This window comes from Netta rufina (genome assembly GCF_964035555.1).
Source record: "Netta rufina genome assembly, chromosome: 1".
In the NCBI taxonomy this organism is placed as follows: domain Eukaryota; kingdom Metazoa; phylum Chordata; class Aves; order Anseriformes; family Anatidae; genus Netta; species Netta rufina.
The window spans coordinates 34,875,646-35,019,824 of NC_140123.1; the positions used below are offsets into that span (position 1 = coordinate 34,875,646).

The 144,179-nt window shown below is 34.8% G+C and overlaps 1 protein-coding gene across 2 annotated transcripts; it reads left to right on the plus strand.

Annotated features, from left to right (window-relative positions):
• Positions 1–19,310: 19,310 nt before the first annotated feature.
• On the plus strand, positions 19,311–107,053 carry PCDH17 (protocadherin 17). Of its 2 annotated transcripts, XR_014618308.1 has the most exons (6): positions 19,311–22,034; positions 45,547–45,605; positions 45,752–45,924; positions 95,898–95,972; positions 102,840–103,693; positions 107,008–107,053. XR_014618308.1 is itself a non-coding variant. In XM_084284453.1 (5 exons), exons 1-5 carry the CDS (start codon positions 19,419–19,421, stop codon positions 103,520–103,522), a joined length of 3,606 nt encoding a protein of 1,201 aa, XP_084140579.1. In that variant the 5' UTR covers positions 19,311–19,418; the 3' UTR covers positions 103,523–104,687. The 2 variants fall into 2 exon arrangements, 1 of the variants encoding a protein (XP_084140579.1); XM_084284453.1 differs by lacking the exon at positions 107,008–107,053 and having other exon boundaries at positions 102,840–104,687.
• Positions 107,054–144,179: the final 37,126 nt, after the last annotated feature.

Genomic DNA, 144,179 nt, shown 5'->3' on the forward strand with positions numbered 1-144,179 from the left:
TTCTGTATTACACTGTGATGATTTCTTTGTGAATTTATCCTTTCTAGGAGTTTTGTGTTAAGAAATTTATTCCATTGTCTTTCCAAAACATGCTTTCCTTTAGTAAATACAAAACATGATTTACTGGTCTGTACTTTTAGCGTGCAGTTAATATGTAAAACACTATTCATTTCATTTTTTTCCCTAAATATTGACTAATCTGCACAGCAGCCATTGCAAATAGGTTTCTATACCCCAAGCTTGCAAGAAGAAATACAGGAGGAATAAGCCACAAAGATGAGCTCGACAGGAATTCTGGCTAATTCAGAATTTCATCTGGGGAAAAACTGGCAACTATAACATTCTTCAGCATTATGGTGAAGGAGCTTATTTGTCTTCCTTTTCCTTTTGAGATCTTCAGGACCAGCAGTACAAACCAGACTGCTGGCCAGGCAAATAAAACTTGGTGTCACTGAAGTCAGTTGGAAAATAGCTGTTAATTTCAGTGGATACAAAATTTTAAGGCAATGGTACCTTACTGAAAGGAGACACTTGTGGTGTTCTTGCTTCCTAGGCCTATGGCTAACCAACTCGAGATTTTTTTTTTCTTTTGTCTCAGGCATGATCATTTGATATTTACAGTTTTTCTGAACTAGAGCTGTGGTACTACAAATATATTGCCATCTCCAGCTAAAATTCCCAGCAGGTATTTTGTATTCTTTATGTCTTGCTTTACCAATATTTTAAAAAGCCCTTTGGCATGTTGAATGAAGTACTTCTGGGAAGAATACCACCACTGTCTTTTGAAGAATCTTTGAAAGACACACATAATCCCACAAGCCAACTTGTAGGTGAAGTGTCTCTGAAAATATGTTTTGGTTATGATGTTTTCAGGTGTAGTTGAGCATCTCCTCCAGTCAAAATTACCTGCGTGGGTGCAATCATTTCTACCTTTCTAGAAACACCAACAAAATCCAGACTCACCCTAGTACCTTCAAATGGTATGCCCATTACATCACGGTGGTTGTTGTGAAGGGGTCCATGTGGGATGTCCTGGGTGCATCTTCTAACTGAACTCTAAAGACAATTCAAAGTCCACTGAACAGTATCTGTCCTTTTTCACCTGTAATACAAAGAAAGAAAGAAAATAACTGCCTTCTCTGTCTTACAGACAGAAAATTGTAACACAGCAAACCCATTCAAGATCACAGGGCCAATCAGTGTTTAGAGACAGCAAAATAAACTTGTGTCACTTGCTTTCCATATTGTTGCTCTACTGTTAAAATATAAAAATAGCTATTAATATATGTGAATGTGTACAGACAGATAAAGGTAAAGATGATCTAGATAGCTTTTGTGACTTTTACTACAGCAAGTCAGATCCAGCATGCTGATAGAATAGTAAATAAACACAGCAGAAATCTTCAAAATCTTGCAATTCAATGAAATCTTGAATTTCATAGAAATTCATCAACTTTCAAATGTCCAAATTTGGATTCAGTTGGCCAAATCATATATTTTTTTTCCCCATTTACAGTATCTTCAGCTATTCAACTCTTTTTTCTTCCCTGTTTCATGCTTTCATTATCACTCATCTGCTGTGACCTCTTGGCAACCGTATCATTCTTGCCTCGAATCTCCCTCTTCCAGTCCACTCTAAACACTGTGGCCAAGGTTATCTTTCTTGTTCACCACTCTGATTGTGTCATCTCATGTCTCAGGTGGTTTTCTGTCTTATTACACTACAAGGCAAAATTTCTCCTCTGCAATTTCAAGGTCCTGCAAGAGTCTGCCTTAGCCTACAAATGAATTTCTCACTCTTTCCTGACTCAGTCCTGCCTACTGTATGCATCCTTAGCTCATGCAAGACTTCCTTTTTTTTATTTCCCAAAACTGTTTTCAGTGCCTAAAATATCCTCTCTGCTTTATCATGCCAGCCAACCTCACTTTCTTCATTCAGGTCCCATCAAAAGATTCATTACTAAACACCTGCCCATTCACACATCACACCGTGTAGTTTTGTTCTTTAGTGTTTTGAGTTGGGTAAGTTACAGAGAAACAAACCTGAAGATCCTAGTTGCATGCCAAACACACTGCTCAGCGATCATTTTTGCCGCGTTGCAATTTCTTTCCTTTCTATCCAGTTTGTTTTATATACCGAGCAAATTTGGCATAAGTACTCTGGGACAAAGTCTTGTTTTGAAAATTCCAGGCATTTGTGTAGTAGCACATATACCAATGACTTTGAAGAAAATTATAATTACAGAACCTTATTTGTTATCTCGCACTACACTGTAAATAAACATACAAAGTAAAATATATATAACCTCATTAAGTATCATACAAATATATTTGGGTTAAGTAAATAACAGAAATGTCTCCAAATGTTTCTTCCAGACTTATACTCATGCAAAGGGAAAGGAATAGTCTTATTACGTGTGAGTCAGGTATAATTGATGAATTTGATTCCCTGACCAGATTGCCTTTCCTCCCTTTCAAAGATTGACCACAGCCAGATGATACATATTTAAATCACAGCTTGGACTTTACCATGGACTAAAGCATACTTTTTTTTTTTTTTTTTTTCTCCATTAAGATAAGGCCTCTGACAGTCTGCTATAAGCTCCATGACTCTTGAAAAAGTCTTGTTCTATGTTTTGAAATAAATATTGCCTTTCTTTTCTTAAGGAAGAAATAACAGATGAAGTTTATATAAATTACAAATGTTGGGAAAAAGTTGGCACCATTTTGATCTCTCTTCTCTCAAAATAAAAATAATTTTAAAAAGGAAATAAAATCCCACAGACAGAACCCTTTATTTGTAGAGTTCCCTTAGGCAAGGAGCATTTCAGCTTCTTTATCATATAAATCTTTCCCATAACTCAGTTATAAAGCAACTGGATGCTGTATCTATTTTCAGTTAAATTAACGTCTGTGAATCTTTACCACTGATGACATTATAATATCAGAAGCATTTAAGGGCAACTGCTTTCAGTTTTATTGACAGAAGTAGTAAGAAACAAAAGACACTTGCAGCAACAAATAAGCTTTTCCTCTTTCTTAAGAAAATGAGGTGCACGTGATTTATTTGTTTTAGCTTAGATATGAAAAGAACTAAACAGGGGAAAAAATGCAAAAACAAACAAACAAAACCAATGCCTGGCCACATAAGGTTTGCCTCTTGATGTGCAATTAACTTGATTAATTAACAGTATGCTTCTTAAACTGTAACATGTAGATGAGTTAAGTGAGAAAAAAAAAAAATCCCTTAAAAAAATCTGTATTGGATGCTATTATGGGAAAACAGCAACCCCCTCCCCAATTTATCAAGGTAATTGAAACAGCAAAAGAAATAAAGATGTGTCATCACAAAGTGATATAGAAATTAATCTCTTTGAGAGCTCAGCATGTTACATTGATCACTGGCTGTCTAAATTCAAGCATGCATTCATGTTAGTTGTGACATTCACACCAAACATCAGGAGATGTAGACTATGTAACATATAGCAACTCATCATCTATCTATTCTAAAAACATTGATAAAAGTTTGCTTATTCTTTCTTGGAAATACAGCAACAATGCTATAAAAATTGACATCTACAATTAAAAACTTTTTACCTTTAAAATTGATGACACCTGTTAATGTCAGCTGTGATTGTGTTGATCCTACTAAAAATGTATCAGAGACTCTACACTCTGTGGTGCTAGTGAGTCAGGGTTGATAATGAGTAAGTCTAAAGATTTTGTCTGAAAATATTTCAAAGAAAAGTCATAATCCACTCAACAAACTGTTTCTTTTGTAGCATATCTCTGAACCAAATTAGAGTAATATTTCAGTTTTGCAGCCTCATATATTTACATACATAATTTTAAATAATTTCCACTAGCTTTTAATGGGATATTCTACTCCATCTGACATGGAAGAGACCTTTTGATGCATTCATTGCAAACTAAACTTCTGCTTGCCTATATTAAGCTAAAATAAGTATTTTCAGTATCACAAGGTTTACTCTTACTTCCATGATAATCGATGGCAATGTTCTATCTGATTTCAGAAGGATGAAGATAATTCCCCATATTTAAGTCCTTGGTTATCTGCCTCCTAGACTTTCATTTCTACTGAATTAAACACATTTATTCAATGCATATTACTCAAAGTTGTTTACTTGACTGCAAATAAACATAATATAATTGGAAATGAATTATTTTATGATTTTGTGAAGAGTTGCATGGGCAGAAGCAATCATGTAAAGCAATTCTGTCTTTTTTTTTTTTTTTTTTCTTATTTATGTATGTTTTTAAGGTATTTGTCCTTGTGTCTTAAAGATTAGGATCTGCCAATAGTCATAACTGGTTTTAGCTCATGGGTCTCAGTTTCCATGTTGTGGAACACAGCACTTTTCCATTTAACATTCCATTTTTGTCTCTGTGTAATTTTCAGTGCAGTGGTATTTAGAAAGGCTGACAAAACCTCAATATTTCTTTATTCTGCAGGTCAATATTTCAAATAATTGTCCTGAAATACTAAAAAAGTTAGTTTCATTATTGGTAGCCTTGTCACCAGGTATTTACCCCACAAAAAGGAAGAATATTTTTTTATAATTTTTATCTATTAAAGTGTCTAGATATGCTTAATATCAGAAAGGACACGCTAAACCCAGTGTTCAGTAGAATAAGAGTTAGGCCTAAGTTATACTATAGATGATTATGAAGTGATTTAATTAATTTTGAATTTATGCCAGTCATACATACTAGCAAGTCCCCCAAAGTATTAGTATTTGACTGACTGTTCATTAATCATCTTTTTTTTTTTTTTTTTTTTTTTTCCTATAATGTGATCGGGTGTGAGCATTAACTATTGTTGTTTTTATTTTTGGTCCATTGACTGGAAAGTGGATGTATATACTGGAGACCATCCACATCTTGTACACTAAATAATAATACTTAAAAAGAATACTTCCACCAAACAGAATAAAGAGATGAAATATTAATCTGCAAATAAACTTTCTTAGTAGAGGTTTTGTATTGTTTAGACCTGCCAGCTGTAAATTGGCATTGTTTCTTATTTTAAACTCTTTGAGCTAGACAGTGTAAGTAATTCAGTCTCTCTGTGGTCTTTCAGAATCCTCCTGTGAATCTACTCTATATATTTTTATTATTATTATTATATAACTTTTATTTTATGTATTTACTGCAGAATAAGTGGCTTTTCAGACATTTGGGCATAATCCCCAGAGTACTATAGCCAGTTGTTGTTTGAGACTTTTGCTGTTTACTATGGGACAAAAGATAGTAAAGCCCCCTCTTTGTGAACTTTTTCCATAAAATCTGTAAATGAAAGAGAAATAAATATATGAATAATTTAAGAATTTAAGAATAGTCACATGATAAAATTTAGAATTCTATTCACCTATTAATTGAGAGAGAGAGGGAGAGGGAGGGGAAGAGAGAGAGGGAGATAAGAAGGGAGAGAGAGAAGGAGAAGAAAAGGGAAACGGAAATGGAAATGGAAACAGAGGGAGTGGAAGTTCTTCTAAGGAAGAACCTGTGATTCAAAGTTCATTAATTAACTAAACTTGTCTCCATATCATTTCAGTTGTTTAAGAACTTTTATTTTTGCATCATGTGGGACTAATGATCACAAGATGATCAGGTACATGAAGGTTTAAATCTGGATGTATTTTGATGATCCTTAGTAGGAAAGCACAAGTGCTTGTAAAATTGTTTGTGAAAAATTACCAAAACTTCTGTTAAAACTTCTGTTCTTCTGGTAAAATTCTGCATGAGAGCAGAATCAGGATCTCACCTGTAATGCCAGAGTGACAATTTATGTCTGCAAAAGAAGTGAACACTGTGCTAACATGATTACAGACTTTAATAATAAAGACAATGATCAGGAATGCATCTTTCTCTTAGGGTAGAAAACAGCAAAGCAATTTAAAATGTACTTCTTCAGCACTTTTGTATATGATTATGTATTGTAATAAGAGCTCAGTAATATCTGAACTCAGAAATTTTGGTGACCTAATATATTTCATACAGCTTAGGTCCCTGACACCACCTATTAGAAGTGATTTTATCTTTCTTCTGGTCTTATGTGGCCTTCTCTTCTCTGTTATGCAGGTTTTTGATGGACATTCACCACTGTAGCATTAGAGTATCTAATATTAGTGTAGCAAGAAGTACAAATTAATCTAGTCTAAATTTGTTCTTTCATCATTGCCTCAAAGAAAAAATGTGTTGGAATTAGGTTACTGTTTTGTCTGAATAAATTAAAGTTACCCACGAATACATTTTGCTGTGTATTTGCATTAAAACAAGCATAGTAAAGAGGAGAGCCTTCCATCTAAAGCAGAAACCTGCTGAGGTGTAAAATGGCCATTGTTTCTTGTGGGATTTCATTCCAGTGTATCGGGTTGTGCGGGTGGAAAAATGATATGCACTTCCCTTGGAAGAGAGAAGCAGCAGTACTAATAACAAAGCTTATGCAACTTAACAAGGATTTGATGATGGCATAGTACACCTGATTATATTTGGGAGATACACTTATTTACACACTATGTAAAAGATGCTGTATACTACTCAAAGACACTACATGAAATACATTATGTGCTATATAGAGACTACATAGGGGATTGGGTTAGGTGATATTATATCAAGGAAACCCTCCCGTTGAGTCACAAGGTTCAGAGCAGACCCCCTTGCTTTCTGAACTTGCTTTCTGGTTGAGGTAAGGAGCCTAGGTGTGGCTGAATCTGCTCCTAGTCACAGACATGTCAATGGTCTATTTCTAAAGGATTATATGTATTATGCGAATCCTTTATACAGCTAAGATTATAAAGTGTGATCACAAAGCACCATTCTAGCACATTAGCATTCCATTATGTTCCCAATCCACTTACCAACTATCTGCAGTGATAAGGGTCCTCTCAGTCTGCAGAAGTAACCCTGGGAAGAATCCCTGCCCAAGGGGAGATCCTGGCTTGTAGCCCACTCTCATGTCCAGAGAGCTCAGAAGGCTCTTGGGCCGCTCATTACTTATGGGGTAAGATGATTGACTTATGGCCACATTTGCACACAGATTTTAGTTTCTTCCAAATTTGGCTTGATATGGACTTTCTTCCAAATTTGAACAGCAGTGTGGTTCGTCTGCGTGGGATATGCATTGCTCAGATTAGCCCTTGGCTATTTGTCTTATGTCTCCCCCAAATCCAGGATGCAACCATAGTGTCCAGACACAACCATCATGATTGCTGTTGACGGTTATCTTCTTAAACCTGAGTCTCTACTTAAGCTGGTGGTGTGTGTGTGCTGCAGAGTACACTGTCACATGGGTCTCTCCACTTCAGGTGTCAGCTCCTTTTCCAGATAAACCATATCTATAGAAAACTGTTTCACTGGGATGAAAAAAAAAAAAAAAAAAAAAAGTGAAAAAGTGTCAACCACAGTCTTCATAAAGGACTTGGGCTTTTCAATACCTTGAATCATTAAGCACCTTCAGAAAAGGGTGAGATAGGAATCTTGACTGATACACCCCAAGACAGCCTTCATACTCTCACCCATCAGCCAGGAGCCCGCATTAGGGAAGAGATGCACTGCAGCACAGTGTCAGATGAGCTTCCCCTGCAATGAGGGTGCACAGCCTCATCACTGCAGACATGAGGATATAGCCAATGCCAGGTCACCCTTCACCATAACAAAATGGCATATTCTAGCACCACAGAGGTCCTTTAATGCCCTTGATTTGATATGCAAATTAAGCAGTGAATTGAGAATTAAATTTTACTTATTTGGTAAAATTCTAAACAACAATCCTCCAAAAAGCAATTAATCTAGGCTTAATAGGAGTTACTGCATGTTAAACAGGAACTAGTTACTAAGACATAAGGAAGTAAAAAAAAAAAGAAAAAAATCAGATAAAAAATATATAAAAATGTATAAAATAATAAAAAGATATAAAATATATAAAAAAGATAAAAAATATAAAAATACATCTGAATGAATATATCTAAAATAACTATACTGTTTTATTAATGTAACTGACTCATTAGATGCAAATTAAACATCTGTAGTGTAAACCAAATCTTAATATAAAATATTACTCATCTTAATACAGTACCCTCCCCTTTACACTACAGTGGACACAGCTAGGGGAACAGGCAAATGCCAGAAGTTAGCCATTTAAATGCATAATGATTGTGCACATTAAATTAAAACTGTCTGCAACATACATTTTGTAGTATTTTATTTGCAATTCAGATGTTATCTCTAGATGTATGTAAAGCTGTTAAACCTGCTAACAATTTAAGATATTATAATAAAACAGAAAATTGTAGCAATCCGTTTATGTTAATTTATTGACACTATAAATTCCTCAGGGCAGCAGCCATGAATACACTTTCCTATATAAAACTAAAAACTACAGATAGAACCATGCAATAGAAATACTAACTAGTATTTGTATTTGCATGGATTTCTTTTTCTGCCTTCCTTCCTTTCATCCTTCCTTCCTTCTCTTTCTTTCTGCCAGCCTTTCTCTATTTTTTATTTCATCATTCCAACAGTATGTGCTATTACTTTAAAATTTCTATAGTGACAAGTGATTTTAGGTACTCATTGATAAGATGCCTTAAAGGTCCTGATTTCCAGGACATAGGCACTTTGTTATTTTGAAAAGCCAAACCTCTTTAATATCCTTCATAAAGATGGATAAATTCACTTTATTTATTTTTTTATTCAGTCTCAAGGATACAATATTTCATGTTTTAATTTTAGGATCTGTTTTTGTTTTTACAGTATGTTAAAAGATTTTTTAAAGGTTAATTTTGCACCTTGGTTATTACATTTAGTTCTGGTGTTTTTTTAGTACTGGATTCTGACTAATCACTTATGACAAGATTGCAAGACAACCGTTTGCCTGCAGAAAGGGGGATGCATAGCGGCACCATACCAGGAGCAATCAGAGATGGGAATTTTAACTTTTAGAAATGTAATTTCCATTCTTGCTTGCCCCTGCCTCTAAGGGGGCACAAACTCCTACTACTCTGTGCCACCAGCCAACTGTCAGGTCAGCTCATCTCAGACGGCCGATGTGTTGAGGGGATGAAGCCAAAGCCCTGCATGTCCTCAAGCGCTGGCTGCCAATGCCCCATCAGGATGGGGACGGGTGGCCCTGCACAGGCTGCTGTTATCACTCTCCAGCTTTTGCCATGACCTGCAGTTCCACTAGCCCATGCCAGGAAGCAAACCCTCCAGTCTTCCTTATTTTCATGCACATTTGGGAAAAGAGTGTTTGACAATCTTATTTGGTTACTATGCCACCGAAAACAGTATTGAGGTCTCAATTTGGTAGTCAAAAAATACAAAGAAATCATATGCTACTCCGTTATCTAGTTGTAGCTGTCCTGGACACATCAGGCAAAGAACCTGATCTTGTAATGCCTGTGAGGACTTGCACGTTTATTGGAGGTTTGGCCCTCATTGGATCCTTCTCTCCTTCAGAAAATGAAAGAGAGCTTCATACAAATAAATGGATTGCGCTGCATTTACAGACACGTCAAGCTTTGAAAACCTCATGCTCTAGACAGCCTTGCATTGCTGCTAATTGGTATGTTTTTCTTTAAAATGTGAAGATTCTAACCTTTTACTTGACAGATATGTGGGTAAAATGCCACACAACGTTTTGAAAGCTCATCTATAGTCTGCTGTTTACGAGCCTTGTTTATGTTGGAGCTCACACAGGAGTACACAAATGAAAAGGGTTAGCAGGAACACAACTGAATGGTTAACTTCAAATAGATGTGTAAACTAGGAAAGAAAGGTTTTCACCTACAGAAAGTCTAAAGATGTTACTCTCTTTTAAAGGTAACCATACAAACATGACATTTGACTCAGTAGACTTCTTATATCATTACTTATTCCTAGATGTATCCCTGGACTTTTGGGGTGGTGAGTAGAAGAAGCAGTTTCATTACTTTTTTTTTTCTTTCTTTTTTTTTTTTTTTTCTTTTTTCCCCTAATCTTATGAAATTGCTACAAGGAGAGAGTAAATGGGATTCAGTCTCTCTGTGAGATTTAACAACAGAACTGTTTACAGTGTTGCAATCAGTCATGTTTAAAGTAGAGCTACTAACTGCATAACTGAATAAGGGAATACTTTGGAAACAAAAGGGTTGCATAACAGGCAAATTTAGCTTGTAGAATCTTTAGTATGAACTGTGTAAGAAATTTCATAAACCCTAGGGAGAGTTTGTAATTTTGTTGGTGGGTGAAAAATGCTAACTTAGAAAAACTAAAACAACAAAAATATGGAAATAACTGACAATCAAAAAGCTGGGTTAATTTTTTTCTTCTTTTTCCAGTAGGAACTTCAAATTTATATACACAGATTGCTTTGTACTTACAGTTCATGCCTATTCTTTTCAGGAAACTAACCACTGTACTAGAAAACCAGAAGTTTTGATGAAGTTTCAATCCAGCTAGGCAGTAAGGGTAAGAATACCAGCAGAGGTGAATCACTACGTAGCATTTTAAATTGGAATTATTTTAGAGTCTTCCCCAGTTCTCTGCTTCCTGACACAACTTGGAGGTGGCAGCACTGTCTCTGAATTTCTATAAAGACATTGGTCTTTGTCTTTACAAACCAACTGCTGACCTGTCTGACTGATGCAACAGCATACAAATCCTAAGCAGTGCTTTGAGAAGAAAAATTTTACCATAACTCTTTAGTTACTGCCAGTAACTATTGGCTCTGAAGCAACTGTAATACTGAAACACTAAAAAAAAGAGTGAAAAATAAAAACTTACCATTCCATAAGGAGCAATACCCGAATGATTAAAATTGGGGAAATTGTTTTGAAGAAGTGACCCAAATCTCCTGAAGCTTGAAGGTGTGAAATGTGGGAAGCCTGTGATGTTTCAGTTAAGAAACTTATTGGTTCTGCAGAGCTAGCCAGAGATTCAGCTTGACTCAGCAACAATATCAGCCTGCTCTCAATAATATCATAACATAGAAGGTGCAGTTATTTTATTCCTAAAAGGAGGTGCAGTGACACACTATGCTGAGATTTCAGTGAATTCCAAATTATTACCCATATTATTAATGTCTCTAGGGACATTCCTGTGTAGGAATCATGAAAAACACCCAGCGGCTTCCTCACACTCCATTTTGTCAGTAATCTTGTTTTGTCATTGTTGTTTTTATAATGAAGGGAGGTAGAAACAGATTCTTTCCATACTTAAGCTCACTGTACATAACTTATGTACATCACTGTACATAACTTTGAAGTATATGGGGTAGTATGTATGCTCCACACCTGAGTTTCAGTGGGGTCCCAAAGGACCGTTGTCATACGGTGTCAATGCCTAATTCTATATGATAATAGAGGTTTCAATATCATGTCTGTTCATCCTGTTCCTGCTTATTCTCTGTGCATTCTTTCTTTGCATTCAAGTAACACTTAGGTATGTCTTTGAATTTTGGTATGCAGAGAAACAATATTCCAAGCAAAATGTCATGTGTTTTCCTTCCTTCAAGTATTAGTATAGTTAGGTAACTCCAGTTAACTGCTAGTTATTCACTTTGGCTGTGACAACTGATTTGTTTCATCTGCGCAATGTATGTCAGTTAGCCAGATCTTAGAGCTGGATATGCTTCTACCTTTTCCATAAAGTGAGCACTACCAGCACTCCTACAAGGGTTTTAAGCTTCCAAGATCAGATTTCACTTCAAAATAAAGCTAAATAAATTGTTGTTTCTGTATTCTGTGCTAAATTAGACAACATGCGTGAAGAGAAACATGAGAATCCAAGTCCTAAGCCACTTATCCATGGCCTAACAAGTCACCCTTTCTCTAAGCTTTATGAACTTCTCTCTCCTTTTTTTTTTTTTTTTAATTCTTTTTCTCTCTCTATTTTTTTTTTTTCCTCCTAGAATAACAGAGGTATAACTGTAAATGCAATATGCCCCAGCAAGATGGAAGAAGCAGGTCTTAAATGTTTCAGTGACAATCTCAGGCTTATCCCCTTCTTCCTGCTTCCCTTTCCCTGAAGTGTTCTAATAGCCCAATGCTCCACTTCAGCATCCTTTTTGAATTTCTGTCACTTCTTGGCTCCTGCCCTCCATTAGTCCACTAATACCATCTGCTCAAACACTTCTCTTGCCGTTACCTACTGCACTGTCAGTTCTTATTCCCCTTCTCAGTAACTGTTCTCTCTTCCACATGTCTTGCTGTTTAAATTGACATAAAACTACTTCCATGCAGAGCCGCAGAAGTCATCTAATCTATTGTTCTGTTGGTACTTTGAAACAATACTAATAAACGGAAGAAATGCCCTTTTAATCTGTGTAAGTTCTGCTACTTTGTCATGATGGGATGCATCAAATCAGTGGAAAGGTTTCTATCGATTTCATTGAGTTTCTGGACAGTAGTTCTCTTACATTTCTCTAGATGCTATATGATTTCTATTTTTTATTGTCATTTCAACTAATTTTCCTAGTACTAAAAGTAAAGCTTGCCACACTGTAACTCCTTGATCACCCTTTTAGTCTTTTTTGAAGATAAACAGATTTTGTAACTTTTAATCCTCACACATAGTAACTGATTTTAATGACAGCATATTTTTAACAGTTGATTTACTTCATTTTTAGATTCTGTAAGAACTCTTGATGACTACCATTTAGTTAGATACTTTCTGCTCTTTGAGAATCTCTGTCTTGACACCTCAATATACACCCACATCTCATCTTTGTTACTAAAAAGAAAGATGATGAGGAAATATCTTCATTTGCTATGAGTACTACAGTACAGAAATTTAGTTTCTCTGCAATGCTATCTCTTTCATAGCTGACCAACTAACAGGTCCACAAATTTTGTCTTATGGCTTCCCCATTTTGATAAGGCATATGTTTGTTTTTTTAGCAGTCACTTTGATTCTCTGATAGATGGATTCTTTGTTCCTCAAATTCCTTCCTCCGCTTTTCTAATTTTACCTCTTTCTATTGTTTTCAAGATGATTGGATTTGGGCTTTCCCAATGATACATTTTAGGCTCAAATAACTTAAATATTGAACCTTGACATTTAACTATATTGATCTTTTCCTTGCCTTCCCATTTTCTTTTATTTGTTTAGGGATGTTTGTTCTGAGACTTTTTTGCTAAGTACCCTTCATGCTGAGACTAAAGATTTTCATTTGAAAACTTTTGATTGAGGATAATTCCTGTTTATATATATATATATATATATTTTTTTTTTTTTTGGGGGGGGGGAGTTAGGGGATGGGAGATGGGACTGGGGATAAAGGTTTACCTGTTCTTGCTGAGAACAGAATAAACTACTAGATTTTATAACAAACATTCCCCACAAAAAATAATAATAATGAAAAAAAGGATAACATTGCATTATGTTCATGTTTTATTGTTTGTTTGTTTGTTTGTTTTAAAAATTGGTTTTGAGATAAGTCTTGTTACTACCTGTTATTTAGGTTGATGTGAGATTACAGCTTTCAATAAACAAACATTTAAAGTGTTAAAAATAGATTTCCAAATCATTATTTGATTCCTCCATACAAAGATCACTGTTAGGGCTGTTATATTGGACTTTGATCCTTTGCTGAGTTTCTCCAGCACAGTGCATTTAATATATTTTCCTTGATCAGCCTGATAGTGTAATAGGAATACACGTATAGAAGGATTATTTAAGATTTCCATTTTGTCCGTGTATTAGCCCCTCTACACTACAGTTTTATCACAAAACTGCTAATAAGTATTTTAAGATTCAGTTCATATTTTGTTTCTTTTTTTTTCAATCCATATTTAATACACAATGTCATGGCACAGCACATAGGGATCATTGGCCCTCATTGGCATTACCTTCACACATCTTATTTCCATCTTTTCTACGTGAAAAATACAGCATAGAATTTCCATAGTATAGAAAAATAGTATAGAAAATTATGATGATACTCTAAGCTATCAAATAGGTAGTTTGTACTACAAATTTGACAGAAAAAAAAAAAAAAAACACCGCATTTTAGATATACTGTAAAATCATTGAACAAATAAAATATTCATTACTTGCACAGGTGGATTAAAATCAATAAATGCCATTTTGTTGCTATAAACTGTCTGATGTAACAAACATCAGTCTGGCAGAGGCACATATTCATATGCAGGAATAGTTTTTTTACCTGACTTTTTCCAGTTAGGCACCTAAGTCTCTATTGGGATTAAGTGCCACAATTTTTAAAGATGTCAAGCTGATGTGATTTCCAAGAAATCAGTTGAACTCGCTAATAATCATGACTGAAAATGAGTATTAAAAAATAAGTCTGCTAAAGTTAGGACTAAAACACAGTGAATTGTAGGGTGAAGGGATACGACCTTCACTTACGATCATCACCATAGTCAGTCATTTGTTGTGATTCAGAATTTATTTTCCCTCTAAGTATTCTATGCATGTTGTTGGCACCAATGGGATGTTGTAAGCTGCAAGGTGTTTGATGGAAGAAAAAGGCAGAATTTACAAGCAAAGACTCCCGTTACTTGGATAAAGGATTATATAGTTTTCCCTTTTAATTCAGAGTCCCGAGTACTTGTTTTACAAACTGCAGAGTGCCCTCAAATGTATTGACTTCATTGTGGAGTCTGAGTATTTACTGTGTAATGCTGAGTCACATAAAAGAGAAAGGCAGTCTCTAGGCTATTGAAAAAAGTGATGGAGACACTGGCCTCCTCACCCAAAAAGTCAAATACATCTTTTTTTTTTTTTCTTCTTCTTTTGAATTATCTTTTTAACATAAACAGACCAAGAGATACACTGCCAGAAACCTATTACACAGTATATGTCATTGTAATACTGAAATTGTTTTATCCTGCTGGTGCTCCACCTGCTCCCTCCTAAAACCAGTTATCGTACACGTAGGCACACGCGTGCACGGTACATGCCCCAAATGCAGCAGACTTCCTAGCACGCTAGAGGGAGCCATGACATAATTGCAATGACCACTTTCCCCAGTTAGCAGAACTTGCGTAGAAGATACCTGGACATCCTGAGACACCCTGCGGGCTTGGCATAGGCTACAGAATAAGGAAAGGAAAGCACAGGACTCAAGCTGCGGTGATACGAGGTCTCCTGGTAGCTCAGGGGCTAACTCTGGTGTTTGTCACATTTTAAAAATAGTGCTGCTTTTTATAGGTGACTTTTCCAAATAAGTGACTTGGACGAATACGCCGATTTTCCTCAGCCAATCTGAAGCCTGCATTCAGAAAGCGAAGCCTATTTTGTAAACATATCCTTTATTTCGTCTGTCTGTCGCTCTCACGTAGAAAGTTGGCACGTCTGAGAGTAGTGATTTTACGCTGCCACTAATGTATGTATAGTTTATTTATACACCGCATTTTAACACAGCATTAGCTTTACAATGGTTACTAGCAGACTCGTTCTGCATGGCAAACTATCCGTTTCAAAGCTGCAAAGAAGTCTTCAGGACAGGGGTTGGGTCTAGAAAAAGCACTTACTTGGATTTATACATTAGTAAGACTTTCTCCAATGCGAATGATGTTTATGGCCATAACTCAGAAAGGGCTGGAGGTTATTCTGTTGAGCAAGGCAGAAAAGCAGCTTCCTTAGCCCAACCTTTTAAAAGCCGCTACTAAAATAGTTGTGAGGAGCGTCTTACAATTGCTCCAGAATTGGTCTCCCCCTCCCCTTTTTTTTTCTCTTTTTTTTTTTTTTTTTTTTTTTTTCTTAAACCTTAAATGATTCATGCTACTTACACGCTCGTCACTCACAGCTCGCAAATGGCAGCTTCCTTTCGGCACTCCGGCAATCCAAGCTCTCACCTTTCCAGCCTCCGGCCTCCCCCCGCGCCCCAGAGCCCCCCCCCAGCGCCGTGCCGGGGGTGGAGGCGGGCGCCGCGACCGCGAACCCCGCACCGGAGGCTGCCGCCGTGACCGACCCCCCTTTCCCCGGGGGGGTCCCCCGTGCTCCTGCCGAGGATGGGAAGGATGAGACCCACTCGGGGCGGCTCCTGCAAGAACCGCGGCGGGGGCATGCGGTGGGGGCTCCCCACCCAGCCACCCGCCCTCCCCTCCCGCAGCCCGGGGCTGTGCGGGTCCCCGAGGAGGGAAAAGGGTGGGGAGGGGGTCCAGTGTTCCCCGCTCACCTCCCTCGGAGCGATTTGAAGGAGGAGCGCGGCTGGGGTGTCACACCCGATACACACACACATAAACACACACACCCCAAAAACCTCGCGTCTCCTCCTTTTTTTTTTTTTTAACCCGTCATCACGGAGGAGTTGTCAATACGTCTTAAAAACAAATAAATAAATAGATAAATAAATAATAAAAATAAAATAAAAAAATAAAGAAAAAAATAAAAATTCAAAAATAAAAATAAGAAAAAAATAGAAAAAAAAAATAGAAAAAGGAAAAATAACAAAAATTTAAAAATTTAAAAAAATAGAAAGGGAGGAAAACCGCGGGCGGGGGTGAAGGGGAGAGTGAAGGGAGGGACGGAGGGGGGAATGAAGGGTGGTTGTGGATGGGGTATGTATAGGGGGTGCCCCCGCATCCCGCCCGACCCCCGCACACGCTGCGCGCCCGGCAGCGCCGCGATCTCATCAATGGCACCCGGCGCCCGCCGCCACCGCCCCGCCCCCGGCCCCCCCCCGCATTGCGCAGCCCCCCCATTGGCCGAGCGGCGCCGGGGCGGTCCGTCGGCTCGGCCGGCGATTGGCTGCGCGTGAATCAGTATCAATGTTTAAGCCGCGGCGTGCGGCGCATAGAGGCAGTCGGCGAGCGGCGCTGGGCGAGCGCGGCGCGGCGTGGCGGCACCGCCAGTGCTGCAGTGAGGCAGGCGAGGCGGAGGAGGAAAAAAAAAAAAAAAAAAAAGAGAGAGCGAGCGGCTCCAACTGTTGAATTTTCGCTGAATCTCCACTTACTCCGCGGGCGGCTGGTGAAATGGATCTGGCTTACCAGGGATCGGCGTGGCTTTTGCGTGCTGTCTGGCTGGGGCTGGAGACCGTCTGTTTGAGAGGGGCCACCCGTCAATGAGGCGGAGAAGAGATCGGGTGTTTTCTTGGGGTTTTGAGAGCCTCTTCACCACAGGTTGCAGAATTAACTGTGTACTTTGGGGTCCGGACTCAAATAAAGGAGGAAAAAAAGCAGTGCAGGACTGAGACTTGGAACTAGATCTGTGAGCTATGCATTGGGAACTTATGGGTTGTTTTTTATTTTTTTGCTATCTTAATCTGAAAGATCTCTGATTATTTCACACATAACACTGAGGAAAGGTGGTTAAAAACACTCAGCAAAGCAGGAGACAGACGCGCCTCTGTGCCAGTGAGTGGATAACAGCCTTGTTTTCCTGATCCTCAGTCTCCAGGAGAAAGAGGTATAGTAAAAGTGTAGCTGGATCCGACACCCCCTTCTTTCATTCCTTTTTTTTCCCTCCAAAACATAAATCTGATTATTTTTTTTTTTCTGTCTATAGAGTGAGTCAGAAGCGTTAGGAAGAAGCTGCAACTAATGTCTGTGAAGGGAGGAACATGAGGCGATAGTGAATGTGATTTGTTCCGCTGGATCTGACTCATCCAGCAAATTCAAACACCTGTATTTCTGGATCTGCCATTCATTTATTTCTGGTTGTAAAAAGAACCTGAAATAAAATTTACCATTCCCCAATATTTACTTATACATCATTTTACTGGGAAAGGTAAATCAGGGTGAATGTATCCAGCGTTGCTGCTGTTCTCCCCACTACACCAAGATGCCCAGAGAGGCTACTAAAGCTTGAAAGGGCTGCAAAAAATGCATCACACCAGCCACGGAACTGCATAGGCTTTAATATAAGCGAATTAGTCGATTAAAAGATCTGCCACTTTATTCATCACCCAAATTGTTTTTTCTCTTCCTCTCCCCTCCCCTAAATGAAGAGGACTAGGCGGCAGTGTCATTGGAAGGAGATACTGAATAGAAAGAAAAGAGAGGCACTTGACAGCGCAGCCTTGTGAATACAGAGACTGTTTCCCTTTTAGCGAGAGACTAAGAGAGTGTGTGTGTGGTGGCTTTTCTTTCTCTCTCTCTTCCCCCCACCCCCTTAGTCCTTTCCTTTCTCTCTCGCTCGCTTTCTTTTTTTTTAATCTATCCGTGCAGCCATGGGTTGCCTGTTGATTTCCTCTTGACTGGAGAGAAAAGCAAACTGGAATTAAACTGCATCTAGAAAAGTGCAGCTCCTCAGACACGCATACGCACACACGCATAGATACACAGAGAAAGGATGTGGTGGTGGCGGCGGCTACTGGCCTGTCTTAAAGAAACCCAAGTGTGCATCTGATTGAACACAGCCTGTGATTTCTCTTAAAAGATATATGTTTACTGCTAAGGATGATGATCAGCTGGTGGGTTTCTTAATATTTTTCCACCCCAAAACGGTTGAGTGGGAGGCTGGTAGTGAAGGGAGAGAAAGGAAACTACAAATCCGGACACTAGTTTGTTATGTGTTTTGTTTTGTTTTCCCTTCTACTCTCCAATTCTAATTCCCTTGCCTTGTGATTCGGGAAGGAAAGAGTGAGGGTGTACGAGACAGAGAGGGGGAAATACCGGTGGCAGCGAGATGCAGCTCTCTGCCGCAAGCAATGCAAGATTAGATCTCTAAATGCAGCAAAACACTCCCTGAAAACCAACAACCCCGCGGTGCAATCAGACATTTCACTGCCTCTCACTGCACACGAAGAAGGCTTCAACAACAAGCTGAGACTTCTTTCCCCTTCTGTCTCTCTCTCATCCCTTCACTCTATCTATCGCATCGCAAGGGATGAGTAGCAAATAAGCTTTTCTCCCCTTGCTTACAGACCTGTGGCCACCACCCCTTTCCCCATGTATATATAAACACACGTATTAAAAAAAAATCTTTTTGATCGTTTTTAGAAAAACAACCACCGCCGCCGATTTTTTATGATTGTTATTTTTACTATCCTTTGTACATCTGCGGAGATTCAAGGATCTGGAACACTTCGCCTGCCCAAAGGAGAAGACCTTTTTGCCAATTTTCTGATTTTTGAAATTCTCCCACTGCCGAAGTTGGACAGCCGAAGTAACTGCGAGGGGACTGCAAGCACGGCAAGCGCTTGCCGAAAGGCTGCCGAGGCTGCTCCCCCTCCCCCGCGGCCCCCCCGCTCGCTCGCTCCCTCCCTCTGAGCTACATGGTCCATTTGCTGCCTCTCATCCTGTGTCTCTGCAGATGTTTTAGAGCAACAGGTTCAGGAACTTAAAATATAGGGGTGGGGAGAGAGGAGGGGAAAAAAGAAAAAAAAAAAAAAAAAAAAAAAAAAGGAACGGTGTTGGAGGAGGAAGAGCAATCCCCGCACAGGAGGCAGAGAAGACGGGGACAACCCTGGTCGCCGCTGCAGCTGCTGCCACCCCCACCCCTGCTCGGGGATGTACCTTTCCATTTGTTGCTTCTTCCTCTTCTGGGCTCCCGCCCTGTCGCTGAAGAACCTGAATTACTCGGTGCCGGAGGAGCAGGGAGCGGGCACGGTAATCGGGAACATCGGCCGCGATGCGCGTCTGGCGGCGGGCACGGCGGGCGGTGGGATGCTGCCCGCTGAGCGCGGCGGCCCCGGCGGTGGTCGCAGCGCCAAGTCCACCTTCAGGGTGCTGGAGAACTCAGCCCCGCACCTCCTCGACGTGGACGGGGAGAGCGGGCTGCTCTACACCAAGCAGCGCATTGACCGCGAGGCGCTGTGCCGGCGCAGTGCCAAGTGCCAGCTGTCCCTCGAGGTGTTCGCCAACGACCAGGAGATCTGCATGATCAAGGTGGAGATCCAGGACCTGAACGACAACGCACCGGCGTTCCCTTCTGACCAGGTGGACATGGACATTTCAGAGAATGCCGCGCCGGGCACCCGCTTCCCCCTCACCAGCGCCCACGACCCAGATGCTGGGGACAACGGGCTGCGCACCTACCTGCTCACCCGTGATGACTATGGCCTCTTCTCCCTTGATGTGAAGTCTCGTGGTGACGGCACAAAGTTTCCGGAGCTGGTCATCCAGAAGCCATTAGACCGTGAGGAGCAGAGCCACCACACCCTGGTGCTGACAGCACTGGATGGCGGCGACCCACCGCGCTCAGGCACGGTGCAGATCAATGTGCGCCTCATTGACTCCAACGACAACAGCCCTGTCTTTGAGGCAGCCTCCTATGTGGTGGAACTGCCAGAGAATGCACCACTGGGCACAGCTGTCATTGACCTCAATGCCACTGATGCCGACGAGGGCACCAACGGGGAGGTGCTCTATTCCTTCAGTGGCTATGCACCTGAGCGTGTCCGCGACCTCTTCAGCATCGACCCACAGAGTGGCCTCATCCGCGTCAAAGGCAACCTGGACTACGAGGAGAGTGGCCTTATAGAGATCGATGTCCAGGCTCGGGACCTGGGACCCAACCCTATCCCTGCTCACTGTAAAGTCACCGTCCGTCTCATTGACCGCAACGACAATGCGCCCACCATTGGCTTTGTGTCTGTTCGCCAGGGAGCACTGAGTGAGGCTGCCCCACCAGGCACTGTCATTGCCCTGGTGCGGGTCACCGACCGTGACTCTGGCAAGAATGGGCAGCTCCAGTGCCGGGTGCTGGGTGGTGGTGGTGGGCCTGGAGCCGTCCCTTTCACCCTGGAGGAGAACTACGACAACTTCTACACTGTGGTCACCGACCGTCCCCTAGACCGTGAGGCACAGGATGAATACAATGTGACCATCGTGGCACGGGATGGGGGCAGCCCACCACTCAACTCCACCAAGTCGTTCTCTGTCCGGATCCTCGATGAGAATGACAACCCACCCCGCTTCAGCAAGAACCTCTATGTGTTGCAGGTGCCTGAGAACAATATCCCTGGAGAATACCTGGGCTCTGTATTGGCCCAGGACCCGGATCTAGGGCAAAATGGGACAGTTTCTTACTCCATTCTGCCTGGGCACGTAGGCGACGTCTCCATCTACACCTATGTCTCTGTCAACCCAACCAATGGTGCTATCTATGCCCTGAGGAGCTTCAACTATGAGCAGACAAAGCACTTTGAGTTTCGCGTGCTGGCCAAGGACTCGGGTTCACCCCACCGCGAGAGCAATGCCACAGTACGTGTCACTGTGCTTGATGTCAATGATAATGCACCCCTCATTGTCCTGCCTGCCCTCATCAATGACACTGCCGAGCTGCAGGTGCCACGCAACGCCGGGGTGGGCTACCCGGTGGGCACTGTCCGTGCCCTGGACAGTGACTTTGGGGAGAGTGGGCGCCTCACATATGAGATTGTGGAAGGCAACGAGGAGCACCTCTTTGAGATGGACCCCACTAGTGGTGAGATACGTACCTTGCACCCCTACTGGGAGGAGCTCAGCCCTGTGGCTGAACTTGTGGTAAAAGTCAGTGACCATGGCAAGCCCAGCCTCTCTGCAGTGGCCAAGCTCATTGTGAGGGCCTTGGCGGGGCCCCTGCCTGAGGCTGGTGAGCCACAAGTGAATGGTGAGCAGCATCGGCGACCACACTGGGACTTGTCTCTGCCCCTGATCGTGACCCTGAGCACTGTCTCCATCATCTTGCTGGCTGCCATGATCACTATTGCTGTGAAATGCAAGCGAGAGAACAAGGAGATCCGAACCTATAATTGTCGCATTGCTGAGTATAGCCACCCTCAGCTGGGAGGAGGGGGAGGCAGTGGCGGGGGAGGAGGAGGCAGTGGCAGTGGAGGGGGCAAGGGCAAGAAGAAGAAGATCAGCAAGAATGACATTATGCTGGTGCCCAGTGAGGGCGAGGACAGCCGGGGCCCCCTCAATGTCATGAACGTGGTGAGCAGCCCATCCCTGGCCACCTCACCCATGTACTTTGACTACCAGACCCGCCTGCCCCTCAGCTCTCCCAGGTCTGAGGTGATGTACCTGAAGCCCGCCTCCAACAACCTGACTGTACCCCAGGGACATGTGGGCTGCCATACCAGCTTCACAGGGCAAGGGACTAACGCCAGCGAGGCTCCCCCGAGCCGGATGTCCATAATTCAGGTAGGAGACTTTTAGAATACCCTGGACCTCACTTTAGATGCTGGTTTAACTTTACATTTTGTCTGCAGTGAAATCTGCTGTAAGGCATCACTGAGGAGATCAACCCAAGTCATTAAGGAGAGGTGGACTTAATAAAAGTGGAAACAGATCACATTTGATGTGTCTGGTTCTGCTGTCACACTGGCATTTCCTGTGTGGCTCAAAAGTAAGTGCTCACTGAAAGAAATGGAGCAGTGTAAAAGAGGTGCATGTAAGAGTGCAGGTAGGCACTTAATTTTGGGTCACTTGGGGCACTTTGGATTATTTTCCCAGAAGATCATCAGACAGAGGTGGGCACTTCCACAGGTTTCACATTGCTTTGGTTTGGGGCGTAGAAGGGGGAGGATGTTTCTGAAGCAGTCATATCATCTGTAGTAACGTGACATGGGAGAAACTCTACACACTGAGGACATCTATTGCAACAGTATATTATAGCCCTCCAATCCTGTATGTAAATATGAGCTATCTTTTCCAGATGTATGTTTTTAATTTTTTTAAATTTCCTTCTTTAGAATATATATACATAAATATTTATTTTTGACATAGAACAGTATCATTGGGGCCCCATTGCCTCCTCCTCTCCCCATAAACAATCTCCAATTTTTGCTTAGTCAAGTAGAAAAATTGTACGTGGCAGCTCCTTTCTACCCCAAATGTTAACAAAACTCATATCCTGTCATAAAACAGCAAAACAACTAGTCAGATTTCCAGTAGCCTGAGTCAATATTGATTATTGCTTTATAGTGAAAGACTTATGTGCTCTGTCTTTTACCAAAGCTCATTTAGAAATTACAGCTGGGCTGCATTCTGCTGTCAGTTATATCCACACTGTCCTCTACTGACTTTTGTGACTCTGAGAAATGGCAGAATTTGGACCATTGGATAAAGGATGCTGATCAAATGAATTAATTTCTATCAGATAGTTTAAAATCCAAACTCAGAAGATATATTCCAGAACAGTGAACTCACAGAGTGAAGATGAGGGCAGAATTTGGCTCCAGTTGATTTAATTTAAAATATTACTTCATGATTAATGCAGCTTAATGTTCAAATACTACAGGTATGTTCCAAAGTGATTTTTAACTTTTGGATTGAAAGCAGGCTCTGGATAATGACTATTAAATATATTTGAAATGTCATATCTGTTTTGTCCTGTGGTTCTCCTAATATGCTGTTCTGAGTCATAGGGGAATGAGCTGAGTGTATCAGAAGTGACACAGACTCATTTTGTGTATGCAGCTAGTGGGAAAGAAGTTGCACTGTAGACACTTGATGTATTGAAAGAAAATTCATTATACCTTTGAGTTATCCTACCCTGCAGTCTGTGGACATCGAATGTTCTAGTTGCCAACTGCATCTAACATTTTAAACTAAATAGAAGTGGCCATCAGTAATTGTCAAGTAACCAAAATTCTGGTAACTGTGAATTGAATACTTTTAACAGAAAAAAAAAAAAATAGAAAAAAGAAAAAAGAAGAAGAAAGAAAGAAAAAAAAAAAAAACAAGAAAAATCTGTCTGTACAAGGTCACTGTGAAATAATCCTCAACCTGTTACTGAGCTGTATCACAGAAACCATTTTATGCCTATCATGAAGTTGTGTTGCTATCAATTAGGTGAGCAGAACAATACTTAAAATCTGGAATTGATTTTAACAAAAAGTGACACTTCAGGAAAAAGTTTAGGTTAGGACACAACCAGACATAATTTGATTTATAATTCATGCTTTACAAGACAAATAACTTTCAATGACATATTTAAGTAATGTAAATTTTTATTTTTTATTTTTATTTTTTAATGTAAAATGGAGTGGTCATAATGAAAAAAAAAAAAAAGAATAATATATTTTTTAACCTACTGACAAGTGTAATAGTTACTGAAAGACAGAAAATTTTACCTTTCTACAACCATGTAATGTCTATATAAAGCAATTAATTCATGTATTGATGCTACTGAGTAGTAAAGATTCAGTTGTAGTGTAAACTCCCTATGGAAAATATGACTCCTTTTTTACAGTGTTCACTGTATATCAGTCATGACTTTTTTTTTTTTTTTTTTTTTTTTTCCCTGAGACATATATAAAGCTCTAAGAGGAATTTCCTCCCATAAAAAGGAGTGTTGTGGTTTCTATAAGAGTTTTCAACACAGGAACTGTGGGAAATGTTTACCATAACTTCACACAGAACATACATATGTAATGTTTTGCTCTTGCTTTCCTTGAATGTTTACACAGAGTGCTTGGGATGTTTAGATGGTGCAGATAGCAGATTAGGAAACATTTTTTCTGTAGTGAACACTCATTCAAACATAGTTTTTAATGCTGTACTTTGTAGTTATATTAACAAAACAAAACAGCATATGAAACCAAGCAGTTTTCTATTCAGGAAAGTCCCAGACTCAAAGTAGGTAGATGGGAATATCTGATCCTATTTGCTATGATTTTGTATTACTAAAATACATTTTGTATTCTCCATCTCTAGAGTAAATATTATATAAGATTTGCATTTAGACAGTAGAATGTACATTTAGAATGTAGACAAGTACTTTCTGTCTGGTCCTTTATTTCTGTGTCATGTAAAATTCAAACTGCAAACTTACAGAGAAACAGTAAAGGATAAGCCCTCTATCTGCATCTAATACATCCTTAATCAATCCAGAAAATCTCTGTCTGGAAGCGCAAATTGCACAGTTAAAATCAAAGTTATAGCCAGTGGGGGGAGAGGGAAGGGTGAAGGTGCAGAATCCAAACAGCTCAAAAAAGCAAAAAGGTGTTGTTACCTCAATAAAGGAAAGCTAAATGTTTTGTAGTGAATATTCACTTTAGTTTTTCCAGATATATTACTGAGTCGTGATAATCTTACACTATATAATTTATACAATGGACCTGCTTTCCTTCACTCTCATTTTCTCGGCAAGTGTTTAATGGCAGATTTCTGTAACAGGAAGCCATTATTAAAACTTTATGTTTATATACATATAAATATATTTACTTATACACTATGGATTTATATATATACACATACTAAGTGTTCTATTATTACTTAGTACATTCAACTGAGTTTATAAATATTTAAAATCAAATAAATAATTTCTTTCTTAGTAAGATCCAGGTTTTCTCACTCTTATTAGGAGTGCCTATTTTTTTTTTTTCTTTGCAGTAATGGCTATTAACATCAGTAAGTATCATGATTCCCTGATTTCTGGTGAATAGAATTTTGTTCTACATACAGCTCAGGTTGTATCAATGTACACCTGTGGGTTAAACTCATTGGCTATGGGTTTCAGACTGACACCAAAGGACCATCACTTGAGTAAAAAGCTGCTTGATACGTGTTAGAGCTGTGTAATCTTGTAAGCATCTTCTGATCATTAGTCACAAGGTTTAAAAACTTGTTGTTTATTCACTACTTTGTAGTATTTGGCTATATGCAGTTATCCCATGTTATTAATGAACAATGAAATTATTCAGTGCCATATTAATTAGTTTAAACATGCACACATATAGGTACATATAACATTTTGGATTAATAGACAAGGATGCTGAATACCTACAGCATAAGAGAGGCATTGACATAGTAGAGCTGCAAATGCTTAGGGTCTGTGAAAATAGACCGTTTGTGATTCAAGCGCTCATGAGGTTGATGTGCATGAAGAACAGTGTTTAACTGGGAAGTTAGAACAGCCACAAGGAAAACAAGGAAACAGCATGTTTGCTTCAGCAATCATATTCTAAACATTCTTTAGAAACAGTGCTTTCAAAGGGTGAGTCAATAAAAAATATTTAAATATTTGCAGGAGAAAATGGAGTCTCTTAATGGCTGAAATATAATATGTATTCACTCTAGAATTTAAAGACTACTGGGAAAATTCTGTTCATCTTGTTCTAGAGAGTAAATCAAGTTGATCTACTCACCTGGTTAAGAGAAACAGTATTTTGTTTTATTTTGAAGAGCAGTCATTAAATATTTGTATATTTAAAGCATATATATGTATAGATACAATTATGAAAAATGTATAAACTTACACACATATGTTCATATCTCTCCTACCAAAAAGTTCTGTGTTAATCAGTTTGTATTAACGTGGGAAAATCTTTCCCTGGTTGAACAAGGCACAATTTTTTTTCCTGCAGGTTTCCAACAGATAAAAGAATGGATGGATACAGGGAAATGAATAGGTTGTTTAAATAAATAGGTTCTGGAAAAAGATTCCTCAAAGTGATATGATAGAGTTATAGAAACCTGTATCCATATACAAAGATTGTTGATGATCCTAGAAATTATTTTTTATTTCACTTGTGGTGCAACTTGGAGAGGTTTGTATATGTATGAGGAATGAGAAGGGACTGAATAAAGGAGGTGGTGGTCACAGCTTTTTCTAAACAAACAACAAAAAAGAATGATTGTGTTGCAAGAAACTCTCAAGCTGGGAATCACTGCAGTTGCTGTATCAGCCAGTCCTGCAGCATTTTAAGATAAAGTACAGATCATTCCTAATACTTCAGGCACCTGATGTTTATGATGCACCAAAAGATTACTGTCAAGCCCCAGTGCAGCTTCATTGCCAGGTGTGTGGTAGTACATAAGAAGTAGCAGTCTTCAAGAGAAATAAAAATATAATTTGTATTAATGCTCCCTTGTCTTTACATGTAGTGTTGTTCCATGCTTTATTTTGATTGCAAAAAGAAGCACAAAACTTTACTTACAAAAGTTGCATTCATTCTCAGTGTTTTACATTCTTGTCATAAATCAGTCAATAAGTCTGATTTTTGTATCTTCTGCTGCAAATAAGGAGTATTATTCTCTTGCATTTTAGCTGATAGAAGTTTACATTTTGCACCAGGGAGATTTGGGGGCAATTTTACATGTTTGCAGGTAGACAGGTCTGTACTCTATATGTTTGGATTTTGCAGCTTCATATTCTAGGGCCATATCTAAGGATTGTTATCAAATGTAATATCAGAATTGCCTTACTATAATGCATTATGGTAGTTATTACAATCTGTCAAGGTTAGATTTCTTGCAAAATTACTCAAAATAACTACGAATGCTTGCATTGTGTAGATAGAGTCTGCAATTAGTATGATTTTGTGTTTTGCAGTTCTGTAGCATTATGTTTACTTATTCATCGAAGTAATATTGGGGTTGACTGGAAAAGAATTGCAGGACAGAATCTTTTTTTATGTTTTGGTGAAGCATTATCTCATTCTTCCTCAAGATACCCTGATAGCACAATGTACTTTGGGACCAGAACTGGCAACCTAGAGCTCACCCTTGCATCCACCCCGGCTGCCGAATTAGGCAGAGGAAGCAGGACTGGATTCCTGTTTTATGTTACTGCTGCTCTGGTTTTGGTCTTAATCTCCTTGCCAGTATTGTTTATAGTAATATTATTTTCAAAAGGATCATTCCTGATATATAAATCCATGTGAGATCTAAAGAATTTTGAAATGCTATAATATTAAGCAATAAAAATAATATAGATAAAGGCAACTTAGGAGGCTGAAGTAGAACACTGATGTAAGAAAGAAGTTGTTGCTGCCAGAATAGAAATTCTCAATTACCAATAAATTAAGAATAATAACCTCTCCATAGAATTTGCTGTTTTATAAATTATAAGAGTATAAAAAAGTTAGTGAAGTTAAAAAAAAAAAAAGATGAGGCAAGTCACGCAACATTTACTAGATCACACAATGGGTCTCAAAGTTGCTTGAGCTTTCCTCATCTTGGTTCTCACGCTTACTGCCTAACCTTAACAGGGAAAATTCACATACATTTGTGATTACCAGTTTTTTGTACGAATGATTCTTTGACCAGTTATCTTTTAACAGTAGATTTGGTCAGCTTTCTGTTAACCTTACACACGCTGGTGAAAAAGGCTGGTTTTACTCAGATATCAGTCAATAGCATAATTTTGACTTCATCAATTATTTCAGTGGTTCAAGAGTAAATTGTGACTAAGATTCTCACAGAGAGCAGCTAAGAATAGTATGATTAGGCCTGTTATTTTTAGACTTTAGCTTTTTGTATTTTCTTACAGCTTCTTTACAAACATTAATTGAGGAGGCTGGAATTTAGAGGATTTCATAACTATGATGTAAACTGTAACATAATCAGGTGTGCAGCGGAAAGGAGAAATCAGACTCCATTGAACATATTGCTGAGCATATATTTTCATATGTTTTCACAAACTTTTAAAAGTGTGCAGAATACAGATTATTCTTAACATTTAGCAAATATTGTTATGTAGTAAATTATCATTAGGTACCTGTGAAATATTGCCAGATAACACGGGCTATTAAGAAGGCATAGGTACAAACTTACTTTTCTAAGAAGGTAAAAATATCATCAAATAAGAATACATCCAAAGTCACAATACATGACCATGTATCCCAGTTGGGATTTTGTTTTCAAATGAAAAATATTTTTTTCAACATTTTTTTCTTAATTTTTTATCTTCCTTCTCAGGAAACAATAACATACATGCTAATATTTGCATTTATATTTTTAAAGATTTTGCTTTATCTCTCTTTCCTTCATTGTTCCTATAAAAATTAACATGTCTTGCCAAATTTGTTTTAGGTAGAAGACACTCATTATACATATAAAAAGTGTATGTATTTGGCTTGTTGTTTTCTTACTGAAGAAAACATGTAGGATGCGTGGCAGAGGTCTTGAGATACCTCTTCAAGATTTACGATTCTCAGCACGTATAAAGGAAAGACATTTTGCTACTAGTACTAGTATTTTACAACAGGTGAGAATTTTCTGTGAAAAGAACTTAAACAATGATTTGTTGACCGGAGCAGAAACACAGCTCTGTTTTTATCTTGAAAAGTGTCAAAGCAATCCTTTGATGTCAAAAGGTCAGAGTAGAGCAGTTGGGACAAATTTTTGCAGCAGATAGTCTTACAGCTTTATGCTTTCAGTTGTATCTCTACTTCAACTGTAAGAAGAGAAGTGGAGAAATTAATGCTAAAGGGTTTGAGAATCTAGGAAAAAAGTGAAAAGTATCACGGCAGTGCAGGTTGTTACTTAAATAGGGAAAAATAAAAAATAAAAAGAAAGAAAAATAAGAAAGGTACGCAGAAGACAGTGGCAAAATCATTTTGTGGGAAAAGTTCACTGAGTGTAAGAGTTTCATTTGTTAGGTTTTTAAGGAAGCAGCAAGGAGATCAACTATTTGTTGCAGCCTTTCTTGATATGATTAGATGAAATGGAGTAGTATACTGCCTGCCATAAGTCATAGCCAGGGTGTGTTCTAAGCCCTTGTAATGTATTTGTCATGGTCTTTTTAGAGCATCCTTTAGTTTTCTTTTGTTTTGTTTTGTTTTATTTTGTTTTGTTTTGCTTTTTGTTTTCTTCCCTGCAGAAGATTCTGGATTAATTACTGTAAATCCCACAAGAAAAAAATAGATAAATTATTAAGCATTTTAGATAAAATTCTCAGTATTAAGTACTACATTCAAGAACAAGCAAATTCATATGAATGTCTCTGTTAATTAGGATATTAGGCAGTGCTTTAAATAACCTCCTTGATCAGTCATATATTTTCTAGCTGAGTCCCAAAGGCTTCTGATACAGTTCCTGCTTATTAAGGTCATAGGAGAAGTATATCTTTCTTTACTGAATTGCTTCAACTAGTTAGTGGTGTTACCTGTACAGGATAGCATCAAATCAGTTCATCTCTTACTTGCTTGAAATGATAATTATTATTATTTTTTTCCTGTCTGGTGATGTGTCCTCAAAAAAGCAGTCCATCTACATACGAAGATAAAGCTGAATTGCTTCAGCCAATTATTAATGTTGCTTGTAAAGAAGCACAGCATAAAGATCAGTTTGTATCTTATTTTCATGTGGTGAGGAGCCAATTCCTCTTTCAATCCCCAAGACAATCAATCCCATGCTGATCTATTTTCAGTTCTGTATTCTATAGGCAATCTAGACAAATAAATACTTCAAGTGAACAGTATTTCATATTAGCTGTGGACATTTCTACTGGCTGTCATATATGCATCAGACCAGAGTTCCTCTGGTTCAGAAAATACTTTTGCTCATAACAGAAGAGTTTCTAATCACATTCTGTTTGCTGCTGGGTGACTGCATGCTGCAGTCTCCATGGCATGCCAAAGGAGGACTCTAAAAGGGAAAAACAAAACTCTTGTTACAAGATACAAATGCATACTTTCAGTTGTGTGGGTGGTACCTCTGATCGATGCATTGTAAGTTTTTGCCGTGATAGACATGTGAAATTAGTTTCAGGCAGTGTTTCAGACTGTCTATTGATATATGTGTGACACGCTTGTATTTGCCTTTACTAGTTCTAGTGACACTATGATTACTGGTATTTGCAGTCCTTGCCCTGGAACACTTCCAAGCAGTTTTATTGTATTGAAATGGCTCTTACAGTTCATTGAGCATCTAGCATAACACTGCTGAATATGATTGGCGCGTTTGCATATATTTATTCAAAAAAAATCAGGCAGTTAAACTGCATAATTATGGGAAAACGAATCATAACAATAAAAGACCATTTAAGTTAACAAGCTTTGTGATCAAAGGATAAATACAGGTTGGATAAATGAGACTCTAGATGTAACTAATCTACATAAATAGGCTTTGGTCTGATTACAGGAAAGGAATGTATTAAAATTATCTAAAGGTATTAAAAATATTTTTTCTTCAGTACCTTAAAAACATTTACTCTTATTTTATTTTTAATATTTCTGCATAATAAAAATAACTATGTTCAGAAATAGACCATGTTTATGTTTTTAGTTCTTGATTAGCAATGTTTACAGTGCAGAGAAAGCCTAAACTAACACAAGTAAACAAGAACAAAAAAGTTTTCATTCTAGCTTAAATGCATCGTGTCAAAAAAATATAAAAAAAAAATTAGTCTTATTTATTTATTTTTTTTACTGTTGCAATGTTTTTTGTTTTTGTTTTTGTTTTTGTTTTTCTTGATTGACTTTTAATTAAAGAAAAACATTAAAGGGAACATTTAAAGGACAATTTCTTGTTTACTGTCTTTATCAGCAGAGAGCAGCCTTTGTAGTCTTTGAAAGCCAGTGCATTAAAAATCAATTCAAAGTCTTCAAAGCTGTAAACTCTTGCTTGCTTTGTAGATATATACTGTGTTTAAAATCATTGGAAGCACACTTGACAATTGAATTAAAAACAAAAGGTAAATAATGGCTTTATCAAACTTTTGAAGGATTTTAATGTATTTTTAATAATAGCTAAAGGATTTTCTTGCAGAGAACAGACATGTGAATAACAATTTGTAGCTTTTAAATGCATAATTTTTCCTAATGACAGTTATATGTATTCTTTTATTAATAGAGTTTTGTTTTAAATTTCTGTTGGTGTTATTCTGTTCTTCTTAATGAATACCATGATTCAAACACAGAACATGTCAGTCAGTATCTTTACTTACTATATTTCTCTTTCATTCATTGCTGATTGCTAAGCAACCACTTATGGTTAAGCTTGTTTAGCTACAATTCAGCGTTTTTTCCTTTTTTTTTTATTTTTTTTATATATTTTTTTTTATTTTAAAGTTAAACCAATAACCAATATGAGCTAAACAAATTTTATGCATACTTAATGAAAATATTTGGATTTTATAAAATTTTAAAGGTGACAGAAACCCAAAAGCATTGTTTCAACAAAGCACCTTAGACTCAGCACTTGGTCTTTGTTCTGACATTTTTGCCTGATATTGAGGTAAAGTCTGTTCTTTCCACAAATCTAGAAAGAGCAGAACAATGTCCTTAATCAGCAGATGATTAATTTTAAGGCCTATGGACACCAACTTAAAAAAAAAAAAAAATCGCAGTAGTATTATGTCTTCCAAGGCATGATCCTTAGAAAATATTCGGTGAATATTTTAATTTAGGTCAACAGAGGCACAGAGTTAAATAGATGGCTTACAGGATTGGAGTTACTGATATGTGTAAGCATATGCGGAACTCAATTTAGAATCTGTTACTTGAACTGCTCCCTGTTGCTTCTCTGCCTTGCTTTAAAAAACATTGCAAAGCTGCAAAAGCTGTTCGTATCACTTAGCCTCAAACTGCATTCTCTAGTACTCTACTGAGATAGTCCTCATGTCTGAATATTTGATGTTTTTGCTCTTTCACATAGACTTGTGTAATTTGATATGCAGATTTAAAGATCATAAAAACAATCCTGCTTTGATGATCATGAGCAAGATTATCCAGCCACAGCTGTAAAGTACCCAGTGTGTTCTTTTCTGATCTCTTCATCATTTCAGTGGATCAAATGACAATAAGAATATAGTGGAATTTAGAGTGCCTTTAATGAATTTAAATGTCTTTTAAAAATGGGAGCCAGGAAGCCTTGGAAACTATTTGAATTTCTACAGTGTATGACAGATAATATACGTGCATGTGTGAATGCCTACATGTAGGTACATAGATGTTAGAACAGCATAGATTGAAAACAACTATCTAGCTGGATAAAAAGTATTGTTAACAACCTATGCACATCTAAATTATTTTATTTATTTATTTATTTACATTGTATATGATCTGTGCAGACTTCTGTCAGTCTGTATCTTTTACTGCACCCTAGAAAGCATCACGTTCAGAGACAAATTCTGTTGTCATTTTTTCCTGAGGCAAGGATATAAGTAAGGAAGGACCTAATTTTCCACTTCATGGTAGAAGTTATACATCTTGCTTAAAACTGTGTATCCCACTATCAGACTTCAGGATTGAGAGATATGATGAAAAGTAGGGATGAAAAGTAGGTACAAGTCATGTAAAATGTGAGCATAACCCTCAATCATTTTGCTAAGGTATTAAAAAACAAACAATAATTTGTATCTTACAGTTTTGAGGCAAGAAACTTATCAGTCAACTTTGTAGCCATGGGGTGAAAAAGAGAGGAAAACAAAATGTTTTGTGTTATTTCCCTTAGTGCATAGTCTTTATATTGTCTAAGCTTGCATTCTGTCTGTTTAAACCACCCGTAACTTCTTATCAGGCCTAACAAAATACAATGTTGCAAGAGACAGAATAATTTGATTAATTTGTTTTATTAGTGTATTAATCAGCCACCATGTATTTGATCTTCCCAAATAGTTTGCATCCCATCATCACAAAAATGTGATCACACTGAAATAATAATTCTTTCAGTTGTGAAGTAGTTCATTTTAAGTATTCATGTGTTCATTGTTTCAAACAGACTACTAGATTTTTGAAGAAAGCTTTAATTAAACTTTATTTAAAAATATATACACAGAACACACATTGAGCCTCTTTTCTTCATCCCCTTCTACGCTTATATTGGCAAAGGAACCTTAGGAGTGAGTAGCCAGATTTCCAGGTTTTGACCCACTTCTTAGTCTATTTTACTTGGATGAAGATAAAGAAAAATAAAACTGTTTCTATTAAACAAGCCTTAGGTATTTTGGCTAATATTGGCAAAGATCTTTAGATAAAGATAAATTGATTGCAGTTATACTGGTCTTGCTGATAGCAGTCAATGAAGAAATAAGTTCATGTGTTGAAGAGCTGGAGGAGGAGAAGAGATTGTTTTAAAAGGTTTTGTTCTGATTTAAATTTTGAGCCATACATTTTCTATAGTATTTTATAATAAAGACAATTACATTGTAGTTTGGGTTAGAATACATGCCGAGTTCTCAATCTCAAAACCCAGTTTGTTACTACCTGTGGCTATTTTATTAAAAAACAAACAAACAAACAAACAAACAAATAATTGGTATGAGTCTCAGCAGTCTAAAAGTAAATTTTTATTGTTTATTTTTTCCAATTACAACACCTCCTTTAGGCAGATGTGTGAAAATGGCAGTTTAATTCTTGCCAGTATTTGTCTATTCCTTGTACATTCTAAAAATTGACGGTAGCTTGGCTCATCATTATGTTGTTGATGTTCATTATGCTATAGTTAAGTTAAAGCAGCAATCCTATTATTAATCTTTAGAAATAAGGCTTTACACCATTACCTTGGAAACTCTCTGCTGAATTTTGATACAAAAGTTCCTAGGAATAAGATCCTAACTCAATTTTCATGGAAGAGGATTGATTTTGCTCTTGATCTTAGTGCACTTTTGCAGGACAGATTGTATTTTATTACTTTATGCCTGAGAAGATTTAAACGACAACTACCAACAAACCCAGTTTACTCATTCTTGGGAACTCGTGTTGAAGTTAATGAAATTGCATGTGAACTGAAGACTGTATTTTTGGCCTTGCTTTTTGTTTTATTCACAATGGCACAGTAGCCATAGTAGCTTATTTAGAAATAAGCATCAATAAGTTACAATGTCATTTAATTCTGTAAATGAATAACTTTCCATGGAAATAATTTAATCCATCTCCTAATGAAATTCTCTCCCTGAAAGAAAACAAAACAAAGCAAACCAACAACAACAACAAAACTTTTGAGGATATATGTGCAGATTTGCATTTACAGGTATTCTCTCTCCAAGAGACAATTCTGTGTAGACAAGAACTTTGTGTTGAGTTCCAGTGAAGTTGGAAGTTGATATGACTTCATGTGGGCTCTTGATCCACCTGCAGAGAGCAGCATTAGTCTGTACTACACATATTTGGTTTGTCTGTTCACTGGGAACAACCTTAAGTTAGTATTTTTCCCCTTTGCATGAGTTCTTGTTTGGAATTTCATGCTCTATACCTGTAATATTTTCAATTTCTTTTCCCATTTTGAAAGAGGATTCCTCCCCACACACACTTGTGCATGCTGGTTTGGGACGTATGTAATGTGGACATTGTTTATATAAGGTTGCATAAAGTCTTTGAAAATTTAAATGTAAGAAAAAAAAAAAAAGAAAAAAAAAAGATATACATCATTCAGCTTCCATTGCATGCATTCTGTTCCTGAAAAAAAAAAAAAAAAAAAAGTGTTCAAGTGCGGTCTGAACATCCTGCTGATTAAATATAGAGGCAAACCCATAATTTAATCACTGTATTCCAACTATACCCTCAGTCAGATATTAGTATTCCTGTACAGTCTCTATTCCTGGTGAAACTTGCAGCAGTGTCCTAGACATTGACAAACTAACACAGAAAGAGGACTTTTTCTAATCCTGCAATCTTTGCAGAGAAGTCTTTGTTGTAAGGCTTATTTTAACATCAAAATATGATTTCATAGTCTCAGTATGACAAGTTTTAATGAGAAGCATAATCCAAAAATTATTTTTCCCTAGGTTGTTAAGAATTTACATGTCAAAGTCACCCCCTAAAATACATATGAGTTTACAGATTACCAAGATAAGTGGGTGCAGTGTTCTAGGTAAGATGATCATACCTCAAGAAAGGTAACTATCTTCACTTGTTCTGTCATGTCAATTAACTTAATATGTTATTAAATTATAACCTGTATGAAGTCATTGCAGTATGCTAACATTAAAGTGACAGTGATATGGGTGATTATATGAAGCTCTGTATCCAAAAAAACTTATTTTTTCTGTCCAAGTCTACTTGTCCATTGCTATTGTATTAATGGTGTATTCAATCAAATTTTCATTTTATGAGGTATCTCATCATAGGCAAATGACTGTTATGGCTTTAAAATATATTTAGGGACAGAACCTCTAGCTAAATTTGTGCAAGCCTAAATTATTTATTTTATGTCACAAATAATAAATCAACTCATCATCATTTCACACTTGAAAATCTCCTTACACAGGCATGTGAATCTGTAAAGTTAATCTACTATTTTGCCATAAATTCAGCCATTATTTTGGCAGTATATTTAGTGGTGTGTCTTTTTCTAATGCTAAGAGGAAATAATTATGCTAAGATATTTGTGTGAGAGCAGGCCTTTACATACTATCAGAAAGTCTCTTATAGAATACCTTGTTGGTGATTAACAAAATATTGTAAGAAATTTACGTGACATAAATGTGATATTATGGTCACGTAAATGTAACCATATTGTAACCTTTAGCACCTATGTTTTACTTCTTATTTCCTAAGGAATTTAAGGGAATCATTGCTTTTCTGGGGAAGGCTTTTAGGAAAAGAACGGGGATAAGGTTGCAGCTTGAAAGGAAAAGAGGTGATCTAGATTTACTCCGTTCTTCTGTCCATCACCTTAGAAGAAATCTTCAGTGTCCCCCTCTAAATACATTTTCTGTACAGGCAGTATGGTTTCAGAATCAGGTTCTGCTTTATCTTTATTGTTTTTTGTTTGTTTGTTTTTCCACACTGTAGTGAAGAAGCACAGAACTGGACTCTTCTGCCGCATGCAGTGTCTGTTGCCTAGTGAATCACCCTTCCCTGTCATTGACATTACTATTCTGTTTAAATGTTGTCCACGGAGCAGACCATATGCTGGGATAAAGGAACATTACATTTAAGAATATCTTCTCATCACTACCATAATCTTTCTCCTGCTCCTTTTCAGCTTTCTACAGCATGCAACATATGAATCTGTGGGAATGTAGCACACTACTTATCCCATAATTGAAGAAGACTGATCCAAGGACTACTGAAACCAATTTGACAATATCCATTGATTTCAGTGGACCTCAGGTTATGGCTAGTGGGAGTTTTATTGTTGACTTTAGTAAGAGTATAGGTTGGACAGAAGAAGGTAAATGTAGTGGTAGATGTTAACAAAAACTTAACAGATTTAAAATATCTGGTGTCTCTGTTACCCCTTACTAAATATTATGAGTACAAAACAGTTTGTCAGTGTTAAAAGGCCATAATTTGATCTCCTCTTCACCTTATATTATTGCAGCTTTTATAAAGCTTTTATATGTTCAGAAAGCATTTCTGATATGCTGCTCTCAGAAACAGGAAAACAGCAGTTTAAAAAGAGGACAAATTCTACAACTCCTACTGGCTTCACTGAGTATTCCTGTTTGGTAAGATCTTTCAGATATATGTCAAAATTAAAAATAAAATCCCAAGAGCTTACAATTGCATAGTGGAATTTGTGTTTATGAAAGAAAGGCAGAAAAGACAAAGTTGTTTTTACACAGGAAAAAAAAAAAAAGGTTACAAACGTGAGAAAAAATATTTTTGAAATGCTAAGAAGTACTTTGATCATCTCCTTAAATTTCAAGACAGTAGTGTTTTTTTTTTTTTTTTTTTTTTTTAAGTCTCCATCTAATTTTAATTTCTTAACTTATAGATTTCATAGTTAATGTGGTTTGGAATGAAAAAAAAAAAAAAAAAGCAACACACAAAAATAATGATATCAAAGATATTCCCCCAAATGTTATTTTGATTTCATGCTATGATATTTTTAGAGTAAACTGATGAGTGCAGATTTCATTCTAGTTAGCTAACTGTAGTTGAGTTTGTTATGCAGTAAACATAATATCTGTTAGGAATACTAAGGTAGACTCAATATGGTGGGAGCCATAGATAAAAGGTGCATTAAAGCATTTCAAATTCAATCATTAGGTTTCATTGCACCCATCTGCTACCAGAAAATATAATTGGCAACTTGATTCATTGACCTTTAACTGTCATTTTGGACCACTTTTTTTGTTTGTTTGTTTGTTTGTTTGTTTGTTTTAATCCATATTTTCAAGTTAGACCTACAGAGTTAATTTCATAAGAGAATACCTAATACATTTTGATGAAATTACTTTTTTTTTTTTTAAGAAACATTTTAAAAAAAATATAATTAGGTTTAATGGTCTGTTGTATATTCTACTAATCCAGTCAAAGTAGTTATTTAATATTGAATAGGTTAAAAGCAACTAATGTTCAACTTCATTAAGGCTTCTATTAAATAGAAGACTTGCTGAACTTCTACTTACATATATATAGTATATATATAAATACTATATAATATATATTAAAATAATTAATATGAGGTAGCAGTTCATGTACATATATATATATATAAAAGTATATATATATTCTACTTATATATATATAAGTAGATATATTATAGATATAGGTATATATATACACTACTATGCATGTAGTATATATATAGTATATATATATTCTACTTATATATATTATATATATTATATAATATATATAATATAAGTAGAATATATATGTACTTATATATATGCGTGAACTACTACCTCGTATTAATTATTTACAGGGTTTTCTGTTATGCTAAAATTATATTTAGAAGCTTCATTATATCGAGATTATACATCACAATACAAGAGCTAAATAAACATTGAAATTGTGGAGCTTTTTATATTTTATTCCTAAAATGTGTCTTATCTTTTTATTTTTCTGGCACAGATACTATCTCATGTGCAATCTCCTGGCATTTCTATGTGTGTGGAACAAAAGCATACTATTTTATGATATAACAGTGTTACTTTCAGCAAGCAGGAAAAATAATGTGATAAATGAGGATTATTTAATATTTCCTCAGTGATGGTAAACTATTAAAGGGTTACACATGTTTTTCTTCACACAGTTGCACAAAACTCCTCAAATATTTATATACTATAGAGACAGATGTATGTAACCTAACCTTATAATCCCATTTCACAGCTTTCCCTGATACTGGGGAGCTCAATAAATAGGAAGCCGATTATATTGGCAGTATAACTCCATTAATAGGATTTGGATTTGCCTTATTGACAAGCCAGTACTGTTAATATGATCCAGTATATTAAATTGACAGGAAAACTGGAGCAATAGAATGTATCTGCAGTCTAATTGACAAGGAAGCTCTTTCAAAAGGTTCTTAATGTGTTTTTTATTGACAGCGCAGCTTCAGTAAGTACATATCATTGGTGAACAGTGTAAATATATTGGATGCAACTGTACTAGTAGATTCAGGGGGAAGTAGTTACTGTTCTGTTTTCCCATACTTCCATTTTTACTTTGATATAAGTTGTATCAAGCTCTCATAAGATCTTCACAAATATTTCTTAAAGCACTAGTCTAACTGCACTGCTCACAGGCGTTTGACAAGTTGTGAATTATTTTAAATGTGTTCATCATTTTTAAATGAATAGAGGCAATACAGAGCAATGCAATAATGTGTCATGAATTTCATTATGTTTATTTATTGATGCTGTGGTAGCAGAAGCAAAGCTATTGTACTTTCAGCTAGAGCTCTTTATGTGGTGTGATATTTTGCACCTCTTCCTACGTTCTGATCTTGCACCTTCTCCAAAAAAATAGTTCATTGTAAGAGTTCATATTACAATTAGATTTTCCTAGTCCCATTTGACAGCTCTGCACATTCTCTTCCCAGATTGTGTTAAATTCATTAGAGGTATACATTTCTTGTTTCTGTTCTGCAAAATAAAAAGAGACTCAGAGACCTAAAAACATTATGAAACCAACAGCAAATAAGTTCAGCCTGGAAAGTCTTCTTGATTCTCTTTTCAGTAGAGGAAATTTTGGGGTTCAATTTCCACGCTTTTTTTCCTAGCTACACCTTTCTTTGAGAAGAAAGTCACACCTTTCTTAGAGGTCTCCCCATAAATACATATGCTATAACCTGGTACAGGAGCTTAAGGCTTTTGTTAAGCTTACTTTCCCTCTAACGAATAGGCAAACTTTTTCCTGAAAGGTTAAAACCTTTATATACACTTATAAGAAACTTATATACACATATAAGAAAAGCTGATCCTGGTTTGTTCTTGATCGTCTTTCAGGTCTCTTTTTTTTACCAGGGCCCAAAACAAATATGTCTCTCTGCAGTGACCTCTTTAGCTTCTTCAGACTTCAGGTTGGTGCAACCATCGATGAAGTGAGAGAAAGTTTGACTGGCCCCTGTTTCAGTATGGTATTCCATCTTCTTCTGTGCCTTGTTCATCGCAGTGTAAACTTGTAAAAAATTTAAAATAATTTCTTTTAGTGAGACAGTACTACAAATATAACTAAAATGTCTATATCAATATAGAATATAAAATGTCTATATCAATAGGAAATCTTAAATAATAAATCAATTATATATATATGCAACAAATTTGGTATAATTGGATAGATTGGTAAATTATTCCTCTACTTACAGGAAAGAATGGTAGTTTCTGTCCCCTGAGTCTAATTTTTCAGAAGCCATACCATGCATCAACTGAATAGCTCAGGAACTCTCCCTCACAGTTTTGCTTTTCTCACTCAAGAGAAAAAGAAAACACAAGTCACCAGCATCTTTCAGTAAAACGTATAGCATCCTAGTGAATGATGTGGCCTTATGCATCTGTTTTTCTTGTCCTGTGTTTTTAAAGAACACTACATATGTCAGAAATTCACTTAAACACATTGTAGTTCTTGTAGCACCAAAATATACATTTTTGCATCAAGTGTGAAACTTTTCAAATATGTATGTCATATAAGTTATACCTCAAAAATATTTTCAGAAGATTGAGAGTGGAGAGTAGATACTAGGACAAGATTTCTTAAGACAGTATACTTAATTTTGCCCTTTAGATAAGTAAAATAATTTATTAAAAATTTACGTTTATTTACTTTTCTACATTTTATATCATTTTAAATATATTTTAATTGTATTTTAATTTATATTTTGTTCGACTAATATCTCTTCTTAATGAAAAAAGTCCAATGAAATCAAAAGCTACTTCTAGCTAAGCAAATACGCTCAGTGGAAGACTGAGGTGCCTTTTGCAAGAATTGTATTATATTGAACACAAACAGCTCCTAACAAAATCAAGACAATTGTCAGATCTTTCAAAACTTGATTTGGCAGAATACAATTCTTTTGGCTTGAAAAGTGATTGCCATTATATAGGAACATTTTTTTTTCTTAGGGGGAAGGGTGAGTGCTTCTTCTTAAGAAAAGACACAAAGTCCATGACTTAGATATTAAATGATAGTCTGATAAAGAGGATGATATTTCATTTCATTTTTGTATTTAATGTTTAATTAAAAAGAGTTAGATTCAGCAAAGACATTTTGCTTTATTATAGTTTCAGGTATGAACACCTACATAAAATAGAATTGTGTTGAATCATTTCTGAGAATGTGATACTTGTTCTTGTAATTCTGAGAAAAAATTATAAATATTCTAGTACCCTAATATTCATAAATCTGATTAATGTTTTAGTCCTTCTTTTTTACATTTTCAAATACATCTTTCCCTAATATGACAATTATTTCCAGGCATAATTTGTCAAGAATACTTAAATATTGCATTTCTCTCTCTCTCTCTCTCTCTCTCACTTTTCCTCACTTTTTTTTTTTTTCTTTTTATTTTATTGTTCTTTAACTTTATTTAAACAGTGTGAATTAGACCAATGCTTGCTCTAAAATTTTCAGAATGATGGTATGAAAAAAGGTTTTGATTAAAAAGAGAAAAGGAAGAGAGCTAGAAACATCCAATTTTTAATAGAGAGCTTTCTTTTTATAGGAGTTTTTGAAAGCAGATGTCCTGCAAAGTGCTCCACGATTCTTTCATTGAGCAATAGTCAATTCCCTGAAATTTGATTGGATAGTATGAGCCTGTAATTTTAATCCTAATATTCTTTTTGAAATATATATATATAATATACATAAACACATGGAGAACCACCATAGCTTCAGCTACAAAAGTATCAAAACATTTCATTAATTTTGTGAACATTAATTTCTAAAAGAAAACAAAGAAAGAGAAATTAATGTAGCCCATTGTTAAAAATATTCCCAATAATTCCTATTTCACTGTGTCCAGGCTGGTTCAAACTGCTTTCACTTATGAAGCTTTTTTCTTTTCTTTTATTTTTCTTCCTCCCTCCCTCCCTCCCTTCTTTCCTTCCTTCCTTCCTTCCTTCCTTCCTTCCTTCCTTCCTTCCTTCCTTCCTTCCTTCCTTCCTTCCTTCCTTCCTTCCTTCCTTCCTTCCTTCCTTCCTTCCTTCCTTTCCTTCTTTCTCTTCCTTCCTTCCTTCCTTCCTCCCTTCCTTCCTTCCTTCCTCCCTTCCTTCCTTCCTTCCTTCCTTCCTTCCTTCCTTCCTTCCTTCCTTCCTTCCTTCCTTCCTTCCTTCCTTCCTTCCTTCCTTCCTTCCTTCCTTCCTTCCTTCCTTCCTTCCTTCCTTCCTTCCTTCCTTCCTTCCTTTTTCTTTCTCTCTTTCTCTCTTTCTCTCTCTTTCTCTCTATCCTTCTCTCTCTCTCTTTTTTATTTTTATTTATTTTTTTTTTTATTTCTTTCTCTCCCATGTGAGATTATTTAAGGTTTATAGATCTTATCAGGATTTTTTTCTGATAAATGTTAAAGTGTAACAATTTTGTGTATATGACCTCTCCCTTCTACTGGGAATAAAGTAAATAAAAGTTTAAGGGAGTTAGACATTCACATCTCTCCATGAATCATTTTGAATCAGATTCTTCTAAATCGCCTAGCCTTAAAATTAAATGTTTGCTTATTATCCCATTTGTTTTATATTGATATTGTCATATGTGAAACAATGCTCTTTCTGCTGCCTAGATTTTGGACTGCCCTTTTACAAGTCATCACAAGTATGATATTTCCATAGTTCATACAAGAAGGCCTAATGCTTTTAGAATAGAAGGAAAAGAATACAACTCAGAGCTGTGCAGCTGTATACGTATAGTTGTCAACTATTTATAGCTGTCCTTTTGCAACAATGAACTTACTGTAAAATGGCAACCAGCTGTTTAGATGCAATATGAGGGAAATTGGTCAAATGACAATTTAATTAAAGGTCATTAACAATTACCATAAATACAAAATTTCTCAGAAGCAACTTCCACTGTTAAGAATGTAGGTAAGATTTTGTGGTAATTTCTATTTTAAAATTTATATTTTGCCTAGTTCAGGGTGTGTGATATGCTTTTATTGCTATGACAAAGTAGAAGCAAAAGAAGCAAAAAGTATGCTCAGTTCTGACTATGGTCCAGATTATAGAGAAGTCCTTAGCACCATGTTTAAGGACCTGCTATAATTAATTGCAGGGCAAAAGTCTGTTTTGTGTTTCCTAAACAGATAGTAGAGATTTGATGAAAAGGCATTTTATAACATATATTTTGCCTGATGATGGCATGAATAATGGGTGTTGATTCTAGTTGCAACTGTGTTTAAGAGGAAGCAGATTTATCAGTAAAAGTATGAGGTCAGTTTTCCTGGACATCTATAGTTGAAATATTAGACCTAGAAAATAAATATGAATTCTGCAATTGTATACGTTTATTTAGGTCAAGATGTATGTGTATGTTGTAACCTTATATATATATATATCATACATATATATATGATGTGGGTTTGCTGCTCACAAGAGATACTAGCTTTCAACTTGAAATGGGAAAAGAATAAAAGTCAGAATTAAGGCTGCTTCTGAAATCTGTTGTATTACATTTAAAAGATTAAGTATAAGAATGCTGTGCCTCTATTTTTTATTTTTTCCTTTTTTTTTTTTTTTTCTTCTTTCAATATTCATGTTTATATCTTTAAGCATGTTAAAAGTTAAGGCAGACTGTTGTTCTAACTACATGTTTTAAAACCAGGATTTTTTATTTTCCTAAGTTCTTTTCAAAGCTCCCTAACTGAAGTGGTTAAATTTCCAAAAGTTTGAATAGCTGTAGCTGAAAATATGAATACTTCTGAAAAGCTGACTTGGAAAACAGTGGCATTACACTGGATTTGGTGTCCCATATTTTCAGAATTCTCCTTCTGTAATGAAGAGTATTGTTTACTCTTGGACAGTATTTAAGAAGTTTTATAAGCTCACCCCTTAAAGCTGCTAAAGAACACGTATCTAGTTGGATACACAGACTTTTAAACAGCGTGCAATTTCGATATGATAAAGTCATTTAGAATTATAAATATCAGTGTTTTATGCTATATTTTTAAAACAGAAGAGTAACAATCTGATTCTTTCATACAGTTTATATCGAAGAAAATTTGCTGCTAAAACTAGTTATTTTTAGTTTTGCTAAAACTAGTTATTTTTATAACAACATACAAAACATATACAATGTACTCTGCAGCTTTAATTAGAAATTTCTTCAAAATGTGAACACGATCTGTGTTATAATCCTAATTTTTGAAGCAAAAGACTTAACTAGCAATAAGAACTGCTAGTTACACTTATGAAGTGTAGATACACTTAATAAATCCAAAATAGAAGACTTTTATCTTCTGTCTCTTTCCTAATTCACACAAGTTATCCATGATACACAAACACATCCATTTCATATATGCCTTGATCCTTGATCCATCTGCCTGGCAGATGGCTACCTATTTATTGTTGCTACCATGATTGTTATGTTTCAGATGTGACTTCATACATCTTTTCTGAACTCCTGTATTCCAACCATACAAACAGTAGCAAATATTTCTAATTATTACATGCCTACAAAACAAATCAAAAAACAAGTCATGAAACAAAACAAAACAAAAAAATAAACAAACAAACAAACAAAACACAAAGTGAAGCTAAAAAAATTAAATGGGAAGTGGTAGGGAACAAAAAATATCAGGGAGACCAGTCACTTGTGCAACTTTAAACTTTACCTTGGACCTTCTGCTCCATTAATTGAGCACTGTCTGTGTAACTGATGCTGATACATGAGATGCTGTTGCAAAACTCATAGCCACTGCGAAGCATAGTGGTGTGATATGAAGTGATGCAGAAAACAGTAGAAGCTCTGTCACTAGGTCAGCTGCAAGATAAAGTGACGTGTGTGAATCTACAGTATATGGGGTTTTGTGAAAGATTCAGTCTCTCTTTCTCCCAAAGAACTTCAGCTGATGATACAAGGAGAATTCAGTTCCCCTTGGCAGGACTCCATGTCGGTCTGGATGCTGTAAATACTTCTGCTTCTACAGTTACTTAGCTCATGCTGCTAAAAATATACTTATGACAGAGTTAATGAAAGTATCTTCTTTTTTAAAACCACTTGTCTACAACAATCATTTAATGTTCTTGTTTGCATGTGTGGTTCTCATTATTCAGATGTAGCTATTAATACTGATGACAGTTAAAGAGAGAAAATCCAAATATTTTCATACTTGCACTTTTCCAGTAGAATTAAAAACAACAAAAAACAGCCAAATATCCACAAACAGTCTTTATTTATTTATTTATTTATTTATACGTAATTCACAAATTATATTGCAATATATTAAATGGCATTACAGTAGTAAGGGCTTCAGAATCCCCATAGATGATGTAATTATGCTTAAAAAATTAGTATTACCGAATAATTCACTTTTGTAATATGCAAAAGTAATTTTTTTTTCTCTCATTTTCAATAACCATCAGTCTTAATATCTAACTAATAAAAAAACCATAAACAGTGTCATCTGTCAGGTTGCTAACAGAGAATGCCACTTTTTGGAGCTTCATTGTTTACTTTAGCAGGTAATTTGTGGACCGGAATCATTTAATTGTTTTGAGCACATAATTACATGCCAGCATTTTCCAATTTAATTAAAATGTACAAATCTGAAGATTAAGGGAATTTTTGAATTATTAATCATTTCTCCTCTAGGAAATCTTGTTGCTCTGCAGGAGATTTGTCCAGTGTACAACTATACGTATTTTTTTCCTTCTCTTTCGCAGACAGACAATTTTCCCGCAGAGCCCAATTACATGGGCAGCAGGCAGCAGTTTGTTCAAAGGTAAGGCCTATTAAATAACTTTCTTGGCTTCTCCATTTGCATTCTTGTCAAAATTGCTTTGCCAGAGAGTACAATTCAACTTAGAACAAGTAAATACAACTCTCTCTCTCTCTCTTTTTCTCTCTCTTTTTAAATATGTATTTCAGTAGCTCCACGTTCAAGGATCCAGAAAGAGCCAGCTTGAGGGACAGCGGGCATGGGGACAGTGATCAGGCTGACAGTGACCAAGACACTAACAAAGGCTCCTGCTGTGACATGTCTGTTAGGGAGGCACTCAAGATGAAAACTACTTCAACTAAAAGCCAGCCACTTGAACAAGGTGAGTGAAGTCTCCAATGCTTACAGAGCGTAAAGTTTAAGCCATCATTATAAACCTATTAGCATTGCAATTGCAGTGTATCAGGGTGGAATAGCCCTCTGATAATACTATCAGAGAAAACAGTAAATCTTGTAGCTAGCCCAGAGCAAAGACATTCAGTATCTTTCAGAATGAACATGAAATGAAACCACAAGTATCCTTTCTTTTTTTTTTTTTTTTTTTAATCCAAAGCAGATTAAAAAAAAAAAAAAGAAAGAACTTTTCTAAAATGATTAGAATATACTTTATCTCCATTGGCATTGCCTGTGATATATTATACACTGTTCTTCAGCCAAAGCGTGATTTGAAAACTGAAACTAGACATGACTGCAACAGATAAAAGAATGAGTCATTTACATTCCACATGTAGTTTGGAGAAGAGGAAAAGGAAAGAGACTTGGGATATCAAACAACAGTAAAAATGGATCAGAAGGTGTTTCATTTCATGGATGTAATTTTCCTATTTGTAATGTTGATTTCACAATTAATAGTAGCATGAGAAGTGTCAAATACTAATTGGATTTTTAGTATAATTTCATTCATTTTCTAGGAAGATATCAAAGATGAGTATCTGTGAAACAGCTCAAATAACATATTTCAGGACAATGACAATAATCTCTGCAAGCCTTCGTTCTGACAAATAAGCATATTTATTTCTTCAGATAGTGCTCAAACGAAGTTTCCTTAGAGATATGTTTTATCTAACTATAAGGTCTTCTATTTCAAAAGAAAAAATAGATATATATATATATTTATTTATTTATTTATTTATTTAGCATCAGACAACCTGGCCACTCCAGCAGTGTGTTTGTGCAATTTACTTCATAACCTATAATCAATAAGGAAGTGTACTACTGAATTATTTTGAAATGTTTTATATCTTTGCTTTAGTTTAGCTTGTGTGGAAGATGATTCAGTGTTAAAGACAGTTAACAGATAATTAAATAAGTCAGCCTTAATAAGAAGCTACATTTTTAATTAAGCAGATATACATTATAAGCTTTTTATTAATTGTTGATTAATTGCAACTAGATTTTTTGTCACTAGCCTAGTCTGATCTGTTGTACAATCATGAGGAATACATGTTCATTTTTTTTTGTTATGTTGAGATTGCAATATATTTTTTGCTGTGTATTTAGAATACTGCAGTATAATTTATTCTCTATGTACTTGAGGGTTGACCTCACATATGACCTTATTTTCCAAGTAATAAATGCCAGAAAGATTATTTTTTCCCAACCTTTTGCCACAGCAACTCTCTGCTTATAATTGGACATTGATCTGTATAAAGATGCAATACTAGACTTTTTTTTTTTTTTTTTTTTTTTTTTAAGAAGCTGTTTGAATGTTTATCTAAATTTGTCAGTTTTGTATCTCCCTGAATATCTATCCAGAAAACAATAAATTACAGCAATGAAAGCATGAAGTTCTAAAATCCAAAAAGTTTAATTAGGAAAATAATTTACAACACATTATATATTTTTTTAATTATTATTATTATTTTTAGAAAAATACTGTATAGCTAGAGTTCAATTTATACTGAAGTTTGTCCAACAGCATAAAGCCTAATACTGCTCAAAATATAAGAGCACTAGTCAGCATATTAAGCCAACCACTCCTATTATTTATTTCCGTTATAACACAGAGTTATATGTGCTATATGAGTTTATGGAGGTTTACACTTATCATTATATCTATATAAGCAGTCCCATTCATCAAGAAACATCTCATCGGTGGCTTATATTAATTTCTCACATTCTCATTAAACATATACTGAACTATGTACTAAGTACTGTCAGCCACTGAGTTGCAGCAGCAGGTGTTTATGTGATTCTTTTTATTGAGAAAAAGTATGAACATCGAGAGATAAACTAACTTTTTCTTTCTTTCTTTCTTTCTTTCTTTCTTTCTTTCTTTCTTTCTTTCTTTCTTTCTTTCTTTCTTTCTTTCTTTCTTTCTTTCTTTCTTTCTTTCTTTCTTTCTTTCTTTCTTTCTTTCTTTCTTTCTTTCTTTCTTTCTTTCTTTCTTTCTTTCTTTCTTTCTTTCTTTCTTTCTTTCTTTCTTTCTTTCTTTCTTTCTTTCTTTCTTTCTTTCTTTTTTCTTCTTTTTTCCCAAATATAATTACAAATGCTAATGACATCCATTTATTTACTTGTATGAACTCTTCCATCTCAAATGTAAGGTAATAAAGTCATTGGCATATTATGAAAACTGAACATGCAGTAAGAACTTTATGGGGGTTACAGATCATTATTGTAACAAATGTGGCACAATGTGTTTTTTTCAATGAAATCAATGATTACTTGTCATTGAGCATAGTATGATTAGGGCTTTTAGTCCAATGTAACTTCTCTCTTTTGAAAGATAATGAACAAAATTGCTTTTTCTAGTCATTAGCCTAGCCTAGCCTAGTCTAGCCATTTGCCATGTTGACAGAGGGTGAGAAATATGTTTGTGGGTAGAAAAAAGATGGCATTTTCTTCAGAGAAAAATTGTTCTCTAGGAAAAGGAGATGGGCAGCTTGCTAGAAACAATTTTATAGAGTAGCACCTGAAGCAGTATCAGAAGTGGTGATTCTGTCATCTTTCTGGGTTGTGCTGAGGGATGGGAATTCACTGTTTTGTAGCAAAGTTTCTGGCTTGATTATTGTAATTTAAAGATATCTAAAATGGTTTAACTTCTACAGTTAGAACAGTGACATTTGTGAAAAATAAACAGTCGTAACAGTCAAGTCAGGATCTAGATTTCATATTCCTAATTTAACAAGTGAGTTAAGTTTGAGTTTGAGAAGTTACATCTTCTGTATGTAGTTGTTGCTATTGTCATTATTCCAGTTTCACCCAGGGCAATAATAAGAATCTTAGCAGTACTAGTATTTTAACTACAAGTTTGAGCAAATCTTGCTTAGGCAGCTTGAAAATCAGTAATGGAGAAATAAGACAGTATGTGAAAAATAATTTGTATAAATGAGATATGATTTTGGTATGCAATGGGAGGCAAAGTCATTTTATGAGTTTCATTAAAATAGTGAAAGCAATGTAAAGCCTCAAAAACTTTGCTATTAAAATATTTGATTTCAAGGAAAATATTTCTAAATAGCAAGTTTTGTCTAATGGTGATCTAATGGTGACATTAACACAAATGAAAAAGATCACCAATCAGCTATCATTATGAAATGCTTCTGGAAGCTCTTCACTTGGCCTTAATGGAAAGAAAGGGGTGGAGGGTGAGGAGGTGTGTGTGGGGGGGGTGGGTGGGTGGGAGGACAACCTTTTAAATGTTACATTTAAATATTACAAGACAGTTAGTCTTGTGTTGAAATAAGTATGCCTCCTTTAAGTTATTTCAGTTATGTATCTCTCTCCCCCCCCGTAAATTCCAAGCAATTTTCTGCATAAAAATATCTGTTCCTGATCAGCTTACTTATGCTGATTCAGTTGTCTTACTAAGCAGCTTGTTGTGTCTGTTACTTTTTCAGTAGAATAGTTTTAGACAAGTTTGTCCTGTTTACCTTTTTTTTTTTTTTCCTGTTTTCTTTCTGAGACTTTAAAACCCACCACTAATTCAGACAGTTTGAGATCACCCTACTTATAAATCTTACAAGAATTATTAGTTTTGAATATCTGTTATATAAAAATTGCTGTTACACCTGATGTATTATCTATTATTCACATTTGGTGATTAACTAACAGAATAATATTTTTCTTTACTGTTGTTTGTGCATAGCAGCAATAATCTGTATTCCTTGAAAAGATATCCAAAGCTAAAAATTACAATATGATATCTACAGGGATGCAGTACAGAAAAAAAAAAAAAAAAAAAAAAAAAGCATTTATTTTATACTTTTCTTAGTAAATCCTGAATATGTTTATCTGATAATGATAATTTTACTGATGCAAAACTATAGAGATGTGGTTTCTTGCAGTTGCTTATATATTGTCTTAGATTTTCATCAATATTTCTTCCTTACTTTTTTTTTTTCTTTTACCTTTTTTTACCTCTCTCTTTCTTCTTCCCCTTCTGTTTTCCTTCTTTAACATATATATGAATTCAGCAGCTTTTTTTTTTTTTTTTTTTTTTTTTTTTGCTTTATCACTGTGCATCACATCCTGCTTTCAGAACATTTGCTTGCCGTTCACACCTGCATCCCGTAGAGGGGGTATTTCTGCATGTGCTGTTACCTATTTAACAGTAGCACAATCACGAGAGTAAAGGAAAACCAGAGATACCTCCATGGAGAAAGACTGAAAGAAAGCTTCAGCATTGGAGTCAGAGACTCCTCTAGAACCTGTATTCCTTATCAGGTTTCTCTGTAGGACTGTATGCTTTTAATCTAAGACATAAGTGACTAGGATAAAAGGGCTGGAGTGAATCTTCAGGAAAAAAAAAAAGTGAGATATTAAATATCACTCAAAAATATAATTTTATTTTTCTGTTGTCACAACAAAACAACAACATGCATTACAATTGATGTTTCCGTGCATGCAGCAGTCTAATCAGTGTTTTAACATATTTGTGAGTACTGTCAACTCGAGTTTGTCCACTGAACTTGTTAATGGAAGAAACCTCGAGTAACTTGTGCATTTATATTCTCAATTTCTAAAAAAAGAAAGGTCTCTGAAATCTGGTATCCTGCATTATCCATCTGCAGTGGAATAGAAATTACCAGATTTTTTAGCTATATATATACATGTATATATTTTTTCTGAAATATTAATTGATTTTCTTGTTATAATTCTTTAGTGTTAGGATAACTAATATTCATTCTGTTTAACTAAATGAGAATTGGTCTAGACTGATAAGTGAGGAAAGTTCAACAATCAAATTTCTGCTGTCATCAATTCTTTCTCTGCCGTTGGGGATGATGAGTTCTTTTATGAGTACATCAATTTAAAGAGGTAACGGAAAAGAAGACTAGAGAAATATTTGTTTACCAAGTTCTCAGAGCTAGTGAAAGACTATACTGAGAAACTGACCGAGGCTGGGAGTGCCCCCCAGAGCTGACACAACCTGTGAGATATTCAGCATTACTTCCTCACAGTAGTGTTTTTTCTTCTGGACAGAATGTCTCTTATCACATTCTCTCTGTACTTAGAATGTGAATAGCTATCAGACTGCACCACTAGGAGTCTTTATGTCGCCTAGGAGTCTTTATGTCCAGGACTATTAATCCTTCCAACTCAGTTACCCCTAATAATCTCAGGTAAAACACTACCTCGCTGTTTTATGTCAGGGCTTGAACACAATATCCATTCTTCAATTTCATCTGAGTAAGTGTTTTCTAGGCAAACTACAATAGCAACTTATTTGCATTGAGAGTCTCACCTTTCATTTAATATGACTTAATAATACCTGGTTCTAGAGCTGTAAGTCTGGAAACAGTTAGGTGTAGCCCACACAAAATGAGATTTTTTTTCCCCATTCATTTTTCCTTTTCTATGTAGTTCTCACTTATTTGTTCAGTTTTCCTGCTTTATGTAAGCACATGTGTGCTCTTGGGTGAAGATTAAGACAGGCCAAAGACTAATTTATCTATTCTGTAGCTTATTATGGAGGAAGACTGCTTCTTGACCAAGTTTGTCATCAACACACTGTGGATATTTGATTTATGCCTCATTCTAACAGTGGAACTTTTAATTTAAGACTGAAAAATCTGTAGAATTATAGACTTCTATGAAGAATAAGGCAATATTTACATTAGCTAGATGACCCCCTCAGTGCATTAAAAAAAATAAAAAAAAATCATCATTATGACGTTTAAACTGTCAGCACTTTCCTACTTTTCTGTTGTGAGAACATTTGTCAAGGAAACAGTACTTCTGAATTTAAGAAAATTAACAACATTATTATGGTCTCATCCTTCTTGTGAAGTCTTTGCATTGGCATCTAAATTTTAAATATTTTTATAATAATAAATAATAATTTTAATATTTTTTCACTCTTTTAGTTAGTGGAATACACAGGAAAGTTTCAGATATTTTTAGTGCCTTAATCTCTAATAGTAATTTAAAGCCGACTAGGTCTTTGCAAGACTTGCTTAGATAGGCTGAGCAAGGCTATGCAAATGTTCTGTAATGTCATTTTTTGAGTGACCAGAATACTATTTCCCTTTTGAATCTAAGTAACTGAACTCAGCTGAGGAATATGGGTCAGTTGCATTTGCTATACAGATGCCTGTCATTACCTTAGTACCTAGTACCTATGACATATCCATTGCTGCATTAACTCTTGAGCAAATTATATGATGGATTTGGGAAAAATAAAGACAAATTCCTTTATCTACAAGTTTATTTACTCATAGTATTAAAGTATTATTATTATTATTATTATTATTTTCCCCTCTGTTACTCTTATGTTGAATATCTTCTTAAGTTTTATTTTTAGAACTAGTACTCTACCAGAGAACTTACTTCCACCTGTCAGTTATTTTGATATTGAGTCTAGGATCATGAGTGGCACTTTGTGACATTAGTTTGGGTGATAGCCAGCTGTGTTTAGAAGCTGAGCCCAGTTTGTTTGATGCTTCCTCATTAGAAAGGAGAGTGTTCCCATGCATAGCTTCTCTCCATGGTGGGATCTCGTCATATGAGCAGCTCTGGAGTTCAAGCAAGGCTATCCAGGTGAGGAGAGAAAAATCTGATGGAGCAGGTTCTTGTCCTAGCAGAAATCAGAAAAGGATGTGAAGTGGCAACATAATGGAGAAGGGATGGATTAGCTTAATACCTTGACTACTTACTTAGCTGCCTTCATTGTTACAAAACAGAAAAGCAGTGCAAACATTCTGGCAGCTGAAGTGACAGTGAATACACTTTGCATCAGGGTATCTTAGCCTATTATTTCCGCCTGTTATTGCCTATTATCCTGCTTTTCAACTGGAGTTGAGTTCTGCCAAACTAGGTTTTTAATCAGATGTGTGTTTCATCATCTTGCAGATTATTATCATGTTGTAGCAGTGACGTTTTGTGAAGAGCATACACAACATTTAATTAATGTACTTAGCCATAGATTAGGGGGGAAATTTCTATAACTGACTTTCAATACATACAGAAAGAACTTTCTGCATCTGTACACACACAAAACATATCACTGAGACATACGCAAAAAAAAAGGACTATAATAGTTCAGCACATTGTGATCTTTGCACCATTTGATGTGTCATGCTACATTTTCCAAGTAATTTTATTGTCCCCCTATTGTTTCTATTTATTTTTTTAATTACAGATTAGTTCAGCGGTCTGTATTTTTGCCCTGTATCTTGATTTCACTGGAAACTTCACAAACAAATCAATTTAGATATATTATTACTGACATGTTAAAAGGCTGGAACTGTACCAACAGGAATGTTAATACATTTCAGAAGTGATTTCTTTGATGAGCTTATTTGCAAATTAATGAATATCATGCACTTCAAGATCAAAAGTCTGTTACCATGAGTCTCGCATCTGAGATGTAGGTGTAAATTTTAACATTGGGATGCTATAACTGATGGTGCTCATTTCTTCATGCTTTGCTTTTAAGGCAACAAAACAGAATATTCCTCCCCTGTCACTAGTCTAAATCTCATCACTTCCTTTCTGTACTCTATTTTGACACTGCCTTTCCTGGGGCTGAGCTCAGTTATTGTACTGCAGTTTGTTCTTGGAAGTCTTAGAATCCATAAATTAACTTTTTGCTTTATTCCCACTAGAAGAGCAAGTGAAGGATTTTCTATTCCCAGTAAAATGAAGCCCTTCTATGTCAAAATCATTATCTTGAGCTAACATTTTTTATTTTCAGATTCTTTTTATAAATTGATAGGAAAGTAGGGGCATAGAAAGATCAACAGCTTTTGAAACATGGAAATCAGAAAAGTGATAGTTTTCATTGTTTCAGGTTTTATACATTTCCCTGGAACATAATTGGATATGCTAACTTTTGTTAATGAAAATTTTAGGGCATATATTCATGTATTGAATAGACAATATCACACAAACTGTTTTAACTGGACTAGGGAGTCCATTTCTTTCTTAGACTGTTTTCTTTTAATTAAGCTAATTAATTAATTCTAGTTTAAATATATATGTGTGAATGTTTATTCAGTTATATAAAAAGTAAATTCTATATGTAATTTACTATATATTATATATATCCTCTCTCTCTATATCCTCTTTCTATATATCCTCTCTTTCTAATTTTATATCATCATTGTATGACTGTTAAAGAGTCAACAAAAATATGGATATGATAAAAAAATGATATTACTCAGGTTTTCACACAATCCCATTGCACATTCCAGCAACATTCTTGTTACCAAATTGAAGGAATGTTCTTTAGATGGAGTTACTCCAAAGCTAATGCCTATTAGTTGGAAACCTGAATTTAGATTTTGGTTATCAACAGTTTTATGTCCAGCTGAGAAAAACATATCAACAGAAGCATCTTAAGTAAGAGACAGGAATTAATTATTCCATTTAGTGATACTTCAGTTAGAATAACATTAACTGAATTTTATTTTCCTGGAACAAAGAATATCTTATAATTTCTATATACATCAATCCAGTCTGTCCTTTTGCTGGCCTTTTTTGTTGTGTACAACTTTTCTGCTATGTCCAGGTTTCCAGAGGGAGAGAAACGGTATAATTTAATTCAGTCTAGAGTTCCAACACATGCTATTTAGTGACACAGCCTTTGTAGTCTGTTTGTGAGGGCATTTTTAAGGAAGATCTGAACAAATTCAAAGTAAATAGAGGGGTTAGAATAAAAGCATAAAACAGTAGTTTACAAAGCATGACCCATGGGTGAAGTCTGGAAGAACTGTTTTTTGTTTAGAGTTTGTATTTGTTTAAATGAACAAAGACTGAATGGAAACATAATAAAACTAAAATAAACAAAATAAAAAAGTGTATAAAAAGTTGTCATAAATAGACTATTAATTTTATTTATTTAATTAATTAACTAATTTGTAGTTTGCTGGGAAAACTGTTTAGGTTAAATACGAGGGAGAACTTTGCTATAAAGATATTTATGCACTGAAGCTGGCTATCCATATATGTTAAAGAATCCCTCTGCATTTCTAAATGTGGTTTCTAAAACATGTTAAATTTGTTAGTGATAACCCAGATTTATTTCAACCTACTGAGGGCCAGAGGATCCACTTTAGCACTGCTTTATATGATGACATAATTAAATGCAAGGGCGAGATGCACTGTCTAGTCCTGAGTAATGTACTGAAAAGGAATATTTACACTGACTTGTTCTATACCCTTTTGTCTGTAAACATCTTTTATGGGAAGAGCTCACCACATGGGAGAATTGCAGGGAATGTGGACTGTGCAGTGCTTCACAACAAGAATCCCTGATATACTGTAATAGCACTTAGCATTTAACGAGGACTTTGCTCAGACACAGAGCTGCAACATGATTAGCTTATTACTGCTCAGTGAAACTTTGTCTACTCTCTGTACATCAGTGATATACGCATGCATTGTGTCAGCCTGTGTGCCTACTGCCCATCCTTATATCCAGAATGGCATAACAGCTGGTTTCCATTCCCCGCTGCTGCTTTTTTCTATTCCAGCTGCCTCACTCAAATAACCTCCCTTCCCCAAGTGGGCTTCATATGGTTTGAAAGGGACTTAATGTACCTTAGTGCATAGGGAACTTTTGATGCATATTTCATCATGTTTCAGTTCTTTCTACAGGGAACAGTGCATGTATAACAGATGTTCCCTGAATACTACCCCTTCCTGAAGGTGACATGCCCTTTTTTGTGTTTCATCTCTAATGTATATGTAGCTGGTATTGCCTGTGTGGTACTAAAAAGTACTGTTCCATGGCTGCCCCTGTACTGCATGCCAAGCTGTATTTAATTCCATCTGCTCCCCTTCCAGCATGAAATGGAGAGGAGCATATGCCCAGTATAACCAAGTCATAATGTGGCACAGAAAAAAAATAATTACTTAAGACATGTACTTTTTTTTTTTTTTAATTTACGACCATATTTTTTTTCTAGTTTTATATCCACAAATTGTCTCATATAAATCAATATTGATGGAAATATGAGTAAATGTCAAAAAATCCTTCATCTTTTAATAATTCCTCTGGTGTATATGTAATGTGTATTTTTAATATATGTACACATGTGCACAAAAAAAGATATTAACTGATGATCCTGATTTTTTTTTTTTTTAAACTAAACCTGTATCTTAAACATATTGAAAATTAAAAGCCTTAAAAGTTTGGGCTTTTTAAAGATTGCAAATATGAGTTCATTTCAGAAATTAATTTTATTAATTTGCAAATTAATTTAATTAATTTCATCAGAAATCTTGTTCTGAGAAAGTACATTTTTGAAGCAAAAGTTAACAATCCAAAATATACTATAGGTATTTCAAAAACCAAACTTTTTAAATATATAGTTGCTAATGTATAGTACTGCACATATAATGCACATATGCATGTGTACACAGATATATTTAATATATTTATTTAAACATATATATTACAATGTAATTGTAATTTAATCTCCTTAAATATTATTGGGATGTGCACTTTGGATTTTTATAGGAAATAATCCAATGTGCACTTTGGATTATTATCAACTTTTTTTTTCAGTTTTGGCTTAAACTTTACCATCTGTACATACAGAATTTTATTATGTGAACCAATCTTTGCTTGAACAAATAAATGTAGTTCTTAAAAGTGTAATGTCAGTTGCCCATTGGACATATCTCTAGTTAGTTACAGTCAAACCCTTAAAATCCCCAAGTAAAGACCAAGAATACCAGAAAGACAAGTGGAATTGTGTCTGTTTCAATATTGAGGAAAGATTTCTGCAATTGGTCTGTAATCTGCAAGGCCATGGGAAGTGTCTATTTGATCTGTGTGCACGGATGAATATGAATAATCCAAAACTTTATGCGCTGTTATTGGTTTTAACATGTAATTTCTTTTCTACTATCTGAACAGGTAGTAGAGGTACAAGGTTATGTACTTTGATATGAGGAATCTATCACTTGTCTATGAGATAGTTTGTTGTTGCAAGCAAAGTTCACACAAAGATGATGTAGGTGTACACATTATCTAAATTTGCTTTTTCTTATTTGAAGAAGTAATAGTTTTTATTATTATTATTATTTTATTCCCCCTGAGGTTTATAGAATTAATACTTTACCTTCATAATAATTTCAGAAAGTACCAGCTTCACAATCCTTTTTTATTCACATTCCTCTTTTATAGGAATATTTTACTTACAGTAGATTTTTTTTACATTTAGTGTAGCCAATTGCATCCTATAAACATGTCATTTTTGGGTGGATGCTCTTAATAAGGACTAATATTTTCTCCACAACAAAAACTGCAAAATAATTTATCCAATCAATTCCTGTCAAAATTTCAGCCTGATATATTTTGTATGCTTGATATTTGCTCAAAACCAAATAATGCTTAAAACCAGTGATGTAGTCACTGCACCAAGCCTGTCTGAATTTAAAAAGCGTTTGGACTGTGCACTTAGTCACATGGTGTAAACTTTTGGGCAGACCTGTGCGGTGCCAGGAGTTGGACTTGATGATCCTTATGGGTCCCTTCCAACTTGGGATATTCTATGATTCTATGATTCTAATAATAACAATAATTATAAACCACCATCAACAAAACACATTAAAAGAATTTGTTTAAAATATTTGTTAATTTTGTTTCCAAGTCCTAAAATACAGCAGTGTTGAACATGACCCTGAGTTAGGTCAGGTAATACTTTCTTTTCTCAAGTCAAAGTGTTATGACCAAGTAATACCAGGTTGTTACCCAGGTTGCATAGGAATGGGGAAGCTGGTGGATCAAAGAGGGGTGGAGAAAGAACTATACTGTAAACTCCAGCCACTCCAGACCACACTGATTTCAGGACAACTCTAAACCCACTTTAGCTTGTCAGTATACTGTGACTGCTTTTTGCTTCTCCAGAGTACCATAAAGCACACTAATGAATATGACCATAAAATTTAAAATAATAAAGATCATGTAAAGTTGATGCTGCATATCCATTAATCACTGGGATTATCATATAATTGGATTCCCCCCCCCCCCCCCCCCCTTTGGCATTCAGGCTTATAGTAAACAAATAAGGATATTCTCAAAACTTTTATATGGATGGAATTACTCTGCAAAATACACATCATCATGTGTGGTAAAATCTATTACAGCTTCCAACTGTCTCTAAAGCAAGCAGTATTATATTAATTCAGGGCACTTAAATTTAACATTTATTACACCTTCCAAACACTAAAATAATAATAATGTATTTGACTGGAAGAAACTAGGAAGAATCCAGTAAAACTATTTCAGCTATCATTGTATGGTTATTTCAGAGTAAGAATAGCATTTAAGTAGTGGGAAATTCTGAAATAAATATCTTGAAATTGAATGTCTTCATGCTTTTATTGTGGAAATAAAAATCCATGAGATATTTAAGACATGTTATTGATATATACTTATAAAAATGGTGAACTTCACCCATAGATACATTTTATTTGTATGGAATTATTGATAATATCCATATTTGTGTTGCATTCAAATATTTATGTATCCATTCTTTATTATTAACATTTCATTTTTATTCCTTTATTTGTATTTCTATGTTTTATTGTATTTTGTGTACATTCACATTTTTTCCTCAGTATCTGGAGGATGGCAGATGTGTTTACACTGATAGAATTTTGACACAATAGTAGTCTTTCAAAAACAGGTTAGTTAATAATTTGGAACCCATCTTCTCTGTGATCTTTAGAAATGCTAACCCATTGCTAATTCATCAATATTTGAAAGTGATCTCAGGAGTTACTTAAAGAGGTTAAAGAAGACAAGCTAAGCTCTAATATTGAAAGCTTTTTTTTATATATATATGTATGTATATATATATCTTTACTACTTAAAGTCTAAACATTTCTTTAAATTCTTTAAGACAGGTGCCAGTAGAACTTCAAACCATTGTAAGCTTAATAAACTTCTTAATCTTTTCACATGTACATGAAAACAATAGATGGCTTATTGTTTATTACAAAAAGATTCTTGTATTTCTACTAGCATGCTTGAAAGATGAGTACTGTCCAGCTGCTTTCTTCATTGTAAACTTGATTCATTTTTGTGACATGCACAAGTATGGATAGACAGAAAGATTTACAGGAACAAGAAAAAAATAGCTTAGAATCTTAAGGTGTGGGAAGACAATGTAAAGAGGAAAAAAAAAGTAATCAAAATACAGATTTGAAGAAGAAACTGGAAAACTGCTTAACTCTCAGAGATAATATGCTTTTGTTGAATTTACTAATTCTCTGCAAAAAATGATCAACATTTTTATTTTTCCCGAAGATCAGCTGCAACTAAATAATACTAATATTCCATATTAGGCAGGTACTTGCTGTTGCATAGTGGAGGTCCATCAAAGGCAGTAGGGTTGCCTATTTTGAACACAGTAAAATATTCATTAAGTCTAACAAATCAACTAAACATTACCTTTTTTCTTTCCTATCCAATGTCAGGTATCAGCATTCTTTTGCTGAATGATGTCATTTGTGGCTGAACAAAAATAAAATACTTTCTCAAAATATGGATATTTTATTTAGGAATTTAGTGCTTTCACTAAAGTTCAGTTTGCTTTCATCATTTGAGAACCGATTACTTTGGTAAATGTAACAAAAGTAGAAAATTGTTTAAGTTCAATACAGCAAAAATTACACTTTTTAATCTTAAGTTCAGGGAATGCTAGTTTGTTATCTTTATTTACAGTAAATTTTACCTTTCAAAAACTAAGACTCGGAGTTTCTCCTAGATATTTAGTCCTCTATAAGCACAAAGAAAGTGGGAAACCTGTATCTCAAAGTTGATGTTAAAAAGAAAAAAAGAAAAAAAAAAGCTTATTTCATCACTAAATTCATCAATTAATTCAACACATCACTAACCTCTACATTTTCAACACTTTTGGAGAGAAGAGACCACAAGTTCTTAGGAATCTTGTCATTTCACCTATTGTCTTACCTGCATCTGAGATACCTTGATTATATATATATAATTAGTTGACAAGCTCTTTAGAATTAACGAAGCGAGAAATAGGCACTTTTAGAGCATGATTCATTTGACCTATTTTACATGAATCGTGCCTTAAAAAGGTTCATATCTTTCCACTGTCAGTAAAAAAGGTGATTAACTCAGACATAGTTCAATATTTGCTGATGTTGAAGTTATGAAAGATGAATTGCAGTTAGTGTTTATTCAGGAAGCAGCTTTTAACACACTGGCCATTGCTTATCCCAACATTTTGGTGTCTATGTCTATGTTTCTTAGCTGAATCACTTTCATTTGAGAAACATGATTTCTGTTTGCACAGCTGTTGTTCCGTATATGTGTATATGTTCCATATACATGTATGTGTAGCTGGGAGCAGTTTCTTCACTCACAAAGCTGAGTGACTGTTCATAGCTTCTGATGCTTTAGTTAAATTTTTTTTTTTTTTTTTTCCTCTTGAATTCTTATGGCCAAATTGCTGGTGCCAGAAGCAATAAATTCTAGCATGTTAGAGATTTAAAGTTAGACTCTGAGATCAACCTGTACTTTGGCTTCTAAAAATCCCTATGTGCCAAAATACTTTACTGAAATGACTCAGAAAAGGAAAAGGATGGTCTTAGTTTACATGGACCTGTACTTAAAATTGAAATAAATTTATCTGACTTCCTGAGCTATTATAATTTATGTTAATTAAATACCAAAGGATGAATAAAAAACATATTAATTTAAGGATTAACCTCTATATTAGATATCTGTATCTTACATAGTGTTAATCTTCAGTAAATTTTTATCACTTGGCGAATTGAAGTAACTTGTGATCTTATTAAAGTTAACTTCTTCTTTTGTCTAAGGCAGTTCTTGTATGTTCATTAAAGTACAACGGATTCTGGAATAGCTGCTAATCCTTGGCAAATATATTTAAGCATCAACTGGCATTTCATAAACATACAGTAGCAATCTTATTTAATCTAAGTAAAGATTTACTTAAGATACTTGGGTTCTATCCTCTTGTATCACAGCCACTGTAGTGTGTGCCATTATTGGTGGCAAGGTGAAGTTTATCTGCAGAAGAACACTTGCCACTCTTATCTCAACTCCACTGCCAAAGCCATCTGCTGGAGATATAGCACATGTTGGCACAAAAAGGACTTCTACTAACCTTTCTACACCCTGTCCTCAAAAGAGATAAGCTAAGCTAAATACATAGTGATATGGCTACACTCATGACAACGCTTTCTGTCAAATAACTGGGGTTGTCTTTTTTTTTTTTTTTTTTCCCCCACACACTTCCAGATGACACAGCTCGCCAGAAATACTTCACAATATAGATTCTGACAAGATGCTACTCATTATCAATGTTATTAATAGTGAACATATAGTGAACAGTAGTGAACTTTCTTACAAGGCTCACACAGATAAAGATTGAACTACACTTTTGGCAAATTTGAAAGTTGTGGGGTTTTTTTTGTTTGTTTTTAATCTTCGTTTCATAGAAAGTCATCAGAAAGCTTCATCTCAATAAAAGTAAGAATATAAGCATATATATAAGCATAGTTAAGTATTATGCTTTCAGGAATAAATGAGATAAGATTTTGAAACAAATTCAGCTTAGAACACTAATTTTGTAATAAAAACTATCATACTAAAAAAGTACTGAAAGGGGGGCTAAATTTTCCATTGGTTATTCAATTTTTTCTTCCATGATATATATAAAAATCACATATGCTTTCTGTGATCATAATCCTGACCCTATCTGTCTTTTGTTTCATATCAGTATAACAGAATCCACTGTGAAATTCTACTCCCATAAAATGCATTTCGTCTGGACTAGTCATGCAGTTGGGTACATATATATTTGATTTTATGAAAAAAAAATCTTAATAAAGAATTATTTTAATTTTTTTGTTGGTACAAATATTTCAATACATTTTATTAAACTGAACTAAGCTAGTACTTAAAAAATAGCTTCCTGACATTCAGAGTAATGGATATGAAGGCAGGAGTAAAAAAAAATTGTTAGGAAGATGCAGTGTAAGCACTGATTCAGCAAATACCAGACTGATTTAAACATTTTCTTTAATACAGAAGATATACATCTGCAGGAATTTAAAAACATATGAATATAACTGTCTAGTAAGGCTTGAGATGTGGGAGTTTCTGTCAGCTAACAAATTAACACTCATCATCCAGCCTAGAGCAGCTGTATATACTTCATTTATAACAGTTGTAGGTGAACTCAATCATCCACCTAAACATAACATCTAAGTCACCTTGTGGAATTTCCTATCATTCTCCAGCAATTAAACAAAGTCTTTAGGTTTATTACACTTTTCTGTATTTAAAGTTCTATGGAAGAGAATCAATGAAAAACAAAACAACAAAAAATAAAATAAAATAAAATTGCATGATTCCTGGATGGATTTTTCTTCCAGGAATTTGGAAGAAAAAAATTGCACTGTGGACCCTTCACATCCATAATGGCTTTTGTAATAATCTCATAGAATCATTAAGGATGGAAAAGACCTTCAAGATCATCTGGTCCAACAGTCACCCTACTACCAATGTCACTCACAAGTTACTTAGGTGCGTGTACAAACACAATTTCGTTGACTGAAGCTGCCATCTGATAATTTTTGGCAGTGCTCTTGCATTAGGAGAAATATTAAATAATCGTTTCCTATTAGGTTTTTCAGTGACAATCACAAATTACAAATCTTTTCATATTTTCACTTTGTTGTGTTTTCTCCACACTAAAAGAAAAATCTTAGTTTATTTAAACTCTTATGTTATGAAAGCCTTTTCATAACTTTGATGATCTTTGCTACCCTTTTTTATCTTTTTGGTTTTATTATATTCTTTTTAATGTGGCATGAGCAGAAATGCATATAGGAGTCTAGACACAATAGCTGTGGATTTAAACAGAACATTTTGTGTTTAAATCTCTACTCCTTTTCCAAGATTACTTCCTACATGTATTCTAACTATTCTAATTCCATGAGCTGACATCTTCATTTGACTGTCCAGATTAATACTAAAATCTGTTTTAGAGTTCATAGTTTGTATATAGACAGTTGCTACTGTTTTTTGTCATGTACATTACCTGCATGTGTTGGTTATTATATGACACCATGACAGCTATTTGCAGGTCTTCACAACCACTCTCAGATTTTACTACTCACATTTGCTATGTTACATTTGTTTGACACCAAAGTTAATTTAAGTGATAGTGTTACAATACTCCAATTTCATATTTAGGTTCCATCTGATCTTCTCATTTGTTGGGAGTCATTTTACCCATTTTCTCTAAAACAGTATTAATCTGTTATTAAACTGTTGAGTATTAATGTTTCAGTTGCAGGCAGTTTTTATGACTCATTTCTATTCCAGAATAACTGCATTTTGAGAATCTCTCTAAACTTTCTTCAGTCTAAAGTAAAAAAATAAATCTTTTTTTTTTTTCTTTTTTTCCTTTTTTTTTCTTTTTTTTATTTTATTTTTTTTTCTTTTGGAATGGAGGTGTTGCTTGTGACCTTTCTTTCAATGTTGTTTTCATATATGCTGATCTATGTCAGCCTTACCAATTAAATAATTCTCTGACATGCTTTCCTTTTTTTTTTTTTTTGGGGGGGTGGGTATAAAACTTCTATATATTACTTGTTATATCATTAATAAATTGTCTTCAGAATCTTTCCCATCCTTCCCTAAAATATTGTAACATTTTATTAGTTTGACTTTATACATTTTTCTCTTCTTAATTTGCATGATTCCTGCCTTTTTAAAGAGTTTTTTTTTCTTTTTTTTTTTTTTTTTTATATCCTCCTTTATGCTGCTGTCTCACATGCTGGTGTGGTTGTTTTACTCAGGCGGGCAGCTAAGCGCCACCACAACCACCACAACCATTCTCTCACTCCCCCCCTCCTAGAAGAGGAAGGGGGAAAATATAACACAAAGAGCTTGAGATTTGAGATGAGAATGATTTAATTAAAGGGAAAGGAATTGGGGACAAAAAGAAACAAAAAAAACAATAAAGCCACTCAGAAGCACAGAGAGAAAGAAAAAAAAAAGTTATTCTCTACTTCCCATCAATGAGCAATGTTTGGTCACATTCTGGGAAGCAGGGCCTCAAAACGCATAGTGGTTGTTCAGGAGGACGGCCCCCTCCCCCATGAGAGCCCCCCTTTTTATTGCTGAGTGTGACATCAGGTGTTATGGACCCTTTGGTTGGTTTAGGTCAGCTGCCCTGGTGATGTCCCCTCCCCATCACTTGCCCACCCCCAGCCTGCTGGCTCTTGGGGGTTTGGAGTGCACTGCTGATGTAGTGCCAGCACTATGCAGCAATAGACACAACACTGGAGTGATACCAGTGCTGTTCCAGCTACGAGTGTAGAGCACAGCACTGTGTGGGCTGCTGCAGGGAAAGGTGACTCCATCCTAGACAGACCCAACACAGCTGGATATTTTTCTATCCATTTTGTGTTTTTGATGAGTGGTATACAGTCACTCTGAACTTCTACTACAGTATCTCTAAGCAGTTTGTTATGCTCTCTGCAAGCATTTAGTCTTTTAGTTGTCCTTTTCAACTTCCTTTTAAAAAGCTTTGTCATGTTCAGGTAATTCTTATTTTTGAAGTTAAATGTTACTGTAGTCAATTTCTTGTCTTTATCTTTTATACAATGACATTGAATTTGAGTGCTTTATGCATTACAGTGTAACACATAGATAATTATATTTTCAGCCCAGCCTGTTGAATGTTAAAAACTAAATCACACAAGCAATATTTATCCTCTTGTGAACTCTTTGACTAGCTGCTTTAAGTGCAATGTACTTCATCATTCCTATGTAATTTGTATCTTGGCTTTATAATTACTCTAGGTTCTGCTGGGTATTTCCTTTCCACTTCCTCTGTGAAATATCTGTTACATCAGATTCCTCACTTAGAACAAGCTGCTGCAATTTATTTATTTATTTATTTATTTAATACAAGCAAACAAAACAACAAAAACAACAAAATCAAATTTGTATAGAATTAAGTAAATATTTGGTCTGGTTACAAACCTTTGTGTGTCCTGTTCAATTAGGATTTTATTTGTTGGAGTTCTTTGATATTTTCTGCCCAAATATGGTAAACTTTTATTCTAACCATTCTTCCTTTTTGAATTTGAATTGGGAGTTTACTGTAGATGACAAATCACCTAAGATTGCATGTTTTTCTGTGCCTGTGATTTGCCTTTAAGAAAAGAAACAAACAAATAAACACAACAATTATAACAAAAAGCCTCTTTCACAACACTTTCAAAGGTTGCCAGCATTTTATTTTATTTTTACTGGCTTTAGGAATTAAGGCTTACTTAATTCCTATCCCTCTTGAATATGTTCCATCCATTATAAACATTTCCTTAGTCACTAACTACCATCATCTTATCTAAATCAATTTTCAACCCCAAAAATGTATATAAATCTGTGTCTATGACAGAAAGATGGCAAAAGGAAAACCACATGTATACCAAGTCAATTATAGAGATCCATATCTGTCTCATTCTCATGTTGAATTTTACCTTTCCCTTATGATTCAATTGACTCAAGCCTGTCTCTTCATAATGTTATTTATATATATATATATATATATACATATGAAAGAGACTTTGTTGTTATACTGAGTTATAAGGTTCAAGTAAAAATATTTTACTTCCTTTTTTTTTTTTTTTTTTTTTTTTTCTCTTTCTGGAAAACAAACACACACACAAAAACAACAAATGACATCAAATTACATCATATTGTTAGCCTTCAGTCTGTGCCACTATTTTGTATTTTCTGTTCCTTCAGATTTTTATTCTCACACTTCATGGGTGTTTTGTTAAATAACAATAACAAATACACATAGTAACAACATCTATTTTGCTTTATGATGATGCATTATGATGATGCACATCAAAGACAACATTTTTTTCTGACATTTTAATTGTTACATTGTTATGCAGCACATTGAATGCTTATTTTAGGCCTGCTCCTTACACTGCTGTCATTTTTACTTTCCTTACCCTTGGAAAGATATTTTTAGAGCTCTTTCATGAGTTATTGTTGCAGAATTCCACTCAGGAATATAAACATCAGTTTATTACTTTCACTGTTTAATATTGTCACTGTTTTTCCCATTCTAGTGCATGTCTTAATGTTTTTGTCTTTTTCTACATTGGCGCAGCTGTGAAAATTTGTCCAAATTAGCATTACAGGTGGATTAGTTAAATCACTCTAAATCTCTGTATAGATGTCTTCATTTGTGTTTAAAATACAGCTGATTTGACTAAGCTTAAATCAATTCTAAAGTCAACTAAACTAAACTGAATCAGAAGCATTTCATTCTGAATAGGAATAAAAATAAGAATAAAAGAATAAGAACATCCACAATAAATCTTCTTTAAATTCACCCATTTAATTGATAAGGATTAATTTGCCAGTGTTTCCTCCCTTGCTTGCATCAGACATGCTTACTTTCCTTTGCAATCAGATATGTATGAACTTACATGCTCTGAAGTTCAGTGGTGTACCTTAGAGATGTTTTATCAAAGGCTGTTTCTCTGAATCTTCTGAATCTTGCTTAAAAATGCACGTCAGAATAACTGGTTTAGACCAAAGGTATGCCGGGTATACAGATTCCAGCCATACAGATGCTATAAATACAGTAATTAAATGGTATAGAATTTGACAGATATTATAGAATTATAGAATTGTTTATTTGGAAGGAATCTTAAAAATTCTAACACCTCTGCCACGGGCAGAGACACCTCCCACTAGACCAGGTTGCTAAGTCCCCATCTAGTGTAGCCTTGAATACTTCCAGGTATAGGGCATCTACAGCTTCTCTAGGAAACCTGTTCCAGTGCCTCACCACCCTCATAGTAAAGAATTTCTTCCTTGTATCTAATCTAAATCTACACTCTTTTAGTTTAAAACCTTTACTCCCTGTTCTATTCCTACACTCCCTGACAAATAGTCCCTCCCCAGCTTTCCTGTAGGCCCCCTTCAGGTACTGGAAGGCTGCTGTAAGGTCTCCCTGAAACTTTCTCTTCTCAGGCTGAAAAACCTCAACTCACTCAGCCTGTCTTCATAGGAGAGGTGCACCAGCCCCTCAGTCATGGACCTTGCCTGGACTTGTTCTAATAATTCCATGTCCTTCTTGTCCTGGGGGCCCCAGAGATGAACACAGTACTCGAGGTATTCATGCTATAAAACTTTCATGCTATGACACTTCTAATTTGCTTACTCAGATCTGACCAAAGAATCTGTAAAGAAGGAATCAACTTCACAGCTCCACAGATTCACAGCTTCTTAGAGAAGGATGGCAGTCTCGGCTAATCTGAGAGATTTTACCTTCAATTCCAATATATATTTATTTTAAATTCTTCATGTGGAACCTTAGGAAAAGCAAACTTCTTTCAGTTTCTATTCTAAAAGTTGTTAAAGTAAAAACTGAAATTTATGGAATCACAAACGCACAGAATCACAAGCAAAGCCATGAGCCCTGTATTCGGATTTTTCTTACCCAAAGAACAGAAAAGGACTGAATGTAAAGCTATGGTACACTGCACTGTCAGGCTGAACGACTCAAAGTTAGACAAGGATACCTGCAACTTTGTTCAGCTGAGCTTCAATTCCACCGTGATGCATGCTGAGAATTAGCATGATATACTTTTTTTTTTTTTTTTTTTTCTCAGTGGTGACTGTCAGACGTGTAATTTTTCAAGCATATCCTGGCACTTGTTCTATACAGGAAAAACAGCTCTTCCAGCTATTTTGTAAGAATAGTGTGCAAGGAGAGTGAATTTCAGTGAACAATAAATAAAAATTGACAGTAGCAACATCTGAAAGGAAAAAAAAAAGACTCCTGTTTCCTTGTAAAATACATGAGGATGTCAAAAATATTAAAGTCATATTGTTAATGAAAAGACAAAGAAATATACAGCACATTCATTTTGATAAGTACAGTATGCTAAATTCCATTGAATTCAGATTTTACCTACCCCTTAATCACTTTTCCAGATGTCTCTTATCACAATCTATGAGAACTAGCAATCCAAATCATTTGGATTCCATTATATTCATCCTGTGAGACCTGAGAGTGCAGTGTACAATAGCTTTGCATTCAGACCGTGAGACCTGCTTGTGCTCAGCTGGTTATTGGTACAAAGTCCAGAATGGGTCCCTATGACTCTATTGAATTCATGTTTTTGTCTTCATTTCACCTGAGTTTCCATTAGAACAACGAGAATTGGATATGTGGATATGGAGCCATAGGCAAGGTTTACATCCTGGTAGATCTACACCACACTGTAAAGTTTGGTGTAACCATGGAGGAATTAATGACAGGCTCTGATTTCCAACTCCTAGCTTATAGACAAGGCAGTTTTTATTTACTGGTGTTTAGCTTCCATTTTTGTTAACTTTTATTTTTCTTGGCTTTGATTACTTCCTCAGTGTAGGAGAACCTGACTGGAGCCATTGTTTTTTTCTGGTGACGTGTCTTTTCCATCAAATGACAGTCATCAAATTAGAACATTTTACTTCTAGTCTTGAGAGCTTCACACTCACAAAAGTGGCCTAGAGGGACACAGCTGTCTCATTGTGTAGTGAGCACAGAATTATTCTGTGATGCATCCTGCTCAATAAAAGCCTTAAATATTATGACCAGGTTCTTGAACTGGCATTGAAAATGAATTGAGAACCAGTGGAAAATATGAGCTGTTGGTATGATCTGTTGTGGTAGCTTTTCCTTTTAAACAGCTAGTTGTCTTGTTCTGTGCCAATTATACATGCTCCCTCCACTCTGATTTGCACATAATGTTAATGACAACAGGAAGAGATTATCAAACTGATAGTTGCTGTCAAATCCAACTTAAAAAAAAACAAACAACACAAACATACAATAATATCTTCAGAGGTAAAAATAAGGAATTCCTGTTCCTTTCTCTGTATTTTTAATGAGATGTAATGTAGAGATGTAGATGTAATGTTATACAGAACTTTTGAAATTTCCTTCCAACTGAAATATTCTATTCTATTCTGTTCTATTCTATCCTGTTCTGTTCTGTTCTGTTCTATAGATTTTGTTCTACCTAGGTATATATACTAAGTGTATGATTTATGAAAACAGAGGACATTCATAGTATTTAGATATTCAGATTCTTTTATTTATTTATTTATTTTTATTATTATTGTTTTTTTTTTTCCTGCTATCATCACTTCTTCCTTTCTCTGGCTAACGTTAAATGAGACAAATACTTGACCGGTGTGTGTAATGATAGGATAAGGAGTAACAGCTTTAAAATAAATAATATAGTAGATTTATATTAGATATAAGGAAAGAATTCTTTACTATGAGAGTGGTTAATTACTGGGAGAGGTTGCTCAGAGAGGTTATGCTACGGAGAAGTTATGAATGCCCTCTCCTTGAAGAAGAGATGCTACCTGATCTAGTGGAAAGTGTCCCTGCCCATGGTAGTGGGTTGGAACTTTCAGAGTCCCTTTTTACTCAAACCATTTTGTGATTCTATGAATTAATTATTTTTTGTCCTTTAGATTTAATGACATCTGTGTGATGATATAGAAGAAGTAGATATAAACTATAAAAGGTCCATCATTTTGTGGATGACCCATTAGTGAGATTTACAGTCTCACTCATGCATGTGGCTAGCAAGTAACTTGTGGTCCTAAGTCATATGGGCATATTCATGCCCTCAACATGAAGAATTCACATCCTAGAAATCTCTTGTGTACCCAAGTTTCTTTGGATGCTGTTGATGCCTAGGAAGGCCAATACTTGGGATAGAATTAATGCACTTGAAACAAACAAAAAGCTTTCTAAGGAAGGGATTGTCCCTAGAAAGTGTTAGCTCCTGATGAGCATGTGGTCTGTCATGTTCTCTTGAACGTCAAAAGTTTAAAGTATATAAATGGACATTCATATAGAAGATATAACAGAATGAGTTTTCTTGTAAACCATGCATGGCTACTGTGAATTTATTCCTTAATAGAAAGTTCAGACTTGTACTACAGACAAAATATTGAAAAGAATTTTAAATATTGTTGAATAAAACAAGATTGCAACACCCATAGGAGTCAGATTTTACAAAATGTATTATAAGTGCAGATACAATGCATCTAGTCAAATGTGTTAGAAATTCTAAGGTGCTAAAAGCAAGCTTTAAAATCATTTCTATTCAATTTTTCTGGATAAAGAAAGTAGGCATTCCACTCACAGAACAGGAGGTTTCTTAACATCTACGGTATTAGAGAAGATATCTTATGAAAGAATTATAAATTGAAATCTACATTGTGAGCAAGCATCTAGTTCCAATACGGGTGCAAGACTGAATTTTTGCCTTAGTAAAACAAGAAGAAAAAAATCAGGCATGAGGACTGCCAGTACTGACATGTGTTTAAATTCTTCCCACATCTTCACTTGATTGACATCTTCAACAAGCTGTTAATGACCCACTCCATTTGCTTTAAATGAGCCTTAAATTTTTAGATCTGATGTAGTTTTGTAGGAAGAGGGAATTAAGTAGATTTAATTGCCTTTTTTTTTTTTTTTTGTGTGTGTGTGTGTGTGTTTGTTATTCACTATTCAAAGGAACATTATGCTTTGCCACTGTAATAAAATTTCTCAGTAGTCCTTTATTTGATTTGAGTTCTAGATGCAAAACTGTGTGCTAGTTATAATGAATCAGTGTTCCTATCCAAGCTAGGCTGTTTGTGTTAAGTAACAGTTATTCATAAAATAAGAGTTTTTCTCGTACTGTCTTTCAGTGTTTTAAAGTAGTAATTTAGCAGCTGTCTTGGATAGGGCCGTGAGCATGTTGGAAATCAAAGGTGACTTTGATTCCGTTCATGAGATGGGTTGGTACCACATTTTTATTAGTGTATTTTCCTTCCTTGTACTTTGATAGTTTTAGTCCCTGGGGCACAGAGCTGAGAAATAGAGATTGTAACTATCATGCTAGATGAGGAAAACAACGTAAGTGATGATGCAAAATGTATTGTCTTTGATAGTGAACAAGCAGAGACTAGCTTGTGTAAAACAAATTTTTACAGTCTAACTGTGATGGGTTATTCTCACCACACTGGTACCTGCTGAGGAGCTGTGTTATATTTAGTTCTTTCTTTAGTTCTTTATTTCTTTCAAGAAATGAGTTGCATGTCTGTAGAGAAGTGATGATATAGGCAACCATGGCTGTTAATATGCACTTAGCATTTTATATTCAGGCATGAACATCTATATTGGTGCCAGATGCTAGTTAATTTGTGATTGTGATTGGAAAAAAAATATTGGCAAGAGGGCTGGGAAGTGGTGAGCTAAACATCAAAGTGCCTATCATTGTAAGCCTTTATTGTTTCAAAATGAAGAGCTCACAATCTTTCCCCATTAGGAATGAATAAAAACTTAGAAGATGTGATAAATAGTGAGCTATTCTACTTCCTTTTATGCTGGGCATTCATATGGGCAGTACTTCACAGTGTGAAATTTGGACACTGTCTTCTGATGCAGGCTTATTAATAGTTTAGTTTCTGAATATATATGTTGTCAATTATCCACAAATATTTATGGTATATTGAATTTGCATAAGATGGAATGTATACAGTCACAAATTTTACATGTATGATATAGTAAATATGAATATAAGCATATATATGAATAGTAGTACATTTGGTCTGCAGGTTTGAGCAGATTAACCTCCCTATGCCTGTCTGTATAACCTCTCCTGTCCTGTAGCTCCCTTCTGAAGGAAGATAGCTGTGGATTGCATTTATCTGGTAGACCACACTTTAGGCACCCTTGCTTTGGAGAGAAGGGAGTATGCCATTAACTGAGTTAAAATGAAATACAATATCTGGTATAAAGTAGTCACCATGCTCTCTGTGACCTCATCCCTGCAAGGCAGCAGCTAATCAGTGTTATCTGGTGGGGTCTTTCTATTATGTCCCCTCTCTTACAATTTCTATCTGCTCAACAAATGACATATGATCTTTCATCTGCCTTTGTGCCTCCAATAAGCATAAAGTCTGATGGGGGCAGAAGGGGAAGGAGACTAACCTTTTCAGCTCGATTACAGAGAGAACAATTTGTTTTTGTAATTAGAGCTCAGCAGTGATCTCTGTTTATTTCACTGTTACTGAGCTCGGTGTAAACAGAACTCAATTTTGACAACTGTTTAGCTCATGGCACAGTTTTAAAGTATTAAAGGATAATGGAAGACTTATTAGATTAGCTTTTGCCATGATCTTTTAGTGTCCCAGATAATTATTATTTGTGATACAGCTGAATGGTTTAGGCTTGTATTATTATTATGCATGCATTTCTGTGTAATACTTTATATACTGTTGATGGGCACTAAAATATGCATTAGGAAGTATACATTTAGTCAGATTGAACAGATATTACTGACATTTCCAAGTGGCTTAAATTGTTCTTTGTGTGTGTGTGTTTCATTTCATTTATTTTCCGTTATAACTGTTCTCAGTTCCTGATTTTTCTTTTTAAAACAAATCAATTCAATCACTATTACCCTTGATCATTCTTAGTAACACTAGTGTGACTTCTACCACACTCCTTTGATGCAGTCACTACATTACATTTCTTCCCGAGCATTTTACTTTTGTCATTCTCTCCATTTCATACACTTCGGTGTTGCATATTTTTTCTTGCACGATCTCCTTTTTTATCTTTCTTATTTAGTATTTCAGATCATTCCTGCTAGTTACATACTGTTTTCACCCTTGTATTTGATTTTTCTCATTATTACATTCTCGTATCTCATTATTAATTATATGTTGCTTATTTCTCTGATCTATTAGCTTTTGATCACCTTTTCCCTATCTTGCATAAGGCATGTCTTTTTAATCTTTTAATTGCTTTCCCTTACACACTGTTCCCATTCTCACTCTTTTTTGCTGCCTAACACCATTCTATTAGTTTGACTGTCTCTGATCAGAAGTGATGCTTCTAATCTTATTTTCTATTTCTAGTAAGAATGTTGTATACTGTTTTGTCCTTGTTTAAAGCTATGTAATTTTCTTGCTTTTTTTTTTTTTTTTTTTTTTTTTTTTTTTTTTTTTTTATCCAGTAGTCGAAGTTTGCAACTTATTCTTAGTTCCCTATATTTTAGGGCAATAATTTGAAGGTAATTACATGATCACCCTAAATTACTGGAACATCTGAGCAAGAAAATATTATTTTGAGTTTTCACATTTGAATAATTATATTTTCTCTTAAGATACATCATGAAAAGGAGCCTGTGTCAGTGACTGAGTAGATACATTTAACAAAACATGAATATTAGTTCAAGAATGAAATACAATTGTATTTTCATCTCAGTCTTAATGAACATTGTTGATTCATGCTATGAAAGCACAAAGATTGCTTGCTTAGGGCAAAGAAAGCTCTGTCAAGGTTAATGGCCCCAAATCCTTCCTGCCCTAAACGTATATACATATATTTTAACTTAAATTTCTTATATTTGTTTTGAAAAAAAAAAAAAAAGAAAAAGAAAGTATTCCAATAGGAAAATAAAGTGCCACAACAACTGCACTATGTGGTCCACCTCCCTCTTTTTCTTTTATATATTAATTTTTATGCTGCACTCATTCCAGTGCATTACTACATAGCAGGATGGCTTATTACTAGTTTTGTTTAAATTAGTTATCTCATGCTTGTGATTAGAGTTCTTGTTTATTCAGGCAAAACTTAGTAAGTTAAAGGCATCCAGGCCTTTCAGACATATTTTCAATTTGGAAGTTAAAGGCATGTATCTCTTTCTGAAGAAATCAGTCTTGTCAAACAGAAGTATAGCAAAAGAGGAGATTACTATCATCACTGTGTAGTAGGAAAAAAATATATATTATAAATATATATGCACATCTTGCACATATACTGCCAAGTTATCATGAAAAGAGCAGGTAGTTTTCTGAAAGACATCCTTCTCCCACATTTTCATTATCTATTAGATATTCCTATTCATTCTGTTGACACTCATCACAGTAGTCTCTGAGTACCTCCCAGTGGTGTGATAAGCTCTTGACTTAAGATCTCTCATTTTCTTTCCAGAAGGAGAAAACAGCTGAGTGCCTCAACTTTAAATTCATGCATTTTTGGTATCCTATGTCCCAGAGGGCTCCAATTCTAGCTAAAATTCTTAATTCTGGATGAATATGAAACACCATATTCAGATTTGTGGCATTTAATCTGAAAATGGAATAATAACTGAGCAAGAACAGATCACTTTCTGCCTGGCAGAGACAGTTTTGTAGCCAGTTAGCAAAAGAGGAAAATATTATTTATAAAATGTGTTTTTTTTTTTTTTTTTTTGAGAACTTTAGAATAGAGATGTTAAGCTACATGGTGTATTTACTGTTCTTCCTCCTCATTTTGATAGCCAAACTGGAGTGAGAGTTTGCTCCAAAAGAATTTTAGCCACTATATCAAGAGCTTGACCTAAATAACCCTCTCTCTTTTCACTAAGTAGGTGGGGATCATAGTAAGGGTAACTTCTTAATTTACTTATTTAAGTAATGCACCCTCCCCCCAAAACATATTACCTTATTCTTTATAGTGGTACAATTTTATCCACAGGAGACTACAATATAACTGTGAGAGCTTTACTATACTTCCGTGGGTCTTTCAGCACCATTAACTCCGTTGAATTTCTGCTAAACTAGTTAATATTCCTTCATGAGATGATCTTGTTAAAGTACCTTCCTGATTAAGGTAGCATCATTTTTCTGAGACAAAAAGAGGTCAAACTATCTGCTATGCATGAGGTGTTGGCTTTTGAGTCCATATGTGAATTTGAGTGAATTATGTAACATAATATATAATATATGTAACCTATTTATGATACATATATCTAGGACCTGAAAGTATACTGATCATTATGCAGTTCACCAGAAGTGCAGGTTTTTGCCATGCTTGCTACACATGGAGGTTCTACTATTTCTCATTTCTGTCAAAAAGGTATAGCACATTCTCCCTAGATCAAACAAACTAGACAGACCTCATGGTTGACAATATTAAATAATGCAGAGATACAGGAGTATAAGAATAATGAATGTCTTGTCTTCCTCTTTAGATCCATCATCAATGTGCTGTCAAATCTATGCCATGACCCGAGTCCAGACTGAATTTTCAAGAATATTAAACTTTTTTAGATTTTTTTTTTTTTAGTTAACTAATGTCTTCCTGAGCTTGCTTAGGATTTAGATGATCAGATAGCTAATGTCAGTTTGTTATAGTTGGTATGTCTCAGCATTTACTAGAATACTGTTTTTGCAAAGAAAGGAAATATGACTTCTTTGACCAACACACTAGTCAGCATCATTTCTAGTCAGGATCAGTACCAGACAACTTCCAGTTATCACTCTTTATCTTCTAACCTGAAAAGGGTATCATTTAGATTTCTTAGATCATTGTTTTCTCAGGATATGCACCACATCTCTGGTGAATAATTATACTGAAAATGGGGGTTTCTGATAGGCACATACCTGGTGCTTATTGCTGAAGTATATCCAACAATTTAGAAAGCAATTGAATATGAACTGCTTTTAATAAAACAAAAGTTTACAGTTCAGCTGTATACTGTAGGCGTTAGATTGAGTTTATTGTTTTTAATGGCAATTTGAGGTGAGATATGACATACTTGGTAAATGTTGATGGAAATAAATCAAAAGGATTTCTTGGTCTTAGTCAAAAAGCAGGGGAGTCTCTATATCTGATGAAAAGTAAGATTTTCTGAAGGACAGACTAAGTGCACTTCAGTGGCTGAGGCTCAGATATAGTTACAAAGATTTGTTGCATCTTCATCTGGTGACCAACCCCCCCTTTCCCCCTTTTTTTTTTTTAGATGTGGCCAGTGGAATTTCTTAGACAGTTGGGATATATATAGATATTAATTTTGTCTCTCTGAAATCAAGACAATTTGTTTTTCTTTCTGAGAGCTGAGAAGTATTTGATCACTACCAGAATAAGTATGGTCAAACCAAGGCATTTTCAGATTAGTATCCTCAAACATTTTATGTAAGAACAAAGGTCAGGGCAAGATAAACTATGATGAAAGAGTCCATGTAAGAAGGCAAGGGCTATTTCAAAGCTGTGAAGATATTACTTTCCAACAGCTAGCTTGTCTTGGTATAATCCTGAAGTGATGTAAGGTATATATAGCAATTGTGTCTTCTTTATTACTGCATACTAAACATAACTCAACGGCAATTACAAAATCTCTGGTTTTGATGAAATATAGGGAAAAAAAAAAGCAAAACATTTATAGGCAGACATTTCTTATAATAAGAAATTAATTTTCTCTACATTTATACTTAAAATCTAAAAAGAGATGATTTTGCAAAAAAAAAAATTAGTTCCCTAGAATTACTGCAACATACATGCAAAGATTACCTTTAATAACTGGACATCCACCGTCAATAGAAGCACAGTGTATTGTTCCTCCTCTTTAAAAGACATAATTCTGCTTATATATAGTCATTTTAAGAAGATATAAATGTGTATCTTTTTCAGATCAGTGTAGCAGGTAGAGGTCCCAATATCATAAAACTGCAGATTCTAACTAATTGTATTAGTCACTATAGAAATCCATTTAGTAGAATTCCGATCAGTGACTGCTGAAAATGTAGAAAGTTATGTGCTACTTGGAAGAGGTTATTGACGCTACCTGAGCAAGATGTAATTTGCAGTGTAAAAATACAGTATTACAATTTTGTTGATAATGTGCAGAAAGACTCTACCATAAATAATAGTACAGTTGTATCAATCTCTTATAAAACAGCTCTTTTTATTTTTATTGAAGATGCTGATGCATTTATTATTATTACTCACTGATAATCTAATAAATCTAATAAATCTCTAGTAAATCTAATATCTAAATTGCAGTCTGTCTGGATCAGTTCCAAGAATCCCTATTTTCTAGGGATACTGCTGCACAGTAAGTAGCAATGTGCTACATGGCAGCTAGTTCTAAGCAGTCTTCCAAGGTAATTTCAGTATATACAAGATGCAGAATGTCTTTCAGTTACTTTTAACATTCTTTAGCATTTCCTCTCTGCTCCTAAACTGTCTATTCTCCTTTGATTCCTTTGCTGGGAGCAGTTAAAGTTGGTGTGGAACAAAAGAGTTTTCTGCAACTTCAATAACTTAAAAGCGTAACTATAAAGAGAGTCCTTTCAAGCATATGCTGAAGAAATCCTTCATGGATTTATTTATTTATTTATTTCCCACAAAGTAAAATTTTGCATTACAAAAGACTTTTTCTCCTGTTATGTATACATATATTTATAGCTAACTTTACTGGGAACATTGAAAAAGATGTCCATGTAATCTTTCAGTATTAAAGCAGGTTCTAGCATTAGACTCTGTTTAAAAAAATCTTTTTTTTTTTTTTTTTTTTTTTTTTATATATATATACACATATATATTAACAGAAAGAGGGATTTGATATTGAAAGTGTTTTGTTTTGTTTTTCATTTGAAAATGTTTTTTAACCTTCTATTTGGGGAGTAAAACAGACATCTTTCAGAAGGACAAAGGAATGAAATAATCTCATAATCTGTAACTATCCTACATGTAATTTTGCCTAAAGAAAATATATTATTTATTTATTTATTTATTTTTAAATTCATATTTAGTTAAAAAACATTCTTTTATTCATCTGTGTCAAACTTACTATACTACTGAAATGGCTCAATTTTTCTTTTCCTTAAAGCCTGAAGTTCAGGATCTGCAGTTTTGTGACCCTCTTAAAGAAAAAAATGTTTCATATATGTGCATTCATGTGCATTCTCCATGGTAAATTTTAACTATTAGTTACCTTTTGTGAGAAGACAGATAATATTTTTCCTCCAGCAGGAGCCATCAGATTGCATGATGTCTTATTAATAAAGGGCAGTATCTACTCCAATTGTAAAATTATAAATGTGTGAGCAAAACTTCACATAAATATAAAAATAAAATAATCATGCAGCAGACAGGCTGTAAAATTATTAAAAATCATAATTATTTAAGCAAGTCTGGCAGAAAATATGGAAAATATACAATAGTGGCCTCATATACCAAGAATATAAAAATAAAACTGAAAATATTAAACCAAGCAAAGCAATTCAATCCTCAGAGCACAAATATGAGGAGTTATCTATTGCTCATATTTCCATGGGGAAAATTGCTTATATTTCCATGGGGAAAATGTTCAACTTTATAAACATGTTTGGATCCCATCTTTTATAAACTAATTCAACATTCATTGAATAATTTCAGTTCAGGTATTTATACAAACCTGAAGACAGAATTCTCTAACTATGGTAGGTTCTACTTTCACATTTATTTTCCACATTTTGTTTGTTTAAATGTTTCACATAAAATGAAATCCATTCTATTTCTGCATAGGATTGGCTTTTGTAATTTTGCTCTTCCTCTTTGTGTGTGTGTGTGTGTGTGAATTGAAGATTTACTACAATTTTACTAATTCTTTCTCATTTAATTCCAGCTTTAAATAATGTTTCCAGAATTAGGACCCTTACTTATCTTAATCAGTTAATTATTTGGAAATTTAGGGAAAAACATCTTGTACCTTTTTCAGTACTGAGGAACTGCTATATTTTAGTGGACCTTTTGAACATCTGTCAGTATAACATTTTCCATCTCTTTTAGGCTAAATGTCAAGTGCTACTTACTGAAATGAAGTATTACAAAATGAGGAGGATTTATCATGAAACCATGATTACTTTTGGGATGTATACTGAATTTATGTCAAAATTAGAAAAGCAAAGTGAGCCTATTTTTGAGATAAGAAAACAAATACATAGATAAATACTGAAAGACTGTCAACCTTTATACATAATGTCTTAAACAGATCTGGAAGCCTTCCTGGAGTGAGTATGGTGAGAGAATTCCTTCTGCTTTAAATGGACAAACTCTGAATTTTGCTCTCTCCCTTTATATGTACCAGATATCACAATAAGAACAAAATGTACATATGCATTTCCCAGACTTATTTTTCGGTGTTTTCATGTGTTGTAAAAACATACTTCAATAAAGAAATATATACAAATTGAAAGGGAAGCCAAAGGAAAAACAAACAAACAAACAAACAAGCAAACAAACAAACAAACAAAAAAACTGCAGGGCATCAGTGTGAAAAAATGTTTAAGATGCCTCTTATTAACTGCTCAATCTGTTTTATGCTGGATTTCTGCATAATTATGTTAGAGAGGAAGGGGAAAGAACAGATGTTGAATAAAGATTGAAAATAAGAAAATGAGACTGTTCAAAATATATATTTTTTAAAAAGTAGCTATAGTTGCTCTCAGCTAGACTTTTTTTTTTTTGGTTGGCAAGACTTTTAGACAGCAATCTATTTCTCAAATTCATTGCCCATTTCTGCAAGATTAAAGTAAAACAAAGTGTTTCTTTTTCAGTCTGATCAGTTGAACAATTATACAGCTCCAATAATCCCCAAGTCACTCTTTCAGAAAGCAGCAGAATGTTTCCTCAAGCAGTTTCATAAAGTAGATTAAATGAATAAGATATCAGGTCAGCAATGCTATAAGCTGGGAAGTTTTTTTATTGCTCATGCAATTAGTCTTTTTTCATACTTAACAAATAATATCTAAATAATGCATAGCAGATACATTATTTTTCCACTGTTTTTCTTTATAGAATAAATGCCACTAAATTAAACATCATTGTTTTTCCATCCCTTTTTCCCTTTCCTGCATCATGTTTTAAAGAAAACTGAACTATATATTTTTAAGAATGCCCCTCACCCCCTTTTTTTTTTATTGTTGTTTTTTCTTTTTCTCTACTTAGTTGTTATTTTCTTAGTTGTTATTTTCTACACTGAGATTGAATACATTATGAAATTGTGGACTAGATAGAGGTATCTGAAAAAGATTTACATGCAAATTACATTCAGGTTACTACATTAAATCCTTTCCATTACCACCCTACTGTATACTCCTTTTTACCCTGAGTAGTTTATTTGTTTCAATGCAAGTTGAATAAGCCCTGTGGGTTTGACCAGTGACCCTTAACTAAAGAAATTGAGCACTTGAATGGCATTGCTACTGCACTTTTTTTCACAAGGTTAAGATAAAAGCAGAGACCATTCTGGAAGAAGGATTCAGAAGTGAAATGAATCCTTTCTGCAGTGTTTTAATTTTCTTCTTGCTAATGAAAAAAAAAAAAAAAAAAACAAAACACTAAAAATTACATTAAAACATTAAAATATATATATATATATATATATATATTTTTTTTTTTAAATGTTTTGTTGTTGTTGTTGTTGTCCTCACCCTACATACCATCAAAAGTGGGCTTTGGTCTGATGAATTGTCTTCAGGTGAAGAAATATATATATATATATATTTTTTTTTTTTCTTCTATTGTGATTGAAATTTTAAATGTAAGATTATAAAGCTATGTAGGATCTCTTTTTTTGAAAAGTCACAGCTTAAAAAGTAACAGCTCACAACTCCATAGACTTGTTTCTTGAAAAGCTTAAAAGTAAACTGATGAAGAAACTATAGACTTTTAAGCATCTTATATTCAAATAAAATTTGAATATGACTGAAATTTTATCTGAAAAAAAAAAACAAACTAAATTACTGTCTTATTTTAGTTCTCTGGTATAGCTTCTAATAAAGAGTACACCATTTAGAAGAGGTATTGTAAAAAAAGGACCATGTCGACTTGTATGACTGCGAGTATGTAGTGTGTGCATGTACATTTTCTAGATACTTTCTTATTACAGATTTTCACTGTAATTGCAAGCAAATAACAGTAGCTCAATGTTATAGTATGCTTAATATGGCAACTGTGCCATTGCTACCAATCCCTGTAGGAAAGCATGGTTTGTGGATACCAGCAGGTTGACGGATTGTTCTGTGGAATCAGAACAAATCTTTCTTATGATTCATTTTTGCCACAGATAAGCCATAAAATGAAGACAGCAGATTGATGGAGGTTTAGTTTTTCTGCTCTTGTTTTAAACAGTAGATGTAGAACAGGTTCTTCTACATTATAGCCTGAAGCTGAACTGCCAACATAAAAGATATACAGACTTAATACTTGAGAGCTGGGCAGAAGAATTCCTTCCCACTTTTTTTTTTTTTTTATTTATCATTATTTATTTATTTATTTTTCTGAGCAGATTAAGCACCACATAATATAGCTCGTTACTGCCTAGTGTAAATTTATTGAAAAGGCAGTTTTTGCTAAAGTGCCTGAAATACTTTGTCTTGTTACTATCTGACCTACTGCGAAACACAGATACCAGCTAAGAAGGAAAAAATATTTTAATTTCAAATCTGCCTGTCCATATTTTGAAAATTCCTATATTTCACTAAAATGTAACAAGCTTGAACCCTTATTTGTACTTTTTTTTCTTTGTGATTGCATGTGAGACTCCATGTCTCACTTGATGTCATATAATTGTAGTCAGTGTACAATTATGTCCTATTATTAAATCCATAATAGGAAAATAAATAAATCAATAAAACAAAATTGAACATAATATGAAAAGAAAAATATCCAAAGATTATAATTATTAGTTTTTATATATCATAACTGAATATATATCTTAATAACTTTATATATATCATAACAGTTTATATATAAAAGTTTATATACATCATTCAGCTTTGGATACTGATTCTCTGGTTTATTTTTACTTCTGGATATTTTTATCAAATGAAAAGTAAAATTATGATGCTTCATAAAAGTATATGTCAAGAATCAACAGGGCAGTGTGCTACACGTTTACAAGGTGGAACAAAAGAAGTGAAAAATGAACTGATAAACAGAAGAACAAGACTTGAAACAAAAGAATGAATAATAATAATAATAATAAAATTTATAAGAATATATCATTTTTCACACACTTGGCAGCAGTTTAAATTTCATTCAAGTTAACATACTTTTCATGTAGATAATTCTCCTGTTCATCACTACACACATATATATATATATGTCTAGAATCAGACCTTTTACAGGTGTGCACAGGATAAAAAGTACTACTATTTTAATTCCTGCTCATCTCCTGTTGGGTCAGTTGCATGGATGTGTGGAAAATTTATGTTAATGCTTAGCTAGAGTCCTGGTTTTTGGACATCTTTTAAAATGAATTCTGGTTTAAGGCTTACTGGAGATAAAACTTTTCTGTTACATCTTCTTTCAGTTTTGGTTGATACCATTAAAAAAAAAAAAAGGCAAAACAATCAAATCATATCTGAGCTTAAATAAAACAATTTAAAACAAGTAAAACTTATATAGGAATAGAAACTGTTTTAAGAGGTGAACTGGGAATTTTTTATAATTAGCTGGATTTTGTTTGTTTTTATTAGGATTTTACCCTTATGCAATACATATATATACAGGGCCTTCCCTCTTACTCTGTGTTTTATGTGGGTACTTACATTTTTTTGTTTGTGCTTTTGAATTTTTCAAAAAGACCTATTGACATATATTTCATTATAAAAGAGTTTTTTTTTTTTTTTTTTTTTCCTACTTATGTAGAGTATGGCATTCTTAAGCTTGCTAGGTTTAAAGTTTGTTTTACCTTGACATTTTTCTCCATAGTGAAATTCTGATCTGAAAGTTTATATTAATAAATTTCCCTTCTGTTTGAAATGATCTTGAATGTCTATTAAAATTGTATTCAAATAAATGATGTCTAAGTTATTGTAGGCTGAAGATTTATAAAACAGTGCATGCTGCAGAATGATAAGTCTAAACTCGCAATTCTTATTTAGAGAAAGAGTTTAGAAGTATTGCCTGAAGTTTTTGTCTTCCTCTTCCTCACCCTATTTTTATATATTTATCTGATATGATCTGATAGAAGTATGTTGGCCTCTTATTACTAATTTTGTCCTATAATCTCCTCAGATTTCACCTTTTTCAACCTTTGCTCAAAGTATGAGAGTGTGAAAGATAACCTGTTCATTTTTGCAAATATCACTAGGAAATCTGTACATGAGTTCCTTTTCCCTTATGGAAGAGGTCAGAATATGAGCAAGTTAAATTAGTTCTTTCTTGACTGGTGTAGGAAGATACAGGTTTCATTAATCGTGTGATGTAACACAGCTGGGCATGACAAGCTAGGGCATGTCTTCCAAGAAATTTCAAAACAGCTTTCTTGAAAACTGCTGTGAATGAAATAGCACATTTTTATAGTAAGACTAATTAATCAAAATAGGCCTTTCCTAACATAGAAATAAAATTAATCCAATTAGATGTCAGCTCTGTAGCTGTGCTCAGAATCTCTGCCAAAATTCTGTGCAAAATACATTTCCACAAGAGTTACGGAATACAAATAATTTTGTATTTAGGGTAGAGAAGCAAACATTGTCGTATATTTCTATTTAAAGATATTACCTACATCTATATTTAGAAATTCAGAGTGGGATTTATTTATACAGCTAATTAGCAATGGGATTCAACTTAAATGTAGGTATATATCTCACTACAGTGAGATACCTAAAGTGAGCATTGCGTTCTCTTTTAAGTAGATCTCCATTTACTATAATGGGAACTCAGACACCTATCTAACATATGAACCTCCTTCCTTAGAGGCACCTAAGTGTCTAAATCTAGGACTATGTCCCACTTACATTCCCTAGTTAGGTAAAAATACATATACCTGTCTGTATGAGCAGCACGAAATAGTACTACATGTGGAGTGGAAGTGTCTGAGTTAGTTCAGCATCAGAAACAATTTGGACATATTAATATATGTTGTATATGTTTTTCTCAGGCTTATTAGCTTCTCAACAAGGAATAATTTTAAGAGATTTTAAATTGATTAGCCCAGAGAATGATATTTGAAAAATGTAGCCACTATGTAATATATGATAGTGTTCATGATCTCTTTGTGCTTTGCACATATTCAAACAAAAATAAGTGTTGTGTAGGGAGGAGATCAGCCTTTCAACAACAATTATAGCTTATTGTTGAAAATCATTTTAAGATGTATTTTCAAGTTTTCATTTATTTATTTGTTTGTTTATTTATTAACACCATAGTAACTCCAATAACTCCATGGAATTGCAATTTGAAATTGCAAATTGAAATGTGTCTGACTGTTTCCCTGATTATGAGTAACTTTTGAGACAGTGCCTATCCAAGGACACAGAACTCAGAAATAAGTTTCCACAAATTTTGCATTTATAGACAACTGTAATAAACTATATAATTGCCCAAAATAAGGGAAAAAATAATGTCACAGAATATTAGACACTGGAGACTCGTTACTGAAGAAAGACATTTTCAATGCCTCAGTTACCAAGAAAGCTTCAAGCAGACTGTGCCTTCCAAGACATGTTAGTCAATAAAACTAACACAAATAATAAATGCAGAAAATAAGTATTAATTAGTTCTATTGCTCACGGAACTATGTGTTTTTGTTACCATGTTATCATTCAGATGGTAAAGTGAAATTCTGTGAATATCTAGCATTTGTGTGTCCTTGGAAATTTAATAGAATTGCCTTACTGTAAAGTGAGAACAGCTTGGTTCTTAGGAGGAAAAAAAAATAATAAAAAAAATCTATTTTTATCTCACATCTAGACTTTTATAAAATACCATCATATTTTATTTTATTGAAGACAGTATAATCACCCCTGAATATATCATTTCTTTAATACATTTTTTTTTTTCTTTAAAAATGTTGCTTAAAAACACATCAAGATACTCAATCTTTTTGAATATGTGAAAGATCCCCAGTTTATGGCACTATGAGACATGATTTAGCAATGATACTCAACAAGTCAGGTCAACAGTTAACTTGAAGATCTTGAAGGTCTTTTCCAATCTAAATGATTCACAAACTGTGGAAAAGCTCATGGAGGGCAAAACTGTTATGACCGGGAATATCAGCAGAAGGAACATGCTAGAAGGCCAGTGAATGAGCAAAGCTATTCAAAGTTTTGCAGAAGCTTAAATTACCTTTGGTGGAAAATGGAAAGTCAGAGGACGGAATTGTAAGTGAAATGATGCTCTAAAAATCAGGGACAAACCAACTGACTTCTGAGATTCTTGAAAGGCTGACAAGACATTTGATTAAAATACTGAATATATATGCATTTAACACAGGGAGGACTTTTCTTTCCATTCTCACCCTCTTTAAGCAGACAACTTGTATTTAGAAGAATAAATTAGAGAAAACAGGTAGCTCCTTAGCTTCGCCTGATCTGCTTGCAGGTGTACTTCACTGAGCCTGATTTTACATGCCACTCTCCATAAAAGAAAGCAAAAAATGAAAATACCACCAGTATGTTTTGAGAATGCTACAGATTTTGCTCTATGAATGAAAGATAAGCAGATGGTTCTTGGTACAATTATTAGCTACTCACAATTATAACTGATGGTGTTCATGGGACAGGACACATTTCTACAATATAGTAAGATTACAGTATGTCCATTCTAATGCTTTAAAGCATCTTGTTGGATTATCTATCCTCTATTTTTGATCCTTTACCTGTTTTACTGAAGTATCTGTAAAACTGCTTGTTAAGAGAAAGCATGTTAACAGGTGTCCTTGTGCATTTGAGATAAATGCATCCTTGTAGGATGAATACATTATGGATATAGAATTGTCTTCACACTTCTCACAATCACCTTTTTTTTCACCTCTTCACACAGTGAACACATCCAGATTGTTGTCACTGCACTTGATTGCAGCATAGGAGGCTTACAGGGTCACAGCCAGCCTTGTATCTTTTGTTCTGTCAATGCAATTCTTGTGAGCTTTATTCTCACACTTTCAATTTTAATGTGGCTTTTTAAAAAATATTTTTATACATTAATAGCATAATTAAGTATTTTTCATATATGTGTACAATGCCAGCTTTGTTTCTGTAATGTATATTCAAAGATAGCATTGTGAACATCTATGTTTATTTATGCATATGAAGATGATTCTTCTGACAGTCAGTGGGATACAAAATAATTTTGTACAAATTGTATTTATTACAGATAAAATTTGTAATTTTGAAAGACTCACATGGACCCATTGTACCAGTCTATTTTGCAAGGATCTGTTTTACAATTCCAAAACTATATGCACATCAAAGAGAAACAATAATAATAAAAATACTAGATAAACCTCTTTTAAAATTTGGGGTGAAGATGAGTTTTCACAGATGAACTTTATGTTTTCACTAATAGCAGTTTTTCTGTGTAAACAAGTACCAGTATTATGTGCACTAATTCAGGAAGATGATGAGTTCATGTTTGATTTTAATTATGTGTCATCTCACTGAAAATGAGGAAATTTGTATATTCCTGCTGAATGTCAATAAATAGTGAAAGATGAAAGTACATAATGTAGAGTTGAACAGCAAATCCCAAATGCTTTGGGATTTTACACTATTTTTTTTTATATATTTTTTTTTTACACAAACAACTTACCCAAATGGGCACATAGCATACCTGAAGATTTTGAGGAAAGAGAATAAATAAGATGTTTTAAAACAATTTTGTCTTTTTCTTGTTCAAAACACTTGATGTGACATCCCATAATGTTGGTGAGTAGAGAGACTTTTAAGACAGGCAAGAGAAATCTTAAATTCAGGTTTGTTTTAGCCCTGGCCTGTTACTACATTTTGAGATAATCACATGGCATGAGTTAAGGATTTTATCTATATTACAGATCTGTTCTCAGAAGGCTTTACATTCCCCATTGCAGCCTTTGATAATTCAATTAGTCTCTCAAAAAGTTGGGAGTAGCTGATAAATTCACTTTAATGTTAAATCAAGTACCCCAGAAGGTTTCTCTTAATACGACCGCTTCTCTGGGAGCTGAGCTCTAGAGGTGATACCTCCCAAATGGAGCCTTTTGCAAGGAATATGTGGGCCTCAGGAACAGATTAAAAGAACTGTCTGTACCAACATAGCTTCTTGCTATTAATAAATTTACTTCAGATCATGACAGTGATCTCATTCACTCAGATGGTTGTCCGTCTAGTTTAATTTAATTTAATTGACAACCTTAGCTCTCTCCATGGATCAGATTCCATGGATATGATGAATGTTCTCAGAAACAGAGAATGTCATTAAACAAGCTGATTTTAACCCTTCCCTTTAAACACTGTCTTTTGGGATTCCCAAATCTTATTGGCAGACACTGATTGCTGAATAACAAGTAGGAGGGGATTAGCTACATCTGCATTGACTGTGTCTTCAGAGAATGCTAACAATAATACCAGTTCTGTTTGTCTACTTCTAGGAAATGAACAAAGAGTATGTGTTAGATGAACAACAGGATTTAGTATAGTAAATAGATGTATGTCCCTGTAGAAATCAGCTAGCAAAGCAGAGAGAAAAAAGTTCTAATAAGAAAATGCTGCTTAGTACTTACAACCAGTTGGCCTTAATAGGCAGATTGTCATTGACCTTCTGTACAGGATTACAATCTTCCTAGAAGTAAGACTTGAATTTTAGGTGTATTCATCCATATCATCAAAGATGTATGTTGTCATCATAGTTGGAGCAGCCTAACTGTGACACTGGAATTATACAGAAAATGCTTAATTTTCCTATCCAAAGGTAGAAAATAAAAAGGGATGTGGAATATAAACCTCTCTGTATGTGTGAAATGCTTTATTCTATATTTTTATTCCACATTTTCCTCTTTAAAATTAAATATGGAATTATATTAAAAGATAACTTTTGCTGATTGTTTTATAAAACAGATTCTCACAGTAAGCAAAATAAAATGTTACTTCAGATATGTTTGTTTCAAAGAAAGAGTTTGAATTAAAACATTAATTTCTAATGAATACATTCTATGAAACTTAGAAATTTTACATAAACATTCAGATTTACTTTATAATTTCTTGTCTTACTTTATTTTTACTTGAAAATCAGAGATTTGAAAAATATTTTCTTTCTATGCTGAGTAATTAGCTCATTATATACTGCGCTGGTTTTATATACTTTTCATTTGCATATACTTTGCATTTTCATGCAATTATTATTTTCTCCTTAATATTCCCCTAGCTTTTTTTCTACTTAAAAACAAAACACTCTAAAACTTACAATATCTATCCCAAGATATGTTGTAAATGTCAGCCTAGCTAATCCATCCAATATGACTTTAAAATACTCCTTGCAGTTATTCAGGTGCAATGAACTGTGGCTGCAAAATATTGGAGGCAGTTTGTAACACCCAGCTGCAATTGAATTTATCTTAATATCATGTAAAAACAGTAAAACAGTGTAAAATAGTGGCTAAAAGTATCTGTGTTCATATAACACAGGAGCATTTGATAATGCAGATGTGCTCTACAGGATTACCATCACTGGTTTTCATCATCTTTATACTACAACAACAACAAAACTGCTAAATAAGCATGTCAGCTTTTCAGAAGACTGTGACTGATGTTTTATGAACAAAGTTGTTGACAGTTTGGAAATCCTTGTTTATCATCCCAGCCTGACTTTCTCAGAAATGCCATCATTAAATCAAAAAGCACATTCCAAATTTAAACTGAGAATTTATTTAAAGAAGGAAAGAATATTTGGGCTGATGTTTGAAAGACAGAGACTCAATGAATGGGAGAGTTCAGTCCTACTGAACTTTTAAAATAGGAATTCTGAGCTCAGAATTGTTTTCAGGAATGGAATCAGCAGTTGGTGGGAATTTGAGATATGCTGATTTATACCAATAATATTTTGTCTTTGGAAAGGAGAGAAGTGGCACACTGTGATTTACTTTACTCTTTACTTTTCAGACAACTCAAAATCTGGTTCTAAGATCCAGGGATAGCAATTCTATATTCTCAGGATGGACAGAAATGCATGAAAAAATCTGACACAAAAATATGGCCTGATTCACAAAAAATCCTGTTAATTTCCTTGTTAAGTAAAATTTTAATGTATGCTTTTGTAGTATTTGCAGAAGATTTGTAGGTTTGAACTAATAGCTAGAAGAAAAAATGTGAAATTTAGCATTTTTGCAAATTACCCAGTACTCTGCTGTTTAAGATTCAGTTAGATCTAGGAGCCAACAGAGCCTGGGCAGCAAAAACAAGGTATGGCAGCTCAGAGGAATTAGTGTGGAGCTCGGCTCTCATCTTCCTCTGCCTCTTAATTCAGGCAGGAGATAGGATGATGTTCTGGACATAGCTATGATGTTAACTTGCTCTGCTCACAAAGTACAGCTGATCAGCTGCTCTGCATTTTTCTTGCTAAGTTTCTGGAAACAAAAATAAAATAAATAAAATAAAATAAAATAAAATAAAATAAAATAAAATAAAATAATAAAAAAAAAATAAAATAAAATAAAAAAATAAAATAAAATAATAAAGGGTTCTTCATACCATGTAAAACATTTTGCTTGTGTAAAGTTAGCAGCACCTGTTCATCAGCAAAGCCACTCCCTGCTGTGACTTTGATAAGTTGGAACCAGTGCTGCAGCCTCGAGGACAGACTGGATCATCCACAATTTCCCTCAGAGAAGAGCAGCAAATCCCAGTGTGTTCCTTCAGGTATTCAAAATAGAACACTTTGAAGCAAATTTTACTTGTGTAAAAGGAGTTGTAGTTTGGTATAAGCATGGTAGCACAGTATTAAGAGGAGAAAATAAGCTGTTTTACTTTTGAAAGGAAATATCTCAGTGGAAAAGTACTAGGAATTTTGGTCTGAATATATAGTGAATGAAATATTCAGTGGGAATCCCAGAAGTTATAAATGCATGTAAACCCTAGGATATTACTTTGCAAGGGAACAATTTTCTTACCAACAGTGTCACTTCTTGGAAAAGGGGACTCAAAATGCTGAGTTACATCTCACCTACATTAAATTAAGGGCAATTAGACTCTCAACAGTTTGTTGAATGATGAAAAGCTTCAGCCAGCTAATTAGAAAAGCCAAACCAATGAGTGTGTATGACTCTAATACAGAAATAGATATCTTCAGGATATGAACTCTGTGCATTCATTGAAAATAGGTAGGCCTGTCTGGAATTATTTTAGATCTGGAATTATTTTAGATTTGGTTTATCACCAAATACTGAATGACTCTCTGAATCCATCCTTCTCCATTGTCTCTAGAGACAACATAAAAATTCTAGTTCTTTTAATTACAGGAAATTAGATTATGTGGTTTTCTCTGTTTCTTGAAAGAGATTATTATCTCTCTTAGCTGCTGTTAGGCATCTGATGAAACTAATATATATATATATTTTCTTTAATCCTTTGATTGACAGGAACTCTCCAAAAATCTTGTAAATTAGATGTAAGATCTAGTTTTCTTCCCTGTTTCAGTCTAGTAAAAGCTTAAAGAGGAGGGCTGAAAAAAACGTCTTGCCTCATTCACTAGGATGTAATGTGTGTGGTAAGAGCTGCAGGCTCAAACAAGTCTTCTGGCACATATATAGTTAAATTCTCCCACTCTATGAGTAAATTTGTGTGTAAAAGTTGCAGAACAATGCAACTTTTACACACAAACAAAATAAAAATTTAAAATGACCACCATGTAAAATGGCACGTTAGAAATGTTTGATTGTGTCCAATAAATGAGACCTTTCACAAAATATCAGCCATAGGAATGCATATATTTTTCCTGAATCCCAAACAGACTTAGACTGGCATATTAGTTAAAAAGCTATATAAAAGGAAAGATCATGCTCAATAGTTGTACTTTACACAAATAAATTCTAGTAAAAGACTTATCTTGAACATATTTCTACGAGGAGCAGCTGAGGGAGCTGGGCTTGTTCAACCTGGAGAAAAGCAGGCTCAGGGGCAACCTTATTGTTCTCTAGAGGTGCCTTAAAGGAGGCTGTAGCGAGGTGGGGGTTGGTCTGTTCTCCCACATGCCTGGTGACAGGACGAGGGGGAATGGGCTAAAGTTGCGCCAGGGGAGTTTTAGGTCAGATGTTAGGAAGAACTTCTTTACCGAAAGGGTTGTTAGATATTGGAACAGGCTGCCCAGGGAAGTGGTGGAGTCACCATCCCTGGAGGTCTTTAAAAAACGCTTAGGGATATTGTTTAGTGGAGGACTGTTAGTGTTAGGTCAGAGGTTGGAGTCGATGATCTTGAGGTCTCTTCCAACCTAGAAATTCTGTGATTCTGTGATATTTTGTTACCATGGATGATATGTCAGATGTCAAATTACCCGTTCTTCTATAGTTTTTTTTTTTTTTTTTAAGAATTAATTTCTGTTTTCCCAATTAGAAGGAAAACAAAACAAAACAAGCAAACAAAAAAAAACCATTTTGCTGTAGGGTTTTGAGGTGAACATTGACACAAAGGCTAAAATAACTTCAAAAAGTCTTCAGTTTAGTGTTCATTCTGTGCAGCTACCTCCATCTTTTAGATTAGTACTGTTCTGCATGGTCTGCCTAACCAAAGAATAGGATTTTCCATGCTCTTTGATCTCTTCAAAATATATTGAAAACTGAAATCAAGTGCTTTGCCTTAGTTTGACTTTGCTGGCAACAGTGAGCTGAATAATGTACTAGGATTTAGAGTCCTCCTAATATCATCTAAAAAAAAAAAAAATCTTCAGAATTGATCATTGATCTGGCTTTAACTGGGTGCTTTGAAGACATGATGTGTGAATAAAAGAATGAGGAGCAACAATGAAAATTGTTTTAAAAAAGAGAGAGAATAAATAGAAAAAGGAATACCAGCTAAAACATATATAGAGGAAACAACCCTATATGATTAAGAGGCTGTACAAAGTGTCAAATGTCATTCTAAGAAAAGAGCACAATTTCTGTTTAAAATATTCAGAAGGCAGAGCTAAATTATTTTCTTGATAGCCATAGTGCAGAGCTCTTTGCATATATTGTCAATAATGCAAAAATTGTTCTACAAAACACAAATCTCTTTTCATTTATTTCTTTCACATTAATCATCTAGGTTAGAGGTTTTCTACATAGTAATACTAGGGACAATTAAGACTGTTTAACACAGAGACAGATGCCAGATGTATGCATGTAACAGTTACAGAGGAAGCATATGCATAGTATCAACTCTACAAATAGTTGAGCTCCCTAGGCACTCAACAGTTTTGAAGCTAAGGGAGGGAATGTTTTTATGTTATAACATTTTCCCTTGGTGGTAGCAAATTAGCTGCCTTGTATCCATCTTCAGCTGCAACTGCAGAGTCACTTGAGAGCTTACAAATAAGTTTAGAGCTCTGCTAAACTGCTTCTTAGATACCTAAGAAGCAGGATATGCACCATGTGCATGACGTAACAGATTAACTAAAGAAAAAGAAAAAAAATGGTTGATTTTTTTCTTCACATAAGATAATTTTTTTATACCTTAACTACTTGCAGAATTTGTGCAAGGTCTTTATAAAGAGACCTTTACAATTACTGGAATCCATCACTATAATATTTACTTCATTTACAGTTTCGTACATGCTTTCCACCATGACTTTACTTTAATGGGTGCCCCCACCTCTTAGCTTTTTTGTTGTCTTGGAAAGAAAAGACAAGAGACTACTACAGATACTTTTGGCCTGAAATCTTAGTATCACAGATAATGAAAGGAGGATATAAATGGACCCTTATATCTACCTTAAGGCTTTTCAAAACCCGCCTCTGGGTTTTCTATAAATAGAATAAAATAAAATAAATAAAATGTTGCTCATGTTTCCATCTCTACAATGGGTTTGGCAACATTTTATAGCACGTCCACCACATTTCTAGGGGTGTAGCATCTTCATCATCTCTCCAGGGTAAGGACTTTTTTAAAGGAAGTCTACAGATAGACACTGACTGACATATTCTGAACCCTTCAGCAGTTTTAAAGGTATCAACTTCAACTTCTACTTGTTTTGCCAGAACAATATTTAAGTCATATAATGCCTCACTGTTGAATTTTCTTTGAAGGATATTTAGACACATAATCTGAGGGCAAAGCTAAGACCCTGATTGCATTTTTCTTGGTGGCATTTTTTGTACCTAGCCTTTAACTCTATTTCTAGAACTAAAACACATTTCTTATAGAAATATGACTCAGATGAGGGATTTCTAGAGACCAGAAAAAGAGCTTCTAACAATTAACAGGCTTAAAAAACTGAACATATTAGTGAAAAAAAAAAAAAAAAATGAACACATAATGACAACATCCTTGGACATAGACCCCAAATTATCAATTTTTTCTTAATGGTATGTTTGGTCACATCAGAGTCCTCTGACATCAGCACTACAGATTAAGCTATAACAAATGAAAAGATTACAATGAAAAATGTGACTCTGTTGAGCAGCTCAGTTACTGCAAATAAAAGTAACTTGCAAGAGAGATTTTCTGTATTCTTGTTGTTTATATATATAGTCTTGATCCTGGAAAGATAAGAAAGTGATATAGATTAGGGTTTTTGATGAAGGATCTGTGGAAATGAAGACACGAATACTCTGAAATCATCTTGAGTGTCTTTCAGAGATTCATTTACAGTCCATGGAGAACCTGGAAATACGTTATTTAATCTGTTTACATGTACAATCCTCTTTGCCAAACTAGTTATTTTTAGAGAGTCAGATTTTGAAAACGCATCATTCATTATTCTTTCTGATTGATGTAATTAGAGCATCATTCAGGCAGAAACCTAAGTCAGATAGCATTATGAAACTCAAATTCGTAAAAGAGTGAGGGTGCTTCATAAATTGGCATAAGGTTAATCCCATTCTGGAGACCTCTTTCGAAGGTGGTAATAAAACACAACACCAGCAATCTGCTAAAAAATAGTCTAGGGCACCATCTAATCAAACAATAATGAATATGCTACTTATCATGCCATAAGGGAGACTCCATATGAAACCGGTAAATCACTTCTTTTTTCCTAGGAAGACATTTCTGTGTCTGTATGTCCAAATGAGATTTCCTTAAGGAGAAACATTAAGGAAAGTGTTCTTCCTCCTATTCTGTCAGATGCATTTCACCTCCCATGAAGCCCAAGTGTATGACCCTTATACAATATCAACCTTTTGAAGCAGAGAATGATAAAAAAAAAAACAAAAACAAACAAACAAAAAAAAACAGTGGGTTTTTCTATCTATCAGTATAAAGCAGACATGGTCTTATTATGTCTCGTAAAGGAGATTTTAAATGTAAATCCAGGCATGCTGGCAGGAATGTGGGGAAAGCTGTATTCTTTTTCACCAAAGTAGCCAGATTTTTGAATGGTTCAACATCTATGGTGCTGCTAAATTTTGTTGTTGTTGTTTGTGTGTGAAATTTTGCAAAGGAAAACAGATAATATCTGAAAAGCTTTAATGTGTTGATTCTGTATTGGACAAAATCCTCCTCCTACACAGAATGATACACTTCCATTCAAGAGAACCTACCTATAGTCAGGATGTAAATAGAGCTATCAGAGGATATAGAAATAGATTTCTTCAGAAACCTGTTTCTCTACACAGTGGCACCCTCATCAGTCAAAGTCTGTAAACAAGTTGTCATATCCAAATTTGAGACAAGCTTACAAAGCAAAAAGCTTAGTGCCTTCTAATTAAAGATCTGTATACTGAGATAATTGGCAACTGATGAAGAAGGTTCAGTAGTATAATATATAGCTAATCATTGGTGGCTTGATGCTGTGACAGATGGGGATAGCTTCTTTAAATTATGGAGTTTTTATATTGGTATTTTCAGGAAATGTCAACAGCATGATTATTTTTTCATTAATGTTGTCTTTCCTTCCCATTCATTGCTTTTGTTTGTCATAATCACTTGTCTCTAACTGTACAGTCTATTATTATTTGTATAGGACACAGCATAATGGGGCTGCTTAATGATTGGATTCCTAAACATTGCTGCAGTACAATATACAGTGTTTAGCATTTACTAAGTATTACAAATTAGATATGGAAATTATAGATATTACAATTATGACTAGCTCACAATAAAGTTAGCAATTTATTTATTTATTTATTTATTTTAATATCATGCAAATTCTGCTAAGGATTGCACAAATTCAGCTAGGTTTCAGTTATGAGTTATTCCAGTTTATGTGTCAGTACTGAAAAAATCCTAATATAAAATCTGTGGAACTGTCTTGATCAAGAATAAGAAAATGTGTTATACTAAAAATATTCTTTCTAACAGATCCTCAAACCTATTCTTTTCTGTTAATCACTGCAGTTTTGTTTCTCTTCTTTTCCAGGAAACAGCTTTTGGGCTCTACAACAAAGATTTACTGTTTAAAACTGTGAATTTGTCAGGTCACTAAAGTCTCCCTGTAGCTTCTCTACTAAGTGCAGAGCTGGCATAGCTAGCCTTTGTACATTCCTGCCTACAGTGCTGGGCTAGGAAGAGTTTTTTATGGTGGGATGGGGAAGAGGCCAAAATATTTTTTCATGGCTGTCATATGGTAATTTTGCTGCAAATTAGAATAGGTGCCAGTCTTACTTGCAGGCAAACTTTGGAAAACAAAGCTGGGTTTCCAAAGGTTTCTCCTCTAGTGGGAAGAAATTGTTATTCAGATGGGCACTGTTTTTTCTCTGCTGCCCCAGACTGATAGGAAAGCAGATAATGAAGTACCCCCTCACCTTTCTTCTATGTGCTTTTTTCAAGGTGCAATAGAAAATAAGCGTCAGTTTCTAAGGTAGCTCCTCTCCCATTAGGTCTGTTGGGGTTTGTTGTGGAGAAGTGTCCCTTGCATTTGCCATCTCAGTGCATGGGGCTGGAATACGCTTTCACTTCACTATCAACTATAAATGACCATGTTTGTACAGTCACTTTTGAGAACGATAGCAAGAAGTGTCAAGGACCATGAGCTATGTCCAGAACACAGATGAAAGCTGTTTTTCTGCTTTGGAAGTTTTGACATTATTGGGAATTTTGGAAGCAGAGCCTGTCCCTGTCTGTGACTCACAGGTTTGATTTGCCTCCAGAACAGCAAGGCAGAGGCCAAAGACCCATTGTTGGGATCTGTGGACCAGCCCGCTGTGAGGATGGAAAATTTTCAGGTAACAGAAATATTTTCTTGCTGTTATGCTGTCTTTAAGTAAAAATATATGATCGTCATTAAATTGTTTATATGAATTTAAGGCAGATTTCCATAAAATAAAATGTTAAATATTCTATAGTGCTTATTGTAATCTTGCAATATTTCTCTAATATTTATAGTCTGGGACAACCGTGAGCTAGAATTAAAGCCATAAACCCACCTGTTTTTTATTGTTTTAAAAGTGTTTTATATTATGCCAATATTAGAAATATATTTATCCTCTGTTCAAAAAACAAGCAAGCAAGCAAACAAAACAAAACAAAACACAATGACAACACAAACAACAACAACAAAAAAAACAGAGGAAAATTATAAGGATTACAGGCATAAATGCTTTAGTTATAATATCAGGAAAAGACTGCATGATCCAAGAGGTTTACAAAGTGGCAGCCCATTCTTATTTTACTGCCAGTCATTTTGCTAATCTGAGCTACATAATTGCTTTGCCTAACTGAAAGGAGCCTTTAAACAGACCAGCCAATAAAAATACTCAGATTGGAGACAGTTCTGCTTAATAACAGTAAGCATGTGTATGGAAGTATTTGTTTACCTCTGCTCATTTATGTCAAAATCAATTGTAATTAAGCCGGAATCTAACCACAGAAGTAGTACTTTAGCTGGTTGTTCTCATCAGAAGTGTCATATACCCCTAGTCTTTAGGCCATGTCAAAGAAGCCCATTTATTTCCATCCTGTAATAAATACCTACTTACAGTCCTTTCACTTCTTTAGTAAAGGCAATTGTCTGTCTGAAATCAGAAGAAGATTTTCAGGTATATTGCAGGAATTACTGAAATTATGAAATCAGAGTTATTTATATTCTCCTTTGGATGTCAGATATAATTTATTGTCCATTTGTTTATACATGTTTACAGAAAATACAGACCTTCCATATCTATTTCATGGTATTAAAATATATAAATTGTACTTTATTAGTCTAAAGCATATACTACCTCTCCCCCCAACCCCGCCTCCCACCCCTCCACAATGCACACCCATAGTATGCCTGTCATCAGACCAGAGGAATATGCACTACAGATAATTTTATACCTTGGTTCATTATTGATTGAATTCTAAATGGAAATGTTTTCAGTAATGAACACAAGTTCACAAAATTAAGGGTAAAATAAGTCTGTTTCATAGGGAATCAGTGTGAACTCCATGCATGCATTCAAAGGTTAATCCTTTTCTTTGTAATGTGAAACAAAGGCCAGAAATACCTGAATTACTGCTTATTCTGTAAAGTAATAAAGGATAGAACATTGCAAGAGTGAAGGTGAATAGCATCATCAATGTGAAACTGCATGCTTCAAAAAGAAGATGCACTTTTTGGGATCAGTCCTCTCCTGTGTTTTTCATTTGGAGCTGTTAGTCCTTGAGATGTTCCAGTGAGCCATCCTTGCTTATTTTTTAGCTTCCATATTTATATAAGGGGAAAAAAAATGAAAGTCTATTAGGAGATGTTCATGTGATAGTAGAAACTAGGTGTCAACTTTTGATAGAGAAAAAAGGAGTTAATGGGTAAGACAAGAAGAATAAGTAGCATTTCCTGGGACAGTCAAATACAACAAAGGCTACTGTCATTTGAAAATATTCAGTATTATTTGTGCATTTATTTGGTCATATTTTTATTTATCCTCCTTTGATGAGCATATGTTAATATAAAACTATATATATATATTACATTTTGAAACAAGTTCTTAGAAAAGAATGCACTTAAATGACTATTTAACAAGTCAAATTTTATAAATTAAGTGTCAAATTGTCTACTTTGCTTCACTTCTAACACAATTTGGTAAAAAGATTTACAGGATTAGGGTGGAATATGATTATATGTATATATATATATATATCTGCATGTGTGTGTATATGTCCAAGCTTACATGTATGGGATGTATACACATATACATATATTTAAAATCTGATTTTCACTATACACAAACTTGAACACTTATTTATATAATGAACACATTATATATAGTACTTTCATACAAATTACAGTGTTCTTCATGTTAAAAACATAGCACGTGAAATATTTCATAGAAGTATTTAAATGCTGAGGTTGTACATGTATTGTTTACTTTTGATTTGCTTTGTAGCTTCGTGTGTATGTGTAATTTAAATAATTAGGCTCCAATTAAACTGGAAAAAATGAATTTGTGAACACTGATTATGCTGAGTCACTGCTTTTTCTTTTAATTTCTTTTAAGAAAAAAAAAATCACTTTTGTCACCATTATGAAAATTGTGTATAATTAATGAATTAAGCTGTGATATCACAGTTTTAGCTATTGAAGGGAGCCAGATATCTAAAGCATTAATTAATTAGTTAAATGTATAGTGAAATATATTTATGGTGAAATCAAGTACCTCCTTTTAAGCGTACTCATAATATTTATGAGGAAAGGGTAGGAAATTAAAAGTAGTGCAATAAAAACATCTTTTGCTTTAAACTTGCTACAGAAAACAGCTGTTAAATACCAGCTTCTCTGGTAATTTAGAATAAAATATGCAAGGTATGTCTAAGGTTACAGCAAAAGACATATCTTACACTGCAATTCATATTTTTTCAACATAACTTTCTTTGTAAACCATCTCAAATTTCTGTCCAGTAAAAGCTTGCTATATAGGTGTCTGTTGTTACCAGTTAGCTTCTTTCCATTTATTTCGATGGCTGACAATTTAGCAGTTCTATTTTTGTGTGTGTTCTCCCTGAAGTGCATAAAGCACTTCTGATTGTTTAGCCTTAAAGCTCCAGAGAGTTTGGAAAACCTCTAGGCTGCTTCTGTTTATTGTACACACTTGCACTGTTAAGGGCTTATTTTCAACAAGAGGGAAACAAGGTAAAGACCAATGGTGCATATCACTCTACCAGCACATCTTGCTGTACAGAACAGTGTTTGACCTATTTTACATATATATATGTATATATATACCATTAAATTGATTCTGTTTTCTCATAGGTACTAATTTGGTCCTTGGTGATAGTTCACTTCATGTTTATAGTTTCTGCTGCTAATACAAAGGGGCCTGTTCAATTTTCTTCACTGCCTGCTAGCTGTAACAGGCAAAATTACAGGCTAATGGTGAGATGAGCAACTTATTATGCATGATAATCAATACTTGAAATCCATTTCCCATGATGTGACACAAAAAAAATGAAGTGAAGACAGATTTTCAAAACTAGAATATCAAAACTCATGCAGTGCAGGTGGTTTTCACTTCAAGGTCATTCGGGATTTGTTTCTTCACAAAACTGCCTTATTTTTTGACTTCATATTTAATTCACTCACTGCTAAGATGCCCGGGGAGCAGAAATGGAAAGTTAGTCAATATTGCAAGTATGAATGCAAGTATAAAAACTGCTTTAGCAAATGCAGGAAATGGGAAGGGGAAGGAAGATGTTACAGCCAATATATATGATATATAAGCTGTATGGCATATATCTCTTTTACTTACAGAGCTTGCCAGCAAACTTTATATTTTTATTGATGTGAATGAATAATGCAAATACTGTATAAGTTATCCTCATACACAGTGTATGAGTAGGCAAATGAGCTAACAAATTCAAATCTTAGAACACAACTTGGTGACAAAATCAACCTAATCAATTTTGAAAATCTCAAAGCATAGTTTTTGGCACAGTACTGAGTACCTAGCATAGTTAAAAAATTTCCATTGGCTGAGAAATTCTCTGATCTTTACCTTTCATCTTAAGTTTATTAATTTCAACAAATGAATCAGTTCAGGGAATTATTTTGTTAATAATGTACAGTCAATTTTTAGATTAGGAGAAAGTTTTAAAATGGAGTCTCCTATTACATAAATTATCCAGCTGTGTATTTTATACTTATATATATATTTAATGTTGATAGTAGGAGGTTATGTAAGTTAATTTTCAGATGCTATGACACAAAGCTAGTACATGAAAGACTGAAAAAGCTTCCCTTCTTCAGATCTTCTGATTCTCTTCTAGTAAACTGTGACCTTTCAACATATTAAACATGGGAGAGCTATTTTCCTTTTTTTTAAAAAAATTTTATTTTAAATTTTTGTCTTTTGCTAAAAAGAGACCAAAATTATATGAAAAAAAAGTATAAATTATAGTTAAGTTTGCAAAAAATAAAAAATAAAAATTGTTGGCAAATCTATTACTTGCTTAGGAAAACCTTCAAAAATGCCCGCAGACTTTTATTCAGCATTGTCGTGCATATCATATAAGAAGAAAGTCATTTCAGATATATGTTAGAGAAAATCCTGAATGAAGCAACTATTATTTCTCATTACTTTACACTTTTTCATTACGTTACACTTTTTAAGCCAGTGGGTAAGTTTACCACAAATCCACTCTAGGATTTGTAGGAGGAAAAGAAAAAATAGCAAAATCAACTTAGAGAAAGCATTTGCAAAGTCTAAAATGCCCAAATTGCTATAGAAAGTTTGGTTTGCCTTGGCCTTGGAACATTCTTTTTTATTTCCATTTCTTTTTCTCTCTTTCTCTCTTTCTCTCTTTCTCTCTTTCTCTCTTTCTCTCTTTCTCTCTTTCTCTCTTTCTCTCTTTCTCTCTTTCTCTCTTTCTCTCTTTCTCTCTCTTAATCATTCTCTTCCTTCCTTCCTTCCTTCCTTCCTTCCTTCCTTCCTTCCTTCCTTCCTTCCTTCCTTCCTTCCTTCCTTCCTTCCTTCCTTCCTTCCTTCCTTCCTTCCTTCCTTCCTTCCTTCCTTCCTTCCTTCCTTCCTCCCTCCCTCCCTCCCTCCCTCCCTCCCTCCTTTCCTCCCTTCCTCTCTCCCCCCCACCCCCACCCCCCCCGTTTCTTTAGAGGGAGGGATTAGAAGTTTCACTTGGTAGCTTTACACTGCAGAGCTTTGAAGCTGTAGAAGCTCTGGAAAACTAGATACAGAAAACCCTAGTGGAAGTGAACTAATGGTTGGAATAAGGTATATATTATTTTTATGTATTAAATGTATGACTATATTTTTCATTAAACAGTTTTCCCACATGTTGTGCCTATGGGTGGGCATATATGTCCATTCCATTTCATTCAAGTGAAGTGAAATCAGAATTTTTCCCAGTTCTGTCAGTGTACTATAGTCTCAAAATTGGGGATGCATTTTACTCTTGCTTTTCATTATGATTACTCTAATTTGTATTCTACACTAGAACCAGAATACGGTTTACTTTTCCTTGGAGGTCCCCTAAATTTTTTATCTTTTAAGCCTGTGGCTTAACATTCTCTTCCTCAAAAATCACTCTGTGTCCTCCTCATCATTCTTACTTGCTTTTGTTATTTATTTATTTATTTATAAGATATTAAACTTTTCAAGGAAGAGAGCATGTATACAGAATAACACTCTTTCATAGGATTTCATCATTAATAATAATAATAAAAAAAATCTGAGTAAATTATCTCATTTTGATTTAATTGATCATTGTGACATACAATTTTGGATAATTTTAAGTCACATTATATTCATGTCTATTGGACTCACAGAAGATGTGTTTTTTCTGTGTTAGGTTTTTACAGTGCAGCTGTTCATGAATCTGGCGGTTATTTACAGACATCATAAGATTACAAGGAATTTATTTTTTAATTTAAAATTTACCCTATTTTCAGGTCACCAAGTTTGCTCTTTTTTTTTTTTCTTTTTTTTTTTTTAAGATCTGTTGTACATGTGTGTGCGTGTGATACATCCTTACATATAAATACATATTTACATTTTTTTTTTTTTTTTTTTGCCAGCTGAAACTCCAGGCATTTAGTATGTACTGAATTCCTCAAATAAAATTTGAAACACATTTTTCTATTATGTGGCTGAAAATACTTAATAGTTAAAAATCAGACTCAAAATTCTGATCAAAACCTAGAGATGGTAAAATGATTAATTTTGTCAAGAATTTTAAAATGGTGAAGGGTGACCCAAACATATTCTCTTAGTGCAAAATAACAGACAAACTAAGAACTATTAAAATTTATGTTCTAAGACTGTAGTGAACAATATGTATATATATTATATAAATATATATTTTTTGAAAGAAATAAGACTACAGAAATCCTGATAACATTATCAGTTCAAATATCATGTCATGGTTTGTCATTCTTTCAAACTGTATGTATTGAGGAAACACATTTTCAGTTATTGCACCACAGCAAAAAAACAGGAAAGCTGATTACATGATCCATACTCATGCCTAATAAAATTGCAATACACACTTTTTGACAAACTTATATTTAATGCATACTGGTGGAAAATTTTAGTTCTCTGTTCTCAGCAGGAAAAGTAGGCTCTTTAACAAAACATTTTTATTTCATGACTGTCATACAACATAACAATTACAAAAGAAATGGAGGTGACAAAATGAAAAGCTAGCTTGCTGATTTGTATGAAGTGTTTGTATTTCCAGAAAGGCAGTCATTGCTCAGTTATTTGATTTGAAAAATTAATCCTGATAATGCCTTTTGAGTTCCTTAAGTAGTGTTCGCTATTTTCTAGGATGAGTTTTACAGAACAAAGCCTAACAGATTTCTACAGCAGATTAGTTTACAGATGAAGCTCAATTCCACTGAGAATGATTCTCTAATGACCCCTTTTTGCTTCCATTGGGCTGTGTGAATGCTTTAATACCTAGAGAATAGCATTAAATAAATCTATTGTTTCAACTAGTCAGTCTATGCAATCCTTCTGAAATATTTTAATTACAGCTTTTCTTTTTCTCCATAATTAAGAAACCAGATGTCAAGTAAGTCCATCACAAGTTGATCATAGACTCTCCTTTAATTTAAAGAAAACCACTTATAACTAGAGTTTTTCTCTTTCTTCTTTATTTTGCAGAGCAAGAAGAATGTGTTAACTGCACAGATGAATGCAGAGTGCTTGGTCATTCTGACAGGTGTTGGATGCCACAGTTCCCTGCAGCCAGCCAGGCTGAGAATGCAGATTATCGCACAAATCTCTTTGTACCCACAGTTGAAGCTAATGTTGAGACTGAGACTTATGAAACTGTGAATCCCACTGGGAAAAAGACTTTTTGTACATTTGGGAAAGACAAGAGAGAGCACACTATTCTCATTGCCAATGTTAAACCTTATTTAAAAGCCAAACGTGCCCTGAGTCCTCTGCTTCAGGAGGTTCCCTCAGCATCGAGCAGCCCAACCAAGACATGCATTGAGCCTTGCACCTCAACAAAAGGACCTCTGGATGGCTGTGAAGTGAAATCAGGAGCCTTGGCTGAACCAAACAGCCAATACTTGTCAACTGACAGTCAGTATCTATCGCCTAGTAAACAGTCAAAAGACGCTCCCTTCATTGCATCAGATCAGATGGCTAGGGCATTTGCAGATGTGCATTCCCGAGTAAGCCGAGACTCAAGTGAGATGGACTCTGTTCTGGAGCAGTTAGACCGTTCAGCCCGGGATCTAGGCAGGGAGTCGGTGGATGCCGAGGAAGTTGTCAGAGAAATAGACAAGCTCTTGCAGGACTGTCGGGGAAGCGACCCTGTGGCTGTCAGAAAGTGAGGGGAAAATAAGGACAGGCTGGCAGTTACATTCCTCTTCTGCTGATTAAAAACAAAACAATCAAAAATAAATAAATAAATCATAAAATCCCCTGGCTGTAACCGATTTACAAGAATGAAGGAAGACCAATGCTGCTTTAAGGCTTTTAGTGAACATCTGAAGTGCCCACAAGTATGTTCTTTTCACTGCTCTTTCTTTTTGACAGATAACACTGGTTTCATTTTGACCAAACTTTCATTAAGGCAGAGTCAAGTACACTAAGAACTATATGAATGAAGGAAAGATGGTGCCATTTTGACAATCTGATAGGAAGGTGTGAGAAAGGTGGAATGGAAATACATCTGATACTTTGAGACTGTCCTCAATAGCTGATGCTGACTTTACTGTTTACGTATAAACCCCAAGAAAAACAGGGTTGAATATTTCTGCTGATCTGTGGTGAATTTCCAGCAGTGACCGCAGGCTTCTACTGAAAGTCCTAAAAAGAGTTCTTGTAGTAGTCCAAGTGACACCGAACATTAACATTCATTTGTGGTAAACATTTATGTACAAAGTTATCTGCCACAAATATGAGAGAAAAGAAAAAAAAAAAAAAAAAAAAAAAAGAAGGAACAAGAAAACAAACAAAAACCCACCATTCCAAATCATTACTCAACAAAACATATCCTGATCATTAGTAAAACACTTCATATCACATTAAGGTTAAATGTAAAATGATATAGTCCATCTTGTCCTGCACACACATAAGATAATTCACTTGATAAAAAAGAAAAAAAAAGGATTTTAATATCTATTTAGCATTTTAGTGTCCAACAAAACTATAGTTAGTGATAAGTTTAAAAGAAAAAATAAGGGGGAAATAAGTTTTGAAAAAAAAAATAGTTACCTTTCAGGGTAATGCGCAAAAGAAATTAACATTATTAACACTTTTATATTCATTTGTGGACACTAAAATAGCTCAGGAAGGTGAAAATGTCTTAGACATCCACACAAATCACATGATCATTTATATGTGCAAATGTAAGAAGATTCAGTGTGTTTACATCAAATGACATATTTTTATTGATTTATTGCAGATTCAGTGCATATGAGCCAAATTGTTGAGTGTATAAGAGCTATATTGTGTATTTTATTAAATTAATATATAGTTGTGTTGCAAAAATATTTGGGCTTATATTGTAAATGGCAAGTGTTGCCTCAGTAGCTGTCGAACTCTATGAGTTTTGTTTTTTCCTGCTTCCTTTTCCCCATGGATTGTGGGAAGCAGTGCCTCAGAGCAAAGTCTCTTGTTTAATGTATGGTCTACAAAGTACTGCAGTACATAATCTGTTCAAAATGTGTTTGAGTGAGCTGATGGAGCTAACCGAATGGCCTACAAATACATCCATCAGTCATGGTTATGTGCAAGTCCTTGTAGAAGCTAAACATGCAAACATGTTTAATAACAAAAATTACACTCAAACCCACACCTGGAACCTCCTTGTTTGTTTTGTTCTGTTTTGCTTTCCCAAACACATGCAGATAGTCTATTTAATGTAGGCTATTTGATTGACTTCTTAAGAGATGACACCCTTTTTAAAGTTTTGCTAATAAGTTGAGAGAGCTGCAAACATGTCAGTGCCAAAACATGTCAAGCCATGAACAATATTTTCTCTGATTCTTTAGATTATGCCATTTATTACTGTAGTTCTAGTTATACATGGTTTATCTGGGGGGTGGGGGGTGGGGGGTAAGTTTTAGTTTTGTTTTCATTTGTTCCGAAAAATATTTGCAGAATAACTTGGAAAGAGTTTCAACTTTTCAAATAATTTTTCTAAGGGTAATTTTATTGCATTTGAAAATTTCAAAATTACCTTCAGATGGAAGTTGAAAAAAGACAACCCACATTCAAAATAAAATAACAGAAAGAAAAAGAAAAAGAAAAAGAAAAAGAAAAAGAAAAAGAAAAAGAAAAAGAAAAAGAAAGAAAAAATATTTAGCTCAGGGTCTGTCCTTATATGCCTCAGATACTCTTGGATGCTCTATGGCACATTTTTTAAATATAGTGTCTGGGTTATATTAAATTTAACCTCTACTATACAAACACAAATAAAAGAGGTTTGTTTGTAAATTTAGGTTGGCAATCTCAAATCTCACAAAGCCATACTTTTCATCAGTTCAAGGAAGAACAGCAATACATTTTCATGTTGGCATTGCTGTTAAAGGGTGATTTTAATTAGTCGGTCCTACAATGAATTGTCTTTGGTTGTTGGAAACACACATTCTGAAAGTTTGCTCTTAGCTCCTGCTGTTAGAAGAAGTTTACAATTACATGTAAACAAAGGATCTTGTACATGTTTTATCAAGCTACTCTCCATGTTTTGGACAATTTATGTAACTAAAATGTGGTGTTGTCTGTGTTATATATATTTTTTCTTTTTGGCCAGGAGACCCAAGATTGATTTTGCTTGATAGCTTGATAGCTTGAAATTCCATAGTGGAGAGGATTTCCTATCATTTGATCAGTCTTTTATACGTATTTCTGTGGTGCTCATCACTTCAGTGTCTGTGCACCAAGTCTTTAGCTCTGCCAGTGAGATCCATTATTCAGCAAAATCTAAGCCAGTATGTAAATGCAGTCAAGTGATAGAGATTTGTGTATTTTATAAATGATTTTAACACTGAGTAACCAATTGTACAATTCATTGTATATGTCTGAAGACATAAACCCACAATATTTTGAGAAAGGGCTGTGCCAATGTAAGAAGAATTTACCTTAAGGCTCTCTGTCACTAGTAATTTACTAGCTTTAGCTGTTTAACACATTATCTGTATTTAGTAGTGATTATTTATTTACCACTCTGAGGTAATTCAGAATTCATGACTCACAGCTTTATAGGAGAGTTTAGGAAATCTTGCTTTTATTTAATTTGGCTGACAACTGCCTTGTGTTATAGATCTTTGGCATACTGCTTCCAGTAAGCATATCCCAGGTTAAAAAATCCGTTTCATAATTTAGGATTCATAACGTACCAAAAAAAACAGTGAAGCTTATACATTGTGAGTTTTGCTGGTTCAGTTAAAATTAACGTGATTATGTGTGAAGGAAATACCACACACGAAAGAATTAAAATGTATATTTTTTTTTCTCTTTGGTATCTCTGCTATCTATCACCACTGGAGAAAGAGACAGCAATGGAAGATGGAGTTTGCGCTATTTCTCTCGTTCTTATGTACATGTCTTATAAAACTGAAATAAAATGTCTGTCACATGACTATAGAGAGAATGGCTGAGCTAAGGGAAAGCAAGTAAAGTGATGAATAAAATTGTACTGTACACTGTGAATAGAGCATAAGACATTTTGTATTTTACTTCCTTTTTTTTTTTTTTTTTTTTTTTTTTTTAAATTAATGAAAGCCAACAACTGAGAGTTCCTTAAAAGATTGGCCAATCAAATCAGGACTCAAAATCAGACCTTATTTTTTCCCCTCTTTTTTCCTAGCAGGAACATCAGGAAAGAGATTCTTCTAAACTATGATTTGCCACCTGAGGAGATAGGCTTTACAGTCCAAGCTACTCCCAGAAGTTAAATATTGCTCACAATAGAGCAAGGTACATCACCCAAACAAACTTTTAAGCTGTTTGTTGCCTAATGGAAGGGAAATTGCTAAGGTGAAGAAGTCGGAAGCCTAGCGTATTATACACCCACTATTGTTTAACTACTTTCTTTTGACATGAGGCAATGATTACTATTGCATTAATTCAAATGGAAGTGTTGGCTATCAAGATTTGTTGATTTGAAGTGTAACTGAATGAAACCTGATTAAGGTTTTAACTTCTCTGGCCCAGTTGTGCTACAGGTTGGCATTCACTTTTATCAGCCCATGTCTCCCCATATGGCTCAAAGTTGCACCAATGACTGGTGAATGACATACAAACACACAAGAAACAAGCAAGCAAACAAACAAACAAAAAACCCCACACAAACAAACAAACAAAAGCAGCATACATTGTATGAATTATCTCAAACGCTATCGTTCAATGGCTGTGTTTAATGTGACCTATCTGGAAAATGAGGACTATGAATAAAAAGCAATTACTAATAGTGGTGTTGCCTGCTTTTGCATTCATTAACACAGAAGAAATGTGTTAAACACTGCATACCACAGGGAGCCTGATGGTAATTACTTTGGAAAAGCAACTTGTGGCATTGCGGCTGTTACAGCTAGTTATCAGTTTGCCAAAAAAATGACAGTTCCTGCTTCATTTATTAGAAATGTGTAACCGTTTTCTCTCAACAGGAAGGTGGTGAAGAGTTTTCATCAAGCTGGGTAGGTTTATCTTTTAAGCAGCTGATGTGCTGAATCCCTACAGGCTCTTATTTGCTCACGGATATATGGAGCTGAATAAAGGATAGTTTGGTTCAGTACACTGGTGTGAGTTCACCAAAAGCATTATAAATGAGGGTAAAAGTTCTCAAAGGCTGTCAGCCCAACATGAAAGATCAAAACACAGCCTGAGTATACAAGTGGAGAAAATAATCTAAAGAATATAAAGCCTTTTTTTTCTTCTTCTTTTATTTTGTGTGTGTGTGTGTGTCTTTCTTAAGAGCCTGAGTAAATAATTTCATTTCATGTTGCTGTAAACATGACAAAAGCTGAGAAAATATGAGTATGTCCTGCTGATTGTGGTTGTTATAATTTAATACCTTAATTAACCTTTTTTTTTTTTTTTTAAATAAAAAAAGAAAGAAAAAAGAAAAACAAAAAATGGAAAGAGGAAAGCAAAAAAAAAAAAAAAAGATAACTTCTGTTTGAACATCGTGAATTACACTGAGTATGTGGCCCTCCTTTCTCCTTGTGTCTGTGTGATGTAACATTGACATAGCAAATAATGTAAAACCTCTTTACTGGTTTATTTATTTATTTACTAATAATTAAGTAATTAGGCATTGCTTTTGTCAGCTAAATAGGATTTTTAGATTTTTAGATTTTTAGATTGTTCAGACTACTACAGGTATTTTAAAGATATAGATTAGTCCTGAAGGCAGAATTAACTTTTACCCATTGCATGTTTTCTGCAAGCCTCTTTGCCAGAAACAAAACCAGCCTGCATCTAATTAGCTGGCTATTCTAGACATATAAAACCCCTATTGTTTCCTTCTCTTTTTCCTGCTACATATATTTGTCTTTCTACAGGCTGAATTCCAAAATCTAGCAAGCCACTGTCTGTGCAGAGTCCTGCCAGAATGTACCTTATGCTGCTGAAGGCCTCATTGGACATGGGATGTTGCTGTCTTGCTGTCTTCAACTGTGTGTAATTCAGAGCTTGGCTGGATCCACAGTATATGTAGAACAAGTCATAAACCATCCTGGCTTTTCTTTACCCAGAATACAGAGTCATTGATTTCTCATTTGGAAAGTGGCCAGATTGTCAAATAGAGATTCTTAGATCTCCCTTAAGCCAACCACATATAACTGCTTCAGGGTTTTCACTCATGGGATAAATGCGTTGTCTTTATCCCTTATTGAGTCTAAGACATAAAAGCAACTGAAAGCTTATTTTTTCATTTGGTAATGTTTCCCCCAAAATTGTATTTCTCCTGCAGATACAAGAGATGGCTCTCTGCCTTATGTATAGCTTTATTTGTGAAAGGTCACCTTAGTATCAGTAGTGCATGCAGAAATGGATCAGGGAATTAATGAGCCACTTTAAAATTTTCTGAGATGTATATTCCATAATGCATATGTTATGATTCAGGGAAGAGAGCAGAGTATCTTGGTTTATTTATTACTGATGGTTCCCAATAATGCCTGGCTCACAAAAGCCATTAGTTTTGGATAAATATTTTTTCTGTGATCTGGATACATTCCTTTTTAATTATTATTTTATATGTACATTTTCCCCTAAATATATACTGTTCAAATTGTAGGCCCTTTGTTATTCTTTAAAATTAAAATAGTGTTCTGACATAGGGATCCTTCCCTTAGGTCCTTTGGGTTAGAGATATTTTATTTGTACCAGAATCCAAAATGTCTATAAACTGTCTGCCATTTACCTTGGTAAGAAGCAAGAATGTAGACATAGATTGAAACATAGACAACTGGACAAAAGATTTAATTTTTGACGTGCTGGGAAACTGACTAATTAAAATTCCATCTCTTAAAATATTTTGTGTTTAGTGCCTTGACTTTTAAGTCCATATAATTCTTATTAAAGCATACCTGCTGAACTGCTGTCAAAGAGCTAGGGGATCAGCAAGTCTATCATCCTCAACTTTTTCCAAAAACAGCATTTAAACTGCCTCTAGAAATCAGTTGATTGCTCGTGCAATTCAAAAACATATTTGCAATATGTTTGCAACAAGAAATACTCCTTAACAAATCTGCAATTACATTTTGTATTAGCTGTAAATTTTTCATCTTTTTAAGGGCAATCGCATGCAGAACTCTTTTCAGTGGTTTGATTTGAAAGTGATAAAAAATATTATTGAGCTGGCATCAACATTAAAATGGAAACAGCATACCTGTCTGACCATCAGAAAATGACATTTATCTTCTTCTGTTATTATTGTTTTTAGCAAAATATTCTATGTATCTGTTTTTAACCCTTTTACAACAAACATCTTCTACAATGTTACATGCTATAAGGATTTCGCAAGTATCTCTTTTATTAGGCACACTTCCTCATTTTTTATGTCCATTTAAATATTTTACATTGCAAATTTGTCTTGTATAGAGAATTCATATACTACCATACAATTAAAAAAAAAAAAAAAGATTTTCTGTACATAAGAATTCCATTTATTTCTCAGAATTCTACTTGTTTAAAAATTTGATCATATTATATTTGCTAAAATATATAAAAGCCATATTTTTATTTTCCAGTTAAAACACTTTTCTTTTTATGGATAAATTCTCCATCACTATTGTGAGTTCAATGGGAGATCCTGTTGAGAAGAATATTATTAGTAAACTAGTCAACTTTAAATCATTGCTTCCATAATAACTAAATATATAGCTATTTCATCTTCAGTGAAAATTATTTTGTTTTGGTATTTTTAAACTGAAAATATGAGGAAGTTAAATAGCTGATATGTATATTCTAGATAATTAATGTATTCAATATCTTCTAACCATAATATGGATCATAACTATGTATTTCATTATCAATACATTTTTAGGAGCTGTCTTAAACCATATGACAAATTGTATTTATTCTCAATACCCTTTGGCTTTCTATGCTTAAATCTATATTGGCCATAGGAATGATTATCTATAATCTTATGTCTCACTCTAGGTGGAAAACAAAACGACTGCAAACTATTGCTGTAACATTTAATAACATTTGTATAACATCAAGTGAATTTAGTAAATATAGCAGAAAAGAATAAATGTGAAGCTATTTTAATAATGTTACAGTACCATTATATTATAAGAGATTTAGAAGGGAGATTAACAACTGTTAATAAGCCTTTATCTTTGACCACAACATAAACTGCTTAAAAACATTGAGGTTTTGCCTCAGGTCAAAGTCTGCAGTGGAAAAGAAGTGAAAGTAGTGGAAGGCTCCAGAATAAACACCCTGTCCAGACAGACTCTGGACTTCTTTTGTGCTATTTTCTTATGGAAGAGATTCTAAAGACTGGTAATTATGCTTCCATAATAAATTTTGCTCAGCTTCCATAATAAATTTTGCTCAACCACACTACAGTGTAAGCAAAGCAGCTCCCCATTATACACCAACTCTGCCACTCAGTGCACCAATACTACTTCAGCAGAATCTGATTAGTTGACTGATTTAAGGATGTAATGTGGGCAGAAATGCATTTGTTTAGTTGACAGTGTTTTTTGTACATGTCAAAAGTAAGACAAAGCACTCCGCTAAAAAGAAAACACATAAGTTTTGAAAAGGTAACAGTCTTCTTAAATAGTGTCCAGAAGACAGTAAATAAATAAATAAATCAGGAAAGATGCAAATATAGCCTTGTTCATGGACAGTTTTCTTCCACAGTTCAATTTAGTAACACTGCTGATGACTATAAATATACCACCATTCTTTTCTAAACACACTATTTCCAGTAGACTAAAACAGGAATCTAGAAACAGGGAAAAAAATAATTAAAAAAAAATAATAAAAAGCATGCTTGTTAAAGTTCTCCAACAATTATTAGTAATCTCTGCAGTGCTAAAACTTAAAACCACTGCAAATTCAAATGTGTTTGGAGGCAGAAATCAAGAAAAAGAAAAAAAAGAAAAAAAGGAAATAGAACAAGATGGTTTGAGCAGACTTAGAGTACTTACTAGATCTTATCAACCTAGGGAAAATGGCAGGGACCCCCTATATATATACTTCTTGCAACAGTGAGAGGAGTAGGAACAATTTTAGGATGTTTGAATTGAGGGCTCATCTTCAAAAAACTTTCCTGAAGGTTTGCCGTGCTTAATGTGGGATCAGGAATGTAAAAATGAGACCGGTCTACTGCTAACCAGTAATTCCTCTAGACTAAGGTTCTGTTTGTATCACCTCCTGCCTAGAAGAAATTTAAGCTTCACTGGGCAATGACAGCATTCACTAGTGAGGAGCCATCAGGTGCTGCAGCCGAATCTCAAATCCCATAGCTTCCTGAAAGTGCTTGCCAGCTCTCCTATTCACTTTTTTTTTTTTTTTTCCTTTATCCCGAGTGTTTGTAAGGTGTATTAGAAAATACTAGTCCACATTTCCAAACCTTTGAGGGTGGTCTGGAGGAAGACCAATCCTTACTCAATTCATGAGTTGGCTAGCACAGAATGGATTTTTACAGCCAGATAAAATTCGGTTAAAATTTTATTTGAAGAACCACGTTTGCTCAGTTTGTGAATTTCTTTAATTATTGTTTTTGTTTCATGTTATAAATAATCCAGAAAGACTTCAATGCTGGTGAAGCTAAAAGCATATTCATTTTTAACTGCAACATAAATATTAATCATGATCATCAATACAGACCGAGGACTTCATTTGGCTTAACATGAACAAATACTCAACAACTATGTAAAAATAGAAGTTATTATAAGCAGTAATTAATATACTGTGTTACCAGCTGACTCAAAGCATTTTGCTCAGCCTCCTTAGCTTTAAAGACTACATCAAAAGTGATGGTTAAATGTATACCAGATTCAACAAAGCACGGCAGCCCTAGGATTTCTCTTCTAGTGGTGAATTACATTACCATCCAAAATGTGTTGCAGATTTGTCGGATTTTATCTGAGCTTTTGAGATGGAATTTTGCTATATTAAAAACAAACAAACAAACAAACAAAAAACCATACACAGTATAATTGCTGATTTACCACCTCTGCTCAGTCTAATTCAGTTCTTATGGTTCATTTGCATAACAAAATTTACATTTTATTTCACAGAAAATGGTATGAATCCACCTGCCTTACTTCATATAATGTGTCAGAAAGGAGAAAAAAAGGTACAAGAAAAAGAGTGAAAAGTCAGTTACTTTTATTAAAACAAATAATGAATATACAGGTGTACTGTCTATGTGGGTAAACCAAAGTGCACAAAAAATAAAAATCCTGCTCTCCATCATTTCTACCCCCTAGTTTCTGTTTTATTGGGCATTCACAACTCAGAAGAAGTAATTTTCAAATGTGCTGCTATCACATGCCACCATCCTCATAAAATTGTATTCATTGTGAAGACTGACAGAGAATGTGCAGATATATGCAGACATATAGTGCCTTATCAAACTGCAACATCATTAAACATAACTGTCTTCCTATTGACTTGGACCTAATTCAGACACTAAAGATCACAGACAAATTACACCCTGCCCACAATGAGGTGATCAAAATAATAACAGATTAAGTTTTTTTTTTTTTTTTTTTAAATCAACAGTTTATACATATTTCTTTATATTTTTTTTTTTCACTTCTTTCAAAGCTCAAATCCTATGGGTGACAGCTGTCATTTTAAAGGTGACTCATTACTTTCATTTACAGAGTCCCCTAACAGATGGAAAGGTCTTTGTTTCCCAGGGAACACTGACAGGTTATGATTTCCAAAGCATTTAATCATTTTAACAAAACTTATACACATCTGTCAATTACTCTATCCAGTGATGTTAATAATACAGCAATCTGAGAATGACAAAGAATACTTTTCTTCTCATGAAACCACAACTTTTCCATCAAGACTGGAGAAATGGGGAAAAAAAAAAAAAGTACTTTTGAAGAGCTGTTTTCTTCCAAAGTGAATATAGGGAAAAGAATTTTTAACAGTGAAATTTTATTTTCATGGTACCTGTCCACAGAGCTTTCTCCCTCTCCTCATGAACTACAGTGATGCTATAAATCATTAAAACATACAACAGATAAAACATGACAAGCTGGAATCACATGAATAAGTAAAACCAAAGTCACTGTGCAGAACTGATAATTTTGGTCAGGTACAGAGCAAGGGATTTTGCTGTGGTGCTTTTTGTGCCTGATGGCAAACACTTCAAGCTCCCAAGGCTTCTGAACAGAGGCAGCAGATGTGTGTGTGCCATTAGATGTGTTGGTTCTGTCTCATGACTTTGCTCATTCACTACTCATTCATACATTATAGACCTGAGGTCACAACCCCCTTACATAAACCACATATTTAACTGCAATGATATTACAGAACATCTACATAGATGTTACATAGCCTTTACAGAGCAGTGACGCTGCGCTACTTTTTGGCATCTGTAATGTTCAATATCAGCTAAAACTTAAGCATTTAAACTACAACTTTTTAGTAAATCAAAATATTTTCAAAACATCTCATACCTCTATTACTTTTAGAATTATCTATATATTGTTATTATGATACCTACTACAAAATAAATAAATAAAAATAGCTAAATTCATTTGCAATGCAAACATGATTTAACTGCACTTTAGTAACATAATCCTTACATCTTTCAGTGAGGCTATGCTTTTAAGATCTTGCAATGGAAAATCTTTGTATCATCAGGTTGTTCTTAGTGCTACGTAATATCATTGTAATCATACTTAAGACAATGAAGAAGGAATAACAGGTACTTATAAATCACTATTGACAGGTATCAAAACGATTCATATTTAAAAGAGTTTATAACAAAAAATAATCAAAAACAGCAAAAAAATCATAATAATCCAATGCTTTGGACAGAGAAAATCTTATTATCTCCATACCACTCGCAGCTGGAGTAATCAGACTGAGAATTTATAGGTTATGCAGTCCACACAGGTAATACATGCTGGAGCTGGGAATTTAACTTGCTTTTTCCAAGATATCAAATCCAGACCTTTAACTACTACAACAAACTTTTTTATCTTCCGTAAACTCAGGTTGGAACAGTTGCTAGAATTTAACCATGCTCCACAACAGTTTAACACTTTCCCCAGCTTCTCTGTATATTGTATAACTTCTCTGTCATTCTTCTGGTAACAAAATAGTCAGTAAGGGTGTTTCTCAATTATTATTATTTTTTTTTTTAGAAAAACTTAGATATTGAAGATCCTTGGCATCTCTGTGTATATTCTTTTGGAAAGAGTATGGACTACATTCAAATGCTATTCTGTAAAGTAAAATAAGTGGCAGCTGGCACCATACAGTTTTGTTATAATGAAAACATGAGGTGGTTGCCATTACACAGTCCTGCACTAATGAGAACAGTAGGAGCCTAGCATTACAATAGTCTAATGAAAACAGGAAATGGCTGGCATTAGATTGGTATAATGAAAACAGGAGGTGGCTGGCATTACACTTATACAATAAATAAATTAAGATTTCTGGCCCTACTAATCTCATCTACTTCATATATGATTCCAGCATGTAAGAGAGAGGCTTATTTTTTACAACACTTCAGATGCAGGACAACGTCTTCTTGCAATTTTTAATTTCTATTTGATGGAAAAGTCTCAGGGAAATAGGGATATAATTTTAAAAAATTATTCTTCTTTTTTATTTAGAAAATAATCAAAAGCAGTATAATTTCTGACGTCTATCCTGCTAGAATGTGAAGGCTAAAACTAGTTCAATGAAAGTGAAATTCAATACTATGGGACTTTTTAATTAGCCTCACAATTACCCCTCCCGAATTTGGTTTAAGTATCCCATGGCTAAAAATAAATTGGGGTGTTTCAAGTGACATAGAGAATTAGAAAGCAAAAAGAAAAGAAGTAAAAAGTTAAGCACAAAATCAGTCATTCCACTAATGGCCTTTCCTCTAAGAAAAGAAAGGTCAGGTGTTTTTGTTCCTTGTTATTCAAGCTAACCTCTGTAGCTGAGTCTTTTTAATCATTATTGTACAAGAGGATCTTCTGTGTAGCTCTTAGATAATAAATACACAACCATCGTCTCTTTTGTTGTGACTTTTAGAGCCATCAGGAACTGACTGATTCTCACTCTCCTTAATCTGTCTGAATTCACTGTCAAGTTCATCTAGTTCAAGACCAGTACATTAAGATACTGCAGCAAACCATTTGTATGGTACCTTACAGCTCCTCAGTCTCCCATTTCTCATCTTCAAACTCAACAATTTTTTTTCTGGACATTTTCCATCTAAATTAAGAGAAAACCTTTGCAGTGTGATTTTCAAAGCAGCAATTAGCGTGCTAGAATGTTCCAGCCTAAAATGCTGTGTGTTTCCCGCAGTCTGGTATTCTGCCGATAGCTTCAGTTTTCATGCTCAGATTGCAGTGAAAATATTCCAGTCAGGTATCTCCAAGTGAAACAGCAGTGTGATGCAAATAAGGAACAGATAATCAAATCAAACTTTCTAATCGAGTTTTGCTATGCTGACTCTCTTATTTCTCTCTACCCTGCAGTTTGCATGTTGTTTTACAACACTGCAAAATTAGCTTAAAGAGTAAATACTTGTGAGTTTTCAGAATCCTGTCATGTCCTAAAAAGAAAAATATTTTTCCTGTGTTACTTCTACTGCTAGTTTGATTTTGTGGTGTTTCTGGGGTGGTACAGACTGAGTCCTTTGGAAATAGGAGAATATGAGATTAGGAAGCAGACAGAAGGGTAAAACAGTGTGGTTGCTATTAGCAAAACTTTCATTTTCATCTTCCCCTCCTTTTTTTTTTTTTTTTAATTTTCTTCATCAAATAATAATAAAATTAAAACAAACAAACAAACAAAAACCAACAGATTTTCAACTAAGATGTATAGCACTGGAATTAACATATGTTTTAGAAAATCTTCTGTTATGCATTGTGTGTGTTCAGGTCAGAGACCTGGCTTAATCAAGACAGGAGGAGACGCGTACCATGCATCTGAGATTAGTATTTGGCCCTCAGCCATTAATGTTGGCATCCTCAGAACTGACTCAGTCCACTGCCAAACTTCTGCTGGGATTTGGATTCACTGAATCTGACTCACAGCATTTAATCCCCCAAGCAGTATCTCTTTGAATTGTGGAGCTTGCAAAACATCCAGGTGGTGGTCCAGACATAACTGTGCCTGTAAAAGCTCAAGAAACAGCATACCCAGCTTAAGAGTTTTACTACACAAGAAGCCCTTTACCATGCAAGTCTGAATGTCAGAACTTACTCTTCTTTTTATTGCGTTCATTGTACTGAAGAGACAATAGTCACACTGTTTATTGCACAAGCCTTCAAATCTTTTTAAAATACTTGAGATCTGATAAATGTTGTCTGCTATAAATCTACTTGATGGGTCTCCTCAATCCATAAGCAATATTTTTCATTAGTCAGCTTTCCAGTAAAATAGCATTTTGCCTTATTTTCAGACTAACACATTTTGTCAGGGTTGGCGTCTTTCTTACATTATTAAATATATCAGTGAATACCACCTGGTGTAATTCAGTCTTGTTATATGATTCAGATAGTTGCTTAAACTATGGATTTTTCAAAGTCCAAATTTTCTGGCAGAAAGAATATTCTTAATAGAATTTTAGATAAATAGACAGTGTATCACTGAAACTACTGATCTTGATTTAAGATAATTTGACCTCTCCATGTCAAATATTCAAAATCATTTATATTTGTGTGGCAACAAAAAAAAAACTGTATAAAAGCTGTTTGATAATGCTTGATTTTTATTTTGTGCTATGTACCAAAAGTAGCACCTGACATTCACAATAGAACATGAATAGGTGTGACAGTGAAGTCCCCATAGAAGTCGAGGACTTTAAGTTCTTTTAAATTGTAACAGCGAATATACTCCCTTCTGTGTTTCTAAGCAAGTAGAGAAAACAGCATCATGAAAAAGGTGGCTTTTAATGGAATGCAGAAATTAAAATTTTAAAAGTCTGACATCACAAAAAGAATCACAGGAAAGTGAAAGATTTAAAACTGAGCCAAATGCTCAGCTAAATTACATTCTGATCCAAATGCTTTTGTAGACATATTCACCAGTTAAAAAAAAAAAAAAAAGTATTTCCATTTTACTACACAGTTATTTAATTGAAAGTTTTCCATTTTCATGTTCATCTGTAATATGATTATATGATTTTGGACAGTCCATTTAATTACAAATATTGAAATGGCATCTAGACCTTTTTTTTTTTTTTTTTTTTCCCTTATAATAGTTTTCTGCTTTTATTTGCAGATTGAGGAAATACTTGTAAAATCTAGAAATCTAGATAGGTATATAAAAAGCCCTTATTTTAACCAAATATAAGCACCAGATTATTATCAGCACTTCCTTTAACAGAACACTTTTTTAAAAAAAATTATTTTTCCAGATTATTAATTGACTTTTATTCAAAAATTATTCTTACATAGCTTACATAATGTTACAACTTCCATACCATTCCCATGGTAGGGAAAATGCAGGATTAATTAGTTTTAAGGCACCGTAATTTATTTGATGGTAGACAGTAAAACTTTGTAAGCTATAAATGACCACAAGAGCTTCATAGTTTAGAAAATGCTTGCATTTTCAGTGTACACAAAATCTATTTTGTTACAGTATCTACTTTTGCCAGATCAAATCAACTAAGTGGAGCTCACCCTAGTCAATTCTTGGGATGTGTCCAAGGAAAACACAATTAAATCTACTAAGTAAACTGGATTGTTTACCAGGTGATACTATCCTTCTAAGCCAACATTAAACTAATCAATATTTATTTAAATTATTTCACCTGATAAGTTTTCAGAGCCTTTTCAGAGCTCATGGCATGAGCTCTGTTCTTATTTTCCCCTGTCTTATAATATGTGAAATGAAAATTTTGTACAAAATCTACATGGACCACTATCAAACGTTCTGTCATCTCTACATTCTGTGGTCCTGAACATCTATTACAAGACTGCCAGAGGTGGCAGAAATTAAAATTGGTGCCCCAGGTGGGGTCATCCAAAGCTAGATTTCTATTGCCATCTTGTTTGAAGAGTGGAAACCTTGTCTTGCCCTGAGCTTCTTGTTTTTGGATCAGAGTTAAAAAGCATGGCATTGATTGTTAATGGCTCAATTGCAATTCTTTTAGATAAATTATATTTGCTCATGAGGATTTTTGCACCAGACTTCAATTTGGATTATTATATTATCCAAGGAAAGATTTCACATTCTCTGAGAAAAATTGAAGTTTTTTCCACAAATGCTGTGATTGTATCACTACCATTGTTAAAAGAAAGAAACAAACAAATAAACACAACAACAAAGAAAACTTGAATACACAATTATAATTATCTGATGATGATGATAATAACAAGCTTATTCTGTTCATGAAGGAACTTTCATTATAATTAATGTTTATGTATTTGCCACATATATGAAAAATGGTTACAAAATATTACAAAGCACGCACTTATTTTCCTAGAATTTCTATAAAGCACGCACTCACTTGTGCCAGAAGTATTTGGTAAGTAAAAAAAATCCTTTCATTTGGGCATTAAATGTGTCTAGGATCTCTGATAAGAGATAGACAATAACAATAGAATAAAAGCCTTGTAAAATTTTAGTCTCCCACTGACCATGTATTCATATCATGTACAAACAGACAAACGCTACAATCTGAAATCAGATTATTTTACTCTCTGACCTTACATCTTAGGGCATCTTCAAAAGTCAAAGCTTTTGGCTGCTAAGAACACAGATTTCACTAAAACTGGCAATATTAAGGCAAAAACATTATTGGTCTTGAATACTTCAGCACTTGTATATGTAAAGCATGTACATAAATCACATCTCAAAGAATAGTTGTCAGTATCTTTATTATTATTATTTAATAATAAAACAGTAAAACAACAAGCTTTAAAAAGAAAGAAAAAAACACACAGTTCCACACTTCAAATTACTCCCAGTCAATCTAAAGAGAAGTCTAGTTCATTCTTTCCTAACTGACATAAACAAAACTGATGCAAACAAAACTGATGTGGACAACTCCCTCCTCTTGATTTCTCATAATTACAAAATTTAAAAAATAAAAAAATAAAAATCATAAAGAACAAAACCAAAACGCACCATAGCCTAAAAACTCTGAAATCCAGGACCCTGACTTTGTCTACACTGCTCAAGATCACAGCACTTTTGGTTGGAAGATAGTTGCAGGTGGATGCTAGCTATTTGGGAAGAAAGTGCATGATATTCTGAATAAGGACCTTTTTTATGCAGAACTTTAGCATGAAAATGGAGAGAGTTAAGAGTTTTTTTTTTTTTTTTTTTTTTTTCTTCAAAAAAACCTCTTAACTCCTCTTAAGAGTTTTTTTTTTTTTCAAAACCAGAGTGAGAAGGAACACTGGGAATGTGGGGAAAACTCACAAGAGTTTTCTTGTAAATTTAGTAAATGAGACTTTCTCCCTCATTATATGAGGTGTCCAGATCAGAAGTTCTTGCCTTTATGGGGTTTTTCAACAAGCTAGAAATATGCTAGGAGGGCAATACAGGATTAGACAGGAAGTCCAGGAATTTACTAGACTACTCTGGTAACAATTTTCAAATGCAAATACTGGAGGGTTGGCCTAGGGGTGGTACCTACTCCTGCTGCTCATAAATATAGAATTTGGTGGCAGTCACAGAGGGCAGCTTGGGTTGCAATGCGGCTGAGATTATTAAATTAAGGATCTGGAAGAGAAATGGAAAGGCATAGATGTTCATAGACTGGTGGACATCCCAAGATTTGCATTTAGTAAGGGAATGAGCCCTGGAATGCACTGCCCCTCCAGCCCCAGTAGAGAGCTTCTGTGGTTCTTGATACCCCCACTGGGACACAATACTCTTAGGATCCTTATGAGATGCATCAAAAGGCTAAAAAGGGTAATACACCTTCCACTAGCTTGTCACTAAATTCACCATCTGATAACAACCTATTAGAATCATCCTGACAGAAATGTTGACAGCATTTGGATCTGCATTTCCTCTCCTACTCTGTGAAAAATGTTTGCACAATTTCCTAACAGTTTCTCTCCCAGTATAACAAATAAACAACTGAGTTTAGTTATGCTCTTCTGCATCTTTATAACAACATTTTTTCTTTGTCACAGGTTACATTTTCATAAAAAAATACCTATAAACTGGGCACAGCGGTATTAAAATCTCACTGTCAATAAAGAGAGAATAATTGATAACATAAACTGATCTTTCCAATTCCTTCCCAAAACAAAACTCATAAAAAAGTTAGACATAAACATTTATTCTAAAGCTGAAATGACTAAACATACTGTTTTTGGTTTATATCCGGTCATCACTCTCAATGATTTAATCAATAGATCAAGCAAATGGTTACCACATCTGAACTTGTTTCCACTTATCTGTGTTTTCCAGGACACCAAATATGTGTTTGCTAAGTTAGACTCTACAATTTATGTTAATAGGTCTCACTTACTGCAGTTGGGGTTTAGAAACCTGTGGATTAACTATATAAACATAAGCATCCAGCACTATCTCAAATGTTCAATGGCATTATCTTATTGTTGCATTTTTTTCTAACAGTATTTTTTCTTCTGAAGTGATGTCCATAAGATTTTTGTTTAAGACAACAAGGAGAACGATGGGAGAACTGGGAGAGAGAAAACTAGATTTTCCAAACAAATATATATATATACATATAGGTAACATTTATGCCTGATATTCCTGGTTTAAATAGCTTTAACACTCAGCCAACTTAATAATTTACCAAACCATGCCAAGTGAAAAGAGAAGAAATAACATATATGGGAGGCCTTGGATTTTTATCTGTATAGGACAAAACCTTTCAATTTTTTATTTATTTATTTTTTTTTTTCTAAAGCCGTTTGTCTCCTTTGCTGAGAAAATGAAAGGGGAAGCAATTTCCACTCAGAGTATCTCAAAATGGATCTCTGTGTCTATTATGCTTTCTGAAGATTTATCTAAGTCACCTGAGAATATATGACCACACTCAACAAGGACCTGTGCAGCTTAGAAACGCAATTTGCATTCAGCGTAACACAGGGTTCCATACACATTTTTACAAATCATTGTATTTTTAATGCATATGTTTTCCCTAGATGCCTCATATATAAAGAAAGTCTTTGAGTAATTATTACCATCTGCCTGTACTGCTTTGGAGCCACCTGCAGTACAATACAGACAGATGAGCAGTCAGAAGAAAATAAACAAACAAACAAACAAACAACAAAAAACTTCCTTCTATAAGAACAGGAATTTTTAGAAACAGGATATCTCCCTTCCCTCTCTATATTTTTTATATTCCACAGACACTAAAGAAGAAAATGGAGACTAGGCATGAGGGATCAAACCCTTCCTATCTTGGTTAACATACCGATGGACAGATAAGATACATCTTTGACTCTTTAGGACTTCATTGACCAAAATTACCTAATTTTAGGCACAGTGGAATATTTGCAAAATTTGAAGTAGCATGCACAAAGGAGCAGCACACAATTTAATTTACTGTGGATAAGTTTGAATCTTGACTATGACATGAGGAGATCGAGTATATTTTATAACTAGTATGGTAACTGAATTTAGCAGGACCACATAATGGTGTTCCAGCTAAAGTATAATCCAAAATTTGTACCCTGCTAATGTGCCTTGTTAGTACTAAAGGCAAACTTCTTCACTCAAATGAATTTATTTGCATAAGGGAAGGACTGTGAAAAAAGCGAACCTTCTAAACAAGCCAGTTTTTCTATGATGGTGTTTCTACTAGCTATATAGCATATGCATATGTTGACAAACTAAGCAACAGCTGCTTTATTGGCAATATTCAATGCTAAGACATTGATGCTATGCCTTAGAGGGAACTCTTCTTGTAGCAAACCACAGCAAAATACATCTCATCCTGTCTCAACTCTAAAGGAAACAAAGCAGGTATCCACTGCATTTTAAATGATCCAATTGGAGAAGAGCAGCAGCATGTATGAAAAGTGCTAGTATTCCATCCAAGGCAATTAAATATTATTATATATATATTTATTTTAAACTGGTTAGGTATCTCTAAAAAAAATCTCTTGAGTTTGTACAGCACAAACACACTCATAGGAAGGTTAAAGTTAGCAACTTCTATGAACCTGTGCATTCTTCTAGCTTGGCAAAATTCCTAACAAGGATGTACGAAGAGTCATGAAGTGCCTTGTTCTCACCTTGATGAGCACTTAAAATGTAATTTACTGTTGCTCTCAATTATTGTAGATTCCACAAGTGTTTACTGCTTTTGGCATCCTGGAACCTCACATCCAAATGATGATGAATGAATGTAATGATTTGTTCTGTTTTAACAGAAATCTGGTGCTAAGGCAAAATAAGATATTTAGGCTAATTTGCATGACTACTTCTTGAAACTTTAATAAACATTCAAGAAGATGTGCTAACATTAGGATGAAAAAGATGTTCCAGAATAACAGACTTTTCTATGGAGTAAGTTATTTCATTAAAAAAAAAAAAAAAAAGAGAGAAAAAAAAAAAAAAGAGAGAGAGAGAAAGAAAGAAAGAAAAAGAAATAGAAAGTGGAATATTTTGCAAATATGTTCTTTTTTTTGTATTAATTATGAAGAAGGTCCTCTTTAGTTGTGCAGTTACAGTTGTGATAGATGGGAACCTCTAGCACCCAAGGAGGAGGTTCCAGTGCTTAGGAAATTGACAACTGCTGTCTGCCTTCCTCATTAGCATCAAATTTCTTTCTGTAGGCAAAAACTATGAAAATTCCTCAGCAACTTTTTCTCAGCCTTTCAGATGTTTTAACTACTTTTTTATTTTTTTTCTTTTCCTTCCATCTTCCTCTTGTGTTTTGCTCTTTGGCCACAAAGAGAAAAGCAACTATGAAATAGTGTTTATTTCCTCCCTTTTGTAGTCCCTTTCTTATGTATTAAAACAATTATAGATGAGAACCAGGTACAGAATTTAGCTAAATATGTACTTCATAGATTCCTACAGGGAGGTCCAGATACAAAACCTCAGAAAAAAAAATTAATTATATATATATATATATATATACACATGTACTATCTTATATGGCACCATAAGTGGCCTGGTATTCCACATGAGATTAAATGAACCCTTATTTCATTTTGCATTTTACTACAAATAGAAATGGACTGTAAACAAATATATCTAATGTCCAATATGCTTTTTTTTTTTTTTTTTTTTTTTTTAAACCAAGATTCCAGGTAGCTGTATATATGCATATATTACAGCATCAGCCTGTTCACAGTTTTCACTGAAGAACATTCTTTCAACATAGGCTCTATCAGGAACAGGTTCTGCCTTTTGGTCCTTCTTTTCAGACTTCTGACCCAAATCTTAGATCCATATCTAATGTTTTCACTTTCTTTCACCACAGAGCCTTCTGTTCTGACAGATGGTATTGCAGACTGTAAAATTTGAGGACAGGAATGTGGAAATTTAAGAATAATTTTGTGGCTGTGGGTTATCTTCTGAAAATTTGCCATGCAGAAATGTAAATGGCACAGGTTTTCCTAAATAAATGCCTCTAAGCTTGCATAACAGTTACCTTTGAAAATTTGTGTCCATAACCTGCATTCAGTGGGAACATTCAGTGAACATTAAGCAGACAACATTAGAATTATAATTTAAAGTAAAATTATGACAGCATTATTCAATCTTATCAACCATTCTTCTTTAAAAATAAGAATCTATAGTCAATGCCAATAAAATAGTTTAATACATTTATGTACATAAAGAAAAAAAATCCTTTCTACTAAATAGGATCATACGTACAAAAACATAGTAATTTGGTTATGCTATTTATTGAATTGATAGAGAAATTAGAGACAGTAGTTCTCTGCATTATGATAGACTCCTGGTTTGATCCAGAATGTCAGTAGGTTCACAGACTGATGTAATCAGAGAGCTACATGGAAGACTTCCTGGTGCTGCTTTGTTTCTAACAAAGATTCTAGATGGATTCTCATTTAGTCTATTCATAAATATTTGACGACTATATTTGCTTATGCAACATGAATGCATCATTATTTGAACTAATCCTTAGGGAATATTTCTGCAGTTGCTATGTTTTTTACAGTACCATGCTCTTTCTGTAATTTTGGTTTTGGACATCTCTTGTCATCAACGGTTTAAGGCTGTACAGAGACTATAAAAATTTAGATGTCAAGAAGAATGTTTAGGCATTGCATATGTATGTTTTTGCATTCTGTTGTTTTTGTTCTTGGTTTGCTGTTGCTATTCTTTAACTATTACTTTCATTCTGGTGCTTGAAAAATTCACCTTAAAATGTAATATTCTCTCATGATGTGTTAGGTCATAGAATAATGGAGTTGCTAAAGAATGTCATTTAAAGATATTGTTGTCTAATACTTTAGGAAAAGTTGTTCCTCTTTAAATGCACTTATATGTATGCTCCCTAACCCAGACCACACAGACTACGTCTATATTACTAAACAAAATATGATCGAGTCCAATCCTGTACTTTGAGGCACAGGCTGGCTCTCGTTCATATTCTTCAGAGCTATCTCCTTCCAGAATAGATTGGTCTTATGTGACACAAACCACTCAGCCCAAAGTCCCCTCTAGAATCTATGTGATGCCATTTGGGTTCTCTAACTTGATTGATTAGTATGCATATAATAATCTGTGGTATTAATTCAAACTGTTTGAAATAATATTTTGGGGGAATGGCATACACTGAAGTCCAAGTACATAACGGTTTTGAGTCCAGGCTGATAAGAAGTAAGAGGATGATGAAGACAAGATATTTCACAGGAACCAAAAAGCACACAATTTACAGAACAAACAGCTTTAGAGTTTGAAAGACATATTTATTAAGGGTTGTATTATATCCTTTCAAGCTACCATGCTTGTGAATAATTAGTCTTATGTCTAGTGCCTCCTGCGATAGTCATGCTGTCAGTCAGGTTACTGTTCTTAAGCAATACTGACAGCATGTATTTCTCCTTACCCGACCAGCTATGAACAAACTTATCAAAGGGGTTCCATTGTGTAGAGTTGAGGGAATGCAGTCTCCATCCCTGCCTCTTGTAAGTCTTTGATCTGTCTGCTAAAAATACTCGTTAGTGATGATGGACATGGGTTCAGAACCCAAGCATCTTCACTTTCCTTTGATGATGTAGGGAGTATAGATGACTATTTTTGTTTTAAGAAATTCTGTGAAAAAATTATCTTTTTCTTTAACAGCTTCAAGTCCTCAAAGAAGTACACTGGATACCCACAAAACCCTGGTAAAACTCTGAAACTGCAAATTCTGTGGGAGCTGTAGTCTTCAACTGTGTTACTGACTCTCAGAAGAAAGTGATAGAAATAAAGTAGTAAGCCCGAGAGCATGTTTGAGGATCTGGATATAGAAACAATGCCAGACCTCTGATAAGGGTTAGAAATGGGTTAGGATGGGAAACTGATCCTCTGAATTCTTGTGATTGTTATGGATTGTTATGTTATGCTGTTTCAAGCAAACAGCTGTCTTGAGAGAGGTAGTTTAGATCTGAAGTTAACAGGTAACCCTCTAAAGTTATCTATTTTTGTGCTGATTCTTAAAGTTAAGTTTTATAAATATACCTCTAAAAGAACATGGGAAAAATGTCACTCACAAAAAGTGTAACCTGTGTATGTCCCAAAAGGCTGATTGAGGAAAGAAACACAATGAAAACAGTAAAATAAATAAATAAATAAATCACTATTTTTCATAACTCACAAAATAAAGAGCATCTCAGGAGACCATACATATAGAATCATTATCTTGGAGGTCTTTTCCAACCTTAATCTGGTCCAAACATCCCCTATCACCAATATCACCCACTAAACCATGTTCCTAAGCACCATGTCCAACCTTTAATGGTTGATGAACAGGCAGTAGCTTCATAATGATCAACAAGTTTTTGTTTGTTAGTTTTCACACTGTGTATTTAAAATGAAAATTTTATTTTCATAGGAAGTTAATAATTCTCAACAAGTACTAAAAAAGCTCAGGAAGTAAAGATTCTTTGATAGCTGTTAAAGACAGTGGCCTAAATGAAACTTCCAGCACAAGAAGCCTCAGGCAGCTGATGCTTGGAAAAGGAAAGCAAGACCAGAAAAAGTGTCACTTCTTCCTTGCCTTACTTGTGCTCTTCCCAATTGTTTGTTGGATGTTAGACTCCAGGCTGTTGGACTAAATGAGCCCTTTGTTGTTTTCTGTTATAGACACTCTAGTGTTCTTAAGAGAGTTGTAGGAGTTTTGCAAATGTCACCTTATAAACTGAATTTAATCATTTCCCACTTGAGCTAGATCTTTTTTGAACCACTGAATTTCTTTAAGGAAATATAATCTAACAACAGTGTCCATGTAAGTTGTTTGAATGAAAACCACCTTGGGTTTTGTGGGTTTGTGTATGATAATGGCTTTTTTAAAATAAATTAATTTATATATACTTTAAATAAACAATACATACTTTTATGATGCATATATCTGTCTATACAAAAGTCAGGTATCTTCTGCAATGAGTAGAACATGATGCAGTAATTTTTTTTTTTTTTTCTTAGTATAATGCACTAAACAGGTAATTTTTCTTAGCCTGATGCATCTGAATTACAAGATAGCAGTAGCCATACATTGCAAGGGAGTGATCCCTGATACCTACAGGCAAGAAAAAACACTCATGTCCAGAGTTTTCAGTTAGCCTTTCCTATATATGATTTGACATCTCCTCTGGGCTCCATGTTTCAGACATGGTTTTGGTTGAAATAGGGTTAATTTTATTCATAGTAGCTCATACAGTTCCATGTTTTGAATTTGTGACCAAAACATTGTTGATAACATGCCAGTGTTTTAGCTATGCCTGAGCAGCACTTGTACAATTTCAAAGTCTTCTCTGTTTCTCACTCTGCAAAACCAGCAAGGAGGCTGGGGGTGACAAGAAGCTGAAAAGGGGCATAGCTAGAACAGCTGACTACATCTGACCGAATAGATATCCCATACCATATAGCGTCATGCTCAGCAATAAAAGATGGGTGAAAGTAGGAGGAAGGGGAGGATGTCCAAGTAACTGTTACATGTGGCGAGCCCTGTTTTCCTGCAATTGGCTGAACTGAAGTGCCTGCCAATGTGAAGTAGTGAATGAATTCCTGATCTTTCTTCTTCTGTACTTATTAAAGTGTCTTTATCTCAACCCACAATTTCTTGTACTTTTACCTTTCTGATTCTCTCCCCTATACTACAGGAGGGGAGTGAGCAAGTAGCTGTATCAGGCCTGACTGGCTACCATGGTTAAGCCACAACACAGCCCTCAGATATCTAAGTACTGAGTCATTTTTCATGCCTTATATACATATATACATATATATATATATATATATATGCACATATATATATATATATATATATATAAAATTATTATTTATTTTATTTTATTTTTAAAGTTCGAAGTGTCTGAGATAAATTGAAAGCTGTGCTGCATTTCAGCCCACTAAACTGCTTTTCTCATTGTCCAGATCTGTGGATATAACCCCAGAATTGCACAATATCACCAAAATATACTACATTTTAGTAGTGGTCCTTGCCCAAACCACATTTGAGTTTTGGCAAAGGTAAATTAGTTTGCCCACACACAAAGAGTTAAAATTAAATGAGAGCAGGAATTAGAAAGAAATACTCAGTCCTTCTCTAAAAATTAAAACATAAATTTATTGTACTTTTTTTTTTTTTTTTTTTTTTTTTGTGAGGAAGATGTCTCTTTTTCCCATAGCTGCAATCTTTGTAACATCTTGTTAATATTTTCCCAATTAATTTCATTCAAAAACTAAATATATATTGTAGCCAGAATAGTAAAGCTAAGGTGACTAGTTGAATACTGCCAGGTTGGTGATGACTACAGTGTTAACCAAAGAGAGATTCTTTACCCACTCAGCACAGTAATGAGCACTCACAGATGCAGCTTTTCACAGAAGCAACTTAACCTTAAAATCTGCAATTAAGAGTGTGGTTTCCACGGAGACAGCTGTGAAAGATGCAATGGAGCTGCAAAATAAACAAGTTGTAGAGTGTCAGACACATAAACTAGCCTGAAAGTAAAAGAAAAAGCCAGGAGAAAACAAGGTATGAATTGTTTTCTGCACTGTAGCTCCTCACGTGACCTAAATGTTATTTAAAATGTAAGCAAGTCAGAAAAGGCAACAATGGAGGATCATATTTACAAGAAGTGTTATATATCATCAAGAAATAAGCATAGAAAGCTATGAAAAAAAATAAAAATAAATATATAATGCATAACATGATAGATATTAGCAATGGCTGGCATTCATCCTTACTGTACAATAATAACAATATGAAATTCCTTTCACTTTTTAGAATACACTTCAGCATGTTACTAGATACTGCTTCAACTGCATAGAGAATATGTTGTAGGAAAACAAAATGTTTCAGAAGGGTCACATTAAGGATGCAGAAATCAAATAATAAAAGATACAAAATGCCAGTAATGAGGTTGCTCAGCTTCAGTTTTCTATTTAGATGTCTAAACATAAGTGGAAACAATCTTTCCACAGATATTGCCAAGGACACTAGCTCTTCTCCATTTATAATGCCCATTTCAGGAGAACTGAATTACTAGACACCCCAAACTGAAGCACAGACTGCATCTGTCACTTACTGCAATTGGAATTCATCCTGTGACATTGCCTTCATTGACATAATCAGCTGTGTCACTCAATACCTAGTCAGGGACTTTGTTCATTTAGTATTTACATTATTCAAAACCTGTGGTGTAAGGATGTATTTAATACAGTTCTCAGATCCTGCTCTGGACATGGAATTTCCCCCCTCCCCAATATTTTTTCTTCTCTAGAGTCTCAAACACTAAACAGCCAACAAGTCTTCATCCCTTCCTGTCTGTGTTAATGGGATACTACTTTACAGGTGCAGACCAGCAGAACAAGAATGTTATAGTCAAATGCCCAAATTGAGACAACTAGTATCCAATTATTCAAAGTACTTGGCATTAAACTTCTGTTTTACCTGTTAGTAAACAGCTTCCAACACTTGACACACAGATCTTGAATGAGATATGTAGAAAAGAGGCAAGAGATGATACTGTCTAAGGTGTCTGAGTTTTCCCAGAGTAATTTCAGTGGCTGTAATGTAAAATGCAGAACTAGGTTAATATCTCAATCTATATCTCTTATTCAAAATGTTGCTTTAATGACAAATTAGTCTTTACATTCATTGAGTGCCACAGGGTCCGTCTTCAAAAGAAGTTCAAAAGTAACTCTTTCCTAAACTGTAGGAGTCATGGCACAGTGTACAGAGTTGAGGGATGGTCCAAAACAGTTTCCAACATGGCAAGCAATGCACCAGGTCCAGGATGCATTCAGGGAATCCCATCAGGGGCAATAAGAGTCAGGGCAAAAGACAGAGCCTGAGACAAGCTACAAAATATATCTGAACCAGGATACAAGCTACCCACAGCACAGGGACAGGGTCCATCCAGAAGGCAAGGCTGGAGAAAAGTTCCCCTACAACCTAGCTCAGGCAGGATCTGAAGTAGCAAGGCTGAGCTGAAATTGGGCAGCTGGTCAGAGCTGTGGGCAATGTGGGCAGAGAGTACTAGTGGGGCAGCCAGGTGATGCTGTTCAGGGTCATTAAAGCTTATTAGTGCACTCATGACACAAACTTATAATCTTGTGCTGGTTTGGTGTCTTGGCCTCCTAACAATCTTACTTCTTTCAATTATGTTTTCTGTGATTTATATATATATATATATATATATATGTAGATAGATAGATAGATAGATATGAGTTCTTGTTTTTATGTATTTTTCTTCTGCACTCTGGAATAATCTTCATGAAGAATGGTAATTTGTACAGCAGCCACTAGGTAAGGGTGATGTATGGAAAGGCTTCATAGCTTTTACCATATTAATAGTTATTTCTTACATTATTCCTCCAAGCATCTCGGTAGCCTATTCTAACCAAGGGTTTCACTAACAGGTTTATGAAGGTGCCCAAGAATCAGGAGTTCCTGAGGGATGGCTGGGATCCAAAAATATCACAAAACAGAGAGAATGCGCTGCAGAATATTGTTTTTATTTCTACCAGTATAGTTTCTGTTTTCTCATCCCTTTCCACAATGTTTTTTAGGCCCTCTAGGAGTGTATGTCCATTTTGAAACAATTCATCAATTGTTTTAGATAACTTTGAACAAATTATCATTTGTGAATACAAAAATTAGAAAACCTGTGTCGCGTTAAGGGGTGTATTAACTGTTATGGGCCCAGCTGGATTCAGGGTACCGAACTATCACAATCACAGAATTCATCAATAACACATTAACCGTTAGGGGTCTGGTTGGATTCAGAACACTGAACTACCACAGTCACGGATTCACCAATAACGTACAACCACCCTTACTCTAGTCACGTTTAATGAGAGCTATCACAACCAGGAACAATGTGATTTATTACAGCAACAGGTACACAGGTTTTTTGGTTTGCCAGTGATAGTGACTGTCTGCAAAAGCAAGCTAGCATGCATTAAATACACAGGTGTTACAGGTGCACAGCCTAGAAATTAATGCATTAAAAGAATCAATGTCTCTAGAAAGATTTATAACCAATTGTTCAAATCTCACTGAAAGGTGTCCCAATGGGGGGGAAGAGAGGCTCAGTCTGTCGACTGATCCCAGGAGTCAGGAGGTCCTAAGGCTGTTGTTCTCCCTCAGGGTGGTGTCTTCCTTAACATCCCCTCTCTCTTAGGCCAATTTATATTATTTTCTTTCTTTTAGATGGAGCTTGAGTGACTCTAGTCAAGCATATCTTAGTTATGATTGGTGAAAAGTTCTTCCGTCTCTGTTTAAAGTAATAGGCTCCGAGAAATTCAGAGCGCGTACTCACTGAGGGGTGGTAACACCCTGGAGGCGGGTAGCTTTTGGGATGGAGGTGCGTTTTGGTATTATAATTATATTATAACGAGCAAAACTACACTAGGGTACAGCATTTGTCAAAACATGACGGATCCTTGGCTCAGGGTGGCAAAAAGTGCAGCTTATCGGTCTCAGTGTGCACAAGAACAATAGAATCCCCACCTGGTCACAGAGCCTAGCCATGGTGTCTCCACTCCGCTCTACGCTCCATACTGTTCCTTAGAGCTAGCACACCAGATTTCCCCAGTGTGATAGCATCTAAGTTTGGAAGCCTAGGGAACACTCAGGCAATGTAGCTATGCCCTACTCTGAAAGCCTCTTCAATGCTGAACATTTTCTTTAAAATGTGAATGTTAGTTTTATTTTCCTAGTTACTTCAGGCAATTACACCACAACCTGATAGCAGGTAGTTTTCTTTTCCTAATAATTTTCACATCCCTTTTGGTCTTGATTGTCATCTTTGTGTCATCTTTCCACCTCACTGCACAATCTTCTTTTCCAGATCATTAATGAAATGTATTAAAAAGCATTGATTTTAATGTGAAACATTTGTTTTTAACTTTAAAATATCTTTCATCTGGTTTAACAGAGACAGCTACAATAGTCTAGATGCTGACATTGATCTAATCAATGAAAAGATGCTAAGCAGCCTCACATTACTGAAACTTGGCATTGAAAAAAAATTGTATGAAAGAAGGTAGCATAAGTGTAAGTGACATACAATAAATACTGTCTGTGCCAATGAATCTTGAATTTCTTCCTGATGTCAGTTGCAGTGTCAACAGTACAAATGTCTGTACTAATACTTCAGATAGACTATATCCCATTAGTTAACAGCTTTGGTTGGGATTATGACCAAATTATGTTAGAAAGCTACCAGACTTCAAAGACTTAAGCCCATGAATCTTGCTTGTTAGGGAAAGGAGGTGTGCTTCAGGCCACTATAAATTGAGATTAGGGCTCTGCCACTGCCTTTTGGGAAGAAATCAGTCCTGATAGGATGTGTTACATGTGCTCTGTAGAAAACTTCTGAACTGAACCTTTTTCGGAATATAAGAGAAAAGACATCTGACGTCTGAGCCCCAGCTCTGAGGTCTGATGATTTTTTTTCAGACACATTAAGACTGGTTTGTTCTGTACATGCAAAGAATCTAAAGCTTAGGTGTCTGACTGGTTTTCTGTAGATATGTATATGTATAAGTTCTCACACAGAGAATACTTAAGGTGAGTAGATTCCTAATTTTGGTGTCTGGAGGTAGGTAGTATGAACCTGTTAACTTTGAAATCAGATGTGAGCTGAACTGTTATTGAAGTTTTAGTGTCTAAACTTTCATCTACATACCTTTACAATTACTCCAGGTAATTGTAAAGTTCTTTAAGGTCTTCCCTCAACCTTCTTTTCTCTAAGACAAACAATTCCAGCTCCCTCAGCCACTCCTCATAAGACTTGTTCTCTAGACCCTTCACCAGCTTAGTTGTCCTTCTTTGGGCATGCTCCAGCTCTTTGATGTCCTTCTTGTAGTGAGGGGCCCAAAACTGAACACAGTATTCAAGGTGTGGCCACACCAGAGCCAAGTACAGAGGGACCATCACTTCCCTACTCCTGCTGGCCATGCTATTTCTGATACCAGCCACGATGCTGTCGGCCTTCTTGACCTGAGCATACTGCTGGTTCATATTCAGCTGGCTCTTGATCAATATCCCCAGGTCCCTTTCTGATGGGCATCTTTCCAGCCACTCTTCTCCCAGCCTGTTCTTGTTTATCAGGAATAGTGTAACCAGCAGGACCATGGAGGTGATTGTTCCCCTGTAATCTGCTCAATAGTACTGACCCTATAGAGTAGCATACATCTATGTGGAGTACCAGGTCACTAACCATTTCCTCATGGATTCATTCTGCTCCTTGTCCCTATCTGCCAGCCCCAGGGGGCTGAGTACCCGGAGAACAACTGGTCCTGCTGCTAAAGACTGAGGCAAAGAAGGCATTAAGTACTTCAGCCTTTTCCTCATCTCTTGTCACCGTGTTTCCCCACACATCCAATAAAAGATGGAGATTCTTCTTAGCTTTCCTTTTCTCATGTATTTATAAAAATAGTTTTAATTGTCTTTAATGGCTATAAGCAGATTGAGCTCCAGTTGGGCTTTGGACCTTCTAATTTTCTCCCTGCACAGCCTCATGATGTCTTTGTAGTCTTCTTGAGTGGCCCACCCCTTCTTCTGAAAGTCATAAATCCTCTTTTTCTTCCTGAGCTCTATCCACAGCTCTCTGTTCAGCCTGGCCAACCTTCTCCCACACCAGCTCATCTTTCAGCATGTGGGGATGGCCTGCTCCTGTAACTTCAGGATTTCTTTCCTGAAGAGTGTCCAGACTTCCTGGAGTCCTTTGCACTTCAGGACTGCCTCCCAAGGGACTCCACTAACCAGTCTCCTTAACAGGCCAAAGTCTGACCTCTGGAACCCCAAGGTGGCAGTTCTGCTAACCCCCTTCCCTAACTTTTCCAAGAATTGAAAACTATTAATTCATGACTGCTGAGCCCAAGATCATCTACAACCTCCACATCACCCATAAGTCTTTCTCTATTTACAATAAAAGGGGGTGGGGGGGTGGGGTGGGGCACTGTCCCTGGTTGGCTCACTCACCAGCTGCGTCAGGAATTTATCTTCCACACACTCTTGAAATCACCTAGACTGTTTCCTCTCTGCAGTTTTCTATTTCCAGCAGACATCTGGTACATTGAATTTCCCATGAGAACAAGGGCTAGCGATTGTGAGATTTCTCCCAGATGCTAGTAAAATATTTTGTCTGCTTCTTCAGCCTGGTTAAGCAGTCTATAACAGATGTCCACCAGGACATCTGACTCGTTGGCTTTAGCCCCGATTCTTACCTATAAACTTTCAATCCTGTCATATCCATTATTAATCTCAAGACAAGACCTTGTATACTATATACAATATACAGTATACGATATATATACATGTATAGAGAGACATATAGACAATATACTATATATATATTGTGTGTACTACTATATATGTATGTTTTTATATTGGTTCTCAAAATCAGTTTTGCATTAAGGCTAAGAGGCCTTTTATTTATTCATTCATTTATTTTTTGAGAATTAGGCCATACCTTCTAACACTTACTTATTTTTTTGTTGTTGTTCCAACTAAAAAACTGAAGTCATATATGTTATTTCTTGGTATCCCTAGGTTTGTACGCACAACATAAGAGCTGCCCATTCATCCTGGGCTCATGATGATTAAACAGAAGTCTTCTGAACTTGTATAGCAGTGTACTCTAAACTTGCTAGCAATTAAAACAGTAGGTAAAAATATGTAAAAATATGTATTAGAACACAGCAGAAGTGTATAGCTCCAACTGATTTGAATATATATGCAATGCTTGTGGCTCTTCTTTACAGACAAGTGTAGGATAGGACAGGATAGAACAGGATAGGATAGGATAGTTCAGTTGGAAAGGACCTTCAAAGATCATCAAGCCCAACTGCCTGACCACTTCAACGTTAACCAAAAACTAAAGAAAGTTATTGAGAGCATTAGCTCTTTCAGCACTGAGATCATTTTACTTTCTCCTTTGTAGAACCAATTTCACATTCAGTGGATCTGTAAAAGAGCACTCTTTCTCCACCTTCCTACCTCACAAATAAAAATGTGTCTTATGAACAGCCAGAAAACCATAATATTGCTTACTAATGACACAATTTACATGTTTTTCTGCATACCACATCATTTAAATCAGGAGACTGAGAAAAAATAATGTACAGCTGTGTCCTGTGAAGAAATAATCACTGTGAAAGTATATGTTCAAACCTAACGTCCTAATTAAGTTATTTTTATGTTTCATTTGAGAGACTTACAGCCTACATTGCTCAAGCAGACACAAGCAATAGGTATCTCATTTTCAGGAAATGTCCATAATTATTCCTAAAAAGAAAAATGGAAATCAAGTATATGCCTTGTGAAAGTAATTTTGGTGCAGTGTTATACAAATTGAAAATTCTGTGGATTTTTGTTGTAGACATAATTACTCTTTTAATTGTCTTAGTTCAGTATTGCTATTTGCTCTGAGAGCTGTTTTACGGATATGATAATTTTGTAAAATTAATTCTTCATTTAGTACTTGACTTTATTTTAGTTATACAATGGGATGAAAATATATATGTCAGTCATTTGGGTAAATGCCTAAAAACTGCAAAAATTATCTAATCAGAATTAAGGACAAAATACAGCAAATAGTCTGGTTGTGCATTTCCCTTTGCCTAAATCTACATTTCAAAGTAAAGAAAGAGATCAGCCCAACTCATAGTACTTTCAAGGACAGTTCTTTACTATGTGGGGACTTGAGATTGTGGCTTTGAAATATGAAGTTGGGAAAATAAATAAATAAATAAATATAAAATGCTTGAAAGCCATAAACTCTAAAGACAGAATTCCATATCTAATTTAGGAGGTTTGGCAAGTGTTGTATATTGACTTTAATAGTTATGTTCTGTCCTTTTTTTTTGTAAAACGTCAGATGGTGTGTTGTAAAGCATAAGAAAGGTTCTTTCCATTCTTTTGTATGAGTATATTCTTCTTTTTGGGCATCTTTTTATTTTCAATACTTACATCTGTTGCTTAAAGTGCTATTCCTGGTACAATTGTTTTTTAAATGCAAACCCATATGTGTGATCTCAAGAGAAGCTGGCAAATTTCACCAAATGGGCATCCCTAAATTACATGCCATCTGCAGCTAGTGATGAGAGGACTAAACCCAGTCAGCTGTGATCTTTCACCACTGCATCTATCATTTTGATTGGCTCTAGGGAAATCAACAGCTTTTGGCTTGAACTCTTCCAACCCCAACAGGTTATTATGGACTGGTTGAGATGTACTGGCTAACAACTGATCTCTGTTATCTGCATATAGACCTCGACATGTTTTCTTGTGAAAATCAGTGGCAAACTGCAAAATTCAGCAGAGCAGAAGTGAGCCCTTATTCTTGAACTGATTCAGATTTTATAAGGTATAAATGTGCAGCCTTATTAACTTAGACAGTTGAAATATGCAAAACACAGAAGAAAATTTAAGAAACATTATTATTGCCTGTGTAATTGTAAATTGATAGCACAAGAAAAAACAACAACAACAAAACTTTTCAGAACAGCTTGTTCACATTCTGAAGGGATAATTGCCGAAGTGGGAATTATTTTATTATGTCATGTGAGACTTTAGGATCATACTAGAGGAAAAACAAACAAAAAAAACTAGTAGGAAAATAATACACAGATGCTACCTTACTAAGAAAAAGTCCTCAAGAATACTATTTATGTCATTATTATTCCACTATTAAGTGCCATCCCTTTCATTCCTATCATGTCATATTCCTTTATTCTTGTGTTACTTTAAATTAATACAAGATATTGCATTACTTTAAAACAACTAACATTATCTACCTAGACTACTGCAAGCAAAATATTTGACACAGTTCCACATAATATCCTTTTCTCAAAATTGGAGAGACATGGATTTGATGGATGGACAGTGAATAAGAAATTGGCTGGATGGTGACACACACATTTGCAGCCCACGGCTCAACATCCAGGTGGACACTAGTGGTGAGTGTTTTTCCTCAGGGGTTGGTATTGGCACTGGTGTTATTTAACATTTTTGTTGGTCAAATAGACAGTGAGATTGAGAGCACCCTCAACTAGTCTGCAGACAAAACCAAGCTGAGTGGTACAGTCAACATGCTGGAAGGAAGGGATGCCATCCAGAAGGGCCTTGACAGACTTGAGAGATGGGTCCATGCGAACCTCATGAAACCCAACAATGCCAAGTGTAAGATCCTGCACCTGGGCCAAGGCAATCCCAAGAATGAATATAGGCTGGGAGATGAGTGGGTAGAGACCATCCCTGTGGAGAAGGATTTGGGGGTACTGGTGGTTGAAAAGCTCAATGTAAGCTGGCAATGTGAGCATGAAACCCAGAAAGCCAACCATATCCTGGGCTGCATCAAAAGAAGCTTGACCAGCAGGTCGAGGGAGGTGATTGAAATTAGATATTAGGCAGAAATTCTTTACTATGAGAGTGGCAAGGCACTGGAACAGGTTGCCTAGATAATTCAAAGAACTCTCTGGAAGTGTTCAAGGCTAGGTTGGATGGGCTTTGTATAACCTATCCAGTAGAAGATGTCTCTGCCCATGCTGAAGGGGTTGGAACTAGATGGTCTTGAAGGTCCCTTCCAACTCAAACCAGTCTATGATTATGAGCTAACTAAAACTGCAGTTTAACAATTTAACTGGAAATATACTGAGATGCACCTTGTTTTTACTAACTTGGAAAATGTACATGATTAGACCTCATGAGCCAAGCTAAACATTTCATTTAAAATGCATTTATTTATTTATTTATGGCCTAAATAGATGAACTAACAAAATCACAAAACAGGATTGGAGGTAAGGGATTCCTCATCTACAGAGCTCCAAATGGTAAGTACAGGATTAATTTATTTTAACCCACGAATGTGCATTTAAATGATGAGATAAGTAGGAATGAAGGGCATAGCATCCAGCATGGTGGGGAACAGGACGAATGAGGTACATCCTGGGAGATGATAAAAGAAGGGAACATCTGAAATCCTGTCTTTTGAGCTAAGACATCAGTATGTCTGTGGGATTCAGGATTCAGAGCCCCTTTTGAAAGACATCTGTAGGTATCTATGTAGAGAAGAGTAACCTGGTCTGTGCTTTCCCGGTACAGAGGCAGCTCCTCACAGCCATGCCTATGACCGAGTTCTTGTAACAAACAGAATGGGAAAGCCTCTCATTTATCTGTTGGGTATTTTCATGAGTCACTCTATTAGATAAAGAAGATACTAGAATGATTTGACTCCACCTGATAGCAGTTGCTTTGGTAGGGCTTAGATATCAATTTAGGCATCAAAAATGTAACATATTAGAGTTGCCAGTGTTTAAATTTATCTTTTGGTCATTCAGCTATGCTTGTTTTCAAGTTCTGTCCTCAATGCTAGGATTTTAATATGCACATTTAGCATGCTCTGAGAGTGCATGCTGATGATATTCCTCAGGAGATTTAAGCAAAGGAATGACTGGTGTCTGCAAATAAATTCATTTAAAGGCTAGATGCTGAGTTGCTCAAATCTCTTAGAGTTTAGGTGCTTAAAGGATGTGTCGCAATTCAGCTGCAGTTACCTAGAGAGTTCTTTAAGGTCACAAAATAAAGGATGTTCAGAAGTTGGAAATTTCTAAGATGTTTTGAATGGGAAGTCTTAAAGATAGCAAATTTAGGATTTTGGTTTCTAAATTACATATATATTCAAATTTAGATGCCTGAATTATGTTTTGTTGTTGTTTTGGCCTGTTTACTAGCTTCTCGATGCTTTAGTTTCCCATGTGTGTAATATATCGCTATTCCAAAACAGAGTGCTGTAAGAGAAAATACTTTAAAATTTGTGCACCCTCATCTCTTATAGGAGTCTATTCAGTAGGGTATCTAATAAATACTTAAAATTTGAGGTAATATAAGATTTTAAGAAATATTATGAAAGAAAAGGGAAGAAAACCAGAAGATGGTACTAAGAAGATAAACAAAATGAGACATAAGGCAGCATGAAAATAATATTTTCTGACTTTTTATGGACTTCCTGGTCCTCCTCTCCTTCAAGATTTTCTTAAAAGCTTGTGCAAAAAGAGTCAAAGGTAGTTCAAAACAAATCATCTTTCCATTCCATTTGATATCTTAGGAAGTTAGAGGCTTATATAACTTTTAAAATAATATTTATTTTCTCCCATAAGTGACTAAAGGTTCAAAACTGAGAGGTTATGAACTTGTTCTTTCAAGATGCTTTCTGTGAGCATTTTCTGCTGAAGCCAATATATTATGTGCACTGTCTCACTTTACCTGATTGCTTGCTAGTGTAACATCAGTAAGATTATAAGCATTCATGTTTTAAGAAATGTGTCATTTCTAGCAGAAAAAAATCAATTACAACCAAAATGATAAAAGACACACACACACACACACACACACACACAAATTTTGGTTATTACGCTAGGCAAACTTGGTAGTTAAACTCTTTGAATTATTGTAACAATTAAAGCGAGAATAAGACGCAAAAAAAAAAAAAAAAAAAAAAAAAAGAAAGGAAAGAGAAAGCACTCCACAAGAGTGACTTGAGTGACTTGCACAGAACAGCAAAGACATTTGTAATATTTTATGCACAGTTTGCTATCATCCATGAACTTTACTAAAAATATATCAACTGATGGCAGACTTTGGCTACAGAATCCATCAAGTGTTTGCTGTGAGTGCTTAAACATGACTTTACAAGCAGCAGAAATATGAAAAAAACTTTAGATTTTTAAAACTCTGCTGCAAAATAGGGTATATTATTTTATTCCCCCACTTGAAAGAGCCATAGGACTGTCACAGTGACTTTTCCAAATTATGTACTTTTCTTTCCAAAGTATTGCTCACTTAGATGTCTGAATAAAGCTGAGACCTTTACATTGATTTTTTTCAAGTGTTTTTGCTGGTGTGTATTCCTCAAGACTAATGTTAGGACCCTCTCACAGCTTTGCACCATTACCTTTATTTATTACATTTACCAGAAACATTTTCTCTTTGATGTCCAGTACCCAGCGATCAAAATAGCTGCAACAGCTGGAAAAAGATCAATATTGTGGTGTAACCAACTAAAGCTTTCAATAAGTGACATGAAACCATTCTCTAAGGCAATGCAAATAAATGTTTATTGGTATCTACTTATACATAAACAAAAACAGGGATAAATGGTAGAAATGTCAAGTGATTTTCAGACAGTTTTGTACTGTAAAATTATTTTCTCTATGATGTCAACAAGAAGTTTTGTTATTGACTTTGGTAAAGGCAGTATTTTACTCAGAATACTTTTGTTTTATAAGGACAGACGGATAGAAAGGAATGAGGGGAAGTTTTCCATTATATTTTATTTGTATTCTCTGCAGTTGCAGAAGAACACAAATGCAAAGGATGAAGGTCAGTTCCTAACTAATCAGCTCAACAACACCGTTCAAATAGGAAATTAAATCCAGTCTATCAGATAACATGGATAAAATGGCAAGTTTTGGCTAAACAAAAATTTTCCATTCATGAAAAAAATCTTTTGTGTTCTCAATATTCAAGCACAGAAGGCAAAAGCTGTTAAAGTTTCATGTCATAGTCTTAGTCCTGGAGCCCCATGCTACATGAAACTCATCTGTACTTGGGAGGGATGATGAGGTGAATTGACACTTTAAGTACTTGAAAAAATTATCTTTAAAGAATTTGAGTATTTTAAACTCACGTTTACTGCCTTTTTCTTTTTTGGCCATACAAGCTTGACTGTCCTTAGGATAGGTATATACCTTTCATGTTCTATTTGAAGGCAATTCAACAAACCTATGAAACTGCAAGGAAATGGTGCTTTCAAGATTGTATGGAGATGCAATTCTTTTCTCTACTGCCCTTCCTATCATTGCATATATCATGGTTCTGAGTTTTTATAGTATTTTCTTTGACTATGTAGAGTGGAATCTTTCCTTTATCTGTATTTTTGAAAAACATACAAGCAGAAAACAACAGCAACAAGGTATTGAGGAAGAACAATAGTTTTCTGTCTGTGTCTTTTTTCTTTCTAATTCTAATATCTGCCAAAGGAAAAAAAAAAAAAAAAAAAAAAGTAAATATGGAAAATAAGAAGATCAACTTTCACAAAATTAAAAACCTTGATTTTGTAAAAATTTGAAACAACAAAGAACAGGAGTGTATAATTTTATGAAAAGTATGGTGGGTTATTTTTTATTTTTCTCTCTCAAGTTTTCTCTTTTGGTGGCACATCAGGTAAAATCAAATTTGCATAATCTAGCGTGTTTGTGCATAAAAAATACATACACAACCTGTAGTTATTTCCAAGCTTGTGATGCACTGTGTCTGGGCTACTCCTCTGAGACAAGGAAAACTTTCCTTGTCTCCCTAACCTACAATGAAATAGGACATCATTATGTAGATACTGTGGTGCACTGCTTTTTGTTTGGGGCATATACAGAAGGGTTGCAATGTAGGCTATGGAGCATGGAAATCCTTTTCCACTCACTTCCTTACAGAAGATGGACAATTAAAAGTCTTTCATAGAGTGACTGAATTAAAGAGCCAGCATGGTGAATACACAAAACTGAGAATATAAGAAAGACCACTGGGGGGGGGGGGGGGGGGGGGGGGGGGGGGCAGGGGAATACTGTCTGCCACCTCCTACTGCTTTGTCTTCATTCTCTCAACTTTGTCCACTATGACCTGGATTTTGCCTTTGTTTTTGTCATTGAATATGCCCTTTGGAGTGACCCTTTTGGAGTTTGCAAGCAAAGCAGAGACACCAGCTTGTGATGCATAATGTTTTGTTCTCATTGTTGCGTTCCAAATGGACTACTCTTGCCAGTTCAGTTAAAATGAAAACCAAAATCTTCATTTATATCTCTGTCCAAATGAAATGATATTGTCATTGCTTTTCTAATTTACCTTAATGCAGCTCCATCTCTGATTTTTCTGTCTATCTGTACTAGTAAACTGAGCTTGGGTATATTCATACATATTGTAGGAAAATGAGTTGTGAATGGTTCAGGAAAGATAAAGACAAGATAAAGACAACCAAATTCATGACAGAGAAATTTCTATAATTTATTATCATACATGATAATGATCAGCACCCATATATATATGCAGATATGCGTGAAATGGCTGACATGAGAAGTATCTTCCCTAGAAAAATCTTTTCTTACATGTTAGTATCACTTCTAAGTGTGTTGTTTGTGACTTTTTTTCCAGTCCAGATAGAATAGGATGCAAGACCTTATCAGCAAGATCTGAGAATAAAAGAATAATTTTAGTTGATTTAGCTTTTGGTCTTGAACCACTTTATAGATTCAAAATATTTGTAGTAGGAATTGCCTTACTCATCTTCAGATATCTACAATGTGAGTATGTACATATGAGCTACTAATTTCATATTTTTTTTTTAGTGACAAAGAGAAATACATGTAGGCACACTTTCATCAGGTGTGCTTTAACTGGACAGTTTTAGCTATGCTCTTTAAGGCTGACTGGACTCAAGCCCTGAAAGTGCCTGCCTTTTTCCCACTGAATGTAAGGGTAGACTATTTCAGACACAGCAGCAAGCTAAAATGTGATTTACTGATTGAAGAGACAGATACAGCTAAAGCACAGTCTGATTAACTCTCTGCCTTCATGTTTGAACAAAAGACTTACTGAAAGTAGCCCAGGTGAAGAAATCGACCTTTGATCAGTTGAATCAGTAAGACTTACTCTTGAAATGTAAGTTTCCTCCTAAAAGCAAACAAACAGACAAATAAACAAGTTCAATGTTTTTACTTTGAGTAGGTAAATTCCCTTTTGCAGTGGTTTCACAGAGTTTATGCTGTGGGATTCAGGCAGTGGGCTGCGTGCTCTCTGTTGTGCTTTCCACACTGACTGGAGAAGGATGAACCAGGTTCTGGCCTCACTTAGTCTAAACTATACTTGTTCATATACTCTATTCATGTTATACTTGTTTTCAAAGAGGTTTCAGCTCCATCTGGAAATGTTTCTCCCATGCCTTTTTGCAACTTTTTTTTTTTTAGAAACCTCAAGGGGATACTTCCACGTCTTGGAGCTGTGTTAAGCTTCAGATGTTCTAATTCCTTGATCACCTGTTCTAGCTGAATCTTACCTCCTTCGGTATTTTTTCTTGCTCTCTTGGGAAATTTATGTCTATTTCTGACATCTGTCCCCAAGCCTTCTGTGTGAACACAGAAGCGAAGAATTCTTCTGATTGTGCTTTAGTTATGTCTGTCTCTTCAGTCAGTAAATTACTCAGGCCAGCTCTGAGAATTTCTACTGTCTCTTCCAATGACCTCTTGTTCAATATGATCTTGAATAAGAGAAAACTTTGTTATTTATCTTAACCTCTTCTACAATTTTCCTTTCATTTCACATTTTCACCATTCCTAGCAGATTGCTGTGTTTCCTACTGTGTTATATCATCTCTTCAGTTATCCTCATTCTTTTAATACTTTGCCTGAGCCTCTTTGTTGTCTTTCAATAACTTTTGTGCTGAATCCTTCAAGTTTTCTTTTTAGAGGCTGTTTTTATTTGTTGGATAATTCTGACAATGATAGAGCACACATTAATTTATTCATCACTGCTTTTCACTTTCATGTTATCTTTTTTCCTGTTGTTTGATTTCATTCAATTACACAAAACACTAGCAATCTTAAAATGTGTTTGGTGGAAATAGCAAGATGTATGTATCTAAATTTTAAGCACACAGAGGTGTATTTCTAGTTTCACCATGGAGTTGCTGTAATTTTTGGGGA

Bases quoted from the DNA above. Each gene is read 5' to 3' on its own strand.
- PCDH17 (XM_084284453.1), top strand. From the start codon at position 19,419: ATGTACCTTTCCATTTGTTGCTTCTTCCTCTTCTGGGCTCCCGCCCTG. The intron at 22,035-45,546 runs GTAGGAGACTTT...TCTCTTTCGCAG, and splicing joins GCCGGATGTCCATAATTCAG to ACAGACAATTTTCCCGCAGA. The intron at 95,973-102,839 runs GTAACAGAAATA...TTTATTTTGCAG, and splicing joins TGAGGATGGAAAATTTTCAG to AGCAAGAAGAATGTGTTAAC.